The sequence below is a fragment of the Eptesicus fuscus genome, chromosome 2 (genome assembly GCF_027574615.1).
Source record: "Eptesicus fuscus isolate TK198812 chromosome 2, DD_ASM_mEF_20220401, whole genome shotgun sequence".
In the NCBI taxonomy this organism is placed as follows: Eukaryota; Metazoa; Chordata; class Mammalia; order Chiroptera; family Vespertilionidae; genus Eptesicus; species Eptesicus fuscus.
In genome coordinates, this window is record NC_072474.1 from 102,934,381 (window position 1) to 103,073,239 (window position 138,859).

Below are 138,859 nucleotides of genomic sequence, written 5' to 3' on the forward strand. Positions count from 1 at the left end.
AGGTTGGAAGGGGAAAGGTCAAGGCTCAAGCAAGATGTGGGAATCACTGAGCATAGGGATGAAAGATGGAATTGTGTGGGGTGGGACTAATGTAGGCCCACATGAAAGCTTATTTTGAGAGGTCCATTTTGAAGTCGTAATAAGCAAATTGACAAAACTTGCTGGAAAGAGAAATAAATGTATGTTAGTGTTAAAATCTCTCTGTCCTACTACGGTTTCATTCATTAGGCAATGAAAAAAAAAAAAAAATCCTGACTCAAAGTGGCACAAGTAATAAGGAGAATGTATTGGTACAAATAAATAGCAAGGCCAGCAATAGGGCCAACCAGCTTCAGGCCAGGCTAGACCCAGCAGTTCATACACCAGGGACCCAGCTCAGGGTGTGTGCCATAAGGCTGGCTCCCCTGTGGTCCCTGGAAGACTGCTAACAGCACCTGGAGCTACATGCTTCTTCATTCAGAGGGAGAGCAAACACCTCTCCACCAATCACAAGATTAAAGTCCTGGGCCTAGTGATTAGACCAACCCCTGTCATGAGCTTAGCGGGAATCAATCACAAGTAAGGGGATGGAATTATGCTCAATAAAAAGCCCTCCCCAGAGCTGGAAAGGATGTCAGTCATCCTTCCCCCAAATCCCATGACAGGCATACAATGGGGAGGGTGGAAGATGCTGCCGAAACAACCCAGTCAACAATGTCCAATATGACAGTCATAACTTCTCAAAAAGTAGCTTTAAGTATTAAAGTGCATTTGGGAGACGTTCCATCCTGGCACGGGGAGTCTATAAATGGTATCAATTCATGATATTCTGCTTGTCTCCCGCAACCCTTTCAGTTGCTGTTCTGGAAAAGAAATTCAGAGATCTACTCATATGACTCCCACCTGGAAAAGTAAGTTCTAATAAGAGCTACAGAACCGGTATTTGTATGCTAGTATATAGGAGTTTATCCTAAGAAAATAAGACTTAGAAGTACGTGCATCACAGGGTCGTTGACAGTAGTGAAAAATATGCAAACAACATAGATGTCCAACCATAGGAGACTGTGTTTTAAAAAAAATACAATACATATTGAAGAACAACATGTTTATGAAAAAAAAAAAAAAGGGTATCACACAATATGCATTTACAATTTCATTGTTGTGGGAGAAATTTAGAGCATCTCTCTGTATAGCTCCTGGAAGAACATACCGTATTTTCCGGCATATAAGACGACTGGTGTATAAGATTTTCCTGGGTTAAAAAGTCATACGCCGGAAAATGCGGTACGCAGAAGCTGTGACAGTGCTGACTGCTGGGTGGCAGGATGAGGGCTGCTTTGCATTTCCTTGGATTTACCTGGCCATGTATTGCCAAGTTAACAGGCAGGAACCTTTGTTTCCTTTGCCCTCTAAGCATGTGGAATGCTTAGGCTGCCATTCCAGCTTTCTCCCACTCCTCACCTCCAATTTGCAGAAGAAGCAGCTGGCCTATCTATTCAGGCTGAGACCACCAGATGTTACCCTTCTAGTCTGCAGGGCTATGCAGCAACTAAACAGTGTGAGAATCTCAACTGTCCCACTAATGGGATAAAACTCACCTCTCAGAGCTCTGAGATCTGCTTGCTTACTTTCCCTCAGTTTTGCTGAGTTAACATTTATACTGAATCGCCTGAAATCAAATACTAGAGATCTTATCTTCACTTTATTGATTGCAATGCCCTTCTTAGCTGACCCTCAAGTAATTTAACCCATGCCCCAATGTTCTAATTAAAACTGTATCAAATCAGTGAAATTGGATTTTCCTTTGCATTTTGTGCAAGCGTTCCTTACCTACGCAGCTCTGAGCATATTAGCTTCTTACTCGTGTAGCAGTTAGGGTTCTGAGGCATAAAGCAGCATGTTAAATGGCATTTCTACTCACTCAATATGTATTTATGAGCAGCTACCAGTCGAAGGGTGAAGAATGTGTTAGCCTGGCCGTATGCTTCCCAAGGTTGTAGGGAGGAATAGAGAGATCACACATGCCGCAGTCAGCTGTGTCTGACATCACCATATGCACAGTACAGTGATGCCCACAGGCCCCTGCCACCCATGAGCTAAAAGTACAAGGGAAACAAGTACAAAAAGTGTTCTAATACAAGGCATGAGCTAAGCACCTCAAAAAAAGCATAAATGGCCCTAGCTGGTTTGGCTCAGTGGATAGAGCATTGGCCTGAGAACTGAAAGGTCCCAGGTTCAATTCCAGTCAAGGACACATGCCCGGGTTGTGGGCTCGATCCCCAGTAGGGGGCTTGCAGGAGGCAGCACATAAATGATTCTCTCTCATCACTGATGTTTCTATTTCTCTCTCCCTCGCCTTCCTCTCTGAAATCAACGAATATATATATTTTAAAGCATAAATGAAAAGACACACACACACATTTTTATTTAACCAGCAGGTGGTGTACTTTTTCACTAGAGACACTCACAAGGATACTGTGAAGGGGGTGGCATCAGATCAATCAGACCACCTTTTTGAAGGCTGTGATTTTATATTTAAAAATTAGTCAAACTGCTCTTAGATTTTTGGTATTTTATAGATTACTTTGAAGAGGCCAGACATAAACTTTAGTGTTTTTCTTAAAATAAACTTGGAGGTAGAATTATTTTAAGTTTAAAGTCTTCCAGATAAGGCTGCCAGTCTTGCACACACAGCATATCCCCAGCATTTAAGCCCCTCAGTGTTAGGACAGTCATCCTAGAATTTAGCTACTCTAAATTCTCCCCAATATTGTTTACGACTGTTTTCCTTTTTTCTGATCCTTATAAGAAAGAGAAAAGAGCAAGTTTTCTCCATACCTTAGGCTTGCCTACTATTATGGACTGAATTATGTTCCCCAAAATCTGTATGTTGAAGCCTTAACCCCCCAGTACCTCAGAATGGGACTGTATTTGGAGATAGGGTCCTTCAAAAGGAGATTAAGGTAAAGTGAGGCCCTTAGGGTGGGCGCTAGTCCAATCTGACTGTTATCCTTATAAGAAGAGGAAATCTGGACACAAAGAGACACTAAGGATGTGTAGACACATAAGAAAGACCACGTGAGGACACAGAAGGTGGCCATCTGCAAGCCAAGGAGAGAGGCCTCAGAAGAACCCTGTCAGCACCTTGGTCTTGGACTTTCAGCCTCCAGAACTGTGAGAAATAAATTATTGTTGAAGCCACCCAGTCTGTGAAAGTTTGCTATGGCAGCCCTAGAAAACTAATATACCTACCATCTGAAAACCTCTAGAAAATTCCATGCTTTCATCAATTTTTTATTGAGTACCAACAATGCTTAAGAGACATAAAAGTGTATAAAATGGCCTAGCTGGCATGGGTCAGTGGTTGAGTGTCGACCCATGAACCAAGAGGTCACCTGTTTAATTCCAGTCAGGGCACATGCCCTGGTTGCGTGCTAGATCCCAAGTAGGGTGCTTGTGGGGACCTGCAGGAGGCAGCCAATCAATGTTTCTATCCCTCTCACTTCCCCTCGCTCTAAAGTCAACAATAAAAAAACAAAGTGTATAAAATTGTTACTGACATTAATAAACTAAAAACTTTGGGGGGAGACAGAATCTGTACATATAATCATGTAAGAATAATACATGAAAAATGCCTCAAATGTGGTGCAGAACCCCCAAGGGATTCAGAGAGGAAGGTATTGGTTAGTATCAGGGACTCACGCAAGACTTCCCAGAAGTTTGTCTCAAATTTCTCCCAAGACCTAGTAACTGTCTCTTTTTATTGCTAAGGATCAGTCCCATTTTTCATCTAATTTCTTTACATCATTGTGAATATAAACAGCAAAATCTCTGGAGGTAGATTCTCATGTTGATGTCTGAAGTCAGCCACTTTTACCAACTTTCCAAAGTATGAGAATATTACTTTAGATACCCAAGAATCAATGTCCTCAACTGTGAAAAGTAGATATTAATAATATCTATCTTGAAGGGAAATAAATATGTAAATAAAAATAAATAGTGAATAACCTGGCCAAGGACATAATGCCAGGAAATGTTAGTCAAAAAAGGAATAAGGAGACTGAATCACCAAACTATTCTGCCTTCTGCATTCCTTTTATAAAGAGAGAAACTTACTGCTTAGGTTAAAAGACGAGATGATGGAGCAAGTCCTAATTCTAAATACCTCATTCATTCAACAGGTGCTTCTATTCCATCAAAGGACAATTGCAAAAAGTACTTAAAAATAAATATTTAATAATAATGTAACCATAATTATAACCTTTTTATCTTTAGACTTCCTTTGTCAAAATTCTTTCCATCATTTTCAGATTCTGTCTGAAAAAATTGTACTTCTCTTTACAAGTGGGGTTTAAGCCATTGTACAATATTTTAACATTAATTTAAAACATTTATCTTAACATATTCTTATGTAATGTAAACAAAACTTCAGATTTTCATTTTCTTCTGATTCTGTAAAAGAATGCTGTACACATACTTTTCAGATAAAAGAGGCTAAAATAATATGATTGGAAGGGAGTTAAAGAGAGAAAAAAAGACAGAGAGAGACAGAGCTGGTAAACCAGCTACGGATGGAACAACTCACCAGGTCTCCAGAGACACTGCTGCGGGGTCTATAAACCAGCAAATACCACCTGCCTATTATCTCGCTTAGAACGGTGCACACCTTTGAAAGTGACAGAATTTAAGTCCAGCATGGCACTTTCAGAAAATGGCATCAAAGGTTGGACTATAAATCTTTCTTATTCTCAAGTCACTGGACATTTAAGAGCAAAGATATTGATGGGCTCTTTCTCTCCTTTTCTTCTTCCTTGTAACAGATGTATGATTCATGGCTTGTCCTTTAGTGGTCTCCATTTTCATCTTATTACTTTTTCTCTGCTTCTGCTTTCTGACAGCTCTGAAAAACAAGGTGCTAAATTATTTTGTAGAATGAGCACAGTGAATAATTAGATTGAAGTTTAATTAACTAGCTAACCAAATAAGAAAACAGAAGGGAAAGAACTTACTGTATTATAAGCATAAATCCTCAGAATCCTAAACCATAATAATAAGGAGATAGTCAGAGGCCTGACCAAGCAAACTATTTGAGAAAAGACATTTCCTTGAAAGATGGCTACTACAGATTTAGAACAATCTATTCCGGGCAAACACACCACAGAGGTAAATAGTCAAGCCAATGAGTTGGGAGTATTTTTGGCTGGGGTTTCTTTTTCATTTTTATATATATTTTTACATCTGTACTGCTCAACTCAGCATTTCAATCTCCAAATCCCTGAATTACATTTTTCAGAAAAAGGACAGATAAATTCTGGCAGTTAGCAGAGGTGGAAAAATGAAATAGCACAATAAAAAAACCTGACAACACTTTAAGTCCTACGGCTAATTTTCCTTGCCTCCGTAGATATCTAAAAGTCCTGGCAAGTGCCATCCAGGATGTCCACATTGGCGGTCTCTGTCTTCTCGAAGACTCGCTTCAAAATGAACAAGTTGGAATCACCCTCTAAAAACACTAACCCACACCAGAAAAAAAAACAGACCCTTTGTTTCTGGTACTCTCTGAACTAACTTACAGGCAATCTGTAGCCGAGAAAGATTGCCTCTGTTCATTCTCTTTCTCCAAACTAGCAGAATCATGCCATTTATCATATCACCAACCACGGAGGAGCTGGGGCTGCCAGCCCTGGCAGACTGGAACCTTCCCATGGCTATGCAGCAACATCAACTGTTAGATTCATCCTCCTCAACTACAACAAACCCCAGGGAGAAGCTTATTCTTGATCTTCCCAGGACCAAACCTGTGAGAGAAGCTTCATAAATTACATATAATTCCCCAATGAGCCAAATTCAGGCCTCACTTTTTGTTCATTCAACATATGTGCGAAGTGTGGGCATAATCTTTGACTTCAAGGAGCTGAGAGACCAGACAAAGCAGACATCACTCTTCCCTTTCCTCCCCAACGTTTTAGAGGAAGAAATTGAGGCTATGAAATCATCCAGTGAGGAAGTGGCAGAATGAGCTTGATTCTAGAACCTGTGCTGTTAATTACCTTAATACGGTATACTCTACTATAAATTATTTAGGTGTGTAAAAGGCTAAGCATATAGTAATAACTAAATAAATATTAGCTATTATCAGTAGCTCCACATGACTATTATTCTCAGAATTCTGCTTGACAACTAAGTTTTTCCATATTTATATATTTTGCACTATGGACTGGGGTATCCTACCAGATTATAAAGCAAATAAAACAATCTTTTTTTTTTTACCGTTTTGTACATGTTATATAAATCTCCTTTCCCTCCAGCCATTTTTTAAAAAGTACGATGATGTCCTGATAAGTGATGATTTTGCAAATTTAATGAAATATAACCTCTTAATGGCAAAGTCAATGAAGCTATGAATGCCAGTATGTAAAATTTAAACAAATTTTCTTTGGCTGATCCTCTTATAAGAAGAACCAAACACGAACCAGATTTCACTAGAGAATACAGTACACAGAACAGAAAGAAAATATTCACTTGTAATATGAATAAATGAAACTTTGCAGAGATAAATTTTTTCAACAGTGATGAAGTGATCAGCATAAATCAATTAATTATCTTATGTTTCCTTAAAATTAAATTGACCTAGTATTTGTCCTCTAAATTATAGGTAATTATATAACTGATAAAGTGAGCTTTAACCACAAGAGGGAGCCAGCATCATTCTAGTTCACAACCAAAGGAAAATTAATACTAAGGGAAAGCCAATTAATTTGAGCAGCTATAAAATATGTAAGATGAAAAGATATTTTATGCAATTTATGCTAAAAAGGCTATTAAAATTATTTTTTCTATTGTAAAAAAGGGTTTGCATTTTCAATTTCATTATAAATTTTTTTAAAGCTTTAGATAACTGTTAACAGGAGTTCAGTTTGCAGTTTTCTCTGAGGGAAGTACCACATCCTAAGGCAGTGGTCGGCAAACTCATTAGTCAACAGAGCCAAATATCAAGAGTACAACGATTGAAATTTCTTTTGAGAGCCAAATTTTTTAAAATTAAACTTCTTCTAATGCCACTTCTTCAAAATAGACTCTCCCAGGCCGTGGTATTTTGTGGAAGAGCCACACTCAAGGGGCCAAAGAGCCGCATGTGGCTGGCGAGCCACAGTTTGCCGACCACGGTCCTAAGGGATTTGCTCTTTGAATTAAACTTGATAAAATGTAGTACTAAAAGATACAAGATGGTTTCCTTCAATGAAAACAATGTATTACTTACTACCAAATAGACTAGCCAGGGCTATGTTTGAACCAATGAAGAGCCTGCAATATATTACCAAAATGCAAATTCAGTTTCCACGGATCCTAAAATCACAGAATCAAAGGCTGAGCATATTACTAACTCCTGTTTGCAACCAGAATTACACTGTAAATAGTGCAACAATCCCAGACCAATAGTTCATTAGGTTGTATTCTATTTTGAAAGGTTCCTAAGGAAAAATATTTTGTAAAATTCTTCAATACACCTCTTCAACTAATTTTAAAAATACCACAGCCCTGGCCAGTGTGACTCAGTTGGTTGGAGCACTGTCCCGTGTACCGAAAGGTCAAGGAATCGATCTGGAGTCAGGGCACAAACCCAGATTGTAGTTTAATCACGGGAGGCAACTAGTAGATATTTTTTCCTCTCCCTCCCCCTCTCTCCTCCTCTCTCTAGAATCAATAAAAAGCATATCCATGTAGTGGAAATCATTATTTAAAATAAATTTGGTAAAAATAAAAAAGGCAGTTTAAATAGTAGGCAGAATTCAAATGGCTGGAAAATAATGAAACAAAATAATTTTCAATGACAAATAAATAAATAAATAAAACTCTCTATATATAACAGGCTAATAGGCTAAGTGTCCTTCCAATCGTCCAACCAGTTGTTATGACACGCACTGACCACCAGGGGGCAGACGCTCAACACAGGAGCTGCCGTGACACACACTGGCCATTTACAAAGAAATGGCACCGCAGACCTGGCCCCGACAAAGCAAAACTCAGCTTCCCCCAAGTGGGACACAGGCCCCACCACCACCCCGGAGTGACACCCCACCAAATCACAGCTGATGCTGTCGAGACCCCATGGCGCAACTCGGCCCACAGCCCAACCCAGAAATGGTCTCTGTGGGCGCCGGGTAATGATGTCATGTAGCAACACCTGGCTTCCTCTCCCTAGCGACTAGTCTCCTTGCATTTTCTTCAGCCCAGGAACATGACTTGCTTTATAGCCAGGTACAAACATTTCACACTTTAACCAAATGTCTGTGAAGCATTTTCCCGTGCCTCATCTCATTTGATCCTCACAGAAGTCTTGGAGTAGGTAGATAGGAGATTTGGTAGAATCCTATTTTCTTTTCGTTAGCCAGAAAACGGAGATTTAGAAAGTTTAGAAACTTGACCCAACTAAAAAGAAGAAATGGTGGACCTTGAAAATGACTTCAGGTTTTCTCACTGCACAGAATATAGTCAAACACTGCTGCAGCTAAATATTTTACCCTTTGTTCTCCCTGCGTGTTCTACAATAATCTGCTTCGGGTTGATATTTACTACTTGTTGCTGACAATTACCTGAAAGAGAAGTTGGGGTGCTTCACTGGCCTGGAAAAAGTTTAGCTAAATCAGAAAGCAGGTCTAATTAAGTAAGTTTATTCTATATATTTAAAAGGCTAAGTTGACTCATGCATGCACAATAAATATAACACTCTCGCTGGCGACAATCGCACCCATGTGTTTCAATCTGTCATTGTCGATCATGAATTTGGTTGACACTTCTACTACAGAGAAAGGGCAAATAGTGATATTAAAATAGTTCTTCTAATTAATTTCCTTTCAATATGCATGAATCCGTGTACCGGGTCACTAGTATTATCATAGGTACCAAAGAATTGGATACTTTTATAACTAATAGATAACTTTTTTCTTTTTTTAATCCTTGCTCAAGGACAAGTTTTTATTGATTTCATTTTATTATTATTTTTTACAATATATTTTTATTGATTTCAGAGAGGAAGGGAGAGGGAGAGTTGGAAACATCAATGATGAGAGAGAATCGTTGATGCTGCCTCCTGCATGCCCCACACTGGGGATCGAGCCCGTAACCCAGGCAAGTGCCCTGACCAGGAACTGAACCATGACCTCCTGATTCATAGGTCGACACTCAACCACTGAGCAACGCCAGCTGGGCTATTTTTATTGATTTGAGAGAGACAGAGGAAGGAACAGAGAGAGAGAAACATTGATGTGAGACAGGAACATCGATCAGTTGCCTCCTGCACGTGCCCTGACTGCGGATGGAACCTGCAACCTAGGTATGTGCCCTCACTGGAAATTGAATCTGCAGTCTTTTGGTATATGGGACGATGGTCGAACCAACTGAGCTACTCAGCCAGGGCAATAGATATATTTTTTTTAATCACAAGTCATCTGAGAGCTCAAACTTTGATCCTGATCTCAATTTTTGTGTAATGTTAAACTTGGCTATCTGATCTTCATATAAATAAAACAAGAGGACTCAATACCTATCATCCCTTTTAATTAAAAAAAAAAAAGTATAATCATTCAAGTTAGCCCAGTTGAAATAGCAATGGTTTTTCTAAGTATGCCATTGTCATTGGTATGACTTTTCTCTGCATAATAACCAACACCAAATATTGGTGAGAGAAGGGAAATTATAACAGAAAAAAGGTAAAAATTAAACTTTAAATATTTAAATATGAAATATGTCTAAATATTTTTCTTGAAGTCTCATATACTTTAAAGAAATAACTTCATCTTCCAGTATGTCCACTGTGGAATCATACATTTTACTGCATCTGAGATTCCTGCTCCAGCTTTACCCACTACCATGTGTCTACAGCCAGTCTGTCCTGACTTAAACAGCAGATCCTTCAATAAAGCCTGAACTCTCGCCCCACAAATTATAATCTCACACTAACCACAATATAACCAGAATATAAGGTAGAAAGTGACTAACTTTATATCACTTTCTACCTTATATTCTGGTTATGTTCATGTCTTACCTATAAAATTCTAAGCTCTTGGACTCATCTTCATATCCTCCTTCCCCCATCCATGCAAACAATACAACAATTACTTTAGCACTTTCGAATCTTCCAATTATTGCACACTTTTGTGGATTACTCTGTATAAGTCACACAAGGAAACTTTTCTTCTAGTAAACAAAAGAAATCAACTAACTTGTTAACTGTCGTAGCTGCAGAGATGCTAGGACAAGTACTACGTTTGTGATCTAATTCACCGCAAATGAAGCAGCCGTCTCGAGGGCCCTCGCAAGAATGACCGGGAAGAGCACAGTGATTGCAAATGCTACAGTGGATCCAGGCTGTAAAATAAAAATTGAGTTTTAGAAGAGGTTCATTTAATGTAATTTTTCATTTGATTAACCTTTATGATAGGGAACCATGAATAGTGTTTACTTCAATTACTGTCACAGGTTTGCATAGCTGGTTATAATTTCACTAAAGAGCCCAAAGCTAAGGGGCTGGAATGCCTTATAAATCAACTAACTTCTGTCTGAGACATGGCAACAAATGTAGTCCTTCTCTAGTGAGTCATGTGACCTTAGAGCCACTGACACACGGGGGCTGGCTGCGTGACACAGAGCCCTATTAAAACAAGCCAAATCCAATGGCACACGGAAAGAGGTTAGTCGTCATGGCTCTCTAGGAAGTAGAGAACGTACACTTTGGTAATTATAAAAATTAAAAAGTAAGTAAATTAATACAGGTCTCTATAGTGATTTTTTCTTTTATAAATGCAGTTGCATACAAATCCTATCTAGATAAAAAAAAAATCAGCTGTTTTCACAGGATCTCAAACACTAAGTCTAAATACTTACAAGGCTTTACACACTTTTTGCAGAGAAAGCAATGGTTCCATTTCCTGCCATCCTACAAAAACAAATTTTAAATTATATTTAATTTGTCATTAAAAATCAAGTCCCACAATTAAAAATTAAAATGTCTTATTAAAATCTGCGTAAATTATTAATTCCTATTTCTCACTTTCCTAAGCTTCAAAATTACATACTTTGATTTTAACATATGCATATCTCCACTCTACTCAATGTCTCGTTGATGGGCCCCAATTTCCTTAACTCTACAACTGGAGGGATTTCTCTAAATGATCTTGAAAGTCCACTCCAGATCAAGCAACCCCATCTGCATAAGGAAGGACCCAATGAAAATTTCAAGAGAATTAATGATTCATAATTTTTACGTGTCAATCTGGTATAATCCTTAATAAAATTCATATCTGAGAACTATATAATTTAGAAAGATAGAGATGATAGGTTACTATTTGGGTGATTTTAAAACTGTGAAATAAAACATACCTAGAAAAGTGCATGAAACACGTATGTCCAGTTTAATGAGACTTTATAAAGTAACCACTTTTGAACCCAACAGGTCAGGAAACAGAACACAATCAGCCTCCTGGACACTTCCCTACGTGCCCCTTGCAACCCAGCTTCCTCCTTCCCCAGAGTAGTGACACCTAGTCTGGCTTTTGTGATGGTCACTTCCTTGCTTTTGTTTGTTTACCACTATGTGTGCATCTCTATAATAAAGTTTTATTTTCCACATTTTGCACTGTTACGCTTTGGGCATCATTTTTTAAGATGAAAAATACAGATAACTTCTAAAAGAATTAAAAATATACGTCATCAGATATGTTAACAAAATTAAAAACTAGTATAACCAGTAATAAAATTATAGTTATGAAAAATGTACTTTCTATTAGTTATAAATATATATCCTCTTTCCTTTGAAGAATAATATGTGCTTATCAGCCAAACTAAACTTCACATGTTCTTTCTGAGTAGATTTATCTATAATAATAAAAGCATAATACGCTAATTAAAACGAATGACCTTCTGGACGAAGCCGGGGTTGCAAAGGAAGCCCGGGTCCCAGGTGCCTGCCAGCGGGCAGAGGGAAGCCCAGGTCCTGGGTGTCAGAGGGAAGCCGGTGCTGGCAGCCGGAGGAAGGAAGGCCTACTCTTGCACGAATTTCATGCATGGGGCCTCTAGTTTAAAATAACAGAGCAACTCAAGGGTGAGTCCTAAAAAATAAAGAGGAGGTCTGTCCCATGGAGTCCTTCCTCCAGGACATGTTATTAATTATAACTTCACTGGAACAATGATGGTATCTAATACTTCAATGCCTTATTTGAAACATCATAATTCTGTATGCTTAACAAAATTTAGTGCCTTATTTTAAACAGTAATAATTTTAGCAGCCATACAGTACCATATAAAAATAACTTCAAGTAATTATTATGATGACAAAGTTAACTGTGTTACATGCTGTGGAGTTGGCTCCACTCCTGGCAACCCCATGAGTGAGGGATGTCTACAATGTCCTGTCCTCAACAGCCCTGCTCATCTCCTAAGAACTCATGCCTATGGCTTACTTAACTTCAAGGAAACCTTTGGAGCAGCGGTCACCAACCGGTAGTCCACAGACCACTGGTGGTCCGTGAGGTCGGAAAGGTTGGCGACCACTGCTTTATGGAGTCAATCTCATATTTGATCTGTCTCTTTTCCTGATGCCTTATTTTCCCAACATTATTGTTTTTCCACAGGACCCTGCCTTCTCAGGATGTGCCTGAGGTAGGGCAGCTTCAGTTCTGTCATTTGTGCCTCCAGCAATGTTTCAGGCTTACTTTGCTCCAGGACTCTCTTATTTGTCTAAGTATTTTTTTTTAAAACCTGTTGTACTTTATAATTAGAAATAAAATGCTGCATTCAAGTATAATTAATAAATGATAACATATTAACACAATTACATTAACAAAATAACATTAAATGTAATGAAAACTAGTAAAATAAAGCTAATATAGTTGAATAAAAATGTATTCTAAAAAAACTTATACCTTGGATGTGCACGAATTACAGTGCTCACAGTGTTGATTCTCTAGAGAAACATATCGTTGACACAGAGGACAAAACCTACAGAGGAAAGAAAGACTTGGAGAAATTAGCTGCATATACTTATTGAGATTCACAGAGTAGATAAAATTTTGCAAGGCACTCATTACAAAAACTGGGTATAATCCAAATTTTATTGAATACAAAATTATGGGCCACAGTTAAAAGTAACAGAACCACATGAGTCAATATTAAAAGCATTTTAATGTTAGATATACGGAACTGATACTCAGTGACATGAATTTCAAGGTCCCACTATGATCTTACCTATACCCTTCTTCCACAGGAAGGATTATTTTGTTGGGTGGAATATTGGTGAAAATACGCACAGGAGACTGTTTCCGACCTGTCTTTCCATGTTTATAAAGTGCATGATTATCATAATCTACCTAGAAAGTTTTAAAAAATGGAAAAAGAAAATTTACTCAAATGAGTCAATATTCCTTAAGATTCTTTAACCAATAAATGAACAAGCTGATGCCAAGATACAGGTTAAAGTAAAGTATTAATAAGAAATTCTTAAAAGCAAGAGTTTACTTACTAATGAGCAGCTTCAGGAAGGCCTCTATGGCAGTGAAATTTCATTATAACAACAGTAAAATTTGTTATGACAAATTCACATTGCCTAACATTGAGAACAACTCTGATCCTTTATCCAATACAATATACTTTACAAGAAAGGCTATTATGTAATTAAGAATTTAGATTTTGTAAGAAGTACAAATTGGTAGTCTCAAAATAGTCATGGGGACATGAAGTGCAGCATAGGGAATCTATAATAATAAAAGCATAATATGCTAATTAGACTGGATGTCCTTCCGGACAACCTTTTGGATGAAGCTGGGGCTGCGAGGGAAGCCCAGGTCCTGGGTGCCAGAGGGAAACTAGTGCCAGCAGCTGGGGGAAAGAAGGCCTACTCTTACACAAATTTCATGCATCGGGCCTCTAGTATAGTCAATAATCCCATATAATAAAAACCTACTATGCTAAGTGTCCAGTCGTCCAGTCGGCCATTCAACCAATCAAACCATAATATGCTAATGATATGCTAAGACTGCTCAACCACTCGCTATGACGTGCACTGACACCAGGGGGCAGACAGTCAACTGGTCGACCAGTCGCTATGATGTGCACTGACCACCAGGGGGTAGACAGTCAACTGGTTGACCAGTCGCTATGATGTGCACTGACCACCAAGGGGGTAGACGCTCCGACTGGAAAGTTAGCTTGCTGCTGGGGTCCAGCTGATCGGGACTGAGCAAGACAGGCCGGACACACCCTGGAGCCCTCCTGCAGTCCCTCCCTGGCTGGCCAACCTCCCGTGTCCCTCCCTGGCCCCGATCGTGCATCAGTGGGGTCCCTCAGCCTGGCCTGCACCCTCTTGCAATCCGGGCTAAGTGGACCCCTCCCCCCCAGTGCATGAATTTCGTGCACTGGGCCTCTAGTACTGTAATAACTATGTATAGTGCCAGGTGGGTATGGGAAATATCAGGGAGGTGGGGGGGAGCACTATGTAAAGTACATGATTGTCTAACCATTACGCTGTACACCTGAGACTAATATAAAATAACATTGAATGTAAACTGTAATTAAAAAACAAATCTTTTCAAATAATTTCATTTTTGGCATTAAAAAAATTCCACCTTTGAAATGATGTGCCAGCTTGGTTGGGGCTTTTCATTTTGTGTGAAATTCACATGCCCATTTTCAGCTCACCAGTTCTCAGTATGGCCTCAGTGTGGCCCTCCATCACTCTCTGTTTGACAGAGCACAGGTGTGGAGGACAGACAGTGGCTCTGCTGCTCACTTGCTATGTGACCTTAAGCCAGTGTGCGTAATTTTCACCTAAGCGATATTGTGAAGGTTAAATGAGATAATATTGTGAAACACTGATTTCAGGGCCTGGCATATGGTAGAGAGAGACAAACAGCAATGAAGAGAGAGATTCCTGAAAACAGTTTTCCCCTTAATAACTATTTCAAACATTAGCTCTTCTCAAGATCCCTAACTAAACTTTCAATTTAAGCTTATTATCTTGAAAGTAAATTGAAACTAACAAATATGATTTCTATTAGCTTCTTGATCCCGTCCCTCCTCCAACCTCTCTATCATCACATACATTTTCAGTTTGATTTAAACCTTCTATGGGTCCACTGGGCCACTTAGTCCATCTTTTTTTAGATCAGTAATTCTCAGTGTGGTGTCTGGATCAGCAACATCATTACCTGGGATCTTGTTAGGAATGCAAATTCTTGCCCCACCTAGGATCTAGTAAAACCCAGCAATCTGTATTTTTAACAAGCCCTCCTGCACACTAAAGTTTGAGAACCAGTGCTTTAGAGTATCCACAATAATACCATGAGATTTTTATGAGGTAAATATGATAGATCACAACTTTCAAATACTAAGTTGTAATGAACTGTTTAGATTCTAAACAAGAATACACTTACGAATTTACAACAACCTTGGCCAGGTGGCTCAGCTGATTGGAGCGTCATCCCATACGCCAAAAGGTTGAGGGTTGGATTCCCTGTCAGGGCACATACCCAAGTTGCAGGTTTCATCCCTGGTCGGGCACATATGGGAGGCAACTGATCGATGTGTCTCACATCAGTATTTCTCTCTCCTCCCCCCGCCCCCTTCTTCTCTCTCAAAAAATCAATAAAAATATATCCTGGAGTGAAGATTAAAAATACATATAAATAAAAAAATTTTAGGTATTTACAACAAAACTGGCTTGCAATCTAACTATTTAATAAGCAAATCACAAAATTGTAAGGAACTGATGACAATGGAAAGAGAAACTAAAAGAAAAGTCCTAAGCTCTCTCTGTGGCCCTGCCAATGCCTACGGGACTTACAGGTGGACAAATTTAGGTAGACTGATTAACAGGCTTCAGCAGTGGGGAAAAGTAAGTACAGGATGAGGAGGCCCAGCTAAACACGGGGCCGTGTGGAAAACAGCCCTGGAGGTTCTGTCAGCTGTCAGTATGGCATAACTGGGCAAAAGCTGGCACCAGCTCCCAGCTCGCCTGCGAGGATAAATTAGATCACATCTGAAGCCCCACATTCAGTCACTACATTTTAAGAGAGACATTAATAGAACCTGCTCATTTCCAATGAAAGTAATGGAATGAATAGGATTTAGAATTTAACATATTGGGGGGTGTTTGTTCAGAAAAGGAAGACTGGGAAAATCTGATAGCTACTTTATAACTGAAGGGGTGTCATGTGGAATAGAAATTAGGCTTATCCCTTATTGCTTCTGAGAACAGAAGCAGGACTACTAGTAAGAAGTTAATGGGGAGCATATTTTATCTCAATATGAGAAAATGTTCTAACAATTAGAGCTATTCAATAAATTGAGTTGCCTTACTTGTAAGACTGTAGGACTTTGCTCACTGAAAGCATTCAAGTGAGGATAGATGACTACTTGTCATGAATTTAGTGGAGAGGATTATTAAGCTGGGAAGTTAGCATACGTTACATCTGTTTCTTTCCAATTTTAAAAGTCTATGAATATATGTTACCTGTTAGAGTCTAAGATATAAAAGTAGATTTTACTTCTAAATCACCTTAAAATAGTACCTTCAGTTTTCTTTTAAAATTATTTAAATTCATAATTTTCCCCATTGCACTCCTCTTTGTACTCAATAAATATATGGCACCTTATTAAATTCAACAAAGATATTTTGAACATCAAAAGAAAAACAATTCTTCCCAAGAGAATCTTATGAAGAGTTCTAGCAAATGGAATATTCCATGCAATATAATAGATAGCAGATGGGAGAAAAGGGAAAAAAAGAACAATTTCTTTATGGTTACCCAAGGAGTAGGAGAATATATGTGTCAGGAAGGTGGTTGATTGCTTGATTTTGCATAACCTAATTGAGATTATTATTATTTTTAAATGCGGGTTTGTTGTGCTAATTAACTATAAACATATGGTATGTAAAATGCATGCTGCTAGGGTAAATTAATGTACCTCTAACATACATCCATATTTCATAGCTTCATCCACACAAATAAACCTCCTATGGAAACGCTGTAAAGCAAACACAATTTTGCAAATTGCATATCACTAGTGGCAGAGCTGATACACCATTTTCCCATCATTATCCCTGACATTTCACTCACAATGATGATGAGAGGCACTTTCAAATAGAAAATTTCTCCCATGGAACTGATTAATGTGATGAAGTACTGTATAGAAATGAGGGAAAGCACAAAATCTCTGCACTTCCTAACTTTTAATTTTATCTCTACACAAATTTCTTCTGTAATGTGAGACTGAAACGAGTTATAGGGAAACCAAGACATTCAAGTCCACCAACATTCATCTTGCACCTACTATGCTCCATGCATCATGCTGGGAAACAAAGATGAAATGGAACAGAGTACTTATATGTTCATAACTCCCTAAGAACTATGTTCTGTTTGATTCAGGAAAATTGAAAGGATCCCAAGTGAACTAACTCTTCAGCTCTATCAATCAACTTCTATCACAGCTATAGGTCTTTTACTCATATTCTCCATATCCCAAGTAACCTCATTTAAAATCACTATATAAAGCATGGGGCAAAAATAGGTTTATAATCGCCTGTATGGAAAATAATGCAATCTTATATAATAAAAGGCTAATAAGCAAATCAACCAACCAGCAGGACGGCTGGTCGCTACGATGTGCACTGACCACCAGGGGGCAGATGCTCAACGCAGGAGCTGCCCCCTGGTGGTCAGTATGCTCCCACAGGGGGAGCACCACTCAGCCAAAAGCCGGGCTCATGGCTGGTGAGCACAGTGGCGGTGGCAGGAGCCTCTCCTGCCTCCATGGCAGCGCTAAGGACCCCCTCGGACTGTGTGAAGGCGCAGGCCAGACTGTGAGAGGGAGCAGGCAGGGCTGAGGGACCCACCCCCACTGCACGAATGTCATGCACCGGGCCTCTAATATTTAATAAATAATAATACAAGAATAAACTTTCGCATACTCACAACTGTAAACCTACTTCTGCTCACCCTGTATATATATTATCCCCTCGCCACTCCAAACACATTACGTGTTTTATCGTATACCAAGTCTTAAGAATTTCAGTTGCCATCTTTTTACAATCATACCTCAGAAATTCCTATCAAAATATCTTCATTTCTAAACATGAAACTAGACTTAAAAACACAGTTTTCTATACGAAATGATTTTTTAAAAGACAGCATGAAAGAAAAAAAGCAAAGAGCTCTACTTTTATCAATCCAGACAAATATCTCAGATTAGGTAGAAATAAGAGACCATATAGCATGTCCAGGTGGAAGGTAAGTGAGAGGACCTAGTTCAGATATGGTAAATACAAGCCCTGAATGCCATCAGTGCTTGACCCTGACCCTGACCCTGGGACCAGACATCACTCATCAGCCACACTGCTCTCTGCCACTGAGCCTGGTATTCTCAACAAATTCTCCAGAAAGTCACTACTAATTAATGTATCAGGATTAGCACTAAAAGTGAAACTTATCTGCCCGCCCCTTTCTGGTTCAATCATTTTATTTTATTTCGTAGGTTAGGAAACAGAGACCTGGAAAGATAAAGTGACTTCTCCCAAGACTAAACAGCCTCTAAAAGGCAGCGCTAGAAATCAAACTTCTGACTAAATCAGAATTTCTTTTCATTATCACATCCTTCCTCTTTAATCTTCCCTTAATAAAGCACTCCGTTTCCTAGGTCTTTGATAACTATTTTATTCTGCACTCATCAAGTGCTTTCTCATAGAAGAGTCTACGTAATTTATATTTTATGAAGATGTGCAGCATCTCCGCCTTCCTCTCACCTGAAAAGTATCTTAGAAAAAGATGCAGTGATTTGGGGTTTTTTACTGCATTGTGGTTTGAGGGCTTATAATCATCTCCGGCAACATCAGGAAGAAGGCCTAATCAGGGTCTCTGGGAAAAGTCTGGGAAGGAGGAGAGGAGGCTTCTAAATTTGTATTTGATAAAGGTGGCTAACACAAACGAAAAAGAATTACCACAAAATGAGGGTGAAGTAACAAAAGAAAGAAAAGAAAGTAAAAGGCCCAGAAAGGATGATGATGATGATGATGATGATAAGTCCAGATACGTTTTCAAAAACAAAGGTAGAAAAATCATGAAAGGGGAGGTACAACAAAAATGGTTAAATCCACCAGGACAGAGACTTTCTTTTCTTTTTTAATCCTCACTTAAGGATATTTTTCCATTGATTTTTAGAGAGAGTGGAAGAGAGAGGGAAAGACAGAGAGAAATATCAGTGTTAGAGAAACACATCGAATGGTCGCTGGGGAGGAGCCTGAAACCGAGGTATGTGCCCTTGACCAGAGTCAAACCTGGGACCCTTCAGTCTGCAGGCCGAAGCTCTATCCACTGAGCCAAAATGCCTAGGGCCAGGACAGAGATTTTCAACCACTGTGCCACAAGAATTTTTAAAGCATGCGATGCCTGACTATTTAGTCAGGGGCACTGACGTCTTTTCCCTTAGATTGTCCTTTTAAAAAGTGTTGTGTTGACAACTGCCAACACAACAATAGCTGCCTGGTGTGAATGAATAAAAATTAAACCTATATTTTTTTTGTCAGATTGGCAAAAAATGTGATGTATTTTTTGGTGTGCTGCAAAATTTTAGTAATTAGTTTATGTGTGTCATGAGGCTGAAATCGCTGCACTAGAAGATATGGTGAAATCAGTTTCTCCAACTGAGCATGTCATGGGCAGTAGTCTTATTTTAGTAGACATTATAAAAAATATGTGTTTTGTTTTATAAATACTACTCTAAATTTTCTCTTAAAAAGTTGGCTTTCTCTTTATTGAAAAGACTGCTTTTCACCCTGTCCAATATACATGACCTAATTAGAACCTATTTCACTAATACAATGAGTTACAAAATTATATCCAATAACCTTGGATCTTGAAACTATTTCTCAAAACTAAACTCCAGAGAGAAACCAAGATGGCGGCATAGGTTAAACACCTAACCTGCAGCCGGGCACAACAATTTCAAAAATACAACTAGAGGTCAGAACGGACATCGTCCAGAACCACAGAAAAGTTGGTGGACTGAAATGCCCACAGCTGGGGGGAAGGAGAAGGCCACGGGGACAGTCGGGGAAGCCGTAAAAGCCTGAGGTATGGAGAAACGGGCGGAGACACGAGCACACACGCCTGCGGGGAGGATGGAACCGGAGAGGAGGGGGCGGCTGATGACCTGGCCGGAGTTCACTGGCAGGAAGGAGATAAAGGCTCCGGAGTGCGCTGAGCGCCGGCTCCGATTGCACTGAACCCCATTCCGGGCGAAACCCTGGGAAACTCACTCACTTTCGCAACTCCGCCGCCCCCGCAGGCCGCCCGGCCCGGGACGCTGGGGACGCCGCCGCAGCGGCGGCGCCCGGAGCCCGGCGGCCTCCCAGCACCCGTCCCCGCCGCGCAGCCCCCGCGCGCCTGGTGCCGCGGGCCGCGCGCCCCACACACCGGACGGAGGCCCGGGCGCCCTCTCCGTGCACCTCCCGGCGGCGCTAGACTTCAGTAGAGTTGACTGAATTCAAGGGATTAAAAAGTATAAATTGGGGGGACGCCGCGGCGGCGACGTCCGGAACACGGTGATGGCGGTGCCTGGAGCTCGGCGGCCGCCCAGCGCCCGTCCCAGCCGCGCAGCCCTCGCGCGCCTGGTTCCGCGGGACGCGCGCACCGCGCACCGGACGGAGGCCCGGGCGCCCTTTCCGTGCACCTCCCGGCGGCGCTAGACTTCAGTAGAGTTGACTGAATTCAAGGGATTAAAAAGTATAAATTGGGGGGACGCCGCGGCGGCGACGTCCGGAACGTGGTGATGGCGGTGCCTGGAGCTCGGCGGCCGCCCAGCGCCCGTCCCAGCCGCGCAGCCCTCGCGCGCCTGGTTCCGCGGGACGCGCGCACCGCGCACCGGACGGAGGCCCGGGCGCCCTTTCCGTGCACCTCCCGGCGGCGCTAGACTTCAGTAGAGTTGACTGAAATGAAGGGATTAAGAAGTACAAATTGAGAAGTTTGAAAAAGATGGCGGCGGAGGTTAAAGGCTGTTCTGTTGCCTCGCACCCAGCGAAATCGGAGGGGATGAGGTGTGGAGGTGCGTGGGTCTGGCTGGTGGCGGGGGAAAGGGGCTTTTGTTCCAAACCTAAGGGAGATTAGCTCTCCATCACCCTGAAACCCATCTTCTGGCGAAACCCGGGAGACCCAGATGCCTGCGGGGAGAGGCGGGACTCTTGCAGAGGTGCGCCCAGCAATCAGTGTTTGCTGCGCTGGAGTGCGGAACGAGGGGACTTAGATACATGGAAGGCAGAAGGACCAGACTCACAGCCATCGAGGCTCGCTGCACCATGGCCTGTTGGCGCCCTGAGACCCCGCCCCGCCCTGGGACCCGCCCCGCATGTTTTGAAGACCTGCCCCGCAAGTCTTGCAGGCACACCTGCGCCCCAAGCAACGGCTTATGCATGTGGGTGGCCTGCCCTCTGGCAGCGGACCAGATGATCTGCTGTTCTAGTCGGACTGCTCCAGGGCCACTCAGACAGGAGGAAGAAACTACAGTTTTTGCTGTAATCCTTGCTGAGTGCCTAAGGCAGTAGCTGATCTACACCCCATTGGAGACCCAGAAACGAGGGCATCTAGTGGTCTGTGGGAGATGACACCAGATTTCAACCACGTGCATAAGGGACACATTCAACGGGAATATTCAGTGAGCGCCAAAGCTTTGCTGCACCAAGACCCGGCCCATAAACGTGTCTCCTGCACAGCAACTCTTCCTTTATAGACAAAGAGAGCCCCCCCAATGACACCAACAACAATCAAGACTTAACTATACAAAGGAGGACCAAGATGGAGGCATAGGGCGGAAGCCTGATTGTTGCCTACCACAACAACTTTGAGACTACGACAAGAGAGCAGAGCAGACACCATCCAAGACCACCATAGGGCTGGCTGAGTAGATGCTCTACAACTAGAATAAAAGAGGGGTATGTGGGATGATGCTGATGCCGGCGACCCAAAGACCACACTTTAAGAACTACAGCTCAGGCGACACAAAAGAACTATGGCTCAGGCGATACAACAGCGGCCTGGAACGTGCTCGGCGCAGTTCCCCCGGCGGTCTCCGGCTGAGGGGACGGCTCCACTGGCAGCCAAGCACGGACAGACGAGCCCCTATGAGACATGGGGTGGGAGACTCCGCGCTTGCTGACCTCCGAGTCCGTCAAGAATCTCAACGCCCCGGAAGCGGCCAGGTGCGCATGCTCGGCGATCGGCCACCGATGCAGACCCAAGGGCCGACGCAGCGACGCCAGACTGGCCCACCGCCATGCACCGGGTGCACCGGAGCTTCGCCGAGCCGCCGCCCGACGAGTTCTGCAGCAGCCATACTGGAGCTCTGGAAGGATGGCCAGGGGAATTGCTGAGGGGGGATTGACCGGCAGGAATTGGGATCGGGAAGACGGGGCCCCGCTGAGACCCGGGTGCGGGCGGGGTTGCGCGCCTCTGGACTCGGGTGTGGTCACACGCCTCTGGGTATAAGTGAGGCCTCACGTCCCTGGGTCTAGGTGAGGCCACATGCCCCTGGGTCCAGGTGAGGCCGGACTCCGGGTCCGGGTGAGACCAAGTGCCCCTGGACCCGGATGACGCTGGATCCTGTGCCCGGGCGAGGCCAAGCGCCCCTGGGTCTGGGAGAGCCCACACACCCCTGGGTCCAGGCGAGACCATGTGTCCCTGGATCCGGGTGAGGCTGCGTGCACATAGGCCCGGGTGAGCCCAAGTGGCCCTGGGTCGGGGAGAGGCCAAGCGTCCCTGGGTCCGGGTGAGACCATGTGTCCCTGGATCCGGGTGAGGCCTCGTGCACCTAGGCCCGGGTGAGCCCAAGTGGCCCTGGGTCTGGGAGAGGCCAAGCATCCCTGGGTCCGGGTGAGACCATGTGTCCCAGGATCCGGGTGAGCCCTCGTGCACCTAGGCCCGGGTGAGCCCAAGTGGCCCTGGGTCTGGGAGAGGCCAAGCATCCCTGGGTCCGGGTGAGACCATGTGTCCCTGGATCCGGGTGAGGCATCGTGCACCTAGGCCCGGGTGAGCCCAAGTGGCCCTGGGTCGGGGAGAGGCCAAGCGTCCCTGGGTCCGGGTGAGACCATGTGTCCCTGGATCCGGGTGAGGCCTCGTTCACCTAGGCCCGGGTGAGCCCAAGTGGCCCTGGGTCTGGGAGAGGCCAAGCATCCCTGGGTCCGGGTGAGACCATGTGTCCCAGGATCCGGGTGAGGCCTCGTGCACCTAGGCCCGGGTGAGCCCAAGTGGCCCTGGGTCTGGGAGAGGCCAAGCGTCCCTGGGTCCGGGTGAGACCATGCGTCCCTGGATCTGGGTGAGGCCTCATGCACCTAGGCCCGGGTGAGCCCAAGTGGCCCTGGGTCTGGGAGTGGCCAAACGTTTCTGGGTCTGGGTGAGACCATGTGTCCCTGGATCCGGGTGAGGCCTCGTGCACCTAGGCCCGGGTGAGCCCAAGTGGCCCTGGGTCTGGGAGAGGCCAAGCGTCCCTGGGTCCGGGTGAGACCATGTGTCCCTGGATCCGGGTGAGGCCTCGTGCACCTAGGCCCGGGTGAGCCCAAGTGGCCCTGGGTCTGGGAGAGGCCAAGCGTCCCTGGGTCCGGGTGAGACCATGTGTCCCTGAATCCGGGTGAGGCCTCGTGCCCCTAGGCCCGGGTGAGCCCAAGTGGCCCTGGGTCTGGGAGTGGCCAAGCGTCCCTGGGTCCGGGTGAGACCATGTGTCCCTGGATCCGGGTGAGCCCTCGTGCACCTAGGCCCGGGTGAGCCCAAGTGGCCCTGGGTCTGGGAGAGGCCAAGCGTCCCTGGGTCCGGGAGAGACCATGTGTCCCTGGATCCAGGTGAGGCCTTGTGCAACTAAGCCCGGGTGAGGCCACGTGCCCCTGGGTCTGGGAGAGGCCAAGCGTCCATGGGTACAGGTGAAGCCAGATCCTGGGTCCGGGTGAGGCCGTGCGCCCCTGGATCCACCCGGGTGAGGCTGGGTCCCAGGCCCGGGTGAGACCACGCGCCCCTTGGGTATGGGTGAGGCCACGTGCCCCTTAGTCCAGGTGACGCCGTGCCCCTGGGATCGGCCGAGACCAAACCAGAGGGAGTCAGACCTCCATTACCACCATTTGTCCACCATCCAGAGCTGAGGGGTCAGTGCTGACATGTACACATAAGGAACTAATGGACATCGAAATTGGGTCTCAAAAGAACTGTTGGTCCAGGGGGAAGCTCGCTACAGATTGATTCATTTGCCTGTCAGCATAAATATTATTGCTCGTCTCACATTCAGTTCTTATTAGTATATATCTAGTGACATTTGATCTCGTTCATCTAGAGGAAATGAGGAACAACATAGACTGAGGAACAAGAACAGAACCAGAAGCAAGGAGGCATCGATCGGACTATCGGGCCTCAGAGGGAGGATAGGGGAGGGTAGGGGGAGGGTGGGGGGAGGGGGAGAGTTCAACCAAAGGACCTGTATGCATGCATATAAGCCTATCCAACGGTTAAGTTCAACAGGGGATTGGGGCATACGTGGGGAGAGGGGTGGGATGGGAATGGGGGGATGAGGACAAATATGTGAAACCTTAATCAATAAAGAAATTAAAAAAAAAAAAAACTAAACTCCAGTATTTCCAAAAGATCTTTCCTAGTTACACAGGCTGTCTAAACAACGATAATGGGTTACTGTACATTAACTTTTCTCATCACTTTATTCTGGATCTGCCTTTACCTCCTCATCATTTCAAACTCTTATCCACAATAGATGGAACAGTTTTCTGAGAAACCTGTATTTTGCAATTTTAATGTCTCAGAGACTGTACAAAAGAGAACCTGAAGAGAGTTTTACCCCCACCTTGTTGGGACTATCTGAATGATGACGATATAGTGCTGGCTACGACAATGACAGTGATGGTTCCGACAATGCTGATAGCAATAACCTTTACATTTGCTCTGTTTTAGGGCCTAGGCTAAGCCTTTTTGATGTCTGATCTCATATAATTCATAAGACCTTATGAGACAGATAGAATATTACTATCCTTATTTATCAGGTAAGATGAACATCAGAGAGTTAGATAACATGCGCCTTGCTAGCGACTGGCAGAACCAGGATTAAAACTCAATTCCTTTTCGAATCCAGAGTTCATGCTAACTTTTTCATTCATTTTTTATTCAGCATGTAGGGCACCTACTATGTGCCAAGCATTGTACTAGATAATGATTCACTGTGGAAGGCAGCAGGTGTTCCTGGAAACAGGAACTAGTTTAATTAGTTAACATTTTCAGGATATATCAGCTATCTCTGCATTGTAAATGTCAATATTAGAAGCATCCCTCAGACAAGAAACAGAAAACTAGGTGCCCTAAAATGGAAAGAAAACCACCTCTGAGGAGAATTGTGATGTGCATTTTGTCTGTAGCAGAGCTCAAAAAGTCAAGGTTAAAATGGCTTGTGTTATACACTTTTGGAAAGGAACCAGTTAATATGGTCCAATAGTCATCAAAATGTCTATTAAATTTAATAATGTAATTTTTAGAATTCCATTTTACTTTTGGAATTCTAAGGAAGTTATGTAAAATATGGGAGAAAATTATATGAATAAAAGATGTCAATGGAAGGGTTATTTATAGCACCTTAAAAGTAGAAGCAACCTCTAAGTCCAAAAAGAAGAGAATGATAACACAGCCTGTCAATGAAATAATTTCAAGTTATTAAAAGCATAAAAATTACGTAGCTACATTTTAAAATGTACATTTATATAAGACAGTGAAGAAAACAAAATTCAAATTCATCTGTTATGATTACAAATATGTAAACTGCTTTTAAAAGAGACTGGAAGTGAATACTTCAAAATTATATTTCCTATTTGGGGTGAAATCACAGGTAGGATCTGTGTCCTCGTTTTTAGTAACACTACTCCTTTCAGAACTTCTACATAATTTTTGTAATGGTATGTCTTCAAGACTAGAAAGATTAGAACCTACTGCTAGCTTGGAATAACTAGTGAAGACATTTACAATTATAGGGAGAAAAGCCTTAATTAGAGGATAATCAATTGCTCAGAAAACTCAAATAGAAAAATATTATAGCCTAGCCGGTATGGCTCAGTGGTTGAGCATTGACCCATGAACCAGGAGGTCATGGTTTGATTCCCGGTCAGGTCACATGCCTGGGTTGTGGGCTTGATCCCCAATAGGAGGCAGCCAATCAATGATTCTCTCTCATCATTGATGTTTCTTCTCTCTCCCCCTCTCCTCTCTCTGAAATCTATAAAAATTAAATAAATTAAAAAAGAAAAAGATCATTACCAAAGAGGAAGCAGTGCCCACTGGGTGACCTCACATACCAGTGGTGACAATGGGTTCACTTCAGAACTCAAGGACATGAACACAGGAAAATGGACATTAAGGCAGAAGACCAGGTTGAGGGGAGGGTGGCGCTACCAAGGCCTCTGGCCTCTATTCTCACCTAAGACAGGTTCCCAGGGCCTTGGGCAGAGATGTGAAGGAGGTCTAACCAATTCCTCCCTGAATCTGCACATTCACTCACAAACAGACCTCAGCATCTCTGCTCTCTGATGCCCCACGACCTCAGGCATACCTCTCCCCTTAGACATCCCGACAACCTTGCAGTTGCACAATGGAGTGTTCACGGCAGACTACAGACCAGAAGAAGCTACTTACTTCTCCATAACCTCTAACCAGAAAAAAGCCACTGCATTATGATGATCATGGGGTGCTATGAAATCTTCCGGTAATGATAAAAGATTGGGTTAGCTGGTTTAAAACCCAGTTGCACTTCAGAACCACCTGAAGCTTAGTAAAATGTTTTGTTTTGTTTTGTTTTTTGTGGGGCTCCACCCTCTGATATTGCTTTAGCAGGTTTATTTTGCTACCTGAAAATCCATATTTTAAATAAGCACCCTAGGGTCAACAGACACTTAGATACCACTGGATTTGTATTTCACACAATTCACAGTATTTTATTTACTAAAACCAATGAATAGTCTTATCAGGGTAACTATTTAAGCTGAAAATACACTCTCCAATCATGCCAGAAGACAGAATATTTACTATACCTGGTAGTCCAGCATGCGGAAGCTTGGAAAAAACTGACAAATTCGGGATTCAAAAAAATAGGGAAAAATCCAGAAAATAGGTAGTTCTTTGTGACTGTTATCTAATGGATCACAAAAAAAGGAGAAAGAAAATAAGAATTGATATTAAAGAAAAAATATAATAGCTATAACTGAAAAGCTTCTGGTATCAGAAGGAACTACAATCATTCAATACAGTTCAATCATACAAGAGGAAGGACTGTCTACCAGAGCACCATGTACAGTCAGACCGCTCACAAAGGCAATGGAAACCTTCTCCTATATCTAAACACAGCTACACGTATGAAGCAATCCTAACAAGCATATCACAATAGTATATGTAAAGGTAGAGATGTTACAAAAAAAGTGGAATATAAAATTAATTTTTATGAAAGGTAGGACCACAGCTATTATATATAGGCTGAACACAATGCTAGGTACTTTCTATATATTGTCTCCGTATAATAACCTCTAGAGTTAGATATTAATAATCCCATTTCACAGAAGAAGAAAATAAAGCCACAAGATTTAAGTCATTGGTTCAAGTCCACGCAGCTGATAAGTGGCAGATTGGAATTCAAGCCCACAAAGCTCTTTATTGCTTCCCCAATAATACAGACTTTATACACTCTGATAAGTGACTTAGGAACTGAAAACAAATGGAATACTTAACACTCTGAGTCATATTTTAGATTTCGTTTGCTTTCTGTCCCCCAAAGCACACTATTTATGTAGCACAATTGACTGAGAAACTTGATCACAAACTCCTAACGCTCTTACAATTTATCAACTTGTAAGCTGGAAACTAAAAAATTATTGTACAAACTAATTAGATCATTGTACAAAATACTTGGAAGTCCTAAGCCACCTGAAACTGAAAAATAACCCTCAGCCATTCCTCCACTGCTAGGACCAGGTATGTGTGTCACGGATAACCACTGTCAGGCCCCTGGGTGTCTGACTTTCCCCCCCAAATCTAGGCATGACTTAGCACTTTGGGCCAGAGATGGGCGCCATCTCAGAGTCCTGGGTGAGACTTTAGGAGCAGGGAATGTAAGGTGCATGAGGGCAGAGCTATGTGGCTGACTTGGTCATGACTCTATTTCTAGCACCTGGTTCATGGCCCTTCAGTAAATACAGGGTGGGCAAAAGTAGTTGTGAGTACACAATCACAGTTTATTTTTGTAGTATTACTTATTTATTTTAGCATTATTTTCCATATAAACGACTATAAACCTACTTCTGCCCATACCTGTATTTACTGGGGGGAAAAAAGACAATTTACTGCTATCCTTCATGTCCCTTTATGCCCATAAGAACAAAATTATCTACAAGCCATTTTAAAAACACATGATTAGGACAATACAAAGTGTATCATGATGATAAAATATGCCACATTATCAAATAAGCCTGCTTTTAAAAAAGACCAGAAACAAAGGCATATATATATTTTAGTGCTCTGATTCACCAAGATCTGATTTGACAGAAAGTAAATACGCAGGTACATGTTTACTTTGAAGTAAGTAATAAATTACACACCTTGACTTTGACCTTTTTTCCACATAGCAATTAACTTCTTGAATGTAACAGCCAGAGGTTCAACCAAGCCACCAAAAGGAGGGTCTGTCACCATAATGACTCCTTCACCTTTATCTTCCTGTAAAAATGTTCTGCATACTTCAAGGGCAGCCTGGAAAAATACACATTCATTTCTAAATTAGGGAGGCACTTCGTCCTATTTGGAGGAGAATGCACTGGGCTCCGTCTCACTCTTGGTACTGAAATTTCACCCACCTGCCACCCCAGAGTCCCTCCCTGACACCCTCAAGCCTCCCTCATTCAGCCCCTGTGAGATTTTATCTTTGGGTTTCTTGATAAGCACGTTTTTAAAATTGCAAATTCAAATACCATCACTATCAGAGGACTACACATTTCAAATGGTTAAATTAAAAACCTAAATTTAGTAACCTAAAAGAGAGAAACTCATTACCCATGAAAAACTATCTAAAACTCTAAATTCAATAAACAGAAGCAGGGACTGTGCCGAACACTGGAAACACAAAGACAAGGCACATTTCTTTCCTATCTGGTCTGCCCACCACCGTGCGTTCAATTTACTAAGAGCTACAATGACCAGTGAAACACACAGGGGTTTGAGAACATGCACAGTAAGTAAATAAATGAAGGGTCACAAGCAACAATGGGAATCCAGGCCATGAGACCATGCTAGTAACACATTTTCCCAACAAACTGGTTCAAGTGTTTTTAGTAATTGCAAACTTAACATAACTGCTGTCTAAAATATTTATCTTTTTTGTTGTTGTTGTTTTGGGAGATGTTATAAGAGATACATCTATAATAATAACTCCAGTCAACTGACTTTGTAATAGTTTTCAAGTACGTACTCATCTATAAAAGCAAATCAACACTTAACAATATTCTGAGTGGCATATGATTTTAAAGTTGAGTGGTATGTTAAACTTTAATAAGCCTATCTGTACTTTAAAATATATATTGTTCTACTACTAAATCCCAACTGATGAGAGGAAAAAGCACCCTATCCTAATCCCTTTTCCCCTAGGAGAGTCACTGTTAACCTCCAAATGACAGTCCTACAGCAAAGGATAGTGTATCAAGAAGGTTAACCATTTTTCAAGCGCTGCCTGGTACTTTCTTAACCTGCCGACAAAGAACAGGACCTAAAATACGGATGATGTTATTGGAAAATCTTCAAATTCCTTAGTTAAAAGCAGAAAAAAGAAAATAAACAAGTAAACTAGGCCTAAACTCTTAACCAAATTTAAAAAACATTAAGCATATCCTTCCAGGTAAGAATCTAGGCTGTAATGTCCTTTCAAGAGTTGCTGAGGTCCTAATGTTGACACCTATGGAAACTGATGCTCACTTATGCCACCAATGTTGACAGTAACCTAACACTTTTCTTCATCTCAGTTATCACTAAAAACTCTCATTTATTTATTTTTTTAAAATATATTTTATTGATTTTTTACAGAGAGGAAGAGAGAGGGATAGAGAGCTAGAAACATCGATGAGAGAGAAACATCGATCAGCTGCCTCTTGCACACCCCCTACTGGGGATGTGCCCGCAACCAAGGTACATGCCCTTGACCAGAATCGAACCTGGGACCCTTGAGTCCGCAGGCCAACGCTCTATCCACTGAGCCAAACCGGTTTTGGCTCTCATTTATTTTTTTAAATATATTTTTATTACCCTAGCTGGTCTTGCTCAGTGCATAGAGCGTCAGCCTGGACACTGAAGGGTCCCAGGTTCGATTCCGGTCAAGGGCACAAGCCCCAGTTATGGGCTCACTCCCCAGTAGGGGGCATGCAGGAGGCAGCCAATCAATGATTCTCTCTCATCATTTATGTTTCTATCTCTTTCTCCCTCTCCCTTCCTCTCTAAAATCAATAAAAATATATATAAAAAATAAATAAATAAATATTTGAAAAAAAGTGAATTTTTTTTTATTGATTTCAGAAAGGAAGGGAGAGGGAGAGAAATAAATAGCTGAAAAATAGATATCCCAATGCCCAACTGATCCTGAAGGAAGGTGTGCGTCACTGGCTATCCTTACTAAATCAGGAGACTCATTTTCAATCCCAACCAACAATTCAGAATCTGTTTTCATTTTCTAAATGCTTGGTTTTTTAGTCTTGCTTGGTTTTCATTCTATCATTAGCTATATCTTAAAGCACAATAAATACTTTAGCATGGTTCACTATCTTTAAAAAGTGACACACACACACACACACACAGATACGCTTCAAGAGATCTTGATAATTCCAATCAAAACCTCCTGGCAGGTGTGACTACTGGTTGGTTGTGATTTTTATTTTGTAATAAGACTGACAAAGAGCTCAAACTAGGAGTGGAAGTATCAGCTCTGCTGTGTTGTTTATTCACAGTGACGTTATTAACATCATATTGAAAGAAGTTTCCTTTTAGCCACTACTTTTTTATTAAGACTATTTTTTTAGAGTAGTTTTAGGTTCACAGCAAAATTGAGAAGATACAGAAATATCCCAAATGCCCCTGGCCCCACATGCAAAGCCTCCCCATTAACATTGCCCACCAGAGGGGTACATTTGTTAGAAGTGATGGACCTATGTTGACACATCTTTATCAGACATTAGTTTTAAAGGAGTAATCTAATAAAACCATAAATCCCCTTAACTGGGACAAGAAATTTACCAGGGAGGCAGACACCAAACAACTAACTACACAACTATCTATAATAACAAAAGCGTAATATGCTAATTAGACCGGACATCCTTCCGGACATCCTTCCTCTGGACAAAGCCGCAGTAGGCGGGGGCCCAGGTGCAACGGGGCCAAGTCCCTTGCACGAATTTCGTGCATCAAGCCTCTAGTTTAATTATAGTATCGTAACTCCACGAAGAACTTGACCTTGTCTGGGGCTCAGGGGAGGCTGGAGAAAGTGACTTGGAACAGAGCTCTGAAGAATGAGGTAAAGTTAATGAGACAAACAGAGAGTAGAAGGCAGAGGGCATAGCATGGGCAAAAGGCCCTGTGGTGGAAAGGCCAGTTCCAGATGAAAGTTCGAGATGAACACAAAGAGCCAAGCAGGAGCAGGGAGAGGAGGGGCTGAAGCGTGGCAGGGCTCAGACCACACAAAGCCATGTGGGCCTTGGTAAGAAAGTGGATCTTTACCCAAAAAGTGAAAAGTCATGAAAGAGAAATAATTTGATCACTTCTAGATGCTCAATATCTTCTCAGTTAATGAATAAAATACCTCTATGAGTAAATGGTGGAACAGCCACATAAAGTCCCTTGATCTTAAGGGACTTTAGAAAAATAACAAAGGAGATACTCTTGAATTTATTCTTCACAAGAGAAGAAAGAGATAATGTTTATAATTCTTACCTCGCCATCAAAGAAGTGATGGTTAAACATGTTATAATGGCAAAAGCTATCTTCCATATAAAACTGCGAATACCTGTAAAATAATTTGCTTATTACTGGAGTTACTTGTCCAGTCATAGTTATACAATAAATAAATATAAACTAAATTTTAAAACTGTGAAATCACACCTTTAATAAAATCAATTTCATCATACTTCAAGTGTTCTGAAATAAAGAATGCTTTCCCAGCCCTAGCCGGTTTGGCTCAGTGGATAGAGCATTGGCCTGCGTACCGAAGGGTCCCGGGTTCAATTCTGGTCAAGGGCACATACCTTGGTTGCAGGATCCTCCCTGGCCCAGCCCCGGTCCTGGCTCATGCAGAAGGCAACCAATCTATGTGTTTTTCTCACACTGATATTTCTCTTTCCCTCTCCCCATCTCTTTAAAAATCAATGGAAAAATATCCTCAGGTGAGGACTAAAAAATTTTAAAAAACTTAAAAATTAAAAAAAATAAAATTAGTGGGTTTTGTGGGGTTTTTTAAGTATATTTTTTATTGATTTCAGAGAGGAAAGAGAGAGAGAGAGAGAGAAACATCAATGATGAGAGAGAATCATTGATCGGCTGCCTTCTGCACGCCCCCTACTGGGGACCGAGACAGCAATCCGGTATGTGCCCTTGACCGGAATTGAACCTGGTACCCTATCCACTGAGCCAAACTGGCTAGAAGAAAATTCGTATTTAAGAGGGAAAAAAAAAAAAGAATACTTTCTCCAAATCTTAGTTGGTAACAGTGGATGATGAACAAAAAACATAAATTATGTTCCCAAGTTTAATATATCAGTGCTAAAACTATGGAACACTCATAGTTAATAACTAAGGAAAATACTGAATCAACATTTCTGCTCAACAGCTATTACTATAATTTCTTCTGTAATTCACACAAAAAAGTATTTAATGCAAAGTTTTTCTTGTCTGTTGCAGATTAGCTTTATAAAATACTAGAGGCCCAGTGCTGCTGCAGAGGCAGGAGAGGCTCCCACCACTGCTGCTGTGCTCGCCAGCCGTGAGCCCAGCTCAGGGCTTCTGGCTGAGCAGCGCTCTCCCTGTGGGAGCACTCTGACCACCAGGGGGCAGCTCCTGGGATGAGCGTCTGCCCTCTGGTGGTCAGTGCGCATCATAGCGACCAGTTGTTCGGCCGTTCGGTAGATTTGCATATTAGCCTTTTATTATATAGGATTATTATATAGGACTAGAGGCCCAGTGCACGAAATTCATGCACAGCGGGGGGGGGGGAGGGGTCCCCTCAGCCCAGCCTGCACCCTCTCCAATCCAGGACCCCTCAGGGGATGTCCGACTGCTGGTTTAGGCCTGATCCTGGGGATCGGGATTGGGCCTAAACTGGCAGTCGGACATCCCTCTCACAATCCAGGACCACTGGCTCCTAACTGCTCACCTGCCTCCCTGCCTGATCACCCCTAACTTCCCCCCCACTGCTGGCCTGGTCACCCCCAACTTCCCCCCTTGCTGCCCCCCCCTCCAGCCTGGTCACCCCTAACTGCCCCTCCCCCACAGCCTGGTTGCCCCTAACTGCCCCCCCCCCGCCAGCCTGGTTGCCCCTTACTGCCCCCCATGCTGGCCTGGTCGCTCCCAACTGCCCCCCCCCCCGCCATCCTGGTCACCCCTAACTGCCCCCCGCCAGCCTGACTGTCCCTTACTGTCCCCCCTGCAGGCCTGGTCACCCCACGCAGCCTGCTGCTTGGTCGTTTGGTCGCCCCTCACTAACCCCCCTGGCCGGCCTGGTCTCCCCATGCAGCCTGCTGCTCAGTTGTTTGGTCACCCCTCACTAATCCCCCTGCCGGCCTAGTAGCCCCATGCAGCCTGTTCCATCGTCCGTTCGGTTGCAATGGTCGCTTAGGCTTTTATATATATAGGTGCTTTTCAATATATTAAAAAAAGTATGTGCATTTCATATTTACTGAATTAATGCTGGGAAAGAGGGATATTTATTTGTTGGATGAATCACTTTATTTTTCTAACATACTACTTTATTTAAAATTTATTTTTATTTTTTTTAATTAAAAATGTTTTTGCAATTACAGTTGACATACAATATTATATTAGTTTCAGGTGTAACACACTAATTTAAAATACCATCAGCAATGAATGAGAGTACCAACTTTGGTTATTAACTTTATAAATTTTTGCTAATTTAGTAGACAAAATTCAAACTAACATAATGGTTTAAATTTGCATTTATTTGGTTTCTTATAAGACTGAGGTTTCCTCATTCCTTAAGTGTATTTGTACTGCCTGTCTCTGTTTTTCTCCATTTATGTATATGGATCTTAATGTCTTTCATGCTGATTTCTGAGTTTTTCATATATTATAGAAACCTCATTTTTATCTCAATAGGATCTTGAACTTCGACAATTTTGTTATAAACAATTCACATATGAATCACATCATCCTGCTACGGAATGCATAGTGGAAAGCATGAAAAACATCAGGGACACATCCTTACTTCTACGACTTCTTTAGCCAGATCACGACAGCAGAACAACTTTGTCTACTCTATTCTACTCTATTCTCAGTTACCCATTACTGTCTACAACTGACTCACCGTCCAGGGTATTATAATGGGCAACCTTGCTTATCCTCTTCTTCGTATACTGTGGTTAAAAGCAGACTTTATAGTTAGATGATCTGGTTTCAAACCCTATTAGCAGTGTAACCTTAATAAGTATTTCACCTATCAGAGCCCCAGTTTCTTCATCTACAAAATGAGAAACACAGTAGTTTCCACATCATAGGCCTTGGTAAGAATAAATGAGATAATGTATGTAAAGTGCTTAACACAGTGCCTGCTAAATGGCATATACTGAAATGTCAGGTCTCATTATTTTAATAAACACCAGCTAATATGCTTTCATGTCCCTAATATTAGGGAATTATGTTTATGTCCAAACAAAATCTCCCCTCCTGTAACCTAATCCATTTCTTCTTCTTCTATGGAGATGGAGAACAGCCGTTCACCATTCTCATTATGTTATCCCTTAATATTATTTAAGATACTATTAGTATATCTGCATTGAAGAAATAAACAAAAGGTTTGGGTGACTGAAAAATATTTAAGTTATATACTGTAACTTACTGAACATTCCAAACACTATGGGGAAATGTCAATTACCACTAATAAACAAATGTCTTCCTATTTAACTAAATTCCAAATAGCTAACTATATACATATATCAGTTATTTAATTAATATATATTTGTCAATACTAGTAGAGCTGTGAGTCAACTATCTTTTGAGAGTTTTCTTCTCTCTTGCATTGCTTTGTATAAGCAAAAAAAAAAAAAAATACAATCCCTTTAAAAATATATTTCTACTGACTCTCCATTTTTTTATTGCTTCACAATGACACAACAGTCACTTTTTTCATTAAAAAAGAAAAATTTATTTACATAAAATTCAACACAGCACAGTTGTCCACAACTTCCTAGGCAGCACTGAGCAGGGCCAGAGAGAGAAAAAAAAGCCTAGATTTCAGCTCTAAGTTTCACCGAATACAAACAAGGGAGCATAATTATTCATATTTTAAATTATGAACAATCACTCAACATTACCCTCTTAAAATGAAATTGGCCACAAAGCATTATTCTCTCCACTGAATAAAGCAAACAAAACCAATCAGAAAGCATGCACTTGAAAACTGCTCAAAAGGACATTCATTTAATTTGGCCATTCATTCTCTTTAAATGAGTCAGTTACCAAGTGTGAAACATACTCTACACACAGGAAATGTAATCAAGAGCTGAATAACATCAGTTCATGAAATGAACCCAAGAAATCCATTTTTTTATATAACTTTATTTGGATGATAGTTTGCCAAATAGAGTTTCACATCTTTCACGCTAAAATTAGAGCATATACAAATCCATCTTAGCAAATGTGAACTTCATATCTTAGACCCCTGAAAAGGATATTTACAGCACATCTACATAGAATGCTGGAGTTGAGGCAGCTTTCTGCAGCCTTGGACAGACCTTCCGTAGGGCAACAACAAACCAAAGTCAAAGTGCCAACTGCCACTCCACTCCCACAGGGAGTTTTTCCTGATTTAACTGTGAGAAACCTAAACCAACCCACGCATTCCATACTGTAAATACAGGCAACAGACTGAATTCGTTCTGGCTACTCCTGTGTTTCAATAGACCAGCTCTCTCTTAACACCCAATGTTGACCTTTTGAAGAATTGACTCAGTAACACAGTACGGGATCAAAGAAACTAAGCTAGGATAACATCTTAGCACAACACATTGGGCTTTTGTTTGCAACACACACACACACACAGAGGTTTATAGACATGAAAAAAAAGTATCAGTGTATTCCATAAGTTATAAAATAACTTTATCCACATCCCCTATGCCCTACTCTAACCAAGAGATTTCAACTTCACGCTCAAGAAAGGTACAATTGTAAGATATGGCATTTAAGGCAAAAGAGTTAAGGGGCCATTTAAATCTTTCAAATTAAAAGTAAATCAGGTAAGGTGAAAAGAGTTCTGGAGAACGGTTGCACAATGATGTAAATGTACTTCACTTACTTAACACTACTGAACTGTTGTATATTTAAAATGGTTAACATGACAAATTTTATGCTATGTATAGTCTGTCACAATTTTTTATCTTTTTTTTTTTTTTTTAATCCTCAGCCAAGGATATTTTTCCACTGATTTTTAGAGAGAGTGGAAGAAAGAGGGAGAGACAGAGAGAAACACCGATGTGAGATAAACACACAGATTGACTGCCTCCAGCAAACGCCCGGACCAGGGCCCAGTCTGGGGAGGAGCCTGCAACCTAGGTACATGCCCTTGACCAGAATTGAACCCGGGACCCTTTCGTCCACAGTCCAACACTCTATCCACTGAGCCAAACTGGCTAGGGCCACAATTTAAAAAAAAAAAAGTAAATCAGGGCAATAGCAATGAAAAATACAAAATGAAATTAATAAAACAATTTTCAATAACAACAAAAAGAACAAAATATTTAGGAGTAAATTTAACAAAGGAAGTGCAAGACCTATTTGCTGAAAACTAAAAAATATAATTTAAAGAAATTAAAGAAGACCTAAATAAATGGAAAGACTCTCATGTTTACGAACTGGAAGACAATTAAGATGGTAATACTCTCCAAATTGATCTACAAATTTAATGCAATCTCTATTAAAAAATCACAGCTAATTTTTTTGTAGAAATTTATAAGCTGATCCTAAAATTCATATAAAATGCAAGGAACCCAAAATAGCAAAAACAATCTTGAAACAGAATAAAGTTAGAAGACTCACACTTCCTAATTTCAAAGCTTACTACAAAACAACAATAATCAAGATTGTGTGGGACTAGCATAAGGATAGACACAGATTAGTGGACCAGAATTTAGAGTCCAAAAATAAACCCATGCATTTATGGTCATTTGGTTTTCAATAAGGTACCAAGATAATTCAAGGGGAGAAGAAGTAATCATTTCAACAAATGGTGCAAAGGCAACTATGCAAAAAGAATGAGGTTGGATCCCTACCTCACTCCATATAGAAGATTTAACTCAAAATAAATCTAAATATAAGAACTAAAATAAAAAGCTCTAAGAAGAAAACAGGTATAAATATTCATGACCTTGTATTAGTTAATAGTTTCTTAGATATGATACCTAAAACACAAGCAATCAAAGAAAAAAGAGAATAACTGGACTTCATCAAAAGTAAAAAGAGAGGGTGGGAGGTAGGCAATGGGGGGATAAGGACATATATGTAATACCTTAATCGATTAAAAAAAAAAGTAGAAAGACAACCCACAGAATGGGAGAAATTATTTGCAAATCATAAATCTGATAAGGGTCTAGTATCCAGAATATATTAAGAACTTTTTCAATTCAACAATAAAAAGACAACCAATTAAAAATGGGCAAAGGATTCAATAGACATTCAACAGGTAAACAACTAGTCTATAAGCACCTGTTTACCTGTTCAACAGGTAAACAACTAGTCTATAAGCACATGAAAAGATGCTTACCATCACTAACCATCAATAAAATGTAGTTACCTGTGTTTTGGCAGTTTGGCAGTTCCTCAATAAGTTAAATACAGAGTTATCATATGACCCAGCAATCCTACTCCTAGGTAGATATGGCCTCAACGGTGTCCCCCCCAAATACCTATGTTAAAGTCCTAACCCCCAGTACTTCAATTTGTAACTGTATTTAGAGGCAGGCCCTTTAAAGAAATGATAAAGTTAAAATGAGATCCTTAGGGTGGACCCCAATGAATATGACTGGTGTCCTTACTAGAAGAAGAAATATGCACACACAGAGAAAAGACCATTGTGAGGACAGTGAGAAGGCGGCCATCTGCAAGATAAGAGAGGCCTCAGAAGAAACCAAACCCACTGACACTTCATCTTGGACTTCCAGCCTCTAAAACTATGAGAAAATAAGTTTGTTGTTTAAGCCATCCAATCTACTGTATTCTGTAATGGCATCCCTAGTAAATTAATACAGTACCCAAGAGATATGAAGGTATATTCACACAAGAAACTGTCCACAAGTGTTCATAGCAGCATTATTCATAATAGCTGAAAAGTGAAAGCAACCCAAATGTCCATCAGCTGATGAGTGGATAAACAAAATTTGGTATGTCTATATAATACAGTATTATTCAGCCATAAAGAGGAATGAAGTACTGATCATACTACAACATGGAGGAACCTTGAAAAGAGTATGCTAAGTGAAAGAAGCCAGACACTAGAGGTCACATATTATGTGATTCCATGTATATGAAATGTGGAGAAGAGACAGAAAGTAGATTAGTGATGGCCAAGGGTTAGGGAAGGGGGAAATGAAGAGAGACTGCTTATAGGAAGAGTGTTTGTTTCAAAGGTGATGGAAATATTCTGGAATTAGACAATGGTGATGATTGTACAACCTTGTGAATAATACTAAAAATGTATGTGAAATATATCTCAATTTTTTAAAAATATGCTTAAAATACAGCAAGTGAAAAAAAAAAGATTTTAAGTTATGATTCTATGTTTTAAAAATTTTAAATGCAGCCCTGCCAGTGTGGCTTAGTGTTTGAGCATCAACCCATGAACCAAGAAGTCCCCAGTAGATTCCTAGTCAGGGCACATGCCTAGGTTGCAGGCACGATCCCCAGTCTCAAATCCATTTGTCCCAACCTTTCAGCAGCCATTTGACTCTGAAGCTCTCTGTTTGCTAATCCTCGGCCTTGGGGTCTGACTATTCCCCAGGTAGCATGCCCTTCATTTAGGCTACATCCAGTGAAAGACAACAACCTGCACATCATCTGGTAAAAATATTAAATAAATGCCTTATCGCACTTAAAACAGCATAATGAAACGAAGTCCTGGAGGAAGCTCAGAATTATCTTTGAAAACAAGTATATGAGAAGAAATTTCACTCAGTAGGAATTCATCACTAAATTATAAGCCAAAGACAACGAGGCACATTCATGACAAAATTTAGGAAGCACACTAGCAAAAAGAGAAATTCACTTTATCAGAAGGAAAAGGGAGTGGGGGGAGGCAGGAGAGGGTAAAGTGAGGAAAAGAAAAAAAAGGAGAAATTCACAGCCTCTGTTTGAAATATGGAGGATTACATATGGAGTTTATATGACTGAAAAAGTGCCTTATCACCAATTACTACTTCTAAATGTTAACTAGGATTAGAACAGGTAATAAACAATTAAAAAAAGGAAAAACAATTAAAAGCAGGAGACAATGAATGGGAATAAATATTATACTTTGTAAACCTACCGAAAATCAATATCCAATAAAAGGCTTTTAATGTTAGGCTTCTTGTCACCTGATGCTTTCAACCTGATCAGCTCATGCAACCTAAAGCAATTAGTGAAAGCAAATTTAATATAAAGTTACAAAGGCCATAGATAATAAACAAATAAACAAAAAAAAATCAATGTTCTCCTGATATTTCTAATAGTTCACTGAAGAGAATTTGGCAGATGTAATCAAAGTTTCAGTTTTACAAGTATTTTTTAAAAGGCAGAACTTCTCTGAAACAGAAAAGTCTAAAATTAGAAACACAATTTAAGAGCCAATCAGAAAAAATCTCCTATCATTTATCAGAAATCTATAAAGATTTCTCCCAAATGGATTACAGACTGCAAACTCCTTTAGAGGGACCATTCTATATACTTCTTTGTATACTCAAAGCTTCATGCCCTATCCTGGAACTTGAGAATTTTTTTCTTACAGTTTAAACAGAGGTGCCAGGAAAAGTTTTTTAAAAACCACATAACCTACCTCGGTGTTCCAACACACAGCACTCTTCTGAACCCAAGGGTAGAAAGTAGGTCTATCAAGAACTGACAGCTCCTATCAGCAAACAAATACTGCGCATTTGTCTTCTTGTTTTCCAGCGGAGAAAGGAGCTGACTGGGCCTTTTTAACTGGGTGACAGAAATATCACCCATGACCTGGTGCTCACGATGCTTCTCCCAGTCATCTGGCAGGAGCAACTGCTGACAGCTTTGACAAAACTCTCTCTGAGACAACGGCAACTCAATGAACTTCAAATACCTTCAAGACACAACACAACACAAGGAATGTACTGTAAGTTTGTTGTTTTAAGGACAATTTATTTTTGCTATTTTTAGTATGCAAAAAGTATTATTTCCTAAAGACTATTGCATAAAGAAGCAAAGGTAAGAAAAATCTGGGAAATGTTGGCTAGAATTTATGTCTGGCTGCATGCCTACAAAGTGGAAGAGAATCAGCAATTTCTTAAGAATTGAGATGCTCCAATTCGGTCACTGAATGAAGATCAATATCCATTTAAAATGTGAACATAATATACTACTCAAACAACTTAGTAGTAATGGAGACTACTATCACGTTTAAATTTATTGACGAATCCATGTGCTCTAACTTTGAAATGTTAAATAGTCTGGCTCAGTATGACAGTCATTTTAAAATGAGAAATTAAGATCATTCTTCAAGTTCTTATGGCATATTTAGCAAGAAGAATTGCCTCCTTAAAGAAAAAATGTTCCTACAAAGTTCCTCTGTTCTTAGCAATACTGATGGAGGCAGTTCTGGGAAACTCATCCCCAAAACAGCAAGCTGATATTCGAAGCCTTAAAAAATATATATTAGAGGCCCATTTGAAATATAGAATCCAATCTTTTAAGTCATTCCTATGTCTGATTTCAAAGTCACCACCCTGGTCTTTTTTTCTTTTCTTTTGATTTGGGATGAATAAAGAGAGAAAAAATACTGCTGAGTATGTATATGCTATAGCAGCTATGAATTCAGAGTAAGAAAACAAAAGAAAAATAAATAAGCTTATCGAGGCTCATAGAGGGTCAGAAATGTCCAAATCTAAGCATGTCAAATAGTGCACTAAAGGATTCTTCTAGTTTGAGAGGAGTCATACGGTTTCAATTGAACTAAACTCTGGAACTGCACTGGAAAAACGGAACTTAATGTAAAATCAAAGTGGGTTTAAAACTTTTTATTTTGTCGAAACCGGTTTGGCTCAGTGGATAGAGCATCGGCCTGCGGACTGAAAGGTCCCAGGTTCGATTCCGGTCAAAGGCATGTACCTTGGTTGCGGGCACATCCCCAGTGGGGGGTGTGCAGGAGGCAGCTGATCGATGTTTCTCTCTCATCAATGTTTCTAACTCTCTATCCCTCTCCCTTTCTCTCTGTAAAAAAATCAATAAAATATATTTTTTTTTAAAAAAAACTTTTTATTTCTAAGCACAGTTTCACTTCAAAGCACCCAAGGCAGTGACAAATACATATTCTGAATGGCTACAGCAAGAAATAAGCTTATCATGCCAGTAATTTAAATGTTTCTATTTCTATGATAACTGTTCCTGTGACAGCTTTATCCATGACTAGAAAGAAAAAGGACAACCATATTAGAAGAAACTTTTATAGTAATTCAAAGAAAGAATGTCAGTAGAGAACAGGGCCCCTATGACATGAAGTGCAAGTGCAAAGAACCAGTACACTGCAGCCACAGAAGCACTGAATTCACTGTTACCTTTCATTATTAAATGTGTGTCAAAGTCACCCACATCCAGCCATGATACAGTAATAGAAACTGGGTTTACTATCCTGACCTTCAAAAAATGTTTTAAACAGACAAAATACATGAAACCACAGTTTCAATATATTGGACAACTGGCAGCCCAGTGAATAACAGAAGGAAACAAATAAGTGGTACAACTCCCCAGCTTACAGTAGTCTCCCAGCCTCCACGGGGGATGCGTTCCAAGACTCTCCCCAGTGGATGCATCAAACCCTATATAAACTATGTTTTTTCCTAAATACACATACCTATGATAAAGTTTAACTTCCAAATTAGGCACAGTAAGAGAGTAACAACTATAACAGAACAATTATAATGTACTGTAATAAACGTCATATAAATGTCTCTTTCTCTCCTGTAATTTTCGTATTTTCAAATTCTATTCCTGAATCTAGACTTGTTAAATTATCTAGCATCCCCCATCAATGTTAAATAGAAATGGTAAAAGTTGACATCCTTGCTATGTCCCAATCTTAGGAGGAATGCATTCAATCTTTTGTCAGTATGGTATTAGTTATAGGTATTTCTTATATGCCCTTTATCGGGTTATGGAAATTCCCATCTATTCCTATTTTTCTGAGAATCTTTATCTTGAATGAATGTTTGATTCTGGACTTGGAAGAACTCAAGTTATATAGTACATAACCTAGGTCCTTACTGAAAAACCTGCTGGACAGCCTCGTGCCAGGCAGAAAGGGCACCTTCCAGACTGGAGCATTTGTACAAGCCCTCGAACAGATTTCTTGAAGATGAAACCAATAGGTTACGCTACATGTGAAGGTTCTGAAAGGTTCAGACAACCAGCAGAGTCTGCAGCTGAATCAGCGATGAGCACATAAATAACTAACAGCAGCTACAACAAAAAATCCAAGACTGTTATTAACTCCAAGGAAAACAAAAAGCTATGTGGAAAAGAACTTATGATTTCATGGTTTACCTATGAGCAGCATTTATATGGTTATAATAATACAAACTAAATTTTGAATCTAACCAAATTCATGGTATAACTATGTAAGACTAAGGTGTGAAAAGATATAGATTATAGTGGGGGGTTAGGGGGATGGGATTGGAGGGGAAGGGGCAGAGAGAGGAGGGAAAGATAAATCCTCATCTTCCACATGAAATAAACAGATAATTCCAAAAACTGATACATCAAGAAGTAAAAGACAAGCATGCTTTGTATTCTACAGATAGGAATGTGCCTTCTAAAAGAATTAGCCAGAAGAGCTGACTAGCTGCTTCTGGGGTGGGGCAAATGCATGGGTGGAGACAAGCGTATTGCTCTTTGTACAACCCCACAGAACTATTTGATTCTATTGTCACAGATTTCTTTATTAAAATTTAATTCACAAACCACACTATCACCCTTTTAAAGTGTACGATTCAATGATTTTTAGAACATTCATGAAGTTGTGCAACCATCACAATTCCAGAACATTTTTATCACCTCAAAAAGAAACCTCGCTGTGTGCAGACATATGAGCCCAACCAGTGGTTAAGGACAACAGGGGGGTGGGGGCATGTGTGGGGAGGGGGGTGGGATAGAAATGGGGGGACGAGGACAAATGTGTGATACCTTAATCAATAAAGAAATTAAAAAAAAAAGAAAAGAAACCTCGCACCTATCAGTAGTCACTCCACAATTCCTGCTACTCCTGGCCTCTAAAAACCACTAATGTACTCTCTATCGCTATAGACTTGTCCATTCTGTACATCACATATAAATGGAATCATATAATAGCCACATATAAAATTTGATTTAAAATATTTTTATTAATAAAAGACATTTACTTAAAAAATAAAAACTGGCCCAATCGGTGTGGTTCAGTGGTTGAGCATCAACCCATGAACCAAGAGATCACCAGTTCAATTCCTGGTCAGGGCACATGCCCAGGTTGCAAGCTTGATCCCCAGAAGGGGCCATGCAGGAGGCAGCTGATCAGATTCTCTCTCATCAGTGATGTTTCCATCTCTCTCTCTCCCTCTTCCTTCCTCTCTAAAATCAATAAAAAATATATTTAAAAAAAAACACAGATAACATGATGATGAATTATTACAACTGACATAGCCAAGGATTGAACCTGCAACCCAGGTACATGCCCCCCCCCCCCTTTTATTTTCCTTTGGGTGATGTGTTTTATTTAACCCAGTATATCCAAAATACTATTTCAACACATAATCAATATAAACATTATTAATGAGATTTATTATTTATTTTTTAATAATTGTTAGGCCAGTCTACAACATCCAGAGTAGCCACATTGCAAATGGCCAGTAGCTTCTGGCCACTGAACTGGATGGTGCAGGTCGAGGCCTCATTTCACTTCTGTGTAAACACCAAGCCTCTTTGGAATTTTATGTACTTGAATTTTCCAGCAATGCTGCTACTGTGCAAACAGAGGATTGAGGTTTAACTGTACTTTGTTGTTTCCAGGTACATGCCCTTGAAGGGAATCGAACCCACGATCCTTCAGCACTGAGCCAAGCCAGCCAGTGCCCAATCTGTACTTCTTAATCCCTTCATCTTTTTCATCCAATGGCCCATCTCCCCTATCCTCTGGCAACCATCAGTCAGACACAAGGTTTATTAACAGCTTGGTAGCAAGAACATGAAACCATGAAGAGTTAAGTATCACTCAGCACTCTTTCCTTATTTATACTTAGTACACATACCCCAGGGGGGGAAAGAAATTCATTCTGCCACAGGCTCAGCATGATTCACAAACTGCAGGCTAACATTTTGAAATGTCATTTTTATTGATCTCCATGTGATATTCCATTTGCCTTTCCTGGAGTAGACAAATTATGTTTATGGCATTTCCCTAATAGCAGACCTCGAAAATCTGAGTTTAAATGAGCTTTGAAAAAAAACATAACCAAATAAAATATCAACTAAATAAAACTATCTGAATGCACATAAATTAATACTGATTCTAGCATTAAAATATATCTTCTCTGAGACTTCATAGGTCACAATCAAGGTGCCAACGTACTACATAATAGAATAGCACATTTCAGCAAGTAAGAGGCAGCTAAAACCTATAAGGAAAGTCAAATCTCAGGCACAAAATGTAAATCTGTCAACCGAGCTCATGAAATACAAAGGACGGTTCAGAGTGAGATTAGGAAAACGAATATCAAGTCCTATTCTGTAGAACCTAGGAGTCTGTGTAGCACCGCCAGTTCCGTAATCAAAATCAAGTAACAAGGTCAATTTATCTTGCTAGCTACCATCACTCCTTGCTAGCAATTCCAAAAATAAATCAGTCAATGGAAAGCTATTGTTACTCTACAATAACAGATAAAAAGTTTGCTTTACAGAATAGGTATAATGTTTAAATGCATTTTACTACTTCCAAATACAGTAGGTAATCAGATAACATAAATGAGTTGCATAAAGTTAAATTAGAAAGCAATTACAATCTCAAGTAATGGTACATCGCCCTTAGGTCCATTTACACACAAGAATGAACTGCTTAGTCTTAAGTTAAAGGCACACTAACAGAACAGGTAATTAATAAGAGAGAATAGATAATTTAGTAAGCCTTAGATTTTAAAAGCCAAAATTTAAGATTTTTAGAGGAATAACTGATTTTGAACCTTTTACTTGATAGAAAGCATATAAGAAATCATAAGAGCATGAATTACAAAGTGATGCAATGAAATCAAAGACATTATATTTAAAAAAGCTTACCCTTCTATTCATCCTCCAAAATCTATTCAAATACCACATCCCTCAGCGGTATTGATCTGCTAAGGCACAAGGAAGCTGGAGTGCTTCTGACTCTCCAGAGCACTCAGCCTTTCCTATGAATACCATCGATAGTCTTTGCACTGTATAATTTTTGAATATATCTCAAATCCACTGCTAGCATTTTAAGTTCTTTTTGAGACCTCAACAAAGAACGAATAAATGGTTGGATGGATGGATGTTTGAAGGGTGGGTTGGGCAACAAAATCCAAGGTTATGGGTCATAGATGATTTAAGATGCTGAAAATTATTTTAAGATGTGCTCAAGAACCAGCACTAGATAACAGATGAAATTATCTTACTGAATCTATACTTTCTTTTTCTCTTTTAAATAATTCCGAGTCTGTGAGGTCAATAACCTCTATAAGCAATGAAAACAAACAACCTTTCAAAAATTATTTAATACTTCGTATTTTAAACAGTGTTTTTATATTCTCATAAGCATGAAATGTAAATTTCAAAAGTTCTTTATAATAAAAAAATAAAAAGATACTCTCTGTGGTTTACAGAGACAAGAATAGTGTTTTAGCTCCAGACTAAAGTTTTATTACACAAGGAAACAAGAACAGCTAGATTTTCTTATAGTTTAATTGAATCGCCAATGTCCTTATGTGATAACATGAACAACATGCTTATCAGATAAAAGTAAGTGATAAGGCAGAATATAAAACTATGTATACATTACGACTACAACCTTGTAAAACAAACCTTGGCAGAGGAAAAAAGGCCTGGAATGTCGAAATGTAACAAATCGACCAAGGTGATGGGTGCAGAGGGAGAAACCATCGGTGATGTTTTTCTACTTTCTCATCTTATTCTATTTTATCTCATTATGATGTAGCTATAACTCCTCATGTTTTATTCCTTATATCTCCTTAAATGAAACATACACATCATATATTAATTACTATATGCTTTTAAATTTTAAAATACAGCTGTTCTAGCCCAGCCAGTGTAGCTAAACAGATGAGCGCCAACCCAGGAACCAGGAGGTTGCCGGTTTGATTCCTGGTCAGGGCACTTGCCCAGGTTGTGCGCTCGATTCCCGGTGGGGGTGTGTGCAGGAGGCAGTGGATCAATGATGTTCCTCTCATCGATGTTTCTATCTCTCTATCTCTCTCTTTTCCTCTCTCCCTAAAAACCAATGAAAAAACATATTCAAAAAATAATAAAATAAAAATACAGCCATTCTAGTAGTATGAACTTGAAGTTACTTAACTTTTCTAAACCTCAATTTCTCATCTAAGTAAACTAACTCACTAAGTAAACTAACTCAGCAGGATTAAAAAAAAAAAATATCTCGTGTAAAACACCTAGCTTAGTGCCTAGCTCACAGTAGTGCTCAATTTATATCACTTCCCTTCTCAACATTTTTTGTTATTGATTGAATTCTTATAAACTAAGTAGACATCACTGATTAAGTACTTTGGTTAATAGGCAACCCATTTATCTTTTAAAAAGCCTCCTCCATCAAAGGACTTTAAAATCTACTAAGAAGCTTAGGAAGACATTTTTAATAGATCCCAGTAATCCTTTCCACTTAGCCTGGATAAGACCTCGGAAGCCTTCAAAACAGCAGTCCAGATAGCCAGAAGGAGTAGCCATTAGAGTGAAAACCTACTTGTCATCAGCAACTTGGAACAGGGAATTCTTAGGAGCTTCTCCCAGCACAGAGAGTACACAGAAGAGGGATGAACTCTTTTCTCAGGTTTGCCGAAGAATTAAATCTATGGCTCAATTCCAGTTCACCCAATAAAACATTTTAACAGTGGAGATATTTAAAAACAGGTGTTTACAGTTTTGTTCTTTTTAAATGGTTTGTTTAGTATTTCAAAACAGAAACATTACAGGAAATCTTCATGGTTTTGTATTTAGCAATGAATTCTTAGCTCTGCTACCAAAAACACAAGCAACAAAAGAAAAATTTGTTAAGTTGGACTTTGTCAACATTAAAAACTCTTGCGTATCAAAGGACATCATCAAGAAAGTAAAAAGACAATCTAAAGAATGGAAAAAAAATATTCACAAATCATCTAATAAGGGTGAATGTATAAGCATATTAAAGAACTCCTATGACTCAACAACCAAAAGAAAACCATTTTAAAAATTGACAAAAGAATTGAATAGACATTTTTTCTAAGGAAGATAAGCAAACAGCTCCCCCCAAAAAACATATGAAAAGATGATCAACATTATGAGTTCAGGAAAATAAAAAATTAACACCAAAATGACATACCACTTCACATTTGCTAGGATGGCTATAATAAAAGACAAAACAAAACAGAAAATAAGTGCTGACAAGGACATGGAGAAATTGGAACCCTCACATATTGCTGGTGGGAGTATAAAATGGTGCAGCCACTATGGAAAACAGTTTGGCGGGTCCTCCAAAAACTAAACATAGTATTACCTTATGATCCAGTAGTTCAACTCCTAGGTATATATGCCAAAGACCTGAAAACAGGGATTCAAACACCACTGTGCACTGTAGCACTATTTAAAATAGCCAAAATGTGGAAACACCCAAGTGTCCACTGATAGGTGAATAAATCACGTGTGGTATACACATACAATAGAATACTATCTCTATATATAAAAGGCTAATACGCTAAGTGTCCTTCCGACCAGTCGCTATGATGCGCACTGACCACCAGGAGGCAGATGCTCAATGCAGGAGCTGCCGTGATGCGCACTGGCCATCTAGAGAAATGGCACCGCAGACTTGGCGCCCACAAAGCAACACTCAGCTTCCCCCAAGTGAAACACAGGCCCTGCCACCACCCCAGAGCAACAGCCCACCAAATCGCAGCCAATGCTGCCAAGACCCCATGGCACAAAATGCGGCCCATAGCCCAGCCCAGCCCAGCCCAGCCCGGAAACAGTCGCTGTGGGCGCCAGGTAATGATATCACGTAGCAACGCCTGGCTTCCTCTTCCTAGCGACTAGCCTCCTTACAGTTTCTTCAGCCCAGAAACACGACTTGCTTTATAGCCAGGTACAAACATTTTACACTTTAACCAAATGTCCGTGAAGCATCTTCCTGTGCCTCATCTCATTTGATCCTCTCACAAGTTCTGGAGTAGGTAGATAGGAGACCTAGTAGAATCGTATTTTCTTTTCGTTAGCCGGAAAACGGAGATTTAGAAAGCTTAGAGGAGATTTAGCAAGCTTAGAAACTTGACCCGACTGAAAAGAAGAAATGGTGGACCTTGAAAATGACTTCAGACTTTCTCACTGCACAGAATATAGTCAAACACCACTGCAGTTAAATATTTTACCCTTTATTCTCCCTGCGTGATCTACAATAATAATCTGCTTCGTGTTGGTATTTACTGCTGTGTTGCTGACAATTACCTGAAAGAAAAGTTGGGGTGCTTCACTGGGCTGGAAAAAGTTCAGCTAAATCAGAAAGCAGGTCTAATTAAACAAGTTTATTCTATATATATGAAAGGCTAAGTTGACTCACACATGCACAATACATATAAAGCTCTCTTTGGTGCCAATCACACACGTCATTCGATCTGTCATTGTAGATTGTGAATTTGATTGACACTTCTATTACAGAGAAAGGGTGAATAGTGGTAAAATATTTCTTCTAATTAATTTCCTTTCAATGTGCACCAATTTGTGCACCAGGCCACTAGTTCAGCTATTAAAAGGATGAAATTCTAACACATGCTACAACATGGATAAGTATTGAAAATATTATGCTAGGTGAAATAAGCCAGACATAAAGGACAAATATTGATGATTTCATTCATCAGAGGGACCTAGAATAGTCAAATTCATGGAGACAAATAGATCAGAGGTGACCAGAGATTGGGGGCAGGTGGAATAGAGTTACTGCTTAATGGTGACAAAGTTTCTATTTGGGGTGATGAAAAGGTTTTGGAAATAGTGGTGATGGATGCACAACATTGTGAATGTACATAATGCTACTGAATTGGTAAATTTTATGTAACATATATTTACCACAAATAGAAGCAATTAATTAAAGGCACAGGTAAAAAACAAACAAACAGGACAATAAAAACGACAGCACATCAGTACCTTTGCACACACTGCATTCGGGAGAGAGGAGGCTGGCATCTTCGGTTATGAGCTTCTCGGGCAGCAAGTCTAGCACCTGACAACTGAGAATACAAAATCCACTTAATATGCCATCAAACTTGCTACCATGCTGGAGAAACCGGGATCACATTCTGACATCAAGAAGCCAGAAATTGAAGAAGTTCAAAGTTGTAAACAAGCATTCATTTCGGGGGCGGGGAGGAACCACAGCACACCAAAACATTAAACTGGAAAAATTCTAGAGCAGTGTGAAGCAGCAGAGCACGCTGATCGGCTCTCATGTGGTGATCTCAGCAGGTCTGCAGAAGAGTAACATACAAGGCTGTTTTCTAAGAAACCTACCAAAGCTGAAAACATTCTAGTCAACACTTCCAGAAACTTTCATTGGAGCTGAGTCCAAGAGGATACCCAGCTCATAACTATTTCTCCAAGTGCCTTCATCTGTCATCCAGTAGCTGTATAAAGGATGTCCGATGCAAAGGTTTAAAAAGGGTGTTTTTCTAAAACACTCTTTGGAATGATCGTGACCTACACTCTTTAGGGGAGAAATATGATGTATTTGCAAACCCAATACCAACACCTCAGAAGGCCTTAATGGGAACTAAGTCTTTGAGACCGTAGTTTCAGACATCAGTGATCCAAGTAAATTAAGAGTATGAACCTGTCTTACCAACCACACGGTATCTTCAACTCTTTATAAAGGTTTATCTCATTCATCCTCAAAGATGTCACATACATCAAAAATTAAAAATACATACACCCAAAAAGTTAATATACCTTTTCATCTTCCCACTGAAAAAAGTTACAATCTTTTCTATCTCGACAGGCCGAGCAGGCATAAAACCTCCGCGTGTCTTCTTTCCCTTGGCTCACCTTTACAAACAAGAGGGTGGGACCTAGTTCCAGAACAGGAAAAAAAAAAAATATGTCAAACAACAGTCACGTGCGTCAGGTTCCTGGTTTTCACCGCCCTGAACTAAACTCGTTTTCATTTTATGCACGGATTTATCATCATTAAATCCACTCCTTTAATGATTTACTTAGGAACTCATTTTTGGACACTGGCCTTCTCCAGGAATGAAATGCCACTGTTAGCAGAGCTGCTGTCCACGAGGTGAGTGGCCTGGGCCCTCAGACCAGAGCAAGGAGGGCGTCCAGAGAACCGAGCACGTGGCTCCTCCGCCCCCGTGACCCTTCCCGGGGAAATCTGGGCGTGGAGAGCTGGACACACCCCCTCTTCGCAAGAATTCACTCTGTCGTTCTAACCTTTTTTTTTTTTTTACTGAAAAAGTGGTAAATCAACAAATGAAACCCCCAAGTACTTGGTGATGGGGATTACTCGATAACACGCCTCCCCTTTGCCTAGCCTCTGTCTCTTTCCTTAAAATAGAGAGAGAACAGCCGTGGAGCCAAAACCACAACAGTGGGACTTTTTATAACGGTTTCTTAAGTAAGTTGAAAACCACAACTTCCCGAGGAAGGGGGTGTTTGCTAGGCATCACACACGGCGGGGGAGAAAGGTTGATGAAAACCCGGGAGCCCTAAACGCCCCCCGGAAACTCAGGCGAACGCTCGCCCCCAGGCGCCCGGCAGCCAGGCTGAGCCCGAACGCGGACCCACCGTGAGGGCACCGCGGGGCGGGGATGGCGGGGTCGGAGGAAAGCACCACCTCCACTCCCGAGCTGCCCGGGCTGCCCGGGCTGCCCGCGCTCCCCTCTGCCTCCCCGGTTCCCAGCCTGTCCCTGAGGGCCGCCATCTTCCCGCCGCCGTCCCGAGAGCTTCCGTCCAACCACTAAGGAGGTGGAGAAAGAGCGTCGCCACGACCGGCAGAGACTCACAGCGCCCCCGCGCGCCTAGGAGGAGCTGCGGCCGCGAGGCGAGACTCCATCAGACGCCGTCGCCGCCCGCCCTGGGTGCCCTGCCCTGCCCTGCCCCTAAGCAGTCCTGAGCAAGGAAGGGTACGACTCGCAGGCAACTTGTTGGACCTGGGCAATAAGTTCCTCTATTTTCTGCCGAACGTCTTAGCACCTGCAAGTACCCTCCTTTCATTCAGAATACAGGCAGGAAATGAAAGGACTCTTCAGAGCAAAGATTTGGTCGGGTTTGAGTCCCAAAGGCAGCATCGCCACCAACAGCAGTTGGCAATAGAAATAGCTAAAGTCTCTGCCCTTCGTGAACCCACCCTCTTTTCAAGGTTGGAGGCGCAGTATCATCTTCTACCTGTTGGACCATGTTTATAGTTGCACGTGATCGTTGCATATCCATTGACATGTATGTATTGTAAAGAAATAAAACTGTCCCTATTTGCGTCTGACATGATTGTCTACGTACCATCCCAAGGAATCTACAAAAATGACTCTAGTTTAAACTGAGTTCAACAAGGTTGCAGGATACCAGATAAACATACAAAAATCCAGCCGAGACCGGTTTAGCTAACTGGATAGAGCGTCGGCCTGCGGACTCAAGGGTCCCGGGTTAGATTCCCGGTCAAGGGCATGTGCCTTGGTTGCGGGCACATCCCTAGTGGGGAGTATACAGGAGGCAGCTGATTGTTGTTTCTCTCTCATTGATGTTTCTAACTGTCTATCTCTCTCCCTTCCTCTCTGTAAAAAATAAATAAAATAAAATAATTTTTAAAAAACCATACAAAAATCTATTGTACTTCAATATACTAACAAAGATCACCAGAACACCAAAATTTAAAATAGAACACCACTTACAACCACTCAAATAAGTGAAATAGTTAGGTTTTACATATGTCTAACAAAACGTGTACACAGGAGTTGTATGCTGAAAACTACAAAATTCTAATAAAAGAAATCAAAGATCTAAATAAATGTAGAGACATACTCTGTTCATAGATTAAAGGACTCAATATAGTAAAGATGTCAGTTCTCCCCAAGTTTAGGGGAGATACAGGTTTAGTTTCACTTCTATCAAAATCTCAGTCAGACTTTTGTAGCTATAGGCCATATTATTCTGAAATATGAAAAGGCAATGGAACTAGAATAGCTAAAACAATTTTGAAAAATAATAATAAAGTGGGAGGAATCATTTTATCCAAATTCAAGACTTCTATAGCTGCAGTAAGCACACACGTATGGTTACAGATGAAACAAATAAATCTCCTTATAGTAAAGAATTGTTGTACTTCCCGTACTTAAACTCACACATTTACTACCCTATAGCAGCTTCCTACACCTTTGTCCCGCCATAGAAGTGTGGATGTGGCTTTAGCAAAGCTAGGATTAAAGACATTGCCCAGAGTTTCTGTTCTATGTCTGCACAATCTAATCCAGCATCAGGCTGGGTTAGCTTGTATTCCCCACTGCAGTCCATCAGTCCATTGCATCAGTCCAGGGCCACATGGCTATGGAGAGAACACGGGCAAATACAAGAAAACCACAAGAGCTCAGAGCCAAGAGTGCCAAGAGCTCAGAGAGCAAGCTCCTTTGTCTATGGGATTACTCCCCGATTTTCATGGGCTTGCGTTAGTCCTGCCCCCTCTAGCCAACCATGGTTACCTGGGCTAGATTGACAGGCAAGTACCTTTCCTACATCACCCCGACTTTACTGCCCATCTTCCCCTTTGTCCAGTCCCTTCCCCCAGTGTTTTGCAGAGAAGAGACAAGTGGTTCCCTGGGGAGTACAAAGTTGCAGATTCCTGGTGAAGCTGCCCACATGACCATGCTTATTTGTCTAACCTCCCTTTTGCTCCTTTCCTATTATTGGTAATTCGTTAATTACAACAGAATCACTATCAGTCACAACCAAGAATGGCAACTAATGTTCTATGGCTGCAGTCATAATATTGGATGGATGAATGTCTACTAATGTGTCATGAAGCTCTTTCCTAGCAAGACAGCTAACCCTTCTCTGTACTATCCCTGCTACAATACCTGTCAATCATCCTGCTATCCCCCCTCCATCTTTTTCCTCTACCCATTTTGGGCTCTTCTACTGAGGTCCTTTAAATTTCACTAGCAAAAGATAGATTAATAGGAGAGAAAAACAGAAGCTAATTAACTGAACTGCACACACGGAGCATTTAGAGATGAGTAACTCAAAGGAGTGATTAGAACTTGGGCTTATACAGCATCTTAATGAAAAAAAAAAGAAAAACCAATAAATTTTTAGAGACGTGCTAAGGCAAAGGAGAAGGACTTGGAGATACTAGGGGTGGCAAATCATGCCAAGGCAAATATTTGGGGAAACTAAAGGTAGGTAAAGGTTAGTTTTAGCAAATTTTGTATGTAGATGCCTTTGGTCCTCTCTGGACTGATGAGGGTCTAGAATTGTCTCCACTGACTAACTTCTGTCCTTCCTTGTAGAGAGGGGAGGTGGCAGACATCTTTACAAATCATGTTCTGCTTTTAGGCAAGGAAGTTTTTTGTTTGTTTGTTGCTTTTGCTTTATAAAAATTTTATTGATTTTAGAGAGAGAAAGGGAGGGGGGGAGAGAGAGAGAGAGAGAGAGGGAGAGATTGATTTGTTATTTGTGCATTCGTTGGTTGATTCTTATATATGTCCTGACAGGCGATCTAACGTGCAACCTTGGTGTATTGGGACGATGTCTAACCTGCTGAGCTCCCCGGCCAGGGCCAGAGAGCTTTTCTTGTATGTGCTTCTGTTCAATTGCATTCTGCTTAAAATAATCCTTATGTCAAAGTGGCATATTTAGGAGTGGCTTATTCTGCTACCCCTCCTCCATGTCTTCATTCCGAGTCAAAAGCTTTTCTACTGCATTCCTAGATTATACCAAGTTCTGCGTCAGCAGCAACTTGACCCCTCTGAACCACAGACTTTCAAAACTTAAAGGTAATAATATTTCCCCTCAAAACATATTAAGGTGGATGCTGTCCAGTAGATGAGCAGCATTTTAGCTGGCGATTCGGAGAAGTGTGCATTTCCACCTCCTCACTGACAGCGCGGATAGCAGGTGTAGCCAGATGTCACGTTGCTTAGGAACTGCCAGGGCTGTGGCAACCTTGGTTTAAACGGGTACATACCTTGGTTTAAATGCGGTTCCTGATTGTCTTTAAGTACTGCAATTTTCCGCAAACACTTAAAGGGTAAAATAGCTTTCTGGATTGTTCCCAAAGCCACACTGAGATTAAAGGCAGTTTTATTCAACTTGATAACCCGGAAAGGCCTAAGTGTCACTGAAGCTGGTTAAACCAGTTCTGGCAGCCAGCGATCAGCCCAGAGATGCTTATACAACGTTCTGGAAAGGGGAGGCTACCTGATTTTTACAGGTTTCTAAAGCCTTGCCTGTCAGGTGGGAATCCTGTAGCCAGAGCTGAGGAGTGGCCAGGCTTCTGGAGTCCAAGGAAAAAGAAACACATTGCTGTGCTTACAGAGTGATTGGCTGCTCTTGTTTTTTTGTTTTTTGATATCACGTGCTTTCCATTTTCAGCTCTAGAAACCTGCCAGGCAGAGGGCCATGTTAGCATTTCACAGGCTGGACCCAGGTGCCAGGATTCAGAACGAAAAAACCTTTTCAAATGTCACTTCATTTCTCAGGGAGTCTCTTACTGTTACCCGGTGACCTAAGGTGCCTTTCCCTCTCAACCACAAGTCAGCCGGTGTCATACAACAGAACACTTTAAAATAGCCTTTCGATGCCAAATCTGTCACCATGCTCCAGGAAAGACGATATCAAATCTAGAAATTTGCGTGTGCAATATCCCCTTTATGCAATAATCCAAACTCAGAAACACGGACATATGCCTTATTTCATCATCTAAAACCGAAACTCCAAGCGTGCCATTAATACATACAGACAGCTTCTCGGGTAGAAACCGAATCTATAACCAACAGAATTTGTGCCGCACTCTTCACAAAATATACCTTATTTCATCCTCAGTACAAATCTCTGAAGTTACCATTAGCTCATGTATTTTACATGTGGGAGATTGCAAGATCTGACTGACCAAGGGCCCGGAGCTAGTAAGGGGCAGGACCAGGACTTACAAGCAGGTCTATTCCAATCTCAAACGCTTAGTCAAAAGAGAATTGTGGCACATCTTCCATTATGTATTTGTTTGTTTGTTAATCCTCACCCAAAGATATTTTTTCCCCATAGATTTTTAGAGAGAGTGGAAGGGAGGGGGAGAGAGAGAGAGAGAGAAAACATTGATGTGAGAGAGACACATTGATTGGTTGCCTTCCACACCGGGGATCGAGCTTGCAACCAACCTACGTGGCCTTGATGGGAATCGAACCCAGAATCCTTCAGTCTGCAGGCCGATGCTCTATCCCCTGAGCCAAACAAGCGAGGGCTCCATTTATTGAAGATAGGAATATTAGAACATAAGTAAGTTTACAGTATTTTGAAATGACAAAAGTTAAATCTATTGCATTACATGGAGGTAGAATAAAACCTTTTAAGCTTAAGGATTTTTCCCAAAGAACTCTTTACATGGCTTCTGAAGCAGGCAAAAACTTATTGAATAAAATGATGCTGATTAATAATGCAGTTTGCTGGGATGATGGGCACATGATGCAGTCTGCAGATAATGTTTTATTGAGTTGTACACATGAAACCTATATGGTTTGGCCAGCCAATGTAAACCCAATAAATTCAATGAAAAAATAATGAAATTTGCTTAGATAAATGCATTTCTGTCGTATACATATTTGATCCATGGGCCAAGAGGCTGAATGAGTCATACCCTCCACAATCCAAGAGAAATCTAGACATTAAAAATATGCTTCTATAATAAATAAGAAAAATGTTGAGAGCTCAAGTCAAAGGCAATCAAGCATTTAGTTTACAAAGCACTTACTTTCCTTCCCTTGTATGCAAAGAATTTACAATCTAAGAGGCAAAGGTAGGAATGTGCAGGTGTAGGACATATGATCAAAGATCAGGAAAGACCTTATTTCTTAGAAAATATATTTTTAAAAATATATTTTTATTGATTTCCATTGTATTCTGCTTAAAATAATCCTTATGCCAAAGATAGAAGTATCAATGATGGGAATCATTCATCACCTGCCTCCTGCTTGCCCTGTATTGGGGATTGAGCTCACAACCTGGGTATGTGCCGTGACTTCTTGGTTCATAGGTCGATGCTCAACCACCGAGCCACACCAGCCGGACAGAGAATATTTGATATCATTTTCAGTTTTTCCTTCTCCCTTTGAGCAGCATTTGAAGAGTAAATCCAAGAGCTGAAATTGTATCTTACTGATACCTTTTGGAGAATCTGGCATACAGTGAGTACCTAATAAATGTGTTGAATTCAATCAGGGATTTATAACCATCACACCAACTATTATCCATTCAGGAGTTGGGGTTTTATAAAGGAAATGAAAACTAGCTAAAGCAAATTCATGTATCTGCCATAAGTGAGAAATGAGAGGCTCTGGTTTACAATTACATAGAACAGAACCAAGAGCCCAGCAGTAAGCAAGACATTTATCTCCGTAGACAAAATAATTATTACAAATCCAGGTTGAAAAGTTCCTGCACAATATTAGACTCTCAGGCTTCACTTTAGAAAATATTTACAGGTGGCTGTTCTTATGATCTCAGTCTTCCATTAGGAATATGACTCAGAAGGTGCCTGGACTGCAGTATTGGCTAAGGTAGAGGCCGATCTTGGCTACATTAGAGACATTGAATGCGTACGTAGCTGCTTACATTTTTTACTTTGGGTGGTGTTATGAACTGAAATGTGTCCCCCAAAATTCGTGTTGAAGGCCTAACTGACAATGTGACTATTTTTGGAGATAGGGCCCTTAAAGAAGTAATTAAGGTTAAATGAGGTTATATGGGTGGGTCCTAATTCTTTAGGGCTGGTGTCCTTATAAGAGGGAGAGACACCAGGGATGTGCGTGCACAGAGAAAAGGCCATGTGAGGACACAATGAGAAGGAGCTTTCTGTAAACCAAGGAGACAGGTCAAACAACCCTGCTGCCACTTTGACCTTGGACTCCCAGTCTTCAGACTCAGAAAACAAATTTCTGTTGGTTAAGCAACTCAGTCTGTGGTATTTTGTTATGGCAGCCCCAGCAAACTAATAAAGGTGGCAAACAAAACATTCATGTAAATGTGTTCCCGTATACAGGCTTATTCTTTTTTTTAAATTTATTTTTATTGATTTCAGAAAGGAAGGGAGAGGGAGAGAGAGAAACATCAATGAGAGAGAATCATTGATCAGCTGCCTCCTGCATACCCCCACTGGGGAATGAGCCCACAACTTGGGCATGTGCCCTTGACTAGAATCGAACCTGGGACCCTTCAGTCCGGGCCGATGCTCAATCCACTGAGCCAAACTGGCTAGGGCAAGGCTTATTATTTTAATGAAATAATTGAAACATGGAAAATGACAGAGTTTAAAAAACACTCACCTACCACTGTGGGCATCTTGCCCGTATTGACCGCAATTTTCTCAATACTCATAGTTTGGTGTAAGAATCTTGCACATCTTTGATTGAATCTGATGTTTTGTTGCTGCTATAAATGGTATCTTTAAAAATTTTCTTTTTCTAACCAATGTTGCTGGTATATAAACCTTACAAAATTCACTTATTAATTCTAAGAGTTATCAGTAGATTCTTTTGAATTTTCTACATGCATAATTATGTCATCCTATCTAATAAAGAGGGAATATGCTAATTGATTGTCCCGCCCTCAAAGATGGAAATGGCCATCAGCCCCTCACCCAGGCTGGCCACGCCCCCCAGCAGGGACCCCCCCCCCCACCCCAATGGGGGCATGGCCAGCCTGCAAACTGCCTTAGCCCCTCGCCTAGGCCGGCCCCACCCCCCAAGGGGACCCCCACCCTGATCCAGAACCCCTTCAGGGCAGACCAGCCAGTCCCCACCCGTGCACCAGGCCTCTATACTAATAAAAGAGTAATATGCTAATTAGACCAGGAGATCTTCCAGACGTCCTTCCGGACAAAAGCCATGGTGGCAGGGCTGAGGTGGTGGGGGCAGTTGGGGGCAATCAGGCCAGTGGGGGGGGACAGTTTGGGGAGAGCAGGCTGGTGGGGGGGGCCAGTAGGGGGCAATCAGGCAAGCAAGGGGGGCAGTTGGGGGTAAGAAGGCTGGCAGGCAGAGTGGTTAGGGGCGATCAGGCAAGCAGGCAGGTGAGTGGTTAGGACCCAGCAGTCCCAGATTGTGAGAGGGTGCAGGCCAGGCTGAGGGACACCCCACCCACCCCCCACACGAATTTCATGCACCGGGCCCACAAGTTTATATATAATGACATTTTTTATTTCTTCCTTTCTGACTCATACCTTTTACCTCTTCCCTGCCCTTACTGCACTGACTGGCTCTACAGTACAATACTGAACAGGACCAATGAAAGCAGGCCTCCTTGTCATGTTACTTCTAGTTTATTTCTGAAACACTTTTTTAACTCTAAAATTTCCTCTGAGCTGTCAGCTCTTGTTTTATTTCTCCCTGTTGCTTGCCCATCTCATTTCTGAACTTTCCCAATTTTGATGTTATGTTGTTCTTAGGTTCTACCATTTCTGAAATTCCTTTAGCATTTTAAAAATATTATTTTCCTCTGCTTTGTAAATGTTTCTGGGACATCTTCATTTTCTGTGGGTGTGTTAAATTACCCTGTTTTTTTTTTTAAGAGCATATTGGTCATGTTTAAGTGACATGGCTTTGTCTTTATTTTTCAAAGATTCCTGTGTAGGAGGTGAGGTGAGCCAGGAGTTTCCCAGTTTTGTGGTGCTAGGGTTCTCTCTCCTGTAAGTTAGTTTTCTGCGTACTCTTTGGTACTTTCTGACTTTATTTGGTCCTGCTCTATTCAGTGTCTGAACCTTCTCACCTTTACCCCTAGTATCCTTCCTTCGTCAATGTGGATTCTATACCCGTTTCCCCTGGTGCAGGCCTATGTGCGCTCACAGGGCTACTTCTGAGAACCCTGAAGACCCAGGTTGCTCTAGCACCCTCATACCCTTTCTGCAGCTCCTTTTCCCAGGATACAGTCATTTACTGCTAGACAGCCCTCTCCCAATTGTGATTGTGGTTTTTGGATCTACCGGCTAAGCTTGCCACCACTACTGTGGACTCCTCCTTTAGGGCTCAGTACATATTGCCAAATTCTGGATTCTTTGGTTCTTACAAACATCTCAAGTTCTCCCTTACTTTTTCTTTGCTTGCTCTTCAAAGCTTGTCCCCACATGATCTTGTTGCTGTTGATGGTTTTAGTCAGAGTCTAGGATTCACAGGGGCAGTCCAGTCCCTAATTTTAGTGAAGATGGGGCCACTGCATTTGTTTTTCTTTTGCTATAGGATAGATCCATGGGGATTTAGGAGATTAAAAAGAGATCCACTGCTGCTGTTATCCTGCCTCCTATAATTGATTTTTTATTTTTAAATGATTTATATTTTTCTTTTTACATTATAATGCCCAGGACAGGACAGACTATTATGCTTTAGTAATGACTAAACTCAAAAGTTTAGTAACTAAATACATACATTTATTTCTTGTTCATGTCAGTCCAATGAAGTCAGCAGGCTCTCCTCTCTAAGCAGTGCCTCCCGGGGTCCCGGCTGCTTCCATTTTGCTCACTTTGTGTTTACAGCCCAGCAGAAAGCTGGGGGACTATGCAGTCATGACCACGGATTGTGATGGCAGTGAGTTTCACTGCCTCATCTGAAGCCACACATCACTTGTCCCCACAGCTCACTGGTCAGAACGCAGTCACATGGCCCCAAACTAACTGCACCAGAGGCTTGAAAACAGAGGACACTGAGTCTTCGCCACCACTCTGCACAGGCGCCCCAGCACCTCTGGGAGAGAAGGTAGACTGTAAAACATAAGACGGTGCCTGTCCCTTTACATGTCTGTAAAGGACTTCCGACGTAATCTGATCAAGTAACATGTCACCAGCATTTTAAAATAGTTTTAATTCCATTAGTATAGTTTTTCAAATGTTTAAAAATAAATTGTGAATCAAATTGTTGTCAAGTCTGTAAAACACCATGTTTCCACAGTCTTCAATTGCTGACAAATTTGGGGGAGAATAAGGCAGCATAAAATTAAATAAAAATTAAAATGTCTCCAATTATAAAGGTTCCAGTTAAATATACCTTTTGGAATTACAAAGAATTAAACTATACCACTATGATATAAAGCAAGAAAATGGCGGTTTGCCATCATTTACAAACATAAATGTGTTCACAAACTTGCTAAATATTCAATATATACACCAGGAGAAATCTCACCTTAAGACAATGATGGTTTTTATTCCCTTTAGTCTACCATTTGACACTATAACATACTCACTGAAAAAATTAACACAATATTTAAATAACAATTAAGTTCATGAAAATTCACAAAATATAACCAATGTACTCTGACTTACAATCACATCTTTAAATATTTCAACTTCACTTTTCTGGCCTGATCAGACCATTAAAAAATATTTACACACTGTTTTAATTTTAGGATATAAAACTGTAGCAATTTACTAAAGTTTCCATTATAAAAATTAATATAGCAATTCTCAAAATATTGAAAACAACCGTGCTATGAAAGCAGTACCTACATCATAACAACTTAGTTCTTTTAGAACACGTCTTCAAAGGCACATTTCAATTAGTAGTGTTTATCTGAAGATAGTAGCTTGAGCTTTAAGCTTCCAGTTTTCCGTCACCTCACCCTTTCGATGATGAAGGGTGGGGGGAGGTAGGAGAACACTTCTACTTGGACAGCAGTACTCTCACTCATCATGGCCACGACCACAAGCCACCCAATTTTTTCCAAGAGGTGGTGTTATTTGTTTGGAGCCTGAAGAAGAGAATGAAACTTCTGCTTCTTTGGAATTACACCTTCACATGGGGTTCATCTTAGTTTAAGTCGCTTGGTGAGTAGTAAGTGCTACAAATTCCCAGATGTCAGACATATTGATATGCAAAATCAAATATAAATGATTTTGTGATTACCTGTTATGGCCCACTTTAATTAGGGCTGATATTCTACATTTGACTGTAATTATGACATTGGGATTTTCAAGTCCCTTAAAACACTACTGTTATTTAAAAATATATGTATTTTTATTGATTTCAGAGAGGCAGGGAGAGGAAGAAAGAGATAGAAACATCAATGGTGAGAGAGAATCACTGCTCGGCTGCCTCCTGCATGCCCTCCACTGGGGGTCGAGCCTGTAATCCAGGGCATGTGCCCTGACCAGGAATCGAACCTTGTCCACCTGGTTCATAGGTCAGTGTTCAATTGCTAAGCCACACACACTGGGCACACTACTATTATTTTTTAATAGTTTGTGTCCTAGGACCCTAAAATACAATCCGATATGCAATTTGAGGGATGGTTTAATTTTCAGTGAAGTTTAATACTAACCAAAGTACTAAATTAAACAAGATTAGTATTTTGGGGTAGTACTAATTTATTATGTAATTGACCTGATGCAAAGAACAAAAAGCAATTTTTAATGCTACTTTGTAATTTCAAAAACATTATGAAATACTATAATTTTATATAATTTCCCTCAAGCCTCAGTTGAGTGTTTCCATTTTTTAAAGGTGATATCTTTTTTTTTAAATAATGTACCACTTTTTAATTTTTTTTAAATGGTACAGTCACTTTACTTGTATTTATTTATTTTAATTCCTCACTTGAAGATATTTTTCCATTGATTTTTAGAGAGAATGGCAGAGAGAGGAAAAGACAGAGAGAAATATCGATGCGAGAGAAACACATCGATTGTTTGCCTCCAGCACGCACCCTGACCAGGGCGGAGGCTTGGGAGGAGCCTGCAATTGAGGTATGTGCCCTTGACTGGAATCGAACCTAGGACCTTTCAGTCCACAGGCCGACGCTCTATCCATTGAGCCAAACAGGCTAGGGCCAAAGGTGATATCTTTAGATCTTTTTCTCACTATAGTAAAATAATTGAGCAAAAATATTCTTAAGTACAAAAAAGAAAATGGTCATCTATTACTTAACCAAGATATACTTTTCTGGTCCCTCACATTGGTCACTTTAGGGGCACTTATTCAAGTTCTAAAATAGCAGCTTTTTAATTAAGGCAGCATTGCTTTATTCTTACCTGTTTTTCTATTAACTAATCGATTAGAGTTCAGAAGAGCAGTTTTACACTCAAAGGCCTTTTATAATGTAAGAAGAGTTAACAGGAACATTCTTCTCAATCTTTAAAAAGTATATTAAAAAGTTATTTTATTCAAAGTCAACAAGTACCTTATTTTTCTATTTGGAATTCTAAAGTAATTACAGTCATTTCAGAATGTGTAAACCATGAAATTACCTTTTAAACTAACATCAACAACCAAGTACAAGTTTTCCTACAAAAAAACTACACAGGAGATACAGCACTTCTTCCCTGAAGTAAAAATTTAATATTTGGACAAAAAACTGTAAACTTTTGATTACATTCAAAACATAACCTTGTAAAGACTTGTATTACTTGAGGCTTTGGCAACTGAAGCATTTTAACAACACAATGATGCCAACACAGTTTGTTCTCTTCTATCTGCTACCAGGAGGTAAAAAAAGGCTTCCTGCAGTGGAAAGTCTGGGTGAAGGAAGTGTTGAGCTGGGAAATCCGACCCTTCGCTCTCCCTGGACTGTGTTCCACAAGCACACAAGGCATCTGGACCAGCTGGACAGGACTCTTCCCATCCCTCAAAGCCTGGGTCAGATTTAAGATCTGTGAAAAGAAGAGATATTTCCACCAGTTCAAAAAAGATTAAAACCCTTCAGTTCACTGACATTAGTTTAACCATTTATTCATAATTACAATTTTTATTTCATCTGTTTATGCTCAATAGATTGAGATGAGGATAACTGCCATAAATATATTTTGTATGGATGTATATATGTTTATACATACACACATACATATACACACAAGTGCACAAATTTAAAATTAAATAACTTTTGCCAACTGGTACCTTTAAAATATTCTAGAATGCACCTATGTCCAAGAGGAAGGAAATCAGAGACTGAATAAACACATTCTTGGCATAGAACCTAAACAAATACTGGTCTAAATAGTCTGGTTTAAAACTAAATACTTGCCTTATCCATTAATTCAACAAATACATTTATTGCAAGCAAACTACATGGGAGACTCTATTCTAGTGTTGGGATACAACACTAAAAAAGCAAACCAAATCCCTGCCTTCACAGAGCTTACATTTTACAGGAGAAGGAATCGATAAACATTATGAATAAGTACGTCATACCATGTACTAGAAGACAAACATGCCATGAAAAAGCAAGACGCATGGCCAGTGGGCAAGTGGGTTACAGAATTTGGGAAGGCAGCCATTTAAAATAAAGATTTAAGAGCTAACTCTTAAGTAGGAAACATAAACTAGGGAAAGGAAGAAGTTTATACATGTTTTCAAGCGAACACTAGGAGCATGGAAAAAGGAGTGCTTTCTCTTTTATTTTTAATTTTTTGGGTTAATCCCAAGGATATTCTTCTATTGATGTTTAGGGAGAGTGGAAGCGAGAGGGAAAAAGAGAGATACATCAATGTGTGAGAAACACATCGACTGGTTGCCTCTTGCATGCGATCTGACCAGGGGACAGGCCAGAGAGGAGCCTGAAACCAAGGTATGCACCCTTGACTGGAATCGAACCCTGGACCCTTTGGTCCACAGGCCAACGCTCTATCCACTAAGCCAAACCGGCTAGGGCGAGGGCTTTCTCTAGGAAAGCTCACGTTTTATGGAAAGTACACTAGTACTGGGAGCAGGGTTGAAATAAATAAATAAATAACATTTCAAGTTACTGATTGACTTGAGAGAAACATTATTTTGCTGTTTCACTTTTTTTCTCTCATATTTTCTGAGGTCTAGTGTTCCATATTAGCACAGGGAAAAAGGGAAAAATAAACCTCATTTTGCCCTACTGCTATTTAATGTAAAATTCAAAACATAGTTTATCTTTAACTTTCATAAACATTACTAGCCCAGATTTTAAAAGAAATTTCTTCATACTAGTTTTGAGTTCCATTCTACATCTTTATGTGACGAATTAGAGCATGTCACTGATTATGTGTATAAAACTACAGAGTTAGTATAAACGAGGGCAAAAGACTTGGTTGTACAAACACAAATCATAAAGTTAATTGGAAAAACTGAAGAGAAGAGGGATTTAAGGGATAGTTACAAATGATAGAAATAACACAAGTAATTTGACTCAAGGAAAGAGCTAAATGATGATTCTGTTGTTTGGAACATAGGTCAGTGTTATTTGTTTTTGTTTGTTAAGTCTCTGTTTCATTAAGCACTGATGTACTTTAGAATACAAACCTGATTTTTCACACTAGATTTAAAAAAATATAGTTAAAACTAGAGAGCTACATAATGATGTACACGGTCGGGTACCCTACTCTTTCTGGTTTCAGAAAAGTCAAAATCAAATTTAAAAAAATAATAAAATAAAATTAACACATATAAAGGCATTATTTTATTTTTTATTTCCCCATATCTTTTTTTAATATATATATATATATGTTTTACTTTAGAGAGGAAGAAAAAGGGAGAGAGAGATAGAAACATCACGTGCCCTGGCCGGGAATCAAACCTTGACCTCCTGGTTCATAGGTCAACTGAAGTTCAACCAGTGAGCCACACTGGCCAGGCTCTTGCCCCATATCTTGGTCCTGTGATTTTTCTATTTTATTATACACATCTGTATAATACTAGAACTCCTTTGTGAATGAGATAGGATATGAATAAATAAAGCTAAAATACCAGAAAGAGACTGGTATATCTTTGTAATAAACCACATTCAGTAATGGAATATCTCCATATCTTTTCAGATAAGTATTTTAAAATTTAAATTCCTCATGTACCAACTTTAATCAACACTTAAAGCTTACAAAATTATTTACAGCTTTTATTTTTTAAATTATTCCTATGATAAAGATATATATTTAAGGATATGACAATTCAAGGAGATGGAGCATACTGATAAATTAATTTGACTGATAAAAGGTCAAATTATTAATTATTAATGCTTGAAAGCAGGAGAGGGAGGAGAATACATAAAATAATTGCCTCTTGTAAGCACACTGACTTGAACCGGCAACCTGGGCATGCGCCCTGACCAGGAATCAAACCGGCTCAACCAACTGGTGAATAAATGATGATCTAATTTAATTATCTTTATTTCTTTATTTTTACATTTATAAAATATATTTTTATTGATTTCAGAGAGGAAGGGAGAGGGAGAGATAGAAACATCAATGATGAGAGAGAATCATCATCAGCTGCCTCCTGCATACCCCCTACTGGGGATTGAGCCCGCAACCTGGGCATGTGCCCTTGACCAGAATCAAACCTGGGACCCTTCAATCCACAGGCCAACGCTCTATCCACTGAGCCAAACCAGCTAGGGCTAATTATATTTATTTGTTAAAGTTATATAACAGTCAGTGCAAAATCTAGACTCATCTTTTTGCCCCAGGGATGCAGCAAACAGCCACCTTGAATGTACATTTTAGGAAGAAAAAGTTAATTAATAAGTCACCAAAAGACAGTGTTTACAGTATAATTTATTTTCATTTCAAGTCTTCCTTTTGGAATCTAAATACTACTAACAGAGTAGAAGACCCATTGTCATCTGTCAGTCAGCCAAGCCTGCAGGTCCACAGCAGCGGACCTAATATCTTGTATCTCTACTTAGAGGAGGTGAGAAGGGGTGAGAGGACTGAGTTACAATTAGTACTTTTATGCCCCAATCAGTGCTCAACCTTGGTGACATGGTCATTTACTGACTGCTCTTGCAAAGGCCAAACACTTTCTACTATTACGAGACAAATAATCGAAAGGCAACAGTGCTCTAAGCAAGTGGAATTGGGAGGGAAAAGATAACAATCAGGAAAATACTTGTAGTTACCAAAATAAAGACAAAGAATTCACAGTAGGGGGAGGGGAAAATGGGTAACTAAACAAAATACAACAAAGTCAGTGATATCTAATTTATAAGACAATAGAGGAAAGATACTATTGAAATCAACTTCATTTCTAATCATCTGAGCTATTTTGGTTCAGTATAAAACAGCATCTGGGTCACAATGGAGAAAAAAGTTGATTAGTATTTCAAAGAGGAATTCTTTTCTTAGCAAGTGCGTAAAAAAGTGACCTACCTGGCCCCTCATCACAGACATCTGACTTTCAAAAGTGGCTTTGTTAAATCTTTTGTCAGTCTATCACAGAAAGGAAAAAAAACATCATTATAATTCCAAAATTCAAGATCTTTGAATCAAATATTTGAAAACAAATGAACTCTTTCAACTTGGCCCCTAAGGTCATTAGAAAGTTTTTACCTGAGGTATTTTTGTATACCCCTAGAATGATAAGAATAGTTTATTTATACTCCAACTTGTTCCAGAAAGGACTTAAAATGACACTAGCCAATGAGTTTAGGTTTTTTAGAAAGAAGTAAATTATTACAGGTCACCAAACATTTGTAATAATTTTTAGAGTCATTATTTAAATATTCAACTCTTGAAGAAAACAACTTCTCAAGTTTTAAGTTTCACTTCAGAGAATACTCATAGTAAGTGTAACTTCACAAATTTATGCTCCTACAGAGTAAGAGTAAAACTGCTAATTTCTTTCTGTTATGTCAAGTTCTACTGCAAGAAGTGATACCAAAAAAACAGTAAACTGCCAATTAACTCTATCGAGAAAACCTCTTCTATTTTAAGATTTCATTTTCTGTAATAATTAAAACTAAAAATTTATTTACCTTAAAAAGTTCATAGAGATCTTCACATAAATCTTGCACAAAATTCATGTCAGAAATAATTGGTAGAATCGAGTTTCTTGTTTCTTCAGAAAAAGGAACTTTTGCTTGAGGAAGCCAAGCCCAATGAAATGGATCTAACAGAAAAACGGGGGAAAGGGTGTATTTTGACCCACATTTATCCTAATTCTTTTTTTATTTTGTATATCCTGGTTCTTTTCCTACAATTACCAGGTTCTCAAAAAACAAACAAACAAACAAACAAACAAAAAACAAACAAACAAAAAACAGACAGGAGAGAGAGGTTGTCAGAGAACAATTATCCTTTGCTATCTAGATTACTCAGATTCCAAGTTTGGATTTTCAATTCAGACAACAAAACACAAGGTTTTACCTGAAGTAGTTAGGTTTCTGGGTTTTAAAGAGTAAGAGTTTTGATATGAGTCTATTTCAAACAGCCTTATATAAATACATATATCTGAATCTTTGGTTCCTAAGTTTGGAAATTAAGAGATAGCTATAAGCTGTTTAGAGCCCTAGATCAAAACTCGTTGGCTGAGGTCTCCCTGCCCTTCCAGCCCCAAATCATCAGGAATTGGCCACACACACACACACACACACACACACACACACACACACACACACACACACACAATCTTCTAAAATTTTAAATCATTAGGAGGTAAATAGGTGAGTGGCTTTAAGGTATAAAAGACCCACCATTCCCAGCTAACTGTAGTTCTCTTCCAAGAGGACCATTATCTCCACAGAGCCAGGACTAAAAGATTTGTAAAGTAGTAAGAGTGCATATTCAGTTTCCTGCGTATCTTCCTGGGAAATTGAAGTTATATCCAATTTCCTTTTTATCTTTCCCTAATCAGTTACATAAAAAGAAAAGCCTTTGTTCTAACTCCTGACTCTACTTCCAATCCCTACCCACAATTTTACTATCACTCTCTCCCCTAAGACCACCAGTCATCGCATTGGAGTCTCTCCAAAGGTCCATGTGCAGTCCTCATCTACTTAATGTCTTTGTATCATGTAGCACTGTTTTCTATCACCTCCTTATCTCCTAATGTGCCTTTGGAGATACCACTCTCAAAGTTTACCTTCTGTCTTTTAAGCCACTTCTTCTTCAATGTCACCACTCCCTCAGATTCTATCCTTACTCCTTTTTTCTCATTCATTTACTAAACATTCATGAAACACTGAGTACTTATGTACTTTGAATTACCCTAGTGATGGTTTGTTCACCATGATTTCCCTGGGTAATAGCTAACAACGCTATGGCTCCCACTACCAAGGTGACAGTTTAAAAACTATATCCTCAATACTATTTCCTCTTTCAAGTTCAAAGACCCTCAATCCCCAACTGTGTGTTTGATAAAATTTTGACATGTATTGTAGGCAACTTCAACTTAACACTTTTAAAGTGCAATATGTATACAAATTCCAAATCATTAGAGGAAAAATAAATGAAGCAAAGACATCTTAAGTCAGTTCAATAAAAATAGGAAAAAAGGAGAAATAATTAAAATTTAAGGTAAAAAAAAAGATGGCAGTAAAAGTTCAAAATATCAATGGTTTATTGAGATAAGCTACAGAATTAAGTATACCTATTACAAGAATCTCAGGCTAGGTTAAAAAATAATCTGGCTAAGTGATGTTTATAAGTCATATACTTAAAACAAAATGATGGAAGTTAAAAATAGAAGTGTAGAATAATACCAGGTAAATGCTAATAAAAACAAATAAAGTATACCAGTGTTGCAACAGACAAAAAAAAAAAAAAAAAAGGAAAAAAAAACATTAAGAGGGATAAAGCGGGATATATTTCACACTGATAAAAGAACAAACCACAGTCAAAATAAAATGCTGGGCCATTAGGAATGTGAAATACAATGCAAGAGCTGTATAGAAATGTAAGGAATTGACAAAATCGCAATCACAACGAACTTCAACTTTCTCTCCAAAATTAATGTATCAAATAGTCAAAAAATAAGTCAAGAATATCATTTGACTAACAACTAAAAAGCTTTAATGTGCCCAAACACATTCTTTTAAAATACAGTCCTTCAAATTGGCCATATATTAGATTACATAGAAATTATTAACAAATGTCAAAAAGCAGATTTCACACAGACACATTCACAGATCAAAAAGTAAGAAAACTTGAAAATAACAATGGACAGTTTTTTAAAAAATCAACTGATCTAGAAATTTTACAATTAAACAAAATACTTCTAAATCACTCCTGTCAAAAAGAAAATCTAGCCTGTTTGGCTCCGTGAATAAAATGTTGGCCTGAGGTATGAAGGGTGCCGGGTTCAATTCCAGTTAAGGGCACGTGCCTGGGTTGTGGGCTCGATCCCCAGTGTGGGGAGTGAAGAAGGCAGCCAATCAATGATTCTCATCATTGATGTTTCTATCTCTCTCTCCCTCTCTCTCTAAAAAACAAAACAAAACAAAAAAAAAACAGATATATATATATATAAAGGAAAAAAAGAAAATCTGAAAGTATGAATCTATAAAGCAGAATAATAGAGCAGCATGCCCAATCTATGACTTAGTCAAAATGATATCTAGAGGAAAACATATAGGAAAGCAATATAGGATAAATACAGAATAATAATGATGGAAAACATAAATTATCAACAAAAAAGCAAAAGCAAATAAACTGAAAATCTGATCAATATTTTATAATAGACAAATCTTTGGTAACTCTAATGAAGAAAAAAAGGCTACTATTGAACAGTAGGAATTTAAGAGAGGCATAGTCACAGATACAGAGATTACTTTTAAAATTTATTACAAATATTTTAAACATATACAAAAAGAGAAAAAAAACTAGTACTATGAGCTCCCATATTCTGAATAATCTAATTCAATTATTCCCAAATTTTTATCAAATTGGTTTCATCTATCCTCAAGTATTTTAAGGCAAATCCCAGACCACAATTCACCCCTAAATACTTAATAAACACAGAAGAAATTTTCTTATTTATAAAAGAACTAAAGGCCCATTGCAGGAAGGTTCCTGCAAGAACAGGGCTTCCGGAGGGCTTCCCTCCCACCACTGCCACCTCTCCCGCCCCCCTGCGCTTTCCCTCCCACCGCCACCGCTACCCCGCACTTTCCCTTCCGCTGCCGCCCCACACTTTCCCGCCGCCGCCACCCACCCCGCTTGTGCTTTCCCTCCCACAGCCACCTTGCTTTCTGCTTTCCCTCTTTCTTCCTTCTATGCTGTCTTCAGTCTTCACTCCTCCCTCCCTCAGCATATGCAAATTAACCGCCATCTTTGTTGGGTTAATTTGCATACTCGCTCTGATTGGCTGTGGACGTAGTGAAGGTACGGTCAATTAGCATTTTTCTTTTTTATTAGTGTAGATTATATAAAAAACTTTATACCCATAAATCTATAACTCAAGATATGGACAATTTTAAGCAAAATAAAAATGTCTAAAACTGGCTTAAGAAGACACAGAAACCAGACTTTTGAGACATAGAAACCAAACCAGTAGAGGCTGGTAAGACAGTTAAAGCACCAGTCACTAAAAAAAGGGGGAGAGGGCTAAGACTTAAATTGTTTTATCAGTGAATGTTCCCCAAAACATTAAAATAAAGCTCTACCAAAAGTATTAAACAGATAATTACCATGTTATTTATATATAATATGTATATATTATATATTTATCATATATATATTTAAATTTGGAAAGCTATCAAAGTTACTTTACAAGGCTAACACAAGCCAAAAAAAAATCAAAACCAGACACAGTTATCCAAAGATAAGCGAACATACATGGTAAGTCCCATGTAGCACACATCTCTGCATCTAGTGCCTAAAATGAATTTTTTTTATTCTGCCAGTTTAATGACCATAAATTTTGTTCCCTTCCTTTTCTGGAAAAAGGGTAATTAGAGAACCTAACAGAAGGTTCTAAATACTCACATGCTCTCCACTCATCAGGATGTTTAAAAGGAAATGCTAGACCATTATCAATTGCAGCTACTTTAATAAGCGAGTCTTTCTCATCAACACATTTTGCTTCCTAAAAATAAGAAAAATGGTCTGTTGATAAAGTATATAAACATTTTTAACACATAAAGTATTTATAGTCATTATTGAGGTTTAAATACTCTTTATCTGAAGAGTCTATATAAAAAATAAGTCCCCAGAAAGTTCAAATTCACCATTAAAAGGCAGAGGCTGTCTAAAAAATAATGGTCAAATTCACCATTAAAAGGCAGAGGCTGTCTTAAGAATTTCAAATAACTAGTAAAAAAATTTTTATATTATAAATTTAGGTAGTAATGGTTTGTTTTTTCCCCCCTCTTTAGGAAAGAGGGCTTGGAATTATTAAGACATAAAGTATTATTCTGGCCCCAGCTGGTTTGGCTCAGTGGATAGAGCATCGGCCTGTGGATTGAAAGGTCCGGGTTCAATTCTGGTCAAGGGCACATGCTCAGGTTGCAGGCTCCATCCCCAGTAGGGGGCGTGCAGGAGGCAGCAGATCAATGATTCTCTCTCATCATTGATGTTTCTATCTCTCACTCCCTCTCCCTTCCTCTCTGAAATCAATACAAACATATTTAAAAAAAATGTATTCTTCTGGATAATTATTGCTCAATGCGTTGCTTAAATGTATGAAAGTTACAAAATATGGTCATTTTAAACAACTCAATAAGTTACCTTATTAAAATCTAGCCTTTTCTAGGGACCCATAGAAATAATTTGTTTAAAATACAAAATGTTTCTAAACAGAACTGCCCAAAGACCTTCTACTGGACCTTATTATAGCTAAGTATAATAAGGTCCAGTAGAAGGAACCTCAAGAAACTCTTGATTACAGAACCTAGGCCATTCCTAACTTCTATATTCTTCTATAGCAGAAACAAAGACCACAGGAGCAAGAAGGTTTACGTGTTAGAGTATTTCCTATTATTTAAAGATAGACAGTTGCCATTATCAAGTGGCCTAGGTAAAATAATAAAAGGTAAATTTGATAATTTTAAAATTAAAAGTAAATGAGTGAGAAAAATGCTGTAGTACATTAACACAATGGAATACTTCTTGGCTGTGAAAGGAAGGACATCTTACCTTTTGCAAGAGCGGGGATGGACCTGGAGAGTATTATGCTAAGTGGAATAAGCCAGTCACCATATGATTTTACTTATATGTGGAATATGAACAAAATAAAATTACAAACAAAAGGAAACCAACTCATAGATAGAGAACAAACTGACAGCTATCAAGAGAGAAGGGAGGTTGGAGGACTGGGTATAAAAGGTGAAGGGATTAAGCAAAAAAAAAACAAAAAAAAACCCAAACAAAAAGAATAACTTCCTAGACACAGACAACAGTATGGTGATTACCAGAGGAAAAGGGAGTTAGCGGTAGGTAAAGAGGGTAAAGGGAGAATAAATAGTGATGAAAGGATTCTTGAAGTGGGGTGGTAAACACACAATACAATATACAGATGATTATAGAATTGTACACCTGAAACCTATATAATTTTATTAACCAATGTCACCCCAATAAATTAAATTTAAAAGTATTAGAGTAAAGGTTTGTGTGATATATGTCAGGTTTATTTCCTTTAGTTTATATCATCTATCTCAATGAAAATGCACAAAATACTTAAAAGCAAAATAATGAAGTCTTCAGTAAAATCTAATTGCTCAAGATATACCAATATAAATATGTATATTTAAGTCTGTACTTTAAACCCATTTCTGCTATAACTGGCATTTATTTTTATAATTTTTTTCTGCTTACAACTCTATTGAGGTATTATTCAGACATAATATAAACTTCACATATTAAGTGTACAATTTGATAAGCACTAATAGATGTTAAACCTTCACCCAAAAGTTCCTTGTGTCTCTTTGCAGTCCCTCTCTCCCTCTACCCGACCCCTAGGCAATCACAGTCTGCTTTCTGCCACAGGAATTAGTTTGCACTCTTTGGAGTTTTATAAACTGGAATCAGCCAGTATGTTCTCTTAGTGTGCAGCTCCTTTCACTGATGCTTTCATTCAGCAGGATTTTGATATTCATCCACATTACGCCTATATTGAGGTTTGTTCTTTTTATTGCTAAGTACTATGACTATGAAGTTTAAATTTCTTTGAAAAACACTGAAAAAAATAGAAACTTTCTAGAGTAATGCCATAGCTTTAAGTGATGAGAACACAGATTATAAGTATTGGAGGAATAATTTTTTTTAACTAGTTGGAACTTTCTCAAATGTTTAGACTGCTTTAAACCAGTAAAACTATTCTGAAAATATCTCTTATCCAAATATTTAAAATTATGTAAATATTTAAAATTTTTATCAAAGTCGACAAAAACTGATCTAAATTCTATCCTACTGATGGTATTATGGATCTATGCAGTCCATTATGTGTACACTAAACCCAGCTTCTTATATAAGTAGTAAATTTTTTTAAGTTCAATGTATATGATGCACAGGCAAAGCACACATATTCCATAGTACTATATGTCCTAATACTGATTCATAAGACTCAGAGAAAGAGTAATATATAAACATGACCCAAAATACCAGAAGTCTTTATTACATAAAAGCAAAATAAAACTGGTCCTACAAAAATTTCTCAAGCTCTATAAAAAGTATGGTACCAATTTGGTATCATTCTATTCTAATGCAACATAAAAAATAAAGTTGTGCCCTGGCCGGTGTGGCTCAGTGGCCAGAGCGTCGGCCTGCGGACGGAAGGGTCCCGGGTTCGATTCCCGGTCAAGGGCACGTACCTTGGTTGCGGGCACATCCCCAGTGGGGGGCGTGCAGGAGGCGGCTGATGGATGTTTCTCTCTCATTGATGTTTCTGACTCTCTATCCCTCTCCCTTCCTCTCTGTAAAACATCAATAAAATATATTTTAAAATAAATAAATAAATAAATAAATAAATAAATAAAGTTGTATGGAGATGTTTAAAAAAAATAGAATTAAAAAATACTAGTATAAACAAAGGAAAAAAAGAAAAAAGATGAAGGAAAAAAACACCACACAGATAAAGGAGATAAAAACCAAGGGTCTGTGTGAAGGAAATAAGAAAATTATGAAGAATAGCTTCAAGGAATCTTTTACACAAATTGTGTGTGTACACATATATAGATATGTATTCTTTTTAAATCTCCTTACCTTAATTTCCTTTCCATGTTTCTGCTTTTCATATCTGATTAACCAATTATCATTCCCCCTGTCTTTCCAAATAGCAAAACAAAACAAAAGTCTGTTACTTTGTTTTTTTATAGATATCATAGCTTAATATCAAAGGGGAAAATAGTCACTTTTTTATTTTTGACTGTCATCAGTTATCTGACATATATTTAGATATTAAAGCTCTAATTTAACACAACAAAAATGTTACAAATTAAAAAATGTTAACTAACATTTATGCGCATTTACCCTGTGCCAGAAATTTTGCTAGTGCTTAACATACATATACACTGAGAGGCCAGATTATTATGCGGTGAGAGACCATATAATCTGGCCACTCAGTGTATATTTTATTGACTTGAGAGAGGAAGTGAGCGGGAGAATGAGACAGAAACATCAATGATGAGAAAGAATCAATTGGCTGTCTCCTGCACACCCCCTTCTGGGGATTAAGTCTGAAATCCAGGCATGTGCCCTGACAAGGAATTGAACTATGACCTCTTGGTTCATATGCTAAACCACTGAACCACACAGGTTGGGCAACATATATTAATTCATTTAATTCTCATAACAACTCTATGACGTAGATACAATGATGGTCAAAGCTATTAAATCAAGGTTATTAAAATCAAGGATAATTTTTTTTTGCCTTAGAAAGAAAAAGCATCTAACCCTATTACCAGGAGTATGGTAATACTCTCACCTAATGTCTATACAGGAGTAGTCTAGACTCTACACTAATTTTAACTTTAACCTAAAACCATATTAAGATTTTAAATCTAGAAAAGTATATATTATTTGTTGAGAAATCAATATAAATGAGCGATTATTTAAACCTGTGGTTCCCAAACTTCAGAGTGCAGCAGAATTACCTGGAGGACTTGTTAAAACCCAAACTTCTGGCCCCCACATGCAGATTCTGTGCCAGTAAGTCTGGGGTGGGCTACTAGAAGATGCACGTGTAACAAGTCCTCACATAACACTGACCTTGATAGGCCAAGAACCACATTTGGAAACCACTATGCTACATTACCTACATCACTGCTCCCTTCCAGGGCAAAAAAAATTAAGAGTTTAATGTATTTATAGGCTATACTAAGTTATCTATAGTCAAAATAAGCATCTGAAATAATTTATACAATCAAGTTTTAATTATTCATATGATGCAGACATCATTTCTGATAACTGGCTTTGTCCCGGCTGCCAAGAAACACCACACTATGGATAGGAACTGATCATGATCACCAGGACAGGAGCCTGCTTTGAATCAGGATCTCCAAATTCTGCCAAACGGGTCAGGACCGACTGCATCTCTCTTCCTAAGGCAGGTAAAGAAAAAGTGGCCTCAAGACTTCTGCATCAAAACCTTATGTCTTTGATTTGGATGACAGGAGTTGAATACAGTTGGAAAGCTAACAAGATTTGAGTGAACAAACGAGAGAACTTTAATACCTGTATTTCTGATGATGTAATCCAAAATCACTAATCTTTCAAATTGCGACTGAAATTGTTTTCTAGTATTCTCAGGCAAAGGGTCAGCTTCAAATTTCCTAAGCCAAAATTCAGCCTCCTTGTAACCGTCAACAAATAACTGAAAGGAACCAATCTATAATTTTAAGAACTATAGTTAGAAAAGAAAGTACAAGAGCAAAGGGATTATTTTTTAAATTTCTCAGCAGTATCATAAAATATATAAACACAAGAAAAATAAAAGGTTTAACACTAATTTAGATAAACCATATTTATCAAGAACACTATTTTTACACACTAATGTTAAATAATCACATAAAGAATACATAGCAAATAAAATGTTTAAGGCATAGCTGCTATTTTAGGATAAAAAGCATTTCTACCACTAAAATTATTGTTGTTACTATTAAAGGAAATACAAATTTAAATAGCACACAACAGCCCAGCCTGTGTGTGGCTTAGTGGTTGAGCATCGACCCATGCACCAGGAGGTCACTGGTTCGATCCCCAGTCAGGGCACATGTCCAGGTTGCAGGCTCGATCCCAGTGGGAGCATGCGGAAGGCAAACAATCGATGTTTCTCTCACATTGATGTTTCTATCTCTCTCTCCCTTTCCCTTCCTCTCTCAGAAATCAATAAAATAATATTTAATAAATAAATAACACAACACACAGATAAGGGGTAACCTACTTGGCCTCATAAATACAAACAAATCACCACAAAAAAATCTATTTCTTACCCTTTCTTAACAACTTATGTTCTTATTGGCATAACATTTTAATGATTTCCTAAAGGTTTTCTCTAAAGCACTCATAATTAAGTCCTAGTAGTCATAAATATGTAAATAATATTCTTTTTTAGTCACACTTATTTCAGCATATCCAAGGAGTAACAGGCCTTGTAAAAATTTTCCAACTCCTTGCTTACTTTGAGTACAATTTTAAAAATGAGTTAGACTGACCATGAATTTCTATTCAAATTCTTTTATCTAGATAAATGCACAGCTGTAACAACAAAACTGCAGGTCAAACAACAACAACAACAACAACAAAACCCTAGATATTTTTCTAATATACCTTTCCCATTAACCCTTCCCACCCTTGCTTAGCTAGCTGCTAATCATCCCTTAATTTTATTTAAAAGTGGTAAGAAGAGACAAAAGCTAATATGGTTGTGAGTAAACATAGTTACTACTATTTACTTTTGTATGTGCGGCTAGGACTATATCAAGTACTTGACAGAAATTTCTTCATTTTATCCTCACAACCCTAAGAAGTAGGTTCGATCATTCCCCCATTTTATAGAAACTGGGGCTTGGAGAGTAAGGAACTAGCCTCAGAGCTAACTGGTAGAGAGGCTGGGAGTGAAATCTAAGTTTGACTCTGGATCTGTGCTTTTAGCCATTATTTTATAGAGTTATAGATGCAACCTCCTCTTGCAAACATTCCCTAGTCCTCCAAAATGGGTTACATATCCCTCCTCTATTTTGAGTTCCCGGCACTTACTATTTTGCATTGCGACTGCTTCTTTACTATAAAGCTTTGCAGATGAAAAAATTGTTTTCTTTACTATTATATCTGCAGCCCCCAGCACAATACCTAGCACAGGGAGCTCAGGTAATAGGTGCTGAATTGGCCCCCAAATAAAGCTTATCACAGTAACTTACCTTAGGAGGGAGTCCTATTCGGTGAAATTTTCTACCTACTTTTGGCACTTTCTCTAAAGCATACTTTTTGCCTCTAGCTTTTGCACGGTCAATTGTACTGTAGTTAAATGTCTCACTGACAAGCCAAACCACCTAGAAACATATGGTTTAGAAAAATAGTTATTAGATTTTATATAATAGTATTTATATTCATATACACTATGAAACTCACTTGAATTACTATAAATTAGCAAATTTTAATCCTACAAGAAATGCCTCAGAGAATCTAAAATAGAAAGGCTAAGGGATTTTGCAGTCAATTAAATGGCACATCTTTCTCTCTGAGAGAAGCAGCCTAAAATTAGCCAGTAGAAGAAAGAAGTAACAGTCTTGAAATGTACAATTAGGAATGAATATTTTGAGGAAGTTTTCCAAGTAAAAACAGTCTTTTGAGCACATTAGTTATCTCTACCTTCAACAGAATTTCTAGATCCCTAATCTTTACCTGCTTTTTAAAAACTAGTTCTTTTTCCTCTTTTGTTAGAGCATCACCTCAGCTCATGTGTGCAAGAGACATTCCCTTGAGTACTTAGTGGCTCTACACTAGAATCCATTTGTTAGTCCCTCATGACTCTGAATTACCAAAAGAGGGAGCTCAATTTTAGGCTCTGTCATTAGAAATACGTTAAGAAAAGTAGGCTGTAAACCAAAGTCCATGCTTAAAAACAAATTCTCCTTTACCCTTGTTTTTGGTACAATGCCCAGATGAAGCTTTTCATCCACTAGGGAGGCAGCAGCTTCAGAAAGGTATCCCTGGTTAGGAACCAAGCAGCTTCTGCCAAAGCAGCAAGGGCAGCAGATCTTATGAATATATTTGGTCCATTTTGGATTCAGTTGACTATAAGGCTCTTCCGATTTGGGTTTAAACACACCAATAATTTTCTATAGGGAAAAAAGTAGAAAATTTTATTAGACTTCTAATATAGAGGTAATAATCCATAAAGTTCATTCTGATAAATCTTCCCACCACAGACTTGGACATAAAACCCTTAAATATTAAGGGATTTAATTCCAATCACATTTTTACATTCATTCTCATTCAATAGTCTAAAATCAATAATCCTTGGGGCTAATGGTTTCCAAACTGTGCTCTGAGAAACCCTGGGGAAGGTGAGAGGGAAGGTGAGGCCAGGGCTCTAAGACCTCATGACACTTAACCAGATAGACTTCTATGCCACCTGTTTTATATTACTGGACTTCCAACTTATTAAAGGATTCCACTGATTTTAAAATGTGTGAAAACTACTGATCTAGATCAAACATTATTCAATATCTGTTAAATATCCAAATTATGTGTTATTTTGTTTATTATCTACTTTCCTCACTCAATGTACATTCTAAAAGGGCAGGAACTGTCTTAGAACTGTATCCCAAGAACTCAGAACAGTACTTGACACACGGGCAGGCATTCAATCATGTTAAATTAATAAATCTAATGACAATATGTGTTCTCTACACAGGTGACAAAGATAAAATATGAAAGTAAAGATAAGCTATAGTAAACATCTATGTTGTCAGATTCTCTGACCCTAATCTTTTTTCCAATTATTTTTTTATAAACCAATTTTAAATAAAGCTTCTCACTTAAAAAAGAATTGCTCATGGATATCTTATAGTCTATAATCTTTACTACTGGTCTGATAACATATATTCATATTAAATTTAGGGGCTGAATTACATTTAGATAAGAAGTAAAAATCTTACTATTATTTTAAGTATGCAATTGCTTTATAATGCAAAAAGTCTAAACCACTAGTAAGAAAGTTGACAGGATGCTCTAGCTGGTTTGGCTCAATGGATAGAGAGTCAGCCTGCGGACTGAAAGGTCCCAAATTCGATTCTGGCCAAGGGCACATGCCTGGGTTGCGGGCTCGATCCCCAGTAGGGAGCATGCAGGAGGCAGCCAATCAATGATTCCCTCTCATCATTGATGTTTCTCTCTCTCATTCCCTCTCCCTTCCTCTCTAAAAATCAATAAAATATATTAAAAAATAAAGAAAGTCAACAAGAACAAATTGAGAAATCAAACTCAGAATAAAGATTGAGATTGACATTACCTATATACTTAAAGCTCAAAAAAGACTTTATTTTAAAATATAACTTCAATCTTTGCAAAAAAAACATCTGGATGAAATTATAATCTCTGTTCCTCCTAAAAAAAGGAACTGCTGGCTATGCATCATTCAGAAAGTTTTTATAAATGATAACATCGATACTGGAAAAATTCTAGACTAAGTGGAATGAAGTCCCATATCAGCTTCTCTTTTCTGCCATAGAATTGTACTTTGGTTCATTTCACTTTCTAATGCCTTCAAACTTCAAATTTCCCAGGCTCCTTCACTGGTTGTAATGAGAGGAAAAAATATTCCTAGCATAAAATAAACCTTTGAAAAAAAATCAAGCAATTTGGAAACGACATTAAACAGATTTTGAAAGTTTAAGCTTCTACTTTGCTTGGCTAATAGGGTTATAGACTACTGTAAGGTAAGGACTTATGATAAACTCAACAAATCTACAGCTGAAAGTGAGTAGATTGAGATCATTTCAATAAATGATTGAAACCAAATATTAAAATAATAGAACTCCCCCCACACACACACACAACCTGACCTCTATTTCTAAAAAGAAGGTGCAATCAGATTAAGAAAATAACTTCATAAACTCACAATCACTTCACATTTAAATTAGTGTTTTCTAATTTCTATTATACATAGTAGGTCTGTGAAATTCTCACCCTCTTAGGATCCTTCACAAAGTAACTTCCACTTGAACCTTGAGAGATTCTTTCTGGAAAAACTCCAAATTCTATTGCTTGCTCCGCTTTCAATACAGTATCAGCAAACCCTGGATCATCCAAGAATGAATTCAACTCTGAAGAACCAACAATTATTGCATTGAGAAAAATCAATGTTAATATAGCACATGAAGAAGAAGAAAGACCAGCTATGAAAATGCTCATGATATGAACCTGTAATATTGGATCAGGCTAATAGCATCAGGACATGAAAGTATAAAAATATAATTAAGTATTATTAGACTGCTTTGATCCTCCCTTTTCCCCTCACTACCCCCACATCTCTTTAAGCTTCAGGTAATGACATATGGAACACAAGATCCCTATTGGAATAATCACACTACTACACACAATACTTTGAACTCCTCTCTTCCAGTGATTTTGTTTTCCATTCTACCAAAGACTCCAACTGCAAGGTCACACCTCAGATCTGTTATTACCAATTAGAGGCCCGGTGCACGAAATTCATGCACGGAAGGGGAAGGTCCCTCAGCTCAGCCTGTACCCTCTGGCAATTCGGGACAAACTCGGGGGATGTCCAACTGCCGGTTTAGGCCCGATCCCGCAGGAATCCCTATGGGATTGGGCCTAAATCGGCAGTCTGACATCCCTCTCACAATCTGGGACCACTCCACTGGCTCCTAACCACTCGCATGTCTGCCTGCCTGATCGCCCCTAACCCCTCTGCCTGCCTGATCGCCTCTAACTGCTCGCCTGCCTTCCTGATCACCCCTAACCACTCTGCCTGCCTGCCTGATCGCCCCTAACCACTCTGCCTGCCTGCCTGATCTCCCCTAACCCCTCTGCCTGCCTGATTGCCCCTAACTGCTCGCCTGCCTTCCTGATTCCCCCTAACCACTCACCTGTGTGCCTGATCGCACCTAACCGCTTGTCTGCCTGCCTGATCGTCCCTAACTGCTCACCTGCCTGCCTGATCATGCCTCTGCCTTGGACTCTGCCTGCCATGGAGGACACCTCTGCCTCACCCCCACTGCTTTGTCCAGAAGGTTGTCCGGAAGGACATCCAGAATGATGTCCTTATTCGGCTGTCTGGTCTAATTAGCATATTACGCTTTTATTATTATAGATTATTATAGACTAGAGGCCCGGTGCACGAAATTCATGCATGGAGGGGGGTTGTCCCTCAGCCCAGCCTGTACCCTCTCCAATATGGGACCCCTGGAGGGATGTCCGACTGCCTCAGACATCCCTCTCACAATCCAGGACTGCTGGCTCCCAACTGCTTGCCTGCCTGCCTTCCTGATTGCCCCTAACCTCTTCTGCCTGCCAGCCCGATCACCCCTAACCACTCTGCTGCCAGTCTGTTTGCCCCCAACTTCCCTCCTCTACCGGCGTGGTCACCCCTAACTGCCCTCTCCTGCAGGGTTGATCACCTCCAACTGCCCTCCCTTGCAGGCTTGGTCCCTCTCAACTGCCCTCCCTTGCAGGCTTGGTCCCTCTCAACTGCCTTCCCTTGCAGGCAGGGTGCCTCCCAACTGCCCTCCCTTGCAGGCCGGGTGCCTCCCAACTGCCCTTTCCTGCTGGCCATCTTGTGTGGCCATCTTGTGTCCACATGAGGGCAGGATCTTTGACCACATGGGGGCAGCTATATTGTGTGTTGCAGTGATGATCAATCTGCATATTACTCCTTTATTAGATAGGATAGAGGCCTGGTACAGGGGTGGGGGCCAGCTGGTTTGCCCTGAAGGGTGTCCCTGATCAGGGTGGGGTTCCCTTGGGGTGTGGGGCAGCCTGAGCAAGGGGCCTGTGGTGGTTTGCAGGCCGGCCACGTCCCCTGGCAACCCAAGCAGAGGCCCTGGTATCTGGAATTTATTTTCCTTCTACAATTGAAACTTTGTAGCCTGGAGCAGAGCCAAGCCTGGGGCTCCCTCCGAGGCCGAGGCCGGCAGCCATTTGTGTTGGGGTTATAATTGAAACTTTGTTGCCTTAAGCGGGTGGGCCTGGCCAGGGTGTGTGGAAAGCTTTGCTTCCCCTGTTGCTGGCGGCAACCCTGGCCTGCTCTCTCAAGCTCCATTCTGCCGCCATTTGTTTGAATTTGTTTACCTTCTATAATTGAAACTTTGTAGCTTGAGTGGAGGCTTAGGCCTGGCAAGGGCAGGGGGAAAGCTTGGCTTCCTCTGTTACCTAGGAAACCTTGCTCTCTGTGGCTGTAGCCATCTTGTTTGGGTTAATTTGCATACTCGCTCTGATTGGATGGTGGGCGTGGCTTGTGGGTGCGTCGGAGGTATGGTCAATTTGCATATTTGTCTATTATTAGATAGGACTAGAGGCCCAGTGCACGAAATTCATGCACTGGGGAGGGGGTGCCCCTCAGCTCAGCCTGCACCCTCTCCAATCTGGGATCCCTCAGGGGATGTCCGACTACCGGCTGTTGTACATCCCTCTCAATCTGGGACCACTGGCTCCTAACTGCTCACCTGCCTGCCAGTCTTTTCACCTCCTAACTGCCCTACCCTGCTGGCCCAGTAACCCCCAACTGCCCCCCTCTGCAGGCCTGGTGGCTCCCAACTGCCCTTCCCTGGCGCCCTGGTCGTCCCTAACTGCCCTCCCCTGCAGGCCTGGTCCCCCCCAACTGCTCTCCCCTGCTGGCCTGATCGCCCACAACTATCCTCCCCTGCTGGCCATCTTTGATCACATGGGGGCAGCCATCTTGTGCGAGGGTGAGGGTCAATTTGCATATTTCCTCTTTATTATATAGGATACCTGTAATCTCTCCATACTTAGAATTTCAAGCACCTTATATCTTCCTAATTCACTCTCTCTGGTACCCTGAACCCCCAAATTCGTCCACCCCACTGAGACGTACAAAGCAGTGATCTATCATGTTGCCACTGATCTTCACCTCCTTTGTGCCCTTATTTCCCTCCTTGGTCAGCTTAAATTAGGGTCAATCATCATACAATCACTCTCTTCCTCTCTGCTCTCATCAGGTCACCTGGAAAACCCCCAATTCTGGTTAAACCCAACTGTCAGCTCACCATGACTAGGCTCAGACAGCTGAACTAGACAAGAGAAACAAACACAATGCCTGATCTCACTTTAAATCCATCACCACAAACCTCAGGTGGGCATCATGCTGCTTAGGAAACCCTAATTTCCAATGTTATTATATCGGAAGATGGGCCTTTCAGAGGTAATTCTATTTAGATTAGGTCATGAGGATAGGGCCTCCATAAAGAGATTAGTGCCTAGAGCTCTCTCTCTCTCTCCCTCTCCCTCTGCCATGTGAGGATACAATGAGAAGGTGATCATCTGCAAGAGAGAGAGCCTTCACCATAATATGACTATGCTGGCTCCCTAATTTTGGACTTCCCAGATTTCAGAACTGAGAGAAGTAAATGTCTGTTGGGTAAGCCACCAGTTTATGGTATTCTGTTATAGCAGCCTGAACTAAGGCAACTCCCCTGGTCTATAGACTCTCCTACTCTTCTGAACAACTACCTCATACTCTGTCCTCTCCTCAAATTCCCAACACCTACCTTCCTATTTCACTAAGAAAAGAGAAGCAATCAGAAAAATTATCATTAGCCCTCAGCACCATGTGTACCCACCCACATCCTATCCATTCATCTATCACTATAGTGAACTGTCCAAGCTCTAAGATCAACTCTTCCACTTTGTGTACTAGACCCTATCTTAGGGACTACTCCAGAACATTTCTTCAGTAATTCATCCCTGCATAAAAATTTCCCTCTCTACTGGATCATTTCTCTCACACCCAACATTCAATCCATCAGCAAGTTGCGTGGCTCTGCCTTAATATCCAGAATCCAACCACCTCTCACCATCTCCATATCCACCACTTGAATCAAGTCATTATCAACTCTCACCTATGTTATTACAAGTCTTCTAACTGGTCTTCCTTTCACCCATGCCCTTTCTATATTCAACAGAGAAGCTATAGCAATCCTTTTAAAATAAATCAGATCATATCACTCCTTTGTACAAAACAGCACAACCGTTTCCTGTCTCACTTGAAGAAAAAGTACGAGTCTTATAATGGTCTCCAGGATGCTGTCCAATCTCCCTTAACCTCCACTTTAATTTTCTTATCACTTAACATATAATTTACTTATTTTGTGAGCTCCAAGAAGACAAGAATTTCTTTCACCGCTGATGCCCAGCACTTTTAAAGTTCCTGGAACATAACAGGCACTAAATAAACACTTAGAGAATGAGTTAATTGCTATTATATGCATCCAAGATTACAAAAATTCAAAACATAAACTTTTCTTAATTTAAAATTTGCCTTAATTCAGACAGAAATAATACTGTTATTTACTAATTTTTAAATGTTTGTGCTAAGAAAAATACTACAAAAAGGTTTAGGGGGTATATTTATCCTACTTAAAAGAGTAAGTCATCTATGTTCGCTTCGGCAGCACATATACTGAAATTGGAACAATACAGAGATCAGCATGGCCCCTGAGCAAGGATATCTCGCAAATTCATGAAGCATTCCATATTTAAAAAAGTCATCTAAGGATTTTAGTCATGGCTATCCAATTGATATGCTAATTCCAAATAATTCTTATCTACCAAATGAAAATCCCTAAGAAGGAAGGAACTTGTTCACTGTGTATCCCTTAAGAGGTGATACTTAATGAATTGAATAAATGTATTATTTAGGTGCTAGAGTAATCATTATTAGGTTCACAAGTTTGGTGACCTGAACCCTGCCTCAGTGCTATTCATCCTTTAGTTCTCATATTAGATGCAACTTCCTCAGCTAAGTCTTCCCAGGCCCCTAAAAATCTAGGGCATAGCTTAATGGAACCCTCAGCTTGCCCCATCAAGCACTTATTTCAATCTATTAGAACTGTTTGTTTTAATTGACCAATTCCTCCATTAGGCTACAAAGCTATGTGGGGACAAGGCTGATGACCAGATTTCCCAAGGCCTCCATTTCTACTAATACCCAGTAGGCACTCAAACATCTCATGAATGCTGAATCTCTGCAATAAATGGAAAATAAAGAATAGATTTATTCTTATTACTGGAATAATCTCTAACACACAATTGCTTACTACCTTTCAAAAGCTCAGTTATGGAGAATTGTTTGGACACATAGAACTTCTACTCTTCTAATAACTTCTTCTAAATTAAGCCAAATTATCAGCGTCTTGAATCTAGATCCAGAAATGCTGATAGCACCACCCCATAGAATTACTTCTATTGAAATGGGCTTCAGGGAAGTTATAATATTATAACTTATATTATAAGGAATAATATAAAATCAATCACTTTTATGATGAAGGTATTATTCAACATATAGTCTCTTCTCCAAGAGAATACATGATAGGTTATCATTTGTCAGTTCTGTGTGTTTTTTTTCAAATATTTTAACTTGTATGGGCTCAGTGATTATATTTCTCTCAAGTTGGCTGCTCGATAATCTTAAAATCAAATTTGTGGGCTGCCTGCATCAAGTATCTAATGTGCATTTTGTGTACTTATCCAGCCTTCATTTTATGTAATTTATTATCCTTATTTCCCATTCTTATCTTTTCTCCTTACTTTTATTTATTTTTTATTAAATTTATTGGGGCAACATTGGTTGGTAAGATCATATAGGTTTCAAGTGTACACTTCTATAATACATAAAAATGTATTCTTACTTTTAAGTGATTTTATTTTGTTCCTACATTTATAAGCCACCATGAATCATTAAATGGCTTATAAAAACACATTTCCTTTTACTTTAGTAGCTCTTTGTGAATTCTACCACTGTTCTCTTGTTAGGCTCTCTTAACAAAACTGATATGTGCTCCTCGTTTGTGTTAACTGGAACCTTAGAGAAGTCACTTCATCTGTCTCTGCTTCCTTAAAATGAGAATAAAAAATAGTACTCACTTCATAGGGTCAGTTATGAGTAATATATGATGCATATAGAACTATTAGAGGCCTGGCGCACAAAATTTGTGCATGGGTACGGTCCCTAGGCATGGCCTTTGATCAGGGCCATCTTTCTCCACTGCCCGCAGCTAGCCCCGTCGCCCGCTGCCATCCACCCCCAGTTCCTCATTCGCCATCAGGTGATTGGAGCCTGCCAGCCGGGGGGAGAAGGACCCGAGAGATTGGCTGTTTCCATCCACTTGGTGGCCCTGTCCCCGCTGCGGGTTGTCCTCTGTGTGTGGGGTGACTGGTGGGGTGGGGGCCTTGGCCTGGCACCACCCGTGTGTTCCCTGCCACCCACCCCTGGGCGATCGGAGCCTGCCAGCCAAGGAAAGGGACTGAGAGGTGGTCAGTGCGCCTCATAGTGACTGGTCGAGAGCGGTCATTCTGGTCATTCTGCCGTTAGGGTCAATTTGCATATTACCCTTTTATTATGTAGGAGGATACCCTGCATTTACTGTTATGTAGGTATTCGTTATTACCACCTTTATTATTCTCCAATTCACGATTAAAATGACAGAACAAGGAATGCCACTAATCCTTCTACTTTGACACTGATCCAACGACACTGGTTTATGCTGGTTCTGCACTTTGTCAAATGCCTTGTTAAAGAAGAGACATACAACATCCATCACTAGCTAAAGTACACAACTTACATAAACAGGATAGTCATAAATTATGCTACTATTAATCTACAGGCAAGAATTTATTGAAACTAGAGAGGTGGCTTCGTGGAAAATGGATGGAAAGGACAAAGGAAGTTAAAGTCCTCACTGAAAACTAACTAAACTTAAAAATCTAGTTAAATTACTCAATCATAAATTTTTAGAAGATTGGTTTAAAATTTGTAAAATAACATTTACAATTCCAAATTACTTTTAAATACATTAAAATAAGACCTCCATAATAAACAACCAAAAGTAACAACTATTTTATAACACTTGGGGATGCACAGCAAAATGGAAAAAAAAAATGTAGGTCTGGCTTTACCACTTCCTGGATACTTAACTTTGGCTGACCTCTGAGGTTCTATAACTACTAGTCATTACAGTTTTATTCATTTTCAATCCTCACAACAGGGACGGGGGGGAGGGAAGGGCGAGGAATAACTAACTTGCAGTGCTGTAGTGAGATTTAATGAAGTATACAAAAAAAGATCTTAAACCATAAACTGTGACAGAAGTTATTGCCATTTAAAAAGGTAGGAATTCTCTTTATTAATCCATTTGTACTAGTATCCTGAGTACATTATCCCTCTTTTTACTTTTTCTAGCCTTAATATTATTTAGAAAACCTCACTTTCACAGAATAAACACACTTTTAAGGTTTCAGGCTCTAAAATAGAGCTACACAGGTAACTTTGGGGTAGAAAAAGGCAAGCTAACCACACAGATCTTAAGTTACTTCACAGAGTGGATTCTACGTAATATATACCCAAATTATCAATGTAGCTAGGTGAATGTGGGTCCATTTGTGATGCGGTTCCAACTTCAGGTTTGTTCTGTTAAATGTTGTACTGTCAGTACATCCATTAGCTAACATTATAATGATAGCCGATAGTGAAACACTTGAAATGGAAAGTCTGCTTCCCTTAGGCCTCTCTGATTTATTTACTCTAGAATATGTTGACTCTTAAGTTCAACTACAATTTAAATGACCTATTCTCTCTAAAATTCTTCATATTGTAGAAGGCCCATTAATGTACTAGCAGCAGCCGAGGTAAAATCTAACGATTCCGGAAAAACAGCAGTATTAATGAAAACTAGTTTTTTTAAGCTATCCTGTAGGGAGCGCTACTCCAGGCATGGTGCACACACCAACCATCTCACTATAACCATCCTAACCACTAGCACACAGGTGTTAACACAATTTTACAAACTAGCTTGTCTCCTCTTTAGCTGGGACTCTTACAAGTCTACTCTTGACATGCCAAAAAACTTGCTTTATCAATATCCATGCCTGCAGGAGTGTCCCTAAATTTTACCAACTTTCAACATCATTTCAGTTACCTTCTTTTTCACCTGAGGCTATTAGTCCGCTTAATAATAAAATTATTTTTCTTCTTCTTCTTAAGGTAAATAGAAATGACGCAAGAAAAAAACACACAAAAAAAAAACCCACTGCAGGAGAGATAGTAGGTACAGAAATTCAACTGCCTCTGCCCCCTCTGGCCAACGTCACAATAACAGTAACATTTTAACAGCAAAAGTTTTCGAAACGTGTCCCAGTGGCAACTGGACATTCGTTACTGCACCATCTTGCAAGTTCACAACTCGGGGAACTTTTTTGATGGTTCAGGGTTCTTAACCCAAAACTCAAGTCCAAACTTGAGCAACGTCACTTGACAGTGTTACGCTTCCCTCCGTGTCTGATTCTAAAAGTTGAGGCTCACTCTCAAGGGGGGGGCTCGGGGGTCAGAGTTGGTGACAACCATAGCCCTTAGGTGAGGCAGCCCACAGCCCCGGGCAAAGGGGCAGTACGCGCGGGAGCGGGAGAGAAAGGCCAGGAAGGTGTCCAGGTCTGAGCAGCGGCTGGTCCCCGGCTGGTGTCCCGGCCGGGAAGCCCGGCGACCTGCCTTTCCTACGGGACAAGTGCTAGTGTGACACGGAGAACAGAGCCGGGGGCGGGCGGGGGAGCCCGGAGCGGGGACCCGGGGAGGGGAGCTGAGCGGCGACCGGCGGCCTGCGAGGGTCGCGGGGAGAACGGGAGAGCCGAGTCCCACCTGAACCCAGGGAGTGGTCGCCGTCCTGGTGGGTGGGCAAGCTCCTCGGGAGCCCCAAGTCCAGGGAGGGACAGCGGGGCGAGTCCTTGGGCCCGAACAGCAGTTTCTCGTCGATCGCGCTGAGCGAGGCCGCGCCCTCCTTCCGGGCAGCCTCGACCATCCTCACCGCGGTCCCCGGGGCGCTCTTCCGCGGCTGGGCCCAGGCGATCCGCGGCAGCAGCGGCTCGCGCTCCTCGTCCTCCCCGTCCAGGAGAGCGCCGCCCGCGGCCGCCCGCCGCCCGGGCTCGGGGGACTCCGCCATGGCCCCCCCGCTCTGTGCTTTCCGCACCGAGACCGGCTCAGAGAGGCGGGGTGTCCGGGTCTGGTCTCGGCATCGCGGGGACACCGGAGCAGCTGGCTAGGGCTGAAGCCACCTCACTACCTTGCGGCGGGGCAGGTTCCCGCCCAGCGGTGGCCCCGCCCCGCCGCTCGCCGCGCCCCACCTTGTCCCGCCGCGCGCCTGCGCCTGCCGCGTAAGAGCCCGGGCGTCGGTGGGCGGGGCGCGGGCGTCGGTGGGCGGGCGCGGGCGTTGGTGGGCGGGGCAGGGCGTTGGTGGGCGAGGCAGGGCGTTGGTGGGCGGGGCACCGGCGTTGTGGGTGGGGCACGGGCGTTGGTGGGCGGGGCAAGGGCGTTGGTGGGCGGGGCACGGCACGTGACTAGAAACCTCCCCTGCTTTGAGCGTTGGGGAAGACGGGTGGGGAAGGCTGAGGTTGCACTTCGTGGAGCGCTTGGGGCAGAGTTCAGTTACTTCCTTAGAATACTCTCTCCATTCTATGTCGGCCTGTTTCCACTGTAGATTTCTCTCACAGCGTTTGCCACAGTCCACCTGTACATTTCCCCACATGACTGTTAACATTTAGCCCTTAGAAATTCACGAAAGAAAGGACCTTGTCTTTTATTCAGACACTCCTGATATTGGTAGTTGGCATTTTCTTTCTTTTTTTTCCTGACGAATCTAGCTAAAAGTTTATCACATTTTTTAATCTTAAAATAAACCTATCTCTTGTACCATTGATTTTCTGTTTTCTAGTTCCTCAACTTTTGCTCTTTATTAATTTATATCATCCCATTAATTGGTCAACCAAGGATTTGGGCGGAGCGTACGTATAAATTTTGGAACGCTCTCCCTTTGTTCCTCCCTGTTTTTCGGGATTTTTTGCCTCAATTTCTAGCTGCTGTGGAAGCACCTACTTCATCTGTTAATTCCTTAAGGCTTAAGCCATTAAGACGGTGGCTTTTTGATTGAGTTCCAGCTGCCTTTTACAGTGCAAACTGAGTAATACTCTCCGATGAAAAGATGTATGAGCATAAATTATACTCATTATATTTCAATTCTTTGAAGAGTGGCCATCTCTTCAGTTATTGCCAGCTGGCTTTTGATTACTTTCTCATGTCTTCAAGTATAAGTATGCATCACTTACCAATGGGGATATGTTCTGACAAATGCATCATTAGGCAATTTTATTTACTTTTTTAATATATTTGTATTGATTTCAGAGAGGAAGGGAGAGGGGGAGAGAGAGATAGAAACATCAGTGATGAGAGAGAATCATTGATTGGCTGCCTCCGGCACGCCCCCCACTGGGGATCGAGCCCGCAACCTGGGCATGTGCCCTTGGTCAGAATGGAACCTAGGACCCTTCAGTCCACAGGCCGACACTCTATCCACTGAGCCAAACCGGCTAGGGCTCATTAGGCAATTTTATTGTTGTGCAAACATCACAGAGTACACTTACACAAACCCAGCTGGTATAGCCTACTACACACCTAGGTTAAATGACATATCCTATTGCAACAATGCTATACACCTGTACAGCATGTTACTGTATTGAATACTGTAGGCAACTATAACACATTGCACTATGATGTTATAACAGCTATGACATCACTAGGTGATAGCATTTTTCAGCTCCATTATAATCTTACTAGAGGCCTGGTGCACGGATTTGTGCACGGGTGGGGTCCCTTGGCCTGGCTTGCGGAGATCAGGCCAAAATTGGCTCTCTGACATCCACTGAGGGATCCTGGATTGCGAGAGGGTGGTTCTCGGGTGACACCCCCCGGAATCAGGCTCCCTCCTCTTTGGTTCTGGGTGCATCACCTGAGAACTGCAGCTGCCAAGTCACTGCAGCTCAGCAGCTCCTGCATTGAGAGTCTGCCCCCTGGTGGTCAGTGTGCTTCATAGCTACCGGTTGAATGGTTGGATGGTCGCTTAGGCTTTTATATATAGAGATGGGACCACTGTCATATATGTGGTCCATCACTGACCAAAACATGGTTATGTGGTACATGACTGGAACTGTTCTTATATTTTGTCCAAAGTTTATAATCCTATCTAATAAAGAGGGAATATGCTAATTGACCGTCACACCCTCACAAAGATGGTGGCACCCACAGCCAGAAGATGGCGGCGCCCAGTCCCCTCAGCCCTCCAGCCACCCAGGGCCGGCCCGAGGCACAGGCAAGCCTCGGATGTCGGCTGCCCAGCCACCCAGGGCCGGCCTGAGGGACAACCAAATGACTGAACAAGCAGGCTGCGTGGGGTAACCAGGCCAGCGGGGTGGCTGTGAGGGGCAACCAGGCTGGCAGGGGAGGGCAGTTGGGGGCAACCAGGCCAGCAGGGGGGGCAGTTGGGGGCAACCAGGCCAGTGAGGGGGTGCAGTTGGGGGTAATTAGGCTGGCAGGGGGGCAGTGAGGGGTGACTAGGTTGGCGGGGGGGGGGGCACTTGGGGGCGACCAGGCCAGCAGAGGGGGGCAGTTAGGGGCAACCAGGCTGGCAGTGGGGGGCAGTTAGGGGTGACCAGGCAGGCATGCAGGTGAGCGATTAGGAGCCAGCAGTCCAGGATTGTGAGAGGGATCCCGGATTGGAGAGGTTGAAGGCTGGGCTGAAGGGATGCCCCCCCCAGCACTAATTTCATGCACCGGGCCTCTAGTTTTATCCATAAAAAGGTTAGTCCAATATAACCTTCTATGACATATTTTATTGATGCATCTTTTAGTGAGATGAATGGTGCTATATTTTTGTCAGTAGTTCACATGTTAGCAGAAGAATATTAGTTATTGCTAGATAAGACAAGATTCATCATCAGTTTTATTCATAGTTTGTTTTTATAGACATAAACACTGAGAAAATCTGTTCAAATAAATAGGTAAATGTGGAAAACATTTTGTAATAGCAATGTCACTCAAATTTTTAATCTCCTCCCAAGATAAATGCTAAAAATCACATAGTCTTCTATTACTAAACATTATTTTTTATGACTTATCATCAGGCACCTCATTTACGTTCTCCTTTGTTTGAGTTATTCACTTTCTCAATTTCTGGGAAGTATACCAAAAAGGCTTTTTAAAGACATCTAATTATTAATAATTATACTGTAACTCTTTCATTTCAAGGCACCTTATTTTTTAACTGAGAGTTGAGAAAATAAAGATATTAACATTTCTACAAACCTTTTGCTAATACAATATTATTTATTAAAATTATTTATTTTATCATGAGCTTTAAGTATATAATTTTAAAACCTTGGAACTACAGATTTAGCTCAATCATTGCATGTACTCTAGAACTTAAAAGTTAATTGGCAAAGCCAGCCTTCGTTATCAAACCAAGCGGCCAAAACAGACTTTTTAAAATTCACACGAACATGTTAAAATATACCCCTATGTCAACATCTCAGTTTTGAATTCTAAGGCTCTGTTGCCTTGAGTATTTGTCACAGATATTTTTTTTTTTCATTTGTTCCCATGGAATATTCCTTAGGAATGTATTCTTTGATAGTAATCAGGGTTTAGAAAAGGCAAAATCTTTAAATGAAACTTGTCGTCACTCTCACAACCTCACTCTACAATACCTATGTATTCAGAACATCCTAACACAGGCCTAAAAGCACCATGTCCAGTATCACCATCACTTTTAAAATAATGCTCCTTTAATAAGAAAAGACATGAAGCACTGCTGCTACCTTATGGATCTCCGTTAGAGGAGGCTTTGCCAACTGTATTTCAGATCCAGTCTTTGTTGGGGCCTCAGGTTTTTGGCACCATGAATCAGGCTCCACTGGAAGATTCAGGATAGGCATTCCAACACCAACTAGTGTACTACAATCCAATTCTGGCACTAACCACCGAGAGTTAGCACAAATCCCACAAGTTAAGGGGTCCATCCTCCATAAGACTATCATCATTTTTGTGGTCCCCAGGCCACCCCCATTTATGACCAACTGGCTACGAATTTGGGGGCCCTCTGGTTCTCTAACTTGCTAGAACAGCTTACAGAAACCAGCAAAGATCTCAAGGTTCTTAACCTCATGGAGAGATCATGATGAAATGGAACTTGTAGACAATACAGCATGCTGAGAACTATGTGGAGGAAGTACAGGCTGCTATTGAACGTTAACTGAGTATAGATGTTAACCACATCTCCAAAATACTTTATAGCAGCACCTGGATTAGTGTTTGATCAAATAACTGGGAATATGGCTTAATTGAGTAGATACATAAAATTACCATCACATGGACCATTCTTTTCTTTCCCTGCCTGGCCATTTCATGCCCTTGCTTCATCTGGAGAGGGACTCAATGTCCCCAGCAAGGTTTCTGTGAGGGCCGCCTTCACCAACCAGATTCGGTGTCCCTCCTCATTAACCCCAAATGAATTCTCTAAAGGGTAGCAGTAACATTATACAATTTAGTTTTAATCTATTTACCTCTTCACCAACTAGAACATAAGCCTGAAGAGCAAAAACTGTGCTTAGTTCACTGTTATGCCCGTCAGCCAGCACTCGACTTGCCACACAGCAGGCACTCAATTAATAGTTACCAAGTGAATGCATCTGGTCCAACTCGACTCCCTGGTTGAAGTAATAAATTGAGAGATAACGAGCTCCTTTCTTAAGATTACCGTGCAGATTAGTAGCAGGGCTGGATTAGAACTCGTGGCTCCTCCCTGTGACCTCAGGCTCCTCTCCACTTTGCTGCTCCCTTTTGTGCAGGAAGGTTAAGATCCACCAGATGTGGTGAGGTTGAGTTTTCAAATTGTGTATATTCAGCACTTTTCTATTAAAAAGAGAGGCAGACTCGGGTTCCTGCAATAGGGTTTTGTGTTTTTTAAGTATACACAGGATGATAGGAAACTCAGGTACCGGAACTGCCCTCCTGCAGAGCCTGGGGGAAACTAACCAGGTACTAGGTTCTCACCTTGCCTTTCAGCAGCCAGTGACCACAGTTTCCTGCCATCCTGCTGACTCAGCTCTGCTCCATTCTTTTCTGCTGTTCTTTTCCTGCTGCTACCCACCACCGACTGGTCTGTTCCTGCCTTCCTGACTGCTTAGGAGTAATGTGGACTCATACCTTCCCTTTCAGTTTTCAATGTCTCTTTCTGCCACCTAAAGGACTCTCTTCGTATTTTCCAAATCCACTCTCTGACCAAGGCACTCTGGTTGGCTTCTTTGGTTACTATTTTCCTGTTTGGATACAGCTTTTCATGCCTGGTTTGTTGTTTGTTTGTTTGTTTTGGTTTTAAATAGACTTTATTTTTAAAATATATTTTATTGATTTTTTACAGAGAGGAAGGGAGAGGGACAGAGAGTTGGAAACATCGATGAGAGAGAAACATCGATCAGCTGCCTCCTGCACACCCCCTACTGGGGATGTGCCCGAAACCAAGGTCCATGCCCTTGACCGGAATTGAACCTGGGACTCTTCAGTCGGCAGGCTCATGCTCTATCCACTGAGCCAAACCGGTTAGGGCTAGACTTTATTTTTTTAGAGAAGTTTTAAGTTTATAGCAACATTGATCAGAAGGTATAGAGATTTCTTATATACCACCTGTCCCTGCACATGCATGCCTCCCCACTATCAACATCCCACACCTAGGTGGTACATTTATTATAATCCCTGAACGTACATTGACTTTCCATTATCACCCAAAGTCCATAGTTTACGCTAAAGTTCACTCTTGGTGTTGTATGTTCAATGGGCTTGGACAAATGTATAATGATATGTATCCACCATATCATTATTTCTAGGGAGTATTTTTACTGCCCTAAAAATTCTTTGTGCTCTATCTGTTCATCCCTTCTTCTTCCCTAACCCCTAGCAACCACTGGTTCTTTTACTGTCTGCATAGTTTTGCCTTTTCAAGATGTCATATAGTAGGAATCACACAGTAGGTACTCTTTTTTTCATGCCTGGTTTTCATGCCTTCACAGGTTAGTCCATGAACTGGCTGTTTTTAGGTCCAATCGGATGTGACAGAAGGGGGCCAAGAGGCAGACAGATCACATGGAGGAAGCATTTATTTTCCCTTCTGGTGACTGAGAGTGAGGCAGGTACCATCAGTGATCTGTCTACATGCAGGAAAAAGATGACTAGAGTTTTTGGATAACAGTCCAAAGTGTTATTTCATGGCAAGGTATAATAGTATTTTAGAGGCTCAGTCAGGCTCCTTCATTTCTGGCGTATGCTGGCCCTAGGTTTTCCTTTTCAGGTTAAAAGGGTGGAAGTAAAACATTCTGGGGGCAGTGTGAAGAAAATGGGGGAAAATTAATAATGGAAAGAAGTAAAATAACCCTGATATTATAACAGTCTTTGACTTGGACAATAACAAGTGAATTTAAATGAAGCTAGATCTCAAAGTGATTTCTATGAAAACAGACAACTAAGTTTTATTTTTCTTCCTTCTCTCTTTAAAAAAAAGACTTTAATGAAATCTGTAGAGTAGAAGAAAATAACTCAATGTTCTGAAAATAAATTTCCCAGAGGAAGCTATTACGGCAGCCCTCTTGTTTCCTGTCATACTCTGAATCAGTTACAAGGACAAACTCTATTTGTTTGGGTACATTAATTTTGCTCAATGGCCTTTCTATAAAATGAGCATCAAATTGATGGGACCGGACCTCAGCAAAGAAGAAGTTCCAATTTTCTCTGGATGGATTGTTCTGGACGTGCAGTGGAAAATTATTATTAATAGCGATTCATGTTTACTATCCAGTGAGCACAAGAGGAAGATGAAGTTTAGAAATGCAGCTGTATCCAAGTAAGCACTGAGCATCATAGGACAAATTACTAGGGAGTGATGACCCCGATCTTTGGTTCCTCTGTCTATTTGGGCCACATTTGGTGTGTTGAATCAGGTTTTCTCTGACTGTGCCTTGGTTCAGGAGCTTCAGGGAAGCAAGATAGATTTTTTAATCTAACCTCATCGTTTGAGTTGTCTTCTTGCAGGTACTCCGTGGTGCTTATGCCCTGGATGTATCCATGTGTTTATTTCAGTCATTCAACTGGGCACATGGAGAGGGTCTGAATAGCCATATTCCCTTCTCTCTAATCACTAGAGTTGGTATTTTAGTGATTAAATCTGGTTTCCAGGTCTTCCTGATTCTGACTCAACCTTCAAAGGTCAAACAGAAGCATATGGTGGCTCTAGATTTTCCTTTTCAGGTTAAGGGGCCGGGGGGTAACGTACGCTGGAAGGGGATGTGAAGAAGGGAATAGACAGAGGTAAAACAACCTCATCTCCTGGGGCTTAATCAGAACCCAGCTAGTCCCTGTGATCAGTAGGGTATGGAGAGTTGCTATAATGCTTATTTTTCATGAATGTATATGTCTTTGTCATTGCATTCTGGCATTCTGTGTACTAAGCTAATTCCTGAGTCATTTCTCTTTCTCTTCTGTAGAAATAAATGAAGACCAATCGAATGAGAACGGGCAAGGTGTTTTTATTTAGAGCTTGCTATGTATGGTAAGGGAGTCAATCACCATCACTTGTGTTTTGGCAGAGACTCAAAGGAGAGGAGTCGAAGAGTTTTAGAGGGAAACAAAGGGAAATCTTCGGATGTGCTCTGATTAGAGGTTGTTGGCCTAGGGGAAGCTGGAGGTGGGCTAACTGAAAGTGGGTCATCTTATGTGATTGGTTAGGGGTGCATATTGGGCTCTGTCTGGTTGATCCTAAGTATGAAGTGGGGACAAAAGTTAGAGAAGCTCAGTTACTCATCAAGTCCTGACTGTTTGGGGTCAATTGTTACTGAGATTATTGTTTAGCTTCCTGGGTTGGATGATTGAGATAATAGGTTGGTTTCCCAGGCTGGTTGCTGTAGGTTTGGGGTCAGAGTTCTATTTTTATAAGTGGTCTAGCCATTGTCTATTTGTGTATTCAATCTCTTCTTATTTTACCTATGTTGCTTCATCTATTTTAACTTTTAAATCCTTTATTTTAGTCATACATATTAAAAGCTATCAATTCTGAAAAACCCATGGTACATTTTCAAAAAACATCTAACCAGAAAAATAATACATTTTTATTGATAAAAAAGTGTTAAAATAGAGCTAAGCAAAAGGAAAAATAATAAACTCCCACTGACCCATCCCTACTGACAATTTGTTGCGTGTTCTTTCTATGCATACATATCAATGTAACCCTATACCACTTTGTACATTCACAGCTCTCTTATAAATAGTTGTTGGTATGTGTTTTCCCATAGAAGAGATGGAGAGTATTTCTTATTCAACCCTTATCCCACCAACATCACATAGTGTGTTGAACATGGTACCATGTTCAGTAAGTATTAATTGAATATTTTATATTAAAGTATATAAAGCTGCCTTTCTCCTAAGTCAAAAGTAAGCAAATAATGGCATTTTCATGTGGTTAAACCCAGTGGATGGATAGATGGACAGATAGACAATGAATGGATGAATTGTAATGACTTTTACCATTGTCAGTTCTAATCCACATAACTAACGATTTAAGCTTCAAAATTCATAGTCTCTTGATACTGATGGGGAAAATTCTGACTTCTGCTCTCAACTTAGTTATTTCTTCCGTTTGTTTATGACTGTTATTTAGCCAATTACCAAATGGCAATGTCAACCCTCTTCATCCATATGTGCATTCAACATTTTTATAGGACTGCAATCTCCCTGTCATGAGTAGATGGATCATTTTCATTTTTCAATTATTTGAGCTTCAGTTTAGGACTTTGGTTAATGGTTTTTGCAAGACACTGATTAGAGAGATCTTTTCTTTCCTGATTAAAAGCATGTATGGTATCTTCTCTCCAGCTCTCCTTTATTTGTATCTAGTAATTTTGGATCTAAATGTATGACTATGGTAATCTGTCATATACTATATTATATGAATTTTTCAGGAAGCAAAATGATTTTGCTTTTTTATAATCATTTCAGAAGGTTGTCATTAGTCAGACTAAGGATTTTGGAAGTATCAATCTTAAGTAAAATTAATTGTTTCAATAGAACACTATAATAGCAAATCACTGCTGCCAACTCCTCTTCAATATCCCTCCTATTATACTATCTGCATGCCATATCTAGAGAAGGTTTTCTCATAAATTATCTATCTCTAAGGCTGTCGTCCTTAGGGCTTGGTCTTTAAAAACTACAAGTAGTTGGTAGTTTAGTATGGTGGGTAGGAGTACAAGGTTGGCTGTCCTGATTGTCTTTCCTTCCAGTTTTGTCCCTTACGAGTTCTCTTACCTTGGGCATGTATTTTCCCCTTGGAGTCTCAGCTACCTCTTCTGTAAAATGGTGCTATATACTGAATTTTTGTCCCCCCACCCCCAAATTCATATCTTAAATCCCAACCATTAATGTGATGGTATTAGGAAGGGGGGCCTTTGGGGGGTGATTAGGGGCCAAGGGTGGAATCCTCATGAATGGGATTAGTGTCCTTATAAATGAGACCCCAGAGAGATCCATCATCCCTTCTGTCCTGTGAGGTTACATGGAGAAGACTTTTGTCTATGAACCAGGACGTGGGCCTTTGGCAGACACTGAATTTGCAGGCGCCTTGATCTTGAACTTCCCAGCCTCCAGAACTGTGAGAAATAAATGCCTGTTGTTTATAAGCCATTCAGGCTGCAATATTTTATTATAGCAGCCTGAAAGGACTTAGACAAATGGGGGTAATGTTATCTTGGAGGATATAGTCATTCATCCTTTCATTAAATATCTACTTATGTGTCCAGGCCTGTCCTTGGCAGTATTATTGGGTGGTATAATTTCATGCATAATACAGACACAAAATATGTTCACTTTGCTTTCTAGGTTCTGAAGGTGCAATGGGAAAAAAAGGCAGGCAAGATATTTTTTAAATCTTTTGTCCTAGTGCAGTATCATTGGTGACTCAAAGATATAAGCCAATTCTCATAATGAGAACTTTATAGTTGGAGAAAGGAGTACTTGGGTTCAAGTTTGCTGTTATTTGGTCTTGGGAAACTACTGAACTCTTCCCTCTCAATTCTCTCCTGAGAAAAATGTAAATAATGGTTTCTGCCTACTTACCTCCCAGAAGTGTCTTGGTGGTTACACCTCTCAGCAGAGTACATACAGTTCAATGAGATCATTAAATGAGATTATCTCCACCAGTACCCTGTGTAAACTGTAAATATAGGAGTGGTGATTAAAATTCTTACTCAAACCCAGCCAGTATGGCTCAGTGGTTGAGTATTGACCCATGAACCAGGAGGTCACAAGGTTCGATTCCACCAGGGCACATGCCTGAGTTGTGGGCTTGATCCCCAATAGGGAGCATTCAGGATGCAGCCAAACAATGATTCTCATCATTGTTGTTTCTATCTCTCTCTAAAATCAGTAAAAAGACATTTAAAAAAAATTCTTACTTAAAAACACCATACCAAAAACTCAGGTTGGTTTGAGGAAAATGGTGTTTTTTTCTGTTTTTTGGTTAGAGCAGTGGTTGGCAAATGGCGGCTCTTTGGCCCCTTGAGTTTTTAGCAAAGGCCAGCTTAGGAGTACCCTAATTAAGTTAATAACAATGTACCTACCTATATAGTTTATGTTTAAAAAATTTGGCTCTCAAAAGAAATTTCAATCGTTGTACTGTTGATATTTGGCTCTGTTGAGTTTGCTGACCACTGGGTTAGAGAGTTAAACTTTCTAGAGGAGTTTTGGAACTTTTGCCTGCATGTGACATAGAGAATTCATCCACAGCATCACTCAAAGGATCACACTACACTGGTTATTACCCTTAACTGGGAAATGTCTTAAAAATACTCCTGCCTGGGCCTCGCCCCAAGCAATTGAATTCTGATCTCTGGAGGTAGGAGAGTATAAGAACTCCCAGGTGATTCTAATGTGTTAGCTGGGCTGAGAAGCACAGCTCCAAGAAATACTTTTCTAATCTAACATCTGCGGTTTTGCCAGAAAAACTCTCAAGCACTTACACTTGTTCTGAGTGGGTGGGTGGTGTTTGCTTAGCTTCCCTCCCACCTTTCAAAGGTGGCAGCCAAGGCAAAACTTGAGCCCTTGGGTGGCTGGATAGAGGATCTGCCCTCTGCCCTGACAAATAGTATTGCCAGCATCCACTGTTTCACAACAGTAATACAACTGCGTTTATAATGGAAGCACTTCATGGGTTACAGTGTGCTTTTAAATGTATCATCTCATCGAAGTAAGTTTTTTCAGATATAAAGATATGGAGGCATGGGACAGACTGACATACCTGGATGTGAGGTTGTGGGGACAAGAAGATATAAACCAAAGAATTGATATACTTACTAGAGGCCCAGTACATGAAATTCATGCAGGGGGATGGGGGGTGGAGGGTGGGGGATGGGGTGGGGTGTCCCCTCAGCCCAGCCTGCACCCTCTCCAATCTGGGACCCCTCAGGGGATGTCTGACTGTCCGATTGTGGGTTGGATATCCCTCCCACAATCCTGGACCGCTGGCTCCTAACTGCTCACCTGCCTGCCTGCCTGGTCGCCCGTAACTGCCCCCCTTGCCAGCCTGATCACCCCTTACTGCCTCTGCTTGACTGCCTGATCACCCCTAACTGCCCTCCCTGCTGGCCTGGTTGCCCCTAACTGTCCCCCGCTGCCGGCCAGGTCTCCCCCAATTGCCCCCTTCTGCCAGCCTGGTTGCATCTAACTTCCCCTGCTGCCGGCCTGGTCACCCCCAACTGCCTCCCCGCCGGCCTAGTCACCCCTCACTGCCCCCCCTGCCAACCTAATCACCCTCAACTGCCCCCCTCTGCTGGCCTGGTCGCCCCCAACTGCACGCCCCCCCCCACCAGCCTGGTCACCCCTAACTGCCCCATCTGCTGTCCTGGTCACCTCTTACTGCCCCCTCTGCCAGCCTGGTCGCCCCCAGCTGCCCCCCCTGCTGGCCTGGTCGCCTCCAACTGCTCCCCCTGCTGGCCTGGTTGCCCCTCACGACCCCCCTCCCCCCACTGGCCTGGTTGCCCCACGCAGCATGCTGTTCAGTCATTTGGTCATCCCTCACTAACCCCCTGCTTGCCTGGTCGTAGGCAGCCATCTTGTGAGGGCGTGAGGGTTAATTTGCATATTACCTCTTTATTATATAGGATATGCATAGCCCATGGACAAGGGGCATAGGGTAGTGAAGACCTGAGGCGGGGAGGTTTGGAGGAGGAGGGTAAAGGGTTGGGGGGATGGGAGATATTTGTAATACTATCAACAATAAAACATATATTTGAAAAAAAAGACATGTGCTGCCCGGCCATCATGGCTCAGTGGTTGAGCATCGACCTATGAACCAGGAGGTCACAGTTCAATTCCCAGTCAGGGCACATGCGTGAGTTGCAGGCTTGATCCTCATTAGGGGGCATGCAGGAAGCAGCTGATCAATAATTCTTTCTCATCATTAATGTTTCTATCTCTCTCTTCCTCTCTGAAATCAATAGAAATATATTAAGCCCTAGCCAGTTTTGTTCAGTGGTTAGAGCTTTGGCCCTCAGACTGAAGGGTCCCAGGTTTGATTCTGGTCAAGGGCATGTACCTTGGTTCGGGTAGGTGCAGGAGGCAACCTATTGATGTGTCTCTCTCACATCAATGTTTCTCTCTGTCTCTCCCTCTCCCTTCTACTCTCTCTAAAAATCAATGGAAAAATACCCTTGGGTGAGGATTAACAAACAAACAAACAAACAACAACAACAATAAATATATATATACAATTTTAAAAGACATGTACTCATCATAGGAATCTGAAATAATAGAAAAGTGAAAGAAATCATTTTAAAAATCTTCTAAATCCCATTATCCAAAGATAAGCATTGTTAACATTTTATAAATATCCTTCCAATTGTTTTTAATGAATTAAAATTTTAATCATACAACTGTGCATATTCATTGTAAAACAAACTCAAATACAGAGGTCATAAAGCAAAAAATGAAAGTCCCTGTCTGCTTTCTACTGGCCCACTTCCCTGCTCCCCACTTCCACACACACCCCAACTCCTACAACCACTTGCTGAACCACATTCTTCAGGAGCAGACACTCATAATTTCTTTACCTACAAACACTCTCAGGCTTTTTCTTTCTACAGGCTTAATTTTTTTTTCCATGCTTGTATTCTTAAAGTATTTGCAATTTTAATTCTATTTTACCTCATTGAACATTATATCATCAACTTTCCTGAGCATACTTTTTAATGGCTGCATAATATTCTATTGAATATGTGTATTAGAATGTGCTTAATTACTGTATATGCTGTTGAATAATTAGGTTGTTTCCAGTTTTTCACTAATTTAAGTTCTGCAATGACTATCCTTATACATAAAGTATTTTCTGCTCTATTTAGGCACTTTTGATAGAAAAATCCACACTCCAGGAGAGTATTCCTGAGTCACATAACCGCAGGAGAGTCCCTCAGGCCCTATCCCCTCAATAACCATCCCCCTGTCACAAAGGCCACCACTGACATGTATCACCATGGATTTGTTTTTCCTGTTCTTGAACTTTATTTAATGAAATAAAATAGTATGGAGTCTTGTGTGCGTGTTGTTTTTTGCTCAGTATCATGTCTGTGAGATTTGTCTATGCTAATGTGAATATTTTTTTTAAATATAAAGGGTTTTTATTATTTGTAACAGGCACAATTATTTAAAGTTAATAAATTTTTATTTAAGAAGTTTCACATGCTCTGAGTCCTTCCACTGCCTTAGTTCCTCCCAAGTTTGAGTCTTCATCCCCTTTTTGCCCAATCCAGTTGTCATTTCAGTCCACAATTCTTTCAGTTGAGCTTCTTTGATCTACACTTGAATATCAACATACTTCAAAAACTCTCCACCTAAAATCGTTGGGACCCAATTTCTTCAAGCAATTTACTTCAGGGCCATGGTTAGGGTCTGAGTAGATGGATCTGCCTGGTTTTTAAGTTTCAGACACCCTCTAAACATGAGTAAGTTCAAATCATCTTCACTCCTAAGCTATCACTCCCTAGAATAAAATAACAGATCTTCAGGATATACAAATACCTAAGGTTAAAAAATTAGATTATTAGGTCTTTCACAGTTTTAGCAGCTGTCTTGTAGTTGCTTCCCACAGATCTAACACATAGTTCTGTGAATAAAGAAAGCTACATATTTATTCTGAGGTGTTTCCAACGATGTAGGTCTACACAAAAAGACCCATCGGGATAGACCTCAATTACCAATGTGAATATTAATAGTCTGTTCTTTTGTATTGTTATGTAGTATTGCAACGTGTGAATAGTCCTACATTTGTTTATTCATTATCCAGTTTATGGACATTTGAGTTGTTTCCAGTCTGGAGCTACTATAAAAATGTTTCCACATGTCTATGGTGGACACATAACACTCATTTCTCTTGTAACATACTACCTAGGAGTGGAATTGCTGGGTCATATAGCTTTGATAGATATTTTTCTCACTTTCTATGATGAAAAATTTGGAAAGTTAAAATCATTCATTTATTCATTCAATGGATGTTTGTTAAGTGTCTAATATTCACCAGGCACTGTTCTAAGTCTCGAGGGAGAGGACTTCCAGGGTTAGTTAAATGAGAAGTTCAAAGATGTCATTAAAGACCACTTTTCTTTTTCGCCATCTTTAGAGTTTTTGAGTATTTAACTTCATCTTTAGGTTTGTACTCTCATGAAGGCTGCTGCAGCTCCAGATATGACATCATTATAAGACTTCATCCAACAACAAAACGTAGAGGGAAAGAAGGCCCTTCTTATGTGTGTGTATTTTATTTTTTAATCAGGGAGAAAACTTTCCCAAAAATCCAGCAGACTTTCCCTCAGGACCCATTGGCTAGATTGGGTCATATGCTTGTGCTCTAGCAGCAAAGAACTCCGGGATAAAGTGTGTTCGGTGTTTTCAACTTCTTTAGTGAGAAGCATATTCAACAAGCAAAGAAGAAGAAGGAAAATAATTATGAATGAGCAACTAACAGTGTCTACTATAGCTATTTTATAGCTGTTTAAACTTGGTAAAGGCTTTCCTATTAGAAAAATGGGGGCAATCACACCTGCTTTAAAGGCTAGGATCAGTATTAAATAAAATAACATGTGATGTAATAGGCACATAACATGTACCAAATAAATGTTAATATGCTCTCTTTATATTATTCTTATGCTCATGCCATTCAATGTTTGTGCAGAATTCATACAAAATTGTTTAAATGAAAGACCAGTTGAGAAAGATAAAGAAGAGAAGCAAAGAGAATATATTTCATGTTATATGTCTATGTAATTTATAAATTATATGGCTAGAGAAATTGTAGCTTATTATTTTAGGGGGTAAAGGAGAATGTGGACATCTGCATCAGTTACAAGATGTATTGCAGTTAACCAAATTTTGTTGCTTCACAAATACAAGGAAAAATATGATCATCCAAAGGATATTGGATACCAAATGGGCTTTATTTTTAACTGTTTGTTTTAATTGCTCATGAAAAAATGGTGCTGTTGTTTTTTATAGCTGTAATGAATTTTAGAAATATGAAACTTCACTGCAACTAGTACTAAATCTTTTTTAGTGGAGAGGTAAGATACTGAGTATACTGGTGTCTCTCCATGCATTCTGTGGCCAATTCCTCTTTGCTATCATGCTTTTCTAAAAATTGCAGGCTGTGACTATGGGTATAAGGGTTGATAATTTCAGGAGCTGGTGCCTAGGAAATTGGTATGAACTTCATTTGCATTCCTCAGGTTTATTCTCAATTCTTAGATACAAACCTTTCTCCGTTACTATGTAAGGCATATAGTGGCTTCTTTGTCATTTGAACTTTAACAGGGAGAAGAATATATGGGTGCGATAAGATTCTTTGGCTTTAATATCAGAAATTGAGCTTACTTCTTAGCCAAAAAGGAATATTGATTGGCTCATACAACTGAAAAGTCTAGGCCTTACTGACCTCAAGTATGGCTGGATCCAGGTGCTCGAATGTTGTCAAAGGATTGGATTGCATGTCTTGTGCCTCCTCTGATTTCCTTTATGGTGGTTCCTTTTTCAGATAGGCTGGTCTCTAGTGGTGAGAGGGTAGTTGCCAACATTGGTCTTCTTAGCAAACCCAGCAGAAAATAAAATACATTCTTTCCTCACTACTTCCAGGAAAAGGTGTCTACTCTGGAGAATGAGGGATAAGGACAAGACTGATACTGAGCCAGATAGCAGCCATACAGGTGGGACAGTTTATAGTTGCCATTAGATTGGGCAGTGCCTATACTGTACCTGTTGTTAAACTTTTTTTTGAAGTAAGGAGTTATTCCTATTGTACTTTTTTTATAGCCTTTGTTTCATTTCACTCATCTTCATCTTTATTTTTCCTTCATCTCCTTCTTTGCTCCACCAAAGTCTTAAGAGGTAAGTGGGCAAGATTTTATCCTAGGGTGATATAGTTGTAGTGGTGGTGATTGAGTATTTGGGGAGTGCAGCCTGGTTATTCCAGTTCCTATTTTCTACCACAAATCCCTTTGTTCAAGAAGAAACTGGGCAAAACTTCAGCTTTACTTGGACAAGAGCCTAATGTCTCATTCACCATCCTATATAATAAGAGAGGAATATGCTAATTATCCATTACGCCATGAGGCGTAACAACCAACTATGTAACGACCGGATCACGGATCTGCAGGAGAGTGGGGCAGTGAACTACAAGCGGGTGGCAGAAAGCTACAGGACGGGGCAGGGTGGCAGGCGGAGAGCTGCAGGAGGACGGCAGTGACCTACTGGTGCGTGGATTTGTGCGCAGGGCTACTAGTAATATATAAAGTAGAAAAAAATAAAGGTGAAAAGTTGTATATGTTATGATTTCTACTTTTTATATTAAAAAGCATACAAGTATTTGCATAGAGAAAACATTTTGCTGGACATACAAGTGGCTATTCCTGGATGGTGTGCTTTATTTTATTTACTTTATTATTATTTAAAAATATTTTTATTGATTTCAGAGAGGAAGGGGGGAGGGAGAGAGAGATAGAAACATCAATGATGAGAGAGAATCATTGATTGGCTGTCTCCTGCAGGTCTCACTCTGGGGATCAAGCCTGCAACCCAGGCATGTGCCCTGACCAGGAATCAAACCAACATCTCCTGGTTCATGGGTCAATGCTCAACCTCTGAGCTATGCTGGCTGGGCCATTTATTATTATTATTATTATCATTATTTTGTTTTGTTTTTAGTTTTTTCTTTATTTAGTATTTTTATCTTTTATTTTGGGTGGCATGTTTTAGGAGGTGATTCTTATTTCCTTCTTTATACTTCACCACTGTCTGATCTTTTTTCTTGTTCAATAAGCACACATTACTTTTATAAACAAAAGAAACAAAACTATTTTTTAAAAAATATGTCAATGTGACAGGGTCTGATAAATATTATTGGCCTAAACAAATAGACTTTGGAGCCTGGCAAGTCAATGATGACACATGGAAAAGCACAGAGTGCAAGGGTGATTCCAGATTGCAGGCAGAGGGCATTTACTTCCTGTGGGAGTGCACTGACTCATGGTATATCCCTCACTAGATGCTGGTGGTCAAGTAAAAGGAATGTCAGAAACTGGTCTGCTAAATGGAGGAGTGTTATGGGCTGAACCGCATCTTCCTAAAATTCATATGTTGCAGTCCTAATCCCTAGCACTTCCAAGTGAGACTGTGTTTGGAGATAGGGTCTTTAAAGAAGTGATGGTGGCTCTTCTACCCCAACCTGATTGATGGCCTTAGAAGAAGAGAAAATCAGACACACACAGAGACACTCAGGATGTACAAGTACAGAGGGAAGATCATGTGAGGATAGTGAGAAGGCTGCCACCTGCAAGCCAAGGAGAGAGGCCTCAGAAAAAACTAAACCCATTGATAACTTGATCTTGAACTTCCAACTTGCAGAACTTCAAGAAAATAAATAAATTTCTGTTGTTTAAGCTGCCCAGTCTGTGGTATTTTGTTAAGACAGCCTAGCAAACTAATTCACAATTTTAAGTTTTTGCATGTTGAAATGTGTAAATATTTCAGCTCAAATATTTTCACAGATGCTGCCCTTTTGGCCTTAATTCAGAGTACCTTTCTTCAACATCCTACCTAATAAAAGAGTAATATGCACCGCACTTTCGCCACACCCAAGCCACGCCCACTAGCCAATCAGGGTGAGTATGCAAATTAACCCAACCAAGATGGTGGTTAATTTGCATACATAGGCACCCTGAGCAGACCCCCTGCGACGGATCACAGGGAGCTGGGGTCCGCTCCGGCACCAGGCCGAAAGCCTCCGATGGCAGGGAGCTGGGGAGCTGGGGAGCTGGGGGTTGCTTCGGCCTGGTGCTTTAGGCTTTAGGCCTGGGAAGGGGCCAAGCCTACGATCAGAGGTGCCAGGGGAAACCTCTTCCCAAGCCTAAAGCCTGGGGAGGAGGCTTTAGGCTTGGGGAAGTGCTGGGAGGAACCTCTTCCCAAGCCTAAAGCCTGGGGTGAAGGCTTTAGGCTTGGGAAGGGGCCGAGCCTGCGATCAGAGGTTCTGGGCAGGGGGTTGAGGGGACGACCCCATTCCCAAGCCTAAACCTGGGGCGGAGGCTTTAGGCTTGGGAAGGGGCCGAGCCTGCGATCAGAGGTGCGGGTGGGGAACTCCTTCCAAAGCCTAAGGCCTGGGGCGGAGGCTTTAAGCTTGGGGAGGTGCCGAGCCTGTGATCAGAGGTTCTGGGGTGGGAGGGGGGACCCCTTCCCAAGCCTAAAGCCTGGGACGAGAGCTTTAGCTTAGGAAGGGGCCAAGCCTACGATCAGAGGTGCCGGCGGGTGGAATCCCTTCCCAAGCTTAAAGCCTGGGGTGGAGGCTTTAGGCTTGAGAAGGGGCTGAGCCTGTGATCAGAGGTTCCAGGCGGGGGTGGGGGATGACCCTTTCCCAAGCCTAAACCTGGGGCAGAGGCTTTAGGCTTAAGAAGGGGCCAAGCCTATGATCAGAGGTGCCAGGGGGGAACCCCTTCCCAAGCCTAAAGCCTGGGGTGGAGGCTTTAGGCTTGGGAAGGGGCTGAGCCTGTGATTGAAGGTGGGGGAGAGGGACCCCTTCCCAAGCCTAAACCTGGGGCGGAGGCTTTTGGCTTGGGATGGGGCTCAGCTTGGGATTGGAGGGAAGGGGAAAATATCAATGGAAACATATCCTTAGGTGAGGATAAAAAGAAAAAGAAAGAAATGTCATATGCTATGAAAGACACATCTTGAAAATGCTTAAAGAAAGTTGTCATTTTTTCATGGTGAAGGGACTGGAGTCCGTGTTGATGAAAATACCTTGGCGGCTGTGGTGACTGGCAGTGGCTGCAGCATTGGGGTGATGGGGCTGGCGCCTTCCCCTGATCAGCCCGGTTGCCTCAAGCAAAGGGAGGCCAGACTGAGGCTTAGGTCTGCTCCCAATGGGGAGCGGGCTTAAGCCATCCATAGGACATCCCCTGAGGGCTCCCAGTATGTGAGAGGGGCAGGCTGGGCTGAAGGACCCCTCCCCAGTGCACGAATTTCGTGCACCGGGCCCCTAGTATATTTCATAAGAAAAACCTCATCAAATAAGTTGTCTCTACTTATGATTCTGTATAATTATAGGCCTCCTAAATTTCATTTCATTTCAGTACAGAACATAAATTTATCTAATTAAAAATAGGTGCTTCAACAAATGAGTCATCCTGCAAGTTGAGATATTCCAAAATGTGATTACAGAATTTCAATATTTATATTGTATACCATTTGAGGACTAATTGTTTAATTTGTTTGGTATCTCTTGTGCTTATGGGAAAGGATAAATTTCAAGTCTCCCTGTTTGCAAATCTTGCTTCCAATAACTGCATTTTAGCATTTTATTTGATTAATACTTTGATTAAAAATTTCATAAGCACATGGGACTATATCTACCTTTATGGGTCATCAGAGCAATGTCAATTAAAATCACAATGAAATATCACTATACACTAGAATGGATAAAGTAAAAAAGACTGACAACGCCAAGTGTAGGCAAGGATGTGGTACAACTGGAACTCTCAGACTTTGCTGGTGGGAATACAGTCACTTTGGCAAACAGTATGGCATTACCTTATAAAGTTAAAGATTCATTACCATACAAGCCAGAACTTCTATTTCTGGATATTTACTCCAAAGAAATGAAATATATGTCCAAAGAAAACATGTACATGAATGATTGTAGCAGCATCTATATATATAAAAGCCTAAGTGACTGTCCGACCAACCGACCATCCGACCGATAGTTATGAGACGCATTGACCACCAGGGGGCAGACACTCAATGCAGGAGCTGCCGAGCTGTGATGACTTGGCAGCTACAGTTCTCAGGTGATGCACCCGGAACCAGAGAGGAGGGAGCCTGATTCCAGGGTGCATCACCCAAGAACCACCCTCTCACAATCCGGGACCCCTCGGGGGATGTTGAAGAGCCAGTTTTGGCCCAATCCCTGCAGGCCAGGCCAAGGGCCTCTAGTTACTTTTAAGAGCCTCAAACTGGAAACAGCCCAAACCAGCAATAAAACTGGAAAGCTACTCAGCAATAAAAAGGATAGAAATATGAATATAGACAACCATATAGATACATCTAAAAAATATGCTAAGTGAAAGAAGTTAAACACAAAGATTCTATACTAGATAAGTCTATTTATATAAAACTAGAGGCCCAGTGCACAAAAATTCGTGCACTTGGGGGATTCCTCAGCTTGGCCTGTGCCCTCTTGCAGTCTGGGACCCCTCAGGGCATGTCCACCTGCTGGCTTAGGCCCACTCCCCGGGGGATCAGGCCTAAGCTGGTAGTCAGACATCCCTCTGGCAGCCCGGGAGCCCTCAGGGGATGTCTGACTGACAGCTTAGGCCTGCTCCCTCCAGGGAGCAGGCCTAAGCCACATTTGGACATCCTTAGTGCTGCTGAGGAGGTTTCTGCTACCGCCACTGCACTCGCAGCGCTCAGCCTGGCTTGTGGCTGAGTGGAGCTCCCCCTGTGGGAGCACACTGACCACCAAGGGGCAGCTCCTGCATTGAGCGTCTGCCCCCTAGTGGTCAGTGCATGTCATAGTAACTGGTCGTTCCTCGTCATTCCACCATTAGGGTCAATTTGCATATTACCTTTTATTATATAGGACTAGAGGCCCAGTGCACAAAATTTGTGCATGGGGGGAGGGGGGTTCTCTCAGCCCAGCCTGCACCCTCTCCAATTGGGGACTCCTTGGAGGATGTCCGACTGCCGTTTTAGGCCCAATCTCACAGGAATCAGACCTAAACCAGCAGTCAGACATCCCTCTCACAATCTGAAACCGCTGGCTCCTAATTGCTCACCTGTCTGCCTGTCTGATCGCCCCTAACCCCCTCTGCCTGCCTGCCTGATCACCCCTAACTGCTCCCCTGCCAGCCTGATTGCCCCCAACTGCCCTCGCCTGCCAGCCTGAGCTTGCCCCCAACTGCCCTCCCCTGCTGGCCAGTTTGTCCCCAACTGCCCTCCCCTGCTGGTCAGCTCGCCCCCAACTGCCCTTCCCTGCTGACCTGATCACCCCTAACTGCCTCTGCCTTGGCCTCCACCACCATGGCTTTGTCCGGAAGGAAGTTGGATGTCCGGAAGATGGCTGATCGACCTAGTCTAATTAGCATATTACCCTTTTAGTAGTATAAATAGATTATATAGGATAGGATTGCTTAAATGGGGGAGGAGGGAGTCCTTTTCAGCAGGAGGAGATGCTCTTGGCAGACAAAAATACATAATCCCTATATCTGGACTGATAGCCAGCCATATGTACTATACTGCCAAACCGGTCATTAAAAAATTGAACTGCTTTCTTACACCTTACACCAAACAGTTGTTGCCCTTAAAACCCCTCCTCAGCACCCACCTTAGGTTCTGCCTTCACAGTTCACCCAGATTAGGTTCTGATTCATGTTTCTATGCCAGTCAGTGTCAAAAGCTCTGCCCCCCCACCCCCAGGCAGCCATTGGCTCCTCGCAGTTCACCCAGATTTGTTTCTGATTGGTCAGTTTCTATGCCAGTCAGCATCTCTGGGCCTATCTCCGGGCCTGATCCACAGCCTCCGTGGTAGCTGCTGGTCAGGCCCCACCTCTCACTCTCTCTGGGCCTTGCCAGCAGCTACGGTGGCTGTGGATCAGGCCCTGCCTCTCTCTCTGCGCCTCTCTCTGGGCCTGATCTGCAGCTGCTGTGGCAGTGGCAAAGTTGTTAGGCCTCCGACCCAGCCCTGGGCTGGAGGCCTAACAAACTCACTGCGCCCACCTTGCCCTGCCCACCCCCATGCCACCCTGCCTACCTGTCGGCTGCCAGCCTTGCTGTGATAGGAGCCTTGTGGACCGCAGGGGAGGGACCAAGACATGCTCCATGTACTTCCTGGTGACTGGTCATCTGTCTGGTCGTTTAGGTCATGATGGCCCCTGGCCTTTTATAATGTAGATTACATAATAGGCAAAACTATACTAATAAAAAGCAGACCAATGGTTGTCTGGGGTCAGGGTGAAGGGAGATGACTGAATACAAATGGATATGAGGAAATTTTTTAGCGTGAGAAAATTCATTTTAAACTTTGATTGTGGTGGTGGTTAAATGATTGTGCAAAATTATAAAAATTCACCAAACTGGACGTTTAAAGTTAGTAAATATCACTTTGATTAACAAAAAGATGGGGAAAAAACCCCCAACTATTTTGAACAACATGCAACCAAAAATTAGAGGAGTTGTTTACAAAGAGTTTGATAGGATGGGTAGAACACATACTGATTTACAGAGCTCAAATTTCAGGGCTCAAATATTTTAAATATCAGATTGAAAACATTTCATCTTCATTTTGAAAATGATATAGCAGGCTGAGAGAACATGAGTAAGTAGTCCAAGGAAATAGCTAATAAGTGGTGAGGCTGGAATTCAAATTAGGTCTGAGTTCAGAGCTCACATCCCATCCACTCTATGCCCTTGACTTTTTAATTGGAGCTGACATTAGTGTTACAGAATTTACCAGGTGACTGAAAAATACACAGGTGTACTTGGAGATACAGGAAAAAACCATTTATTTCCAAATGAACTAGTACCATGACTCAGGGGAGCCTGTTTCCAAATCCTGAGCAAGCCAATATGGAGGAAGCTTTCTTTTCATACCTTTTGATTTCTTTGTCTCCCAAATATGGATCAGACTTCTGGACCTTTCGCAGGCTTTGCAAAAAGCGTTGTGTGTTGGGATGGGGGACATGAGACCACACCTAAAGGCTTGGCTTGGTGCCAGTGCTGATAACCCCCTCCGGGGTTGTGTATTGTTCATGATTTATGGCCTTGGTAAAATGTGCATATTTAGGTAAATAGATCTTGCAAGACAAGATAATTCAGGAAGGGGCAGTGACTTGATTACAGGCTAACAAGAATGTGCATTAGGGATAATGATTAACTAGATACAGAGTCAGGCTGCTAGCCCCCTCCTTCCCCGCAATGTCTTATTTTCCTCATCATTAGCATTTAGCATGGTCTCTTGGGGGCATTTGAACTTGTTGTCATTAGCATGTAATGATAAATCTCATTAAAATACACACACACACACACACACACACACACACAGATGGATTTAAGAGAGAGGAAGGGAAAGGGAGAGAGAGAGATAGAAACATCAATGATGATCCTCAATGATGATCTCCTACTGGGGATTGAGCCCCCAACCCGGGCATGTGCCCTGATGAGGAATCTAACTGCGACCTCCTGGTTCCTGGATCAATACTCAATCCCTGAGCCACACCAGCTGGGCTAGATCTCATTTTTAGGCTGTTTCAAATGTTTCCTATCACATCCTCTACCACAATCACAGTGCTCCCCAGTGGTCGGTGAATGAGTCTCATGTGCCCTCCTCCATGCCTTAGTCTCCTCCATTTGATTACCCTCTAACACTCTCCTGTGCTGCCCATCAGTGGTTCACATCCAGGAAAGACATTCCTCTAGGGAGTACCTGGAAACCTGTGTATCAGGGGGCATTTTGAACCTACTGGTACTTAGTGGACAGGAGTCAGGGATGCTAAATATTATATGATGTCACGCGAGAAGCGTGAATGAATCATCCAGCTCCAAATCGCCAACAGCGCTATAGCACTCCCCCCAAAACTTTGGCTAACTCCGGTCTTTAGAACCCCAACTCAAATCATCTCTGTGAGGCTTTCTGTGCTAAACATGGGCCAAGTCACCTCTCTGCAATGACACCAGGCTGTCGCTACCTCTGCTGTTCCTGCAAAGCCTTTAGTTCTACGGTCTCTGTTTTTCTTCTCTTCTCGGGAGAAAATCCTGTCTGCCGAAGCTCCTTGGGGGCACTGTGGCTTCAGGAAGCCAGTCTGCCATTCGGCTGTACCCAGCAGCGGTTCAGGGGCGCCTGGCTTGGCTTTCCCGGTCAGTCACAAAATGATTTAAAAAGGCTGTTGTGGCAGTGCTGTCGGACTTTCTTTAGGGATTGTAGCTAGAGAGACAAACAGGGGGCCTTTCTGCAGAACGGAGTGTAAATATCGATGCTATAGATCCCCGTGAGAGCCTGGGGAGGGGGTGGGGGGCCCTCAGCGGTGGCTGACCTTTGCCTGGGACTCCCGTGGCTTCGGAGATGGCTCTCCTGAAACCTCCGGCTGGCACTTAATTCTGCACAGGTAGCCACGGTGATTCATGTACCAGGCCATTAATCCAGTAAGAAGCCGCTAAATGGGCAGACGAACAAAAACAGGAGGCCCTTCTGAGAGCCGTAAATTATCTCTCGTAACAGCTTTATATACTTGAAAGTGAAGGGTATCCAGACACCGTAGAAAAGTACCTGGGACCTCAGTTTCTAATAGAAACCTCGGAAATTTGATTCAACCACTAACAAATTGAAGGCTTATTTTGTACAAGTGGCTGGGCTGACACAGACATGAATAAAAAGATAGTCCTTAATCTGTCAGGAGTTCAAGAACTCGGGAGAGTGATTCTTGAATACTATTTCTCCCTCCTCCTGCCCCTGTATCTAGTGCTAAAGTACTAGCCCCGTAACACTCTGTCCAGACTTTTCCTCTACTTCACCCCTATGGCTGGATGATGGCGGCAGCAGCCTCTTTTAGCTTGGTTTCCCTGCTACTCCTGCCCCATTCGAAGCCAGAACCCACACATCAGTATATGAACATTTCCAAAAAGCAATCAGTTTGCTCAGTAACTGATTCAAACCCTTGTAATGGCCCTCTGTTGTTTTAAGGATGAAATCTGAACCCCTTACCAAGGTCCTTCACCATCACAGCCCTGATGCAGCGCCAGCCTTTCTGTAATAGAATCCCCCAATCCAGACCCCCTAGCAGTTCCCCAGACCTCTATGCCCTAACTTCTACCACCTTGCACTGGTGTCCAGACCTCCAGTCCAGATAACCAAGCTTTCAAGATTCAGTTCTGGTTCCATCTCCTCCTTCTCCTGCCCCTGGGTGAGGGGTGCCTGCTTCTGCTCCCCTCACCACCATGCTTTCTCACTCATCACATGCATCATATCTGCCTCCTTATTTGTCTCTGTCAGTCAACTTTGATTTTCTCAACGGAACCACAAGAACTTTACCTGATTCATCATTGCCTCCTTAGCACTTAGTGTGCCTGGTTCCTGGTAGGTACCCCATAAATGCTCGCTGAATGTATTTGGCTGAGTGCCTATGCAAGGTCATGATAAGTAAGACAAGAATGACTCATTCCGAGATGCTGTAAAGTGTGTTTATCTCCATGTGGTCCCTGCTTTGTTTCTAATATTGCACTTGGAAAAGTTATTGTGGAAAATTGAATGCCTCATTGTTCCTGAATGACGGACGGGAGTAGAAAAGAGACAATATTTGTTATATTTGGGGAAATCAAAATACAAGTCTCCAATAGAATTCTGCCTCACAAATGATATCAACATTCATGCTCAAGATGATATATGCATAGAAGATGTACAGTTTAGTAGGTTGAACATTTTGATTAATTAGTTGAGTTCGAAGCGTCATGATTTTGTTAAACTGCCTTGTGTGGGGCTCAGTTTTGTTTACTTGGACTGTGTATTAGTTTCCTAAGGTTAGCATAACAAATGACACAAACTTGTTGGCATGAAACAATGAAAGTGTATTCTCTTCCAGTTCTGGAAATCTGAAGTCCAAAATCAACGTGTTGGCAAGCTGTGCTCCCTCCAGAGTCTCTGGGGGAAAAAATCCTCTTTGCCTCGTCCAGCTTCTGGCAGCGATCCTTGGCAATGAGGCTACATCACTCCATCTCTGCCTGTATCTTCACATGGCTTGTCTCTGTCTTCTCTCTTCTGTCTCTTCTAGGGACACTTGTCATTGGATGCATTACCCAGGAAATCCAGGATGATCTCCTGCTGTGATACTTAACTTGATTACATATGCAAAGACCCTTTTCCAAAAAAGATCATAGTGGCCTCCAGAGATTAGGGCAGTCATGGACATACCTTTTTGGGAAAGGTAGGGGGAGTACAAGTCAACCCATCACAAAGTGGAAATAGTAATTTTAAATGCATTTATAAAAGCCATTGGGATGACATTCTAGGGAGTTATGTAATTACTTCACCTTAAATAAATATAATTAACTATTTTGAAAGGCTTGAAAGGGGTCTTATTTTCTCAAACTGGAAGGGGCTGCAACTGGGTGAACATTCAGTATTAATATTAAACGAGGACACCAGTTGCTAAGATTCCCAACTGGCAGAGCTCTGCGGTAATAGCACTGAACGCAGAATAACTGTGGTGGCATAGATATTAAACCTAATTATGTGGTACCTTTAGCACATTTGAAAATGTAAAATGGCTATACAAATACATTGGACATGTTGAGTCCAGTAAGAACACTTGGAAAGTTTATTTTTCTCAAGGGGTAGAAACCATTTTTTCCCTGGTTTCCCAGTCATGTCCATGACTGCCTAATGATATTGCTAATGATATTTTATGTTCATTAAGGAAGAAGCAAGGAGAAGCAGATTAACTCTAGGAATCCTTAAGCATCAATTCTAGAGTCTACAACAAAATGAATGAAAAAGTAGTGCATAAATAGCACTATGGTGCCATGAAATCAGTCCATTCACGTAATCTAGTGATCTATGCAAAATGCTTGGTCTCAGGCAAAATGTAGTCTATTGCCTGTTTTGTAAATAAAATTTTATCCTATATAATAATATGCAAATCGGCCAAACGGTAGAACAATTAGTGGAATGACCGGTCGCTATGATGCGTACTGACCACCAGGGGGCAGATGCTCAGTGCAGGAACTGCCCCCAGCCCACAGGCCCCAGGCGAGCCAAAGCGGGTGCCAGTGGGGACCCTAATCGCCCCACCAGTCACCCCGCAGAGGGAGGTGATCAGCGGTGGCAGGGCGATAGGGGGGCAGGGCTGTCCAGCGGGGCAGGCAGCAGGGTGATCAGGGTGGTGGGGCGGAGCAGCGGTGGGGGGCGGGGCTGGCAAGCAGGCGCATCAGGCCAGCCAAAGCAGGTGCCAGTGGGGGCCCCCAATTGCCCTGCCGGTCGCCCCACAGATCGGTCCTGATTGCCGGCCAGAGACCCTTCCCATGCACAAATTTCGTGCACCAGGCCTTTAATAGAAACATAATCATGCCCATTAGCTTACATATTATTTGTAGCTGCTTTTGCACTCCACTACAGAGCTGAATGGTCAGGACAGGACATCATGGTCCTCAAAGCCAAAAACATTTACTATCTGGCCCTTTATAGAAAAAGGTTGCCAACCCCTGATTCTACTCAATAATATTTAACATTTTTGAACATGTACCATGTGCTAGATGCTATGTTGTTTTAAATGCCTTTTCCATATAGTTTTATTTCATCCTCAAAGCTGCACTATATAAATTGGTTATTGTTATTTCCATTTTACAGATGAGAAAATTGAGGCTTAAAGGACTAAGTAATTTGCCTTGGATTACAAAGCTGCTAAGTGACAGCAGTGGGACTTGAACTGCTGTCTATTTTATTACTGAACTAGAGTTTTCATTCATCAAACTAAGTCCAACTTTCGTGTTTCCTAATTACTTAAATTAGCACAGAGAACCAAAGAGAATATAGTATATATTGGCATATATTTGTTGTTGCTTTCTGAAAAATACAAAAATGCTTTTTTAAAAAATATATATTTTTTTATTGATTTCAGAGAGAGGAAGGGAGAGGGAGTGAGAGATAGAAACATCAATGGTGACAGAGAAAATCATTGATAGGCTGCCTCCTGCATGGGATCAAGCTTGCAACCCAGGCATGTGTCCTGACTGGTAATCAAACCGTGACCTCCTGGTTCATAGGTTGATGTTCAACCACTCAGCCACACTGGCAGCAAAAAAAAATGCTTTTAAGTCTTATTAGAACAATATAAAAAATAAGCTATAGCATATTTTAGTTAGTATTTAATTAAGTTATCATATGCAAAGAGTCAATGAATTCGTCTGTGAAGTGAGCCCTCTGCTCTTGGTTATAAGCATGACTAAAAAGAAGATCTCATTCAAAAGCTACACATGGAATGGAAACTTAACTAACAGATTTCACATAGCATTGTGGTTCTATTGGCAAGACTATCACTGCAGTGGGGAAGAATGCCTCAAGCCATCTTATCTGAGGACCACTACTAAAACTCTCCCTACCTGACTCTCCTCCCTTCGGTTCCATGTTCAACAATGAAACTGCTAGTTATTCAGCGATGGTGCACTGAACAATTGTGGGGGTTAGGGGTGCACCATTCACATTGTAGTCCACAGGAATGGCAGGCCTTAGGGTTCTGCAGTGTGCAGCCTGGGATGGTATAGGCAGGTGGCTCTGGAAAGAATGAACTAGTCTTGCCAACACCTGTAGTTTTAGTGAGAGTGATGTCACTCGTTGTGAAATAAATTGGCCTCCAGTTGCATGCATTGCTCTCTGTGAACCTGAATTCATGTGAGTCCACCACTGAGACTGGTCTATTTTCTCTGTGCTCACACCATCAGAGCTTTGGATTTGGCAGACCAAGAACCAGTCCCTGGAGTGTTGTAATGTTGCCAAGGAAATAGATGCCACATGATGAGGGCCCTGGGTAAAGAGCTATAGACTTCCTTTGCATTTCTACGATTAAACCACATGCCTTCCCGTTTGTGGGTGATGTCTTGCTGTGCTACTCAGAAGTGAAGGACTAACTCCCCAGCTGTTGGGTGTGCTGCTGGCAGCCAGCCCTCAGCTGTCTAAAGGGATTGCACCAGCTAGAGAGCTGCCTTGTCCCACTGCTCTACCTTTTGAGCTCCAAGAGTTTCAAAGGCTCAACCTGTTTTCAGAATTCCCAGTGGAGTTGGCTGAGGCTCCTACTAAGATTGTGCTACAGCTCCACTTGTCCCTCTGCCCAATTCTGCTTCCTTCCCTTCCTCACACAGAGGCTGACACACTGCCCGCATGCCAATCTCCATCTCAGTCTGATTTCTGGGAAACCCAACCTGTGATACCACTCAAACCTCAAAATCAAAGACCCCACCATTAGGGACTGTCAATCCATAGAAATGACAATAAGGCGCTCAATCTCTACTTATTCGCCCAACAGTTATTTCTTGAGCATGTTTTATGAACCACGTACCTTCCAGGCTCTAAGAACGGAGCAGTGAATAAGAAAGTCTGCCTTCTTGAAGAACTTTCTAGTGTGGAAGTCAGACAAAAACAAATAATTTAATATGTCAGGCAGAGATATGTAGTTGAAGAAAAACAAAGCAGGGTAATAGGTTAGAATGTTGAGGTTGGGGGGGCTGCCATAGGGAAATCTTTCCTGAGGCAGTGACATTGATCAGAGATGCGAAAGAAGTCAGCAGTGCAAGGATTTGGGCTCTAGCTGGCTTGGCTCAGTGGGTAGAGCGTTAGCCTGTGGACTGAAGGGTCCCGGGTTTGATTCCAGTCAAGGGCACATGCCCGATGTTTCGGGGTGGGGGCATGCAGGAGACAGCTGATCAGTAATTCTCTCTCATCAATGATATTTCTATCTCTCTCTCCCTCTTCCCTTCTTCTCTGAAATCAATAAAAATATATTTTAAAAATAAATAAAAATAAAACAATGCAAGGATTTGGGAGGAGGGCAGGCCAGTGGAGTCAACTGAAATGCAAAAGGCAGGTCCTAGTTTAGGGACAAGCATTGGGTTTTTGAGGATTATCAGGAAGGCCAGCCTGGTAGAGTGGAGTGAGCAAGGTGGCAAATAGTAGGAAGTGAAATCTGAGGCCCAGACAGGGGTCTTGTATTTTGAGCACAATGGGAAGCATTAAAGGGTTTTGAGCAGGAGAGCAATAGGATATGATTTGTATTTTTAAAAGATCACTTTGACTGTAATGGGGGAAAGAATGAAAGCAGGTGGACCAGTGAAGAGGCCACGCCACCATCTCAACCTGAACCTATTCAATGTTCTTTAGAAAAGAAGCTTAGAGTATTTCCTTTCTATTGACTTTTATATTATATTTTGTTAATTTTAGCTTTTATTCATTGCTTTCTCCTTTTTTCTTTATTTATTCTCTTTCTAGTTTCTTAAATTGACCACTTATTATGTTTTTAGATTTTTTTAAATAACAAAAGAATTAAGTTTATACAATTCCACTTGAGTATGATGCTACCTGCATGCATAGGCTTAAGTATGAGATATTTCCTTTTTTGTTGATTTCCATATAACTGTTTCAGTTTTGATTTCTCTCTTTGATCCAGGTTGTTTAATTTTGTTTTATTTTCAAAAGATAGTTTTAAAATTGTCAATTATTTAAGATTTTTTGACATAATTTTGTTGTTGACATAATTTTATTAGCTTACAGTTAGAGAAATTGATCTATAGAAACACTATATTTCAGAAAGGTTGTCTTTCTGAACAAGTATATGAGCAATTTTTGTTTAAATAAGTAAAAATTTTAAAAGCCTATAGAAAGCAGGCAAGAAAATAGCTTATTAGAGGTGCATAAATGTTATTTAATTTTTCTCTGTTAGTTGAAAAATAAAGGTTGCTTGTTAAAGATAGAAAATTGAGCACATAATTCTACTCTGTTCTCTACAAAGACCTCACTAAAAACTACAATAAATAGCTTTTAAAACAATTGTGAATACACAAGAAGCAATAGAATAAGAAAAGAGAAGACTGGAATCTAATTTTGTGAGCTAATATGTACAAAGATAAGTGGCAATTGATTGGGAGCCACTACCATAAAGTAATGAAATTGTACACATCTTGAAGCCTACAGAAGTGAGATGGCCTTCCCTTGTAGGAGTATCCTTTATGGTCCCTAACAAAGGGATGGGCACATAACAGCTTATTAATAAATATTTTTAATCATAAAAATATAGGTTAAAAAGGGAAAAGTAAATACCAGAGGAATTCAAAAGCCTAGAACTTTCAGAAAACTAGGGACTGAAATAAGGGGGGAAGTGTTATGAATATACAGAAACTTGACCAAGCTTACAAAAGTAAAGAGAATAGAAGAAATGAGCAATTAAAATCTATATATATAAAAGGTTAATATGCCAAGTGTCTGACCGTCTGACCAGTCACTATGATGCGCACTGACCACCAGGGGGCAGATGCTTAATGCAGGAGCAGCCCTGACACGCACTGGCCATTTACAGAGAAACAGCACCATGGACCTGGCGCCCACAAAGCAACACCTGGCTTCCTCCAACACAGGCCCCACCACCACCCTGGAGTGACACCCCACCAAATCACAGCCGACACTGCCGAGACCCCATGGTACAAAATGCGGCCCAGCCTGGAAATGGTCACTATGGGTGAGGGGTAATGGTGTCACATAGCAACGCTTGGCTTCCTCTCCCTAGCGACTAACCTCCTTGCAGTTTCTTCAGCTCAGGAACATGACTTGCTTCATAGCCAGATGCAAACATTTTATACTTTAACCAAATGTCTGTGAAGCATTTTCCCGTGCCTCATCTCATTTGATCCTCACAGAAGTCCTGGAGTAGGTAGATAGGAGATTTGGTGGAATCCTATTTTCTTTTCATTAGCCAGAAAACGGAGATTTAGAAAGTTTAGAAACTTGACCCGACTGCAAAGAAGTAAGAAATGGTGGACCTTGAAAATGACTTCAGGTTTTCTCACTGTGCAGAATATAGTCAAACACTGCTGCAGTTAAATATTTTACCCTTTGTTCTTCCTGCATGATCTACAATAATAATCTGCTTTGTGTTGATATTTACTGCTGTAAATATCAACACAAAGCAGACAATTTGCTGACAATTACCTGAAAGAAAAGTTGGGGTGCTTCACTGGGCTGGAAAAAGTTTAACTAAATCAGAAAGTAGGTCTAATTAAGCAAGTGTATTCTCTATATATAAAAGGCTAAGTTGAATAGCAAATGTGTGATATATATAAAGCTCTCGCTGGCACCAAAATATTTTCTTTCCTACACCTATGTTATGGCATATGTATTTACAAAAACAACAAAAACTAATGCCATGAAGAACACAGCAAGTCAGTACTCAGATGGATCTGTTAACCAACCTTACTAAAGTAACCCTTACCTTCCATTAGTTCCCCCCATGTTTTCTAATAATTTTCCCACCCCTAGCCCAAACCCCTTTACATTTGTTTTGTCATATCTCCACAATATATCATATTTTGTTAAAAAGAAAAAAAATATATATATATACTAGAGGCCCGATGCACGAAGATTTGTGCAAGAATGGGCCTTCCTTCCCCTAGGTGCTGGCACCGCCTTCACTCTGGCCAGAGCCACCTTTCCGCTCTGGCCCGGAGCCGCCTTTCTGCCTTCCCATGCTGCCCAGAGGCCCGGAGAGGCTGGGGTGGTGCAGAATGCCTGCGTCGTCACCAGGGCGACGATGCAAGTGTCCCGCCCCGCCCCCTGCCGCTTGGTGGCTGTGTATGCAAATTAACTCGCCATCTTTGTTGGGTTAATTTGCTTACTCACTCCTGATTGGCTGGTGGGTGTTGTGAAGGTATGGTCAATTAGCATTTTACTCTTTTATTATATATATATATCTGCATGCCCCACACTGGGGATCAAGCCCACAACCTGGGCTTGACCAGGAATCAAATTGTGATTTCTTGGTTCATAGGTTGACACAAAACCAGAGCCATGCTGGGCAAGCTAACTTCAAATTATATTTGATTCAAATGCCTAATTAGAGCAGCCTGCCTTGGAACTTGGTCTTATTTGTTGAAGATCTCCAGCTTTTTTGAGGTTCTTACTCCCCACTGCTTCCTCTGACCTACAAACAACCTCATTTACTTCTGTTAACTCTTTGAATCTGAACGAATTATTAGCAAAAAGGAAGGAAGGGACCAAGAGATATCCTTCCCTTCCCCTCCTCCCACTCCATCCTGGAACCCTCTTGGTTGGTGCATTCTAGAAACCATATTTCATTCTTTCAACATTATTGAATATCTTTCACACATTGGGCCATGTACTAAATGTGGAATTTACAAAACCAACAGGCCATGGTTCTTATCCTTGAGAAGCCAAGAACATTCCAAACGCATATTCTAAAAATGGACCAGACAGACCTCAGAGTCTCCAAGAGAGTCTCAATGAATGTTCAGGACAGTGTTTGGCAAATCGTAGTTCTCATAATCTTTATAGATTCAGATTTATAGCTACACAGTGTCACATGGGCATAGACTTTTCCTTGATGTCCTTACCATCTGCTCACCAGCTTTCTGCCTTGGTTTGTGCTCCCTTTTATTTTAGTTGGACAGCTCCTAACATCCTGAGGAGGAACTGTTTCTAAGCTATAAAGAACTTGGAATGTGTTTTTCAAAAGTACATTTTTTTCAACATTCAAGGAATTTTAAGAAATGTACCATTTGCCTCAGGGCAGATGATTTAAAAGATCTCTCTGTGATGGCTTCAAATACGCTGGTGATTGGGAAGCTGATGCATGAATATAAGGCATTATTATTCCCCAGTGAGGCTTCAGAGGAGGAAACTAGTTAGGGGACTATTTTCCTCCCTAACGTTTTATCCCTGCTGAAATAAGTCAAAATACCCAGTGTTCTTTGTATTCAGAGGTGACACTGGTACAAGCACGACTGTCAGCGACTGTCAATCCCGGGCTTTGGAAGCAATGTCACGGTGCTTTAACTTGCTTTTCAGTTTGCTCAGCATGTCTTTGAAGCACTGCCTCTACTCATCTCTTCCACAGCTCACTGTTCAGCCAAATTACACTATTTCAGCAGGAACTCGGCTAAATCCTTAAAAGGTAGTGGGCCAGCTTCCTCCGTGTTGAGGATAAAATCCTGTCTTTTTCAAAGAGTGATCTTCAGGTAGGCACCATCCACATGCCTGGGGTGGTTGTTACATTGCATATCCCTGGACCTCATTCCCAAACCAATGGATTCAGAGACTCTAGGGGTGGGAGATCAGGTAACCTGCATTTGGCCCAGGGATTCCTATGCACTGGTGGTTAAGACATCTGAGTTGAAGGCTTTTACAGTCACTATGTTTTGGTTGAGCCTCTATATTCCTTTACACTCAGTGACATCAAAAATCTTAGAAGCTCATTCCCAGAAAGACACCTGGAAATATTACAAAGGGCAGGTCTATTCATATGATTCAAATCACGCAAGAAAACTTTCTGTTCCTTAAAGATTCTATGGCTTACATTTTGAAAATATCCCCATGTAATCAAGTATACTTTTCTAAATGTCCAGGCAGAAAACAAGTCAAATTCAAAACAGTCACATACTTTGAAAGAAGGAGAGCTTGAAGAACAGGAGTAGAATGATAACCTTCCACGGGAAGGGAAACAGCCCTCAGCTTGGCTAATCCATGAGCAAAAAAGAGCCCTTTCAGGTATTGGTTAAGAAAATAAAAATAAGTGCAACAACACCTTGGGCTTCCTCCCCAGACAGGTATACTCCCAGCCCTGCTCAGGGCAGACTGCACTTCTTCCTCTGGCCACCAGGAGCTCCATCTCTATCTATGGTTTCTACAACTACAGACAGCATTTCCACCCAATTGTGTGTGTTTAACTTTTGATTTTGAAATAATTATAGATTTGTAGGAAATTTCAAGAAATGCACAGGGATGTTTCATATACCTGCACCTAGTTTCCCCAGTGGTAACATCTTGCACAACTATAGTACAATGTCACAGCCAGGAAATTGACACTGGTCTCTGGTACAATTCACAGGGCTTACTCAGATTTCACCAGTTATACATGTATTTTGTGTGTGTGTGTGTGTGTGTGTGTGTGTGTGTGTGTGTGTGTGTGTGTAATTCCTTGGAATCTTATGACATGTGTAGATTAGTGCAACCTCTACCACAAGTAAGCGACAAAACTATTCTGTCACCCAGGCTCCCAGTTCTATCCCTCCAGAGCCATGCCCACCCCTTCCACCACCATCTCACCATCTCTAACCACTAGCAACAGCTAATCTGTTTCCTATCTCTATAATTTCCCACAATTATTTTTTAATAGCATTTTAATAGCCTTGAGGCGACCGCCAACCATGCTGAGCTTCCTGCCTGGACTGTCCAAGTTGCCTCTCAGGGTACCAATTACTGTTTTTGTCAGTGCTCTAGTTGCAAAGTTACATACATTTTTAGTGCTTTGACCACAATCCTAATATTCCTAAAAGCATTATTCTGAATGGACAATTTTGCTGACTGTGTGGCTTGTCTCACAATGTCTATTCTATGTCACAACAGAAAGAACTGCATCATGGCTTCAACATAATAGGAGGGTTTTTCTTTTACCCACAGAAAAATCCAAGGAAGATATTATGTCTGGCAAGATTTTTCTTCCAGCTGGCAATCAAGTAACCCAGATTTCTTTCATTTTTCTGATTCTGCCATTTTGATGATTAATTTTACATGTCAAATGGACTGGGACATGGATGCCCAGAGATCTGGTAAAGTATTATTTCTGAGTGTGTCTGTAGGGGGTTTCTGGATGAGATTAACATTTGAATCAGTAGACTGAGTAGAGGAGATTGCCTTCTTTCCCACTCCCCCTGCCCCCCAATGTGGTCAGGCCTCATCCAATCTGTTGAAAAGCTGAATAAAAGAGAAGGCTGAATAAGAAAGAATTCTTGCTCTCTGCCTGACTGTCTTTGAGCTGGGACCTTGGTCTTCTCCTGTCTTTGGATTCCAATTCTGACTAGAATTTATACTTTATGCTGGTTCTCTGGCCTTCAGACTCAAACTGTAACTAAACCATTGGCTCTCCTGGGTGTCTAGCTTGCCAGCTGCAGATCTCAAATTTTTCAGCCTCTGTAGTCTTGTGAGCCAATTCCTTATAGTAAATCTCTATGTATACATCCTGTTAGTTCTGTTCCTAACGGACCCTGACCAACACAACCACCCTCTTGAGCCATGACATAGTTGTGGTTGCCTCTCCATAGTTGATGGGCACAGAGAGGAAGGAAGAAGCATAGTTGCTCCTTCAAGTTGATTAGGAAATGACACAACTTGCATTTAAGTCCCCTTCGTCTAGAACTCAGTCACATGGCCACTCCTAACTGCAAAAAGGCCTGAGAAAATTTGAGGTCAAAGGATATTTCTCTCTTCGAAAATTGGAGGTTCCACCTGGCCAGAATGGCTCAATGGTTGAGCATTGACCTATGAACCAGGAGGTCACAGATTCCCGGTCATGACATATGCTGGGGTTGTAGGCTCGATCCCCAGTGGGAGATGTGCAGGAGGCAGCCGATCAGTGATTCTCTCTCATCATTGATGTTTCTATCTCTCTCTCTCCCTCTTCATTCCTCTCTGAAATTAATAAAAACATATTAAAAAGTAAATAAAAATGGAGGTTTCCTTAGGAGGAAAAAGGGGGAAGTAGATGGCTTTGAACTAGGCAAAAAAAAAAACCACAGTGCCTGAAATAAGAATGAGTATGGAGATGAGGCTGCAAATATTTTCATTACCGAATTATTTATAATAGTGAATAGAATATTCTAACAGCTTAAAGAAGCCATAATCGGAGAGTGGTTAAATATATCATAATGGGTTCATACAACAGAATAAAATGCAATGTTACAAATGGTGTTTTAGAAGAATACATGGTTTAGAATGACATGGAAAATGTTTATAATGCACTGTTGATTTAAAAAAAGAAGGTAACAAAAATAACTTATATATAGTATGTTCCCTTTTTTGTAAAACAACAACAAAACAGTATATATGTGTACAGAAGAGAGACTGAATGGATATACAGTATATCACAATTTCAACTGTGGTTATCCCTCTGGGAAATTATAGGTGATTCTTATTTTTTTAAATGTGGAGTTTCTAAAACTTTGGAAATACAAAAAATGTATCACACTTGAAATAGGAATAAAAAATTTAAAAATAAGGTAATGAATATTGGTGACCATAAAACAAGGATAAAAGGCACAAGGTTAAAGAAGGAATTGGTGACCTGGGTTTGAATCCTTACTCTACAATTTATGAATTGTTTTACTTTGGATGAGTTATCAACCTTTCCAGGTCTTGAATTCCTCATCCATAAAATGAGAACACTGGAAATAAAAATATCGACCTCACTGACTTGTTATGAGGCTTAACTAAAATATTGTTCTTCTAGTTTAGGACTTGGCACACAGTAAGTGCTCCAAGAGCTTAGCCATTGTTATCATGATCATTATTAACAGTAATAGAATACTGTTCAAGGTCACAGGGTGACATGGAAGTGTTTGAACATTCTCTCCTTTCCTAGGCCAAATATAAATCTTCATAAATACAGCCCTGCTTCTTCCTCCAAATCTCCATTGCTTTTTGTTCACCTCAGTTTTTGCACTATTCTTGTTCATAAACTTTCAAACATGTTCTTTGCTATCAATACCATTCAGCCTAATCTCTAATCTCATTTTTTAAAAAAACCCACAAATTCTAATCTTCATTATTTCATGTTAGTAGAAGATCATACCACTAATCAGTCATCATTAAACATCATTTCTGATGAATTTGGCTTTTAAGAAACTTCTAAGCAATTATGATGACCACTTTTATAGAATGTCTCCCTCACCACTACCACACACATATCTGCCTCTGTTCCTACTGTTTCCTTTTCTGTAGAGGTAACTCTGTGGCTCTCTCCAGCCCCTCATTTACTCCTACTGCCCCCCACCCAGGTCTTTCTTCTTCCCAGTCTTTGGGGAAGGCAGCAGCCAGACTTTCCTGTGCCAGCACTGATTATGGATAAGCCTGGTTAATTCTGGATATTGTATAGGAAGCCATTTGACAATGTCTCTAACCTACACTTTATCAGTCATTGAGATGAATTTTGGTCTCTATCTGCCTTATACTTTGTCTTATTTTTTAAGTGGTTCAAAACCTGGATGAGGAAGCATTTTTATTTATGGACCCTACTCAAAAACACACACACACGCACACACACACACACAAATATACACACACACATATACACACACACAAACACACGCGCGCATGCGTGCGACAAACCCATGCTTTAATGAAAATACAACTTATAAAGATCAAGGTGGACTTTCACTTTTGTTTTACTAAAACAATGATAAGGAGCAGGTAGGAAGGAAGCTATTCTGAAGCATCCAAAGAAGTAAAAAAAAAAAAAAAGTCTGACCAGAATTTGAAAGACTAGGTGAGTGCTCAATGTAGATTCAGTTTGCATTTTTAGGATAACATAGTGCTTCTCAAACTTTAATAGTGCCCAAAGATCACCTGAGGATGTTGTTGACATTCATATTCTGATTCATTGAGTTTGAAGTGAGCCCAAATTCCATATTTTCATAAGCTCCAGGTGATGCCTTTGGTCCACACACAACACCTTGAGTAGCAAGGGTATAGGATATCATGAACTGCTACCTTCTGCCCTTGATACTCACTTATCAACTTCTTTATTTTGAAGCAAATTTACATTAATAATCATTTTGCCTAGTCTAGTATTTATGATGTGCCTCTAGTTCCCCAAGTGCGCATGCACCTGGACAGCATACATACCATGTTTGCTAACGTCGCTCACCTGCCCCCACCTTTTATTTTTTAAAGTTTTTAAAAAATATTTTTATTGAATTTTTTTAGAGAGAGAAGAAGGGAGAGATATAGAGAGATAGAAACATCAATGATAAGAGAGAATCATTGATTGGCTGCCTCCTGCACACCCCATACTGGGGATCAAGCCCACAACCCAGACATGTGCCCTGACCGAGCATCGAACTGTGACCTCCTGGTTCATAGGACAACGCTCACCGCTGAGCTACACCGGCTGGGCTGCCCCCACCTTTTAATGGCTCCCCATTATCAGCAAAGCTTTTGCTGCATTGACAAACCACCCCAAAATATAGGGACTTAAAACAACAACTATTCATTTTGCTCACGGTTCTGTGGGTTACGATTTGGGTTGGGTATGGTCAGCTGCACTTAATTGCTGTTCTCCTGATAGTGCTGACTGATGGCTGGCGACATGGAGAGCACTGGGCCACAGGTTTCTCCAGAACATCTAACCAGCTTCAGCAGGCTTGTTCATATGGTGGCAGGAAGGGTCTAAGTGCAGCATTAGGCCAGCCCTTTTCATTCTTCTACCTGAATCCTGTGTGCTACCATCCATCCGACTGATCAAAGCAAGTTGCATGACCAAATTCAGCATCAGTACAGGGCGGAGTTACCTAAGGGTGTGGCTACTAGGAGGGGGAAGCACTTGTGGCTGCTTTTGCAATCTGAATAGTCAAGTGTAAATTGGCCTTTGTAAGGTCTTCCCCAGAGAGGCCTACCAGGCTTGTGTTTTCTCCACACCATTGCTTTTTCACTTCACTCCTCCTGGGCCATTTTCTATCTACTTTTGAACAGAGCCCTTGGCTGCTTTCCAATGCTACCTCCTACTTAAGCTTGGTGTCTAAATTGGATGGGCTCTTCAGTCATATGGCACATCTCATTCAGACTCTTATATTGACTAATGGGCAGGTTATATCCTCCCCTGCTAGATAGGATATTTCTAAAGGGTCTTGATTGGGGCTTGCTTTTTGCATTCCTATAATATCCAGCAAGTAATACCAATTGCTTCTATTTATTAAGTGCTATTTTTTGAGTGTAGCTAATTTATAAATCTTTTATCTCATACAAAGTAAGTGTTCTTATTGGCTCCTTTTTTATAGACTAGGAGATGAAACACAGAGAAATGAAGTAACTTGTCCAAGATCACAGAGCCAGGAAGTGGCAGAGTCAGGATTTGAATCCATTACCCATTGAACTCAGAACCTGGCCTTTTCAACTAGTCTTCTCATTGATCAAAAAGAACAGTTTGAATAAGCCTCATGCCCATAATTAAGAATTGACCAAGGAGTATGTATGTTTTTTTCACTTGTTGGAAATGCAAGTCAGGCTTTGGGGGTAAAAGAAGGTGTCAGGATTAATGGGCTTCTTATATGGATGAGCTCAGATTTTTACTCAAGTCTAGAGGTTCAGGCTCTGTAGAACTGAATCATTGATCAAATGATTTCAGACTCACAGAAAACTGAGAGAAAAAACACACACAAAACAACAACAACAACACAGAAAACCCCAAACCAAAAAACAACAATCTAGCCAGCTTATTCGTGTCTCGGGAGATGAAGTGACAACCATATCAGCACAGATATCAGACTGGTCAGCATAATGTTTTATCGAAAGGGAAACGAAGTTAAGATGAGAAGGATGCAGAGTATGTTTACGTTCTGCCTCCTTCCAAAAAAGATTTGAGTCCATTGCAAAGGGAGTGGCTATTTTTAAGTAATACAGTCACCATGGAGGCAGGGTGAGTCATTCTCAATTAAAATGCTGAATCTGCCACGCTGATGGGAAGGCTCATATTGAGTCATCAATGCTCCATCTCCCTTGGGCGGTCCTGGAGAAATTCTCTTCTCTCAACGTCTCCATGTTCAATATTGCATGAGGACATCAATATTGACTGGCTTTGCTCTCTTGATTTGGATTGTGAAGACTGCTCCATTCTGACTCTGATAATTCGCTTCCCAGCATCACAGCTGCATTTGGGCAGCTGGCACCAGGGGATGACAATGCCTTAGTATAGAGGGATGGGATAATTGGTCAGTCTTTCTGTAGGTGAGAATAATGCAGGAAAAGTAATATTACCAGACGAAGCAAATAATGCTTTAGATTTTGTTTTCACATTAAAATATATGGTACACAATTGAAATTGTGAAGGAACTAAAGGTAAATACCTTGTGTAGCAGTCAGGACTGAATGTAGATATCACTCTAGAAGGGACTAATTGAAAGGAGTAATGTGTGTACAAAATCCCTGGAAAGTCTAGGGGAGTGGGCTCTAGACTGGCTTCTAGAAATGGCTCCCAGGATTCTGCCGAACTGACCCACCAGGGGAGCTATCACCTCTGAGGCCACCACGAGGGCCACTGATGTCCAGAACCCACTGCTGAGGCTGTGTTTCTGGAATCGGGAAGCTGTCTGGACAACAGGAGGCTGGAGAATGGACTCCAAAAGGCTGAAACCGCTGTTCATGTCTCATGTCTCTACTGCGTAGCTCGCCAATGACGACGCACAGTCGAAAGAAGCAGGACCCTTTCCAAGTCTCATGCAAGTACATCTAATTGGTCAAACTTAACTTGCTTCTAGAATTAAGAATTGCTAGTTGGGAGGGAGTTTGGGAAATGCAGTTTGTAGCTGTCCAGCCTCTGGTAAGGCCCAGAGAACGATGCTGACCCAGCCAGCCCACACTCTTCACACCCAGGGTCTAGTGGCTTACTCACCTCCCTGGCAACGACCGACAGCAACAGCAGAGATCATGGTCTCACATGTGCTGAGTGCTCCCTCTGTGGCACGTGCTGCGCTGACCCCTTAACATCCGTCACTGCCACCCCCTCGCCATTACTATGCTCCTTTCACAGTGGAGTGAGCTGGGGCCTACAGAGATTGGGTAATTTGTGCAAATTTATGCTGGAGGAAGAAGAGGAGCCACGCTCTGAACTCCACTTGCCTGATCGCCACCACTCCTGGACCACGTCCTGTCATCACTGCTCTACCACCTGCCATCGCTCTAAGTCCAAAGCCTCTTTCTCACTCTCTTTCAAATGTCAGCAAGGCCAGGCTCCGGGCCAGTTCACAGACTCCTGACAAGTCTCCTGCAGCTTTTCTCTGGCTCCTGCTCTTCACTGGGTATTGTAACTTTGCAACTATCTCAGCAGTTTCACTGCTTGGAGGAAGCTTTCTCTACCTACCTGTCCTCCCACTGGAGAGAGAATTGCTTTACTCATCCCAGGGAAGGTCTGAAATTACTTTCTGCTACATCCACATCTACCTTTATTTCATCTCTCTCCATCTGAAGTAGAGAAGATGAAGGCGAGACCAGGCTTTCGGAATTCTCTGAGTCTCAGCAAAATGTAATTACTATATATATTTTTTTCTTTTCCTAATCACAGGAGACTTCTCTGAACAACCTAGTTACTGATTCTATGGCTCCCTCACTTCCTCCTTCCAACTGCTCTTTGAAGCTTGGCCTTGGCGGGGAAGTTATTTTGCTTCCAATTGCTTGAGCGGCCGCATTAATGAGGTTGATGACAGCCAGATCCTGCCATGCTTCTTAAAAGACTTGTCATTTCCTACCCCAAACATTTTAGAACACATGTGAATGGAATGACAAAGGGATGTGGTCATTCTTTGTGTATTTGCATCTGCCACTGTAAACCATCTCCTCAGAGTACCCTCATCACATGAGGTGTCACCTCTTCGTCCCTGGTTCCTGCCTTCTCTCCTCTCTCCACATCTGGGTTTATTCAGCAACCATCACATGGTAAGCCATCACTGGGACCCATTCTTATCATTTATTCACTCAAACATGTTTCTGAATGCATGCCAGGTCCTAGGCACATGCTAAGTGCTAGGAAGAGTAGGTAAACAGTCAAGCTTCTTGTCTTCCAGAAGCTTCTAATCCAGTTGCTTACACAAGTAATCTACTCACAACATAATTTGGGGGAGAATATGTTTTTACTTCAAACTAGGTTCCTACTTCAATAACATGGTCAGGGAAGGCTTCTCAGAGGAGGTGACATTTACAATGAAGGAAAAGCAGGAGCCACTATGCAAGATGAGAAGGGGAAGATCATTTAAGGCAGCAAGCACAGCATGGAGGTGGGAAAATAAACATGTGGTGTGTTTCATAGTCTGCAAGGAGGTCAATGGGTGGGAGCCCACCAGCCTGAGGGAGGATAGTGCTCAATATCAATAAGGGCCAGACCTTACAGGGCCTTTTAAGTCAAGGTGAAGAGTCTGGATTGTACGCTTAGTGTGATGGGAAAGAGTTGAAGGATTCTAAGCAGGGGAAAGATGTGATCTGATGGATACTTAAAAGACAATTTTCTCTGCGGAGTGGGATGGGACAGGGATGGAAGATGATACCCAACAGTGGAAGCAGCCAGGCCACTGAGATTGTCCTCTGCCATGGGGAGATGACAGAGGCCTGGACTAGGTGGGGAAGGTGGAGAGAAAGGGGTGTGGTGAGGCCGGACAAGATTGCCGATAGATGAGATCGGAGTGGTGGCAGAGCAGAGATGTCTGTGATGACTTTTGGGTTTTCAGAATCAAGGAATCCTGACACCAGCATGGCAGCGATCTTTTCTGCCCATGGGATTTAGTGGGCTTGCTGACTTAATAATATACTTTGGCAACCTGTCTTCTCTACATTTCTGGCTATATTCTTGTTACTCTATCCACATCCCAGTGGACAGAACTTTCAGGCTGCATAATTACCTGCCTAAAGCCTAGAGCCCGAGATGCCTCTTGGCTCTGACAGTGTGGGAAAATGGCTAAGCGCATAGCCACCAGGGCCAGACAGCCTGGTGTGAATCCTGGCTATTTCCCTTGACTAATGGTGCAATCTCACCTGGCTTCTCCAGGTTTAGCCCATAGAGTGGCTGGGAGAATTGGAAGAGCTACTTCAGGTAAAGTCCTCAGAGCAGCACCTGGCATAGAGGCTCAGAGTTAGTTCATATTAGTGTACATCAGAGGGATCAGGTGCTTTTGATCTGCCTTCCTTCTACACCCACCTTTACAGCAGGGTTTAGTGCTTTGAGGCATCCCCAAAATAGATCTAATAATCCCATAGTGGGTTAACAAGAAAAAATGATTTTACTAAGTATTTCATAGGGACCTGGGGGAAGGGGATTTCCTCTAGAGTGTACAACATTTCATTTCAAAACCCAATTGAAAATCTGGTCTCTTCTCTCCCTCCCTGGGCACTTGCTGCATATCTACCCCTCCCCCTTCCTTCTTGCAGTTTTCCTGGCCACTGGACCTGGATTCTCCCTCTCACCTCACCCTTAGTTTTTTCAGGGAAACCATAATTGGTTTTGCTAATAGTGTGTGTACGTGGGGGGTGAAAAGAAAAGAAAAAAATGGCTAAACCTTTCTGGGCTAAGATTTTATCTTAAGAGTCAGTAAAAAGAATAGAAAATAAACCCAAGGAAAATAGAAGAAATAATAAAGATGAGACCAGAAATTTAGGGAAATAGAGAACAAAGAGATAATTAGTAAGATCAATGATGAAACATTCTAGAAAATACCTAACCAGTATGCCTCAAAACTATCATAGTTATGGAAAATAAGAAGAAACGGAAATTGTCATAAACCAAGGACACTAGGGAGATACGATGACTGAAAGCAATATGGTATCCTGACTGGCACATCAAAAAAGGCAAGCAAAAGTCCAGTACAGTGGAGCAAGTAGCTTCAGGTAGAACTGATGCCAAGATCAGTATTAATGGCAAGTGAGAAACAAAAATTTTGTTAATTGTCCTGAGGTCTTGAAATAATCGATATCCTTATTCATCTGGCTTATTTCCTTGCAAGACCAAAGCATTACAAGGGCTAGTGCAGGGTCTGAGAAAACCCATATAGTTGAAGGATATAAGGCCTTCAACTATAGCTTTGAGCCCTTGCTTTGCTTCTGACTTCAAGGGATATTGGGGTGTTTGGGCAACAGTTTGGTAGGATCTATCTACTTGCTCTGTGTCAGTGGACTTTGAAGGTCACAGAATGTCAGGTTCGATGTTAAGACCATTATCTGGGCATGTATCGAATATAACGGGGAAGGCAAAAGTATAACAGGGCAGACACAACTTGGTTATGAATAGAAAACTTCTCTGGAACTTTAAGAAGTAGTTCCTCTGTTGAGCATTTAATATTACAATTCCACTTGCAGAGTAAGCCTCTCATTATTAAATTTGCAGGGGTGAGGAAGAAATGTTTCTCATTCAAGTGCCCAAAGCCTCTCATTATTAAATTTGCATAGAGTAGGAAGAAATGTTTCTCATTCAAGTGCCCAAGGGTTATAGTTAAGGGCCGGGAGATAGGAAAAACACGTGGGTGATTTGAAAGATAGGAAGAGGTAGAGCAAAGATGAGAGGTTTAATGTAGTAAGAGGAACATCCTTACCTACCAGGAATTGGTGAATGTGACCATCTATATTTGTTGAACTTGAGTGTTTAGGGTAAAGCTCAGAGTATTGGGAGCTTTTTCCTTCTCCAGAGCACCTACATTGATCAGAACTGAGGGCTTTTCTTTGTCTTGGTTTTTCTAAAACTGGACATTCTTTTTTCCAGTGTCTCTTCTGTTTACACCATCTATGCTGTCCTTGTCAAAAATGGTGGCTTGGGAAGTGGGTCACTTAAGCTGTTTGATCTGCAAGATCATAGTTTATTTTGGATTCTATCTCACTTTTATTCCAAACCCCTCTCAAAATGTTCTGACAGGTGTTTTAGTTCAGGCAAAGGTGCTATTGGTTACCCCAACAGAGTTTGTCCAAATGAATGCCAGTCTGGAGAGAACTGCAAACTCATTGGTCTCTAAGGCCGCTCCAACAACAGGCTTAACCCTTTGCACTCGCTTGCTTTTTTTCTCGATTCCTTTATTCTACTCGGGATTTAATTTTTTAAATACCCCAGATTTTACAAAGCGCAGCAGTAGAATAAAAAACGAGTTTCTTTTCATACAAACTTATTTATTTGGATTTTTTTATATTTCAAATTATTGATACATTCAATACAATTTGACATACGAGTCACATGCTAACCGTGTCGAGTCACATTTGACATCCGAGTGCAAAAGATTAAAGGGCCTGGGCCTGTGTTCCACCCTGTGATTCTGCTTCCTACGACAAACAACAGTCGCAGGCAGCACAATACAAAATAGAAGTTCAAGAGGGAGCCAACAAGGATGAAAAGGAATAGAATGATTCCACCAAGGATGCCTAACAAATGGGACCCAATAACAAAACCCGGGCACCAACTTTAGAATAAACAGCTGAGGAACTCAATGCGAAGACAGCAGAGTTCATATCCAGCATTGACATACCACAGACTTGACAAGCCACAAGCAGCAAGGTCCAAGGGGCCTCTGTGGGTATCTCCTCTGGTGGAAGGCTGGACATGCAGACCATATCTCCATGGAGTCTTCCAGGAAAACTGAGGAAATAAACGGAGACCACCCTAATAACTAACAGATTTTTAGAGCTTTCTAGAGCAAGGGAGATAGTCACTATACTTGCATTGGGAAGACTCAAAGGCAGGCAGGGGAGTGGGAAAGCTTTATGGTAAAAGAATGAGGAGAAGTTCAGGTGTGCTCTGGTTGGAGGTTATAGGCAAGGAGAAGATGGAGGTTGGTTAAAGAAATGAGCATTGTGTGTCGTTGGTTTGGGGAGCATATCGGGCTTTCTCTGGTTGGTTCTGAGAAAAAGTTGGAAGCAGGTGAAAAAGTGGAAGCAGGTGAAAAAGTGGAAGCAGGTGAAAAAGTTGGGAAACTGGCAGTCAAGGACCGTGTTCTAATTGTTCTGGGCAGATTGCTTCGGGGGTTTTGGTTTGGCTTCTTGGGCTACTTGCTGCTGAGGGTGTGGGTTGGGGTTCTCATTGAGTCCTTGTCCATTGGTATAATCAGTCTATCAAGGTGAAGCTGTCATTGAGCAGTTAGATTTCATTTAATCACCATAACTATCTCCTCCAGGTCCCTCTTGTACAGATGAGGAAAAGCAAAGCTCAAGGGACTATGAATAGTGTATCCAAGGCCATACAACTAGTGACAACAAGCAACATTCAGACCTACAAATGTTGCACCTTTTTTTAAGGTCCATCTTGTAAAGACCATAAAATTATTCAGATGCTGCCCTATCTGTTAGAAACAGTAGGTACTCAAAATTTCTCATTGTATGAATGAATGATTGACAATAATTTTGGAACTCTTCTTCTGAAATTGTCCCCATAGCCTGCATTTAAAAAAAATCCTTCAATGATGGCATGTCTTGATGGATTTAGATTTTGGAAACAAACATTTTTCCAAATTAAGACTGGCGAAGAATGTGAGAGAACCTGCTGGCTCAAAGCCTGGTGTGTACATTCAGTAATGAGATGGATCTTGGGCTTTTTGCACATCCTGGATGTGATCTACAAAGCAGCTTTGAAGGCTTTTCCAAAAGAAAAGTTGTAAAAATAGTTGCATTTTGGGAATAAGTTCTCAACTTTTCCAAAGTTTGGAGGCCAATGATTATTTTTAAAAAAATAAAGCTAACTCCTCATTATTTTTGCAATTTATCTTTCTGTGTAGTTTTACAGTTCTCAAATTGTCTACATCATTCAACAAATATTTGTTGAACATCTATTATGTGTTCAGTGTGTGCTTTGAACACGGATATGAAATATAGGTCTGTAAACTAGGAGCTCTAATTGTAGTTAAGGAAGACAGAAAGTTAACAACTGAAATGCAATTGGATAAGTACCATGGCTGATAAATGGCAGGATGCCCTGGGAACATGCAGTAGGAACAGTGGTGAGTTGGTACTGAAAGATGAAACAGAGGGCCGGAGACCATGGGATACCAGGACACAGGCTTTATTGGAGATCACCCTGGCGGCCGCCTTCCAGAGGGGAAAAGGAAAGAGAGAGAAAGAGAGAGAGCGTGTGCTGGGGTGAGAGTGCCTTTTAAGGGGAGGAAAAGAGGGGACGGGGCTTAGGGCACTCAGCACACGCTGATTGGTGGTTTCATGTAAGGTACATGGTTAGGGGCCTAGGGATTTAGGAATTGGGGGCTTAGGGTATATGGCAGGTGCTGATTGGTGGTTCAATGTACACTCCATATAAGGTGTTCAGGAATGTCCGGCTGCAGGTGGAGTTTATGTCATACTCCCTCCATCAGTTGGGGGAAGGGAGGATCTATCGGGTACATGTTAAATCACTGACCCCTGGTGGGGAGAGGGTAGTGAGATAAGGGCCTGATTTTCAGCATTTGCTGGTTTCCATGGTGTAAATACTCCCCCCATTTCAAGCTACCAACATGATGCCACCTAAAAGGAAGTTGGATAGAGATGTGCAGCAGCACACCATTATATCCCATTTCCCCTATACAGATACAATCGATGCAAATAATGTCAAAAGCATAAATAACAGTAAAATATAATAAAACAATTGGGAAGTGATGAGTTCGAGCATTTGTTTCTTTTGCTTTTAATACAGTTAACTTCATTATAAACTTATCTAATTTATTGTTAAAGAACAGCTACATTTACCTAAAAACCAGCTCACAAAATTACTGAACATTTAACAATCAGCTCTTGCAAGCAAGTAGGAACCAGTGCAAATGGGCTCTAGCAAGCCCCCCGACAAAAGCAATGTCTGGAATTACTGTAGATTCACTTAAAGGGAAGATGGTAAGGAAATTGAAGGCAGGGATCCTGCCTTTTCATTTCTGTATCTCTGGCACCTAGCACTAGGTTGTTGAGTGGTCAACGTAAATCATTAATGCAAATTAAAAAAATTAGCCCCTCCTATATTCTGGGCACTATTCTAGGAGCTTGGGGGTGGGTGTGGGTGGGTATGTCAGTAAAAACCAAGCCCCTGCCTTTAGAGAGTTTACATTCGTGTGTGTGTGTGTGTGTGTGTGTGTGTGTGTGATGACAAATGCCTGTCATGTAAGGCGGCGGGGAGTAGTGTTAAAACTTCTGTAGTGCAAAGGAGAAAAGGAGTGAGCATTGCTTTTCATAAGGGTTGTGAGACGTAGAAAGGTTGAATGAAATGTCCTGGAATCTGGGAAACACGGTCTAAGGAAGGCTGAAGCACAGACTCCGCGCCAATCTCACCATTTCAACAGGACTGGGGACACAGGGTAACTTCTGAAATTTTTTCTTTCGAGAACCCCACGCAGTTGCCCTTCACGTTCCTCAGCCTTTCCGCACAA

General features: G+C 41.1%; 2 protein-coding genes and 2 non-coding genes across 6 annotated transcripts; 1 reads left to right on the forward strand and 3 right to left on the reverse strand.

Moving 5' to 3' along the window:
* Positions 1 to 4,195: 4,195 nt before the first annotated feature.
* ZCCHC4 (zinc finger CCHC-type containing 4) lies at positions 4,196 to 51,715 on the reverse strand. The gene is made up of 13 exons (XM_008140196.3): positions 51,558 to 51,715; positions 50,715 to 50,833; positions 49,917 to 49,999; positions 40,321 to 40,596; positions 39,814 to 39,894; positions 32,004 to 32,076; positions 28,637 to 28,787; positions 27,080 to 27,180; positions 13,222 to 13,343; positions 12,900 to 12,975; positions 10,864 to 10,915; positions 10,203 to 10,347; positions 4,196 to 4,879 (listed from the first exon to the last, which is right to left on the reverse strand). The coding sequence occupies exons 1-13, from the start codon at positions 51,691 to 51,693 to the stop codon at positions 4,744 to 4,746; spliced, it is 1,551 nt and encodes a 516-aa protein (XP_008138418.2). The 5' UTR covers positions 51,694 to 51,715; the 3' UTR covers positions 4,196 to 4,743.
* Positions 51,716 to 63,263: 11,548 nt separating this feature from the next.
* PI4K2B (phosphatidylinositol 4-kinase type 2 beta) lies at positions 63,264 to 89,908 on the reverse strand. Of its 3 annotated transcripts, XM_028143613.2 has the most exons (10): positions 89,447 to 89,901; positions 80,749 to 80,885; positions 78,696 to 78,896; positions 77,976 to 78,107; positions 76,291 to 76,444; positions 74,821 to 74,882; positions 71,608 to 71,707; positions 67,659 to 67,792; positions 67,054 to 67,113; positions 63,264 to 63,597 (listed from the first exon to the last, which is right to left on the reverse strand). In XM_028143613.2, the coding sequence occupies exons 1-10, from the start codon at positions 89,745 to 89,747 to the stop codon at positions 63,424 to 63,426; spliced, it is 1,455 nt and encodes a 484-aa protein (XP_027999414.2). In that variant the 5' UTR covers positions 89,748 to 89,901; the 3' UTR covers positions 63,264 to 63,423. The 3 variants fall into 3 exon arrangements, with proteins under 3 accessions (XP_027999414.2, XP_054585739.1, XP_054585746.1); XM_054729764.1 differs by lacking the exons at positions 67,054 to 67,113; positions 67,659 to 67,792 and having other exon boundaries at positions 89,447 to 89,908; XM_054729771.1 differs by lacking the exons at positions 71,608 to 71,707; positions 74,821 to 74,882 and having other exon boundaries at positions 89,447 to 89,903.
* Positions 85,198 to 85,299, forward strand: LOC114231074 (U6 spliceosomal RNA). The gene has a single exon (XR_003617053.2). It is a non-coding gene; the product is annotated as a U6 spliceosomal RNA (small nuclear RNA).
* Positions 89,909 to 103,785: 13,877 nt separating the features above from the next.
* LOC114231087 (small nucleolar RNA SNORA18) lies at positions 103,786 to 103,914 on the reverse strand. Its single transcript, XR_003617066.2, has one exon. It is a non-coding gene; the product is annotated as a small nucleolar RNA SNORA18 (small nucleolar RNA).
* Positions 103,915 to 138,859: the final 34,945 nt, after the last annotated feature.

What these genes read in the sequence shown, in the direction of transcription:
- PI4K2B (XM_028143613.2), bottom strand. Translation starts at nt 89,747, where the DNA reads ATGGCGGAGTCCCCCGAGCCCGGGCGGCGGGCGGCCGCGGGCGGCGCT. An exon ending in TCCTGATGAGTGGAGAGCAT is followed by an intron (nt 67,793 to 71,607) that starts GTGAGTATTTAG and finishes TTTTTCTGTTAG; the next exon opens with ATCCATTTCATTGGGCTTGG. An exon ending in ATCTCTATGAACTTTTTAAG is followed by an intron (nt 67,114 to 67,658) that starts GTAAATAAATTT and finishes TTTCTGTGATAG; the next exon opens with ACTGACAAAAGATTTAACAA.
- ZCCHC4 (XM_008140196.3), bottom strand. Translation starts at nt 51,693, where the DNA reads ATGGCGGCCCTCAGGGACAGGCTGGGAACCGGGGAGGCAGAGGGGAGC. An exon ending in CTGTGTGTTGGAACACCGAG is followed by an intron (nt 39,895 to 40,320) that starts GTAGGTTATGTG and finishes TAATTGCTTTAG; the next exon opens with GTTGCATGAGCTGATCAGGT. An exon ending in TTATTGGATATTGATTTTCG is followed by an intron (nt 32,077 to 39,813) that starts GTAGGTTTACAA and finishes ATTATTTTACAG; the next exon opens with GTATTCGCAGTTTTATATGG.